The sequence below is a fragment of the Geotrypetes seraphini genome, chromosome 12 (genome assembly GCF_902459505.1).
Source record: "Geotrypetes seraphini chromosome 12, aGeoSer1.1, whole genome shotgun sequence".
Taxonomy (NCBI): domain Eukaryota; kingdom Metazoa; phylum Chordata; class Amphibia; order Gymnophiona; family Dermophiidae; genus Geotrypetes; species Geotrypetes seraphini.
Genome location: NC_047095.1, coordinates 106293769 through 106420414, shown reverse-complemented (window position 1 = coordinate 106420414; position 126646 = coordinate 106293769). Strand labels below are relative to the sequence as shown.

The 126646-nt window shown below is 40.6% G+C and overlaps 2 protein-coding genes across 2 annotated transcripts; one reads left to right on the top strand and one right to left on the bottom strand.

The window, feature by feature from the left end:
• The first annotated feature begins 14276 nt into the window (after positions 1 to 14276).
• On the top strand, positions 14277 to 50519 carry LOC117346247 (vomeronasal type-2 receptor 26-like). Its single transcript, XM_033915647.1, has 5 exons — positions 14277 to 14859; positions 27724 to 27968; positions 36594 to 36821; positions 43813 to 43939; positions 48885 to 50519. Exons 1-5 carry the CDS (start codon positions 14277 to 14279, stop codon positions 49787 to 49789), a joined length of 2088 nt encoding a protein of 695 aa, XP_033771538.1. The 3' UTR covers positions 49790 to 50519.
• Positions 50520 to 65644: 15125 nt separating this feature from the next.
• On the bottom strand, positions 65645 to 122762 carry LOC117346246 (vomeronasal type-2 receptor 26-like). Its single transcript, XM_033915646.1, has 8 exons — positions 122223 to 122762; positions 119259 to 119314; positions 97947 to 98238; positions 94726 to 95523; positions 84601 to 84828; positions 78607 to 78733; positions 75048 to 75050; positions 65645 to 66549 (listed from the first exon to the last, which is right to left on the bottom strand). Exons 1-8 carry the CDS (start codon positions 122760 to 122762, stop codon positions 65645 to 65647), a joined length of 2949 nt encoding a protein of 982 aa, XP_033771537.1.
• Positions 122763 to 126646: the final 3884 nt, after the last annotated feature.

Here is a 126646-nt window from a genome sequence, read left to right as displayed (position 1 = left end):
ATAGAGTTTATTAATTAGAAAGCATTTAATTTTCTGGACCATAGAAACAGTTGATTTCAGCAAATAAAGGCTAGTTAATTCTATATTCTCATTCATGTCTGTTTTCAGTGTAATTATGAAAGACTCACAAACTTGTGTAACACTTGATTTAGATAGTCAAAGACAGAGAAATCTTTCTCCTTTATGAAAGAGTCCTGCACTGCTCAATAATGTCATTGAAACAGATACAAAGCAGGTGTACAGTTTTCTTTCATCGGGTTTTCATAATTCTTTTAAACTTATTGCTTAATTAATTGAATACTTCTTAAATAAATAAATAGATAAATAGCTAGCAGCACTTATCTTTAGTATTTTGCTGCTGGTGTAACTTAATGTGCCTAGCCCGGGGGTCGGCAACCTGCGGCTCCAGAGCCGCATGCGGCTCTTTTCCACCTTTGCTGCGGCTCCGGTAGTGTGTCACGCAGGCATGCAGGTTACAAGTCTGGCGTCGTGGCGGGAAATAGCCATGCTGAGCAGTGAGCTCAGCACATACACAGATGAAAGCCTTGCTTGCTGATTGGTCCGGCGGCCCCGCCCCGCCGTGCCGCCGGACCAATCAGCAAGCAAGGCTTTCATCTGTGTAATGCTGAGCTCACTGCTCAGCATGGCTATTTCCTGCCGCGACGCTGGACTTGTAAGATGCACGCCTGAAAAAGAAATCATCCTGGCCGGGGTCGGTGTCATGCTCCGGAGATCTACAGCCTTCCTATCTCCCTCTCCCTTCTACCTGCTTCCGGCCACATCCCCTGCTCCGCGGCTCTCTTCGGCAACTCAGCAGCAGCGATCGACACAAGCTTCTGACGTCGGGGCCTACCCTCTGCAAGTCCCGCTTGTTTCAACTTCCTTTTTCCACAAAGGCGGGACTCGTAGAGGGAAGGCCTCGATGTCGGCAGCTTGTCTTGATCACTGCTGCTGACGAGTTGCTGAAGAGAGCCGCGGAGCAGGGGGGTGTTGCCAGGTGCAGGTAGAAGGGAGAGGGCCAGATGCAGGACTCGTGGGTGAGGGAGCAGAAGAGAGAGAGAAAGAGAGAGGGGAGGGAAACAAAAGGAAATATTTCATACTGGGCTGGGCCGGAGTGGAGGGAGGGTGGAAAGATTCTGGCTACAGGGTGCATTAACAAAGGAAAAGGGGGGAAAGCTGAAAATGGAGATAGTGACACAAAGAAAAGAAAGAGTAAGCAGGACCTACTGAATAAGGATAGAGATACAGAGGGAACATGAAGAGGAGGTGAAATAGAGACATAGAAGTAATACTGAAAAAGTGTGTGTGTGGGGGGGAGATAAAGACATTGAAAGGGCAAATGGTGAACATGGGGTAAAGACAAGGACAGAGACAAATGAAGATTCTGAAAAAGTGGTGAGATAGGGATATAGGTGAGATGGACACAAAGAAGGGTGATGCTGGAAAATAGGTGGAATGGTAATTCTGACAGACACAGAAGGGAAATGCTGGATCAAGGAGAGATGGGGCTCAGGCTGGATGGAATGAGGAGAAATGCCTTGTTGGCCCGGAACTTCCTCTCCTATGTCAGAATTGACGTCAGGGAGCGGAATGCTGGTCAGCGCAACACTTCTGCAGGGAAAGCTTGGGACGGCGGTGGCTTGGGGGCTGTTCCCCGATTGCGGTGGCAACAAACCGAGTGGCTTGGGGGACGGCACGGAGACAGAAAGAAGGGGGAACAGGGAGACAGAAAGAAAAAGTTGGGGGAGAGAATGAGGTCTGGAGGAGAGGAAACATACAGGAGGCTGAAAGAAAGGAAGAAAGATTGAATGCACAGTCAGAAGAAGAAAGTGCAACCAGAGACTCATGAAATTACCAAATAGCAAAGGTAGGAAAAATGATTTTATTTTCAATTTAGTGATCCTGTATATAGCATTAAGATAAGAAACAATATATGCAGTGTTAGATTTGTTTTATAATGGTTTTGCGGCTCCAAGTTTTTTTTTCTTTTCGAAAACGGGTCCAAGTGGCTCTTTATGTCTTAAAGGTTGCAGACCCCTGGCCTAGCCCATAGACAAAGGCCCGACGGGCCCCGTTTCGCCGATTAAGGCTTCTTCGGGGGTCAAAGAATTCGGGCTGCAAAAAGATTAAAATAATTTAAATGTTTAGTGCTCTTAACAACTACCAGTCAAGTAAAACATTTTTGAATCATAGTACTCATTGTGAACAGCCTGACTCGCTGTTAGCAGATCAATAAATGGCGCTGGCAAACTGCCAAATCGCACATGAGCTATATAGCATAGATTAATGACCTCACAACATGACGTTTGTAATTAGTTATAAATTATAAATTTCAAATTTTCTGTGCTTTAATATTAAAAAAAAAAAAAACGCATACCAATCAATGGCGCTATTGAGGCCTAATGGTTTTAATGTATTAAAATGAAAATCCATCGGCACTCTTTCTGGTGTAGTTGTCTTTGTTTGTCCCCCCCCCCCCCCTCTAATGTTTGATTCTACTTTGTCAATACAGAAAAATTTTAGATCGCTGAATTTATGTTTGAATTGAACACAGTGTTCTACGATGGGAGCTGTTAATTTATTATGTTTAAGCTTGGATTTATGCTCAGAAAGTCTCACCATAAATGATCGTGTTGACATACCCACATACCACTTGAAACAGGGACAGATTATGACGTAAATAATATGGTCTGTATTACATGTCATAAAATTCTGGATGATATACCTTTTCCCATTGTTGGGGTTGATAAATTCTTTAGAAGGCATCATAACTTCACAGAAAGTACATTTACCACATTTAAAAAAACCTTTAGGTAATAGATTGTCAACTTCTGAATGCCGATGAGTTATCATAGCAGGGCTTAGAATGTCTTTTAAGTTTCTCTCCCGGGTAATAGGTAATATCATTCCCAACCCTTTGGAATTAAGAACATGTTGGATTTGTTTAAATCATGCTTTATTTAATGTAAATCGCCTAGAATTTGGAATAGGCGATTAATCAAATTTCATAATAAACTTGGAAACTTCAATTTGTTATGTTGGGAGTTCCCTTTTGAAACTTCTAAATAAGATGTGCATATTTAATTGATGTTATTTATGAATGACTAAAGAATAGTTTCAAAAGCAATATCTGTTTGGACTGATGAAGAGTTTTGGCTAAATAACTTCCAGAGTTGAATTATTCAATCTGAAATCAGCTGCTGAAGTCCACTAACCAATTATATTGGAATACTATGAATATAAACAAGTGATTATTATTGTACAGTATATTTGACTCTCACATAATATAAAGTATATTGGCCATTTTGAGAAGGTAATATAATATTGACACAAATTATTAAGAATTTGGAGGACAGTGTCTCAAATGACCAGCAGCCTCTATCCCTCACTTTGTGAAGTTAACTGAGGGATTAGTCATTAAACAGCTGAATGAATACCTGGACCAGTTACTTCATGATTCTCTCTCTGGGTTTTGTAGGTCCAACACAGAAACAGTACTTATACTGCTGAATGAAGGCAGGATGCTGTTAAGTAAAGGGCAAAGAGCTATAATATTATAGTTCATTCTTAGGGCCTTTGATTTGGTGGACTTTCCGATGCTGCTAGGAATCCTAGATAGGTTTCACATTGGGAAAAAGAGCTTTCTTGGTATGCAGCTTTTATAACATCAAGGATGTATAGAGATAAATTTAAATTTATTCTTTTGGAATCAGGTTTCAAGTATATTAAAAATTTGATATACCAACTTATCAATTTATTTCAAGGTGGTTATACATTTTAAAATAGGGTAAAAACAGATAATACAAATTAATATTACTTTAATAAAATAAACATAAGTGACAAAACAATAACATACTCGACTGGACAAATGGGTATGAGTGGAAAAAAGGGGATAACTACAATGATTAAAGAAAAGTAAGGTATAAAGGTATAAACAAAAGGGAGGGGTTAAAAACATTTAAGTCCAATACAAGCGGACTCATAAAAGATAAAAAAAATTTAAAATCCTTAAAAGGACATTTATATTTGAAAGGCATGTTTGAAAAGGAATGTCTTATGAAAATCATTGTAAGCTAATTGTGGTATGCCTCAAGGATCTCTATTGTCACCAACTTTATTTAATGTACCAATGTCTTCCCTTGGCTCTGCTAGTTACAAAGTTATTTGTTAAACTGATGTTACCATTTTACTCCCAATTTCTTCTATAACAGTTATCACTGATATGATGTGAATTCAAATCCCCCCAATTAAAACATAATATAGATAAAACAGTTTTTATTACTAGGTCTAGAAAATGAGTTATGGAATGATAATATTCTAAAGTGGGGATCATTTTTTAAGCTCCTGGGAATAATGCTATCCAGTTTCCTTTCATTAGAATTGCAAGTGCATGCTTTGACTAAGAAATTGTTTATTTTAATGAAAATGTTAAGGGGAATTTGATATCTATTATTTATTTATTTATTTAAAATAGTTGTTAATTGCCTAAGACCTAAGTGGTTGACATAAATACAGGCATAATCAATTAAAACAATTAAAAATGTTTAAAACTAGCCTCCCCTTACTCCATGAAATTCATAGTATCAGACATAACCTTTTCTGAATAGAAAATAGACCTAAATTTAGTAAAACACTTCAAAAAAAGAAATGTGTTTTCAACAATTTTCTTAACCTCAAAACTGTTTGGTTGTGCAAAGCTCACTTCTTTCTACTCTTGATTATTGTAGTATCACATATGCGGGTCACCAATGGAAGTTTGTATCCAATTTTAAAGTTTGCCTAATGTTTTTCAAAATGCTGAATGGGTCAGTTCCTGAATTTTTGTTAAATTGGGTACAGACTGCATCTAAAGAAATTCATCTTCGTGAACACTGTATATTACATTATTCATCCCTAAGTGATTAAAATGCAGGACTGCTTTAAATAAAAGCTTTGCTTACCAAGCTCCTGTAATCTGTAACTCTTTGTCAGTGCATCTTAGGTAGATGTAATATTATTTACAATTTAGAAAAGGTATTAAGAGCTTACTTTTCTACAAAAAAAATCTGATTGTGAATAAGACAATTGTTCTTAATCTAGTAGAATTTGATATTTCTGGTTATATTGTTAATTCCTAGGATTTTCCTGGATATTTTTTCTTTGTGATATGCACTAAACTTTTTTCGGGTTGCTGATAAATGTAAAAATCAATTTAATATAATATGGATGTTCTCATGTCTTGCCTTCTAAATAGTATCATTTATATTGGACTGACATTAAGTATTATAATATGTAATAGAAGACTATGAATGTTTTTAATGGATCAGGCACACTCAGAGACCATTAAAGACTTGACATTAACCACACCCAAATGCAGCATCTAAATTTCACATCAGTTTATAGAATTTGTCCACTAAGTTTGTACCCGAGGCAATGGAGGGTTTAATGACTTGAACCAAGATCACAAAAGGAAAAAGTGTTCTGCCCCTACATTCCTGGGACCAGGATATGTCTCCAGGGACTTCTGTCCAGGAATGAAGGGTTAGGATGGCCATTATAGTAGGAGAGTTGATCTTTAGGCATATAGATAGCTGGCTGACTGGTAGGTATGAGATTGCATAGTCACTTATTTGCTGGTGCAAAGGTGGTGGACCTCATATGTCACCTAGATGAGATTTTAGGCAGTGCTGGGGAGGAGTCTACTGTTTTGGTACTTGTGGGTACAATGACATACGGAAATGTGGTAGGGAGGTTCTGGAAGTCAAGTGCAGGTTCCTAGGCAGGGAGTTAAAATTCAGAACCTCAAGGTAGCATTTTCTGAAGTGATCCATTTTCCATGTGCATGACCCAAGAGACAGGCAGAGCTCCAGAGTCTCAATGCAAGGATGAGCGTTTTTCCAAATAATCAAAATTCATGAATCAGAGGTAAATTCTCCTTCTTGCCTCCGATTCACGAATATTGATCATTTTACATAACAACGTTGTTCTCCACATGGTTCTCTATTTGTGATACATCAGATATCCCAGAGGAAGGAGTGTTTATCCAAAACACGGACCATGTTGGGTCCGTATTCTATGTTTATGAGAGCCATTTTTATGGATTACAATTTTGTATATACTTTCAATAAAGATTCCTGCACCTTGTACTTTCCACTCTGCAGTCTTTTCTTTTTTAGTGTTTGCCTTTAACTGCAGACCTGTTGGATTTTTCTTTGTTTTGCTTGGTAATTTTAACTATCACCAGGAATTTAAATCCACAGGAAAGAGCTGGAAATATCAAATATATTATCACAACTCTCTTCTGCTATAGAAATCATTGAAAATGAAAATCGTATTGAAAACAGAGATATTGAATAAAAAGAGATACTTTTATGAACACGTTAAAATTGACACAGCGTTTAGAAAATGAATTAACTATGATGAGGCACCACGTAAACCTCCCGCTTTTTTGAAACCTATACAGCGGTGGAGTGGTGGGGCTGAGGTATTTCAGAGAAGACACTCATATCTAAAATACGCCAACCTAGTTTGTTCATTTATCTATCTTATTAGAGAGGGTTGGTGTTCGATTCAATAATAAATACACTGGTATTGATTAAAGCTAATAGTCATAAATAAATGAGCCATTCAACCTTTTCATTAGCAGGACATTAATATAAAATGTTGCACTCACTCTTGCATATAAATGGGACAGCACATCTTTTTCTCTGTATAGCATACAGTTCACTTATCTGCAAACGGATCAGTGATCTGTCACCACAGCCCTCCGCTGCTGATTCCAAACTTTATAATCTTATTTCCAAACTTTACAATCCCAATGGGAGACCTCATTTCACTGAAGCTTCTTCAGGAGAAAGGAACCCCACGACAAAACATATGACACTTGTTAGAACCTCCAGACCAAAACAACAAATATCACTAAAGTGTTCCACAGGAAGACAGATAAACCAAATGAAAAGCAAAGTTATGGAACTGCTGCTCTTGATGTAAAGGTTTAATAAAAGTCTTTACATTCAAAACAATGCAGTTCAATAAAAGTCTTCACACTCTTGTTAGAAGCTCTTCAACATGAGGATTATAACTTCAGCCATATTTGCATCATCAATGTGTTGATGTCATTCCTGCATGATTAAACAAAGGTTGCAGACTTCTAATATTGCTGATGCATAAACGTCAGCTGCACCCCACACATTCAAACAAAAGCTTTCCATTAAATACAATGGTTAAGGTTGACCAGAGCTACCAACTGCAATTTGAAAATCCATCTCTGTTGTTTTAGCCACTAATATGGCATATATGTTGGCTCAGTGAGTATTTACAGATTGTTTTCCCTTTCATTGTATAGTATAGTTCACCAAAAGCTTCATTAAATTTTTAGCAGACACATAGGGGTAAATTCTCTATAATGCGTCTAAACATAGGCGTGCTTTAGATATCTGGAGTAATTGAATAATTAGGGAGTTAAGGGTCTTAATAAGCGTTAATTGAGAGTTAGACGTAGGTAGACGTTACCTAGACGTCCAGAAAAGATAGACTTAGGGAAGACGTCTACGTAAAAGATACTGACGTCTAAATATGTGGACGTGGGTGTAACATGGGCGTGGTCATGGGCAGGCACTACTTAAATGCTACTTAGGCGGCAGACCGCGTCTAAATATCGTCTATAATGTAGACGTAAGAAACGCTGGTCTAACTTGGGTTTTGCTTCATTTCAATGCAGTTTCAACTTTCATAATTCCCACTCCCCGTTAGACACGAGATAGACGTCCTTTGTGCTTTTGCAATAATAATTCCAATAGCAAGTTTGAATAGGTATTTTTCATCCTTTCTCTGTCCTAATAAATTTAATGACACCGTATCAATAGAACACATTATATTGCATGGATAACAAAGTACATTTCTGCCCAAACAATAATATAATTTACACATTGCACCACCTTTTTGGCTTTTCTGTTTAAAAACCACCCCCTTTTTTTCTCAACAAACAGCACTGCAATCGGCTCTTTTTTGAAAGCAAAGAAAGAACAGGAAACATATATCATTATTGCACACATTACTTCATTTCTCAGCACTTAAAAAGAGAATAAACAGATACACACCTTAACATTCATCTTCCCTCATTGCAAAATGGAGCTCTTCAGCTGCACAAAGCTGACCTCATTGTGACATCATCAAGCTGCACCTTCAAGGTAGTATGCCACAATTAAAAGATTCGCTGGGTGTAGAACTCACAACCTCTGTACGACTAGCACAGCATATTTACCCATAGAGTTACAGCATCTTCTACTTAGGTTCATCTCAACACCCTTTCATATCATACTTGACTGATCTCATCTCAGTATCATCTCAGTAGATATTATGTCACATTCAACACAAAGAAAGCATTTTTGGCTCACCAGGTTAATGTGCCTGGTCCAACCTCTCACGCTCACTGGTTCAAATCCCACCATCAGCATACCTCTTTTTCACAGCTTCCTATTAGCTCTCAAAGTGGTATATATATTAGTCTTTAAGCCCGTTACATTAACGGGTGCTAGAGTAGATGTCTGTCTGTCTGGTTCTTTTTTTCTTTGTGTCTCTCTCCTTGCACGCTGCCTATCTGTCATCTTTTCTGTCTGTGAATCTCCCTGTGTCCATTGTGCCCCCAGTGCCCCTTTCTATGTCCATAGTGCCCCCAGTGCCTCCTTCCTCCCCTCACCCCCCTGATGCCAGCCTACCTGCCTCCCATCCCCCTGAGCAGCATGTTTCCATGGAAACCCCCCCCCCCCCGATTCCAGCCTGCCTGCCTGCCTTCCATTGAAACCCCCCTCCGTTGCCTGCATCCCCCTTCCATTGAAAACCCCTTCCCCCACTGCCTGCCTGCCTCCCAAAAAGAGCTGCCTGACATAAGGATTATAACAATGCAGCCCCAGCTCTTCTCCTTCTTTAAAATACAAAAATCGTCTCGTCAGCTCTTAGCACCGCTTGTAGCGTCTCCTCCCCCACCACCACCCAGCAACTGAAGCACAACAAATCGGGCCAGGCCACAGTCACCCATGGGGTGACTGGAAGATGGCGATTCCCCATGCTGACTCGGCCCAGCCTGAAGAGCCTGCCGAAGCACAGAAATAATTACCCCATTCTTGTTCGGCTTCCCCTTCCCTTCCCGCGGGCTGGCCTGCTGCGGCCTAAGGTTTTTTTAAAGTAAGGGAGTCATTTTCAAAGCCGCCGCCGCACCGTCCGCGGCTCCTCTCATGAGCTGCACTTGCGTCGGAAGATGAGAGAGGAGTCGTGGCGGCGGCTTTGTGGGTCCCTAGTCTGAAGCTCGATCCGACATGCTTGTTCAGCTTAGAGGGACTGAAGGGGACAGAGAAATACAAAACAGTAGTTTGTGGATGCTGGGGAGTCGTGCATGTGCACTCCTGCGGCCACAGATCTACAGCGCACAGAACATGCAAATAGGAGTGCGCATGCACGGCTAGCTTTTTATTATATAGGATGGTGGACTTTGCTGTTTTTCATGGTTAGGGTTAGGGTTAGGATGTTATGCTGCAAGAGTGTGTGTTGGGGTGGGGGAGGGGGTCTAGGATGACAGAGAATAGGCTGCTGAGAATTGCTGCAGATCATTTTAAGGATCAACTCAAATAAGTTTAAGCAAATGAATGCCTAAAGATTTGGAAGGTTTTCTGATAGAAAAACAAATATCAATTATGTATTAAGGAATTGCAGCACAAATGACGCCGATCGTTAAGCGCAAAGAACACCGCTTTTCCGCATATGACGCCTAAACGGAACAGATTACTTAAAGTCATATATCCATTAGTACAGTGCTTAGAATGAAGATTAGTGTGTGAGCATGGTCTCGGTTTGATATTAGAAAAATGGAGCTTGCATTTGATCAAGACAGCACTTTTGGACTCCACTTCACATGTATTCAACCATACTTGGGAATATGGGTTTGGGGGTCAGTGAAAACAGCGCTTTAAACCATTGAGCTACCACTCTTTTGTCTCAGCCTACTGTGAGATGATAACTAAGCTGCTTTTACCTTAGCAGTTCATTAAGGTATGATATGACAGGGGAGCCAGAGACACTGGAGCGAAAGGTGCTGTAGCTCAGTGAGTAAAGGTGCTGTACCGATCTTCTGGGGGTTGTGGGTTCAACACCCGGCCTGTCTTTTACTTGTGGCATTCTACCTTCCAGGTGCACCTTGATGATGCTTTCCACTTCTCATAGGAGTTGAGTATAACATTACTGTACAACTTTCTGTGTAGCTGAAAAATAAACTTTCCCCCCTTCCATGCTAAGAATTTGAGTTCAACTCATCTTATATTTCTCCTTTTAAACATGGCATACTTTGTTAGTTTTTATAATGGTAAAGTATACAATTCTGAAATCATGAAGAAAAAATATATAAAACAGTAGTGTTTTATCTCCTAGCAGAATTAACTGCCTATAAGAAGCAGTATAAGCAAATCAAAATTGCTATTGTACGGCTTGTTATCTAGCACCTTCAAGGTATTATGCCACAATTAAAAGATGTGCTGGGTGTAGAACTCACAACCTCTGCACGACTAGCACAGTAGTTTAACCCATAGCGCTACAGCAGCTTCTGCTTAGATGGATCTCACCGTCCTTTCATATTGTAAGTGACTGAGCTGCCTATGTATCATCTCATTAACTATCATGTCACAATAAGCACAAAGAAAGCATTTCTGGCTCACCAGGATAATGCGCCTGGTCCAACCTCTCAAAATTCTCGGTTCAACTCCCACCTTTGCTCATTTTAATAAGGTCCTAGCAGCTTCCTATTAGCTCTTATAACAGGGTCTACATGGTGGACTTTGCCAGTTGTAATGTGCACATTTCCCTTTTCTGGCAAACCTATTTTCAACTTACCATGGCTAGGACATGATGAGAGGAAACTTTTCCTCTGACAGCAAGATGACATTTGTGGATCGCCTGGTTAATGTGCTCTATTATGCCTTGTCCATCTTCTCAAGCACCCTGGTTCAAATCCCATCCTCACCTTCCCTTTTTTTCATAGCATCCTAACAGTTCTCATAAGTGGTGGAATTTGCTGTTTCTCATCAGCATTTTGCAGCCACAGGTGCATGAGATACTTTTGTTTGCTCCCAACGATAAGCCATTCTAGTAGGAATGTGTTTGTTTTGATGCAATATAGGCATTGGCCAACAGCTATGAGTTAAATCAAACATCAGAGGGCTTGGACAGGTGTTGAAGGATTATACATGTGGTGAGATGGATTTTACACACATTAGTATTGGTAAATGCAGTTTGGCTTGACATTTAGGGGGGAAGTTGGGGTGGGGGAGGGTGTTCAGCATGAGAGAGAACAGATTGCATTAAAAATGAGACAATGGAGGCAGATAATAAAAGCTGAAGCAAAATATATTTAAGTAAAGGCATGGCTAAAACGTTACCAGTTTTCCTGCCTGAAACAGTAATATAAACTATTTGCAAACCTTATTCAAGACTTGAACCCCTGATGTATGGAAGATAAAAACAGTGCTTTAAGGCATAGAGCTATAGAGAGAACTTTGTTTAGAATATAGAGTTGCAAGGTGCAGCCAGCTTTTCAAGATACTTATAGAACATAGGACAACCAATGAGGTGTGGTGGGCGTGGTTAAGTGGGTATAAGAAGGTCCAGGTGAGTAGAGTTTCCTTTCTATTCTGTCCTATCGCTTATGCAGACGTTTGAGACATTACTCTGTTTTAGTCTTTTAAATTTTCTTTCCTATCTCTGCCTCCCACCTCTCTCTATTCCACAGAGCCATTAACAGCTACATGTCATTCTAATATGTTTTTTTTTATCTTTTCTAGAAGCAGCTTGCTAGCAGCTCAGATAGTAAGTCCAGGTGAGAATGATATTTTTTAAGCTACTTAGGTGTCCCTATGATAGAACCAAAGAAACCAACCAGCAAGAACTGACTTATTTTTATGGACTTTCATTGTGTGTTATTGTTTATAATAGTTCTTCTACCTCTGATATCCCCTACTCTCTATTCCACAGGGCTGACAAAAAAAGAGTGATAACATATTCAAGTCAAGGTGTATTTGTTGTAAGAGCACTCATGCTGGTAGAAATTATGGTGGTAGCAAAATGGATATGTAAGTAAAATGTATGTGTTCACACATCTGAGAGGTTTTACTCATAGAGCTAAAGTTAATTCTTTGTAGAATCAAATGACAGGCAAGTTAAAATCAGTTGAGGGATGGTTCTGTGTACTAACTCATTGTTAACAATAGCTCAGGTGTGTTGTTGGAGGGGGGGGTGAATACTGCCATTCAATGGACATCCAATCAGTATACATAGTTCAGCTGTAAAACTCCTAAAGAGTGCCTAATGGGTTAGGCATCTTTATTATAAAAAGAGGTCAGCTGTAGCTGTTTTTTTAATAAGGAGTCCAAAGGTATGTTAGCACTTCTGTTACTTCTAGGTGTAACATATTTATCTCTATTCTTAATTTCAGGTTGACTATGGTCATCACTCCAGTGTGTTTGCCCGAGACTAGAAGAGCAGCTCAGCACACCAACTTGCACCTAGCCAAACAGTTGTAGGTGAGCAAGCTACATGGTAACCTTTATTTGTTTACTCTACTATTCTTCACTTGACTGTTAGAACTATACCTGAGGTACACCTGAGTGTCTTCTGATGAGATAAATAAATGTGTTTTTCCAAGAGGCCAGAGCTCAAGTACCAATAACTAAAATAGGTGAGAATGATGTCATGCAACCTTTCTTTGCCCTTGTGATTAATTATCTACACTTTTTTTCCCTTCACAGGTATTTAATGAGACAACTGTACATGGGTGAGGGTTAAGCTCTCTTTTACAAAGAGAAATTAACCAATCAACTCTTCATTGTCTCAATCCATCTTCCTATCTCTTCATCCATCTCATTGAACTGGAGCTGCTGATATTCCACTTACATGCTGTTTTCCTGGCCTGTCCAATTAAAATCTACATAGTAACATAGTAACATAGTAGATGACGGCAGATAAAGACCTGAATGGTCCATCCAGTCTGCCCAACCTGATTCAATTTAAATTTTTTTTTTTTTTTTAATTTTTTCTTCTTAGCTATTTCTGGGCAAGAATCCAAAGCTTTACCCAGTACTGTGCTTGGGTTCCAACTGCCGAAATCTCTGTTAAGACTTACTCCAGCCTATCTACACCCTCCCAGCCATTGAAGCCCTCCCCTGCCCATCCTCCACCAAACGGCCATATACAGACACAGACCTGCAAGTCTGCCCAGTACTGGCCTAGTTCAATATTTAATATTATTTTCTGATTTTAAATCTTTTGTGTTCATCTCACGTTTCTTTGAACCAAGTCACAGTTTTACTCTCCACCACCTCTCTCGGGAGCGCATTACAGGCATCCACTACCCTCTCCGTTAAGTAGAATTTCTTAACATTGCCCCTGAATCTACCACCCCTCAACCTCAAATAAAATCCTCTGGTTTTACCGTTTTCCTTTCTCTTGAAAAGATTTTGTTCTACGTTAATACCCTTCAAGTATTTGAATGTCTGAATCATATCTCCCCTGTCTCTCCTTTCCTCTAGGGTATACATATTCAGGGCTTCCAATCTCTCCTCATATGTCTTCTGGCGCAAGCCTCCTATCATTTTCGTCGCCCTCCTCTGGACCGCCTCAAATCTTCTTACGTCTTTCGCCAGATACGGTCTCCAAAACTGAACACAATACTCCAAGTGGGGCCTCACCAATGACCTGTACAGGGGCATCAACACCTTCTTCCTTCTACTGACTACGCCTCTCTTTATACAGCCCAGCATCCTTCTGGCAGCAGCCACTGCCTTGTCACACTGTTTTTTCTCCTTTAGATCTTCGGACACTATAACGCCTTTTTTCCGCATACGACGCCTATGCAGGACAAAGTAAAATTTAACAACGCCTATGCATCAGACGCTAATTAGACGTGTATAGTATATAGAGGGCTGTAAAACAGCAAATTTTTGTGTCCTTTACATTCGTGCTTCTGGTGCTTGATCTGTGATATTGTAACTTTGTGCTGTGATCTCACTGTTTCTCCTTTCCCCCATCTTCTCTCTTTTGTTGTGTACTTGTCAATTGATGTCTTTAGTCTGGTGTTGGTTTGAGAGATGGCTTACTACTTTGAGTTTGTCGTATGTGTGGTTGCCCGCGATAGATTGTTGCGCAGAGGAAGATCTCCGGCCTCGTTCCTGGGGCGTGGCCAGCTTAGAGGCAGAGGCCCAGGCCGACGCTGACGACAGGCCCCCAGGGTATATAGGCCTAGGGACAACTTCCTTGATATGACAGATGAGCGGTGTATTGGTCTCCTTGGATTTAATCCAGAGACCGTACTTCATCTCTGTGAGCAACTGCAGGTGGATTTGGAGTGCACCACTCTTAGGGGACATTCCCTTCCAGTTTATGTACAAGTAACTACAGCCCTGGGCTTTTTGGCAACAGGAACCTTCCAAAGGCCCCTGGGAGCTGGGGCTGGCATCAGTCAATCGTCTGTATCCAGTATAATCAATAAGTATTTGGAAGTCTTTTTAAGGCGTATTGATATGTATATCCAGTTTCCAATGAGTCAGGCAGAGTGGCAATGCACAATGAGGGGTTTTGCTCAACTGGCACGTTTCCCCTCAGTCCTGGGAGCTATAGACTGCACACACGTAGCACTCAGACCACCTGCTGATACTGAAAGGCAATATAGGAACCGGAGGGCATATCATTTCATGAATATGCAGGTGGTCTGTAGTCCTACCATGGAGGTGATGGATGTGTGTGCCAGCTTCCCAGGGTCCTGCTATGACGCTTATATCCTGGCCCACTACGGCCTAGATGGCAGGTTCCAGAGGGGAGAAATCCACGGTGGATGGCTGGTTGGTGAGTCACAGTGTCCTTTTTTCCCAGCCCGGCTCGCTGAGAGGGAGAGCGGTGCTGGCACTGGGGAGGGGTGGGGGACGCCAGTTCAGCTCAGCCACTCCGACTCTGCCATCTCAGCAGCCCCCGAAGCTCCTCAGCAGCCTGTCCCACTCCCTCGAGAAGGGCTCCCGATGGCAGCACTGCTGCTGGTGGCGCTGCTCCCGCTGCTCTGCGCGAGCAACGCGCCGGAGCTGGACCCCGCCTGTCGTCAGCGGATTGAGGAGAGGGATCGCGGCTGCTCAGCGCCCCCACCGAGTCTTTTGCCGCCCCCACCTTCCCTTCCCGTGGGCCCGACTGGCGATTTAAGCAGCAAGTGCAGCAGTCTTCAAATGCTGCTTCGGGCCCTTCTACTACCCTAATTTGCTCTGCCACGTCTCTGATGATGTCATCTGGGACGCGGTGGAGCAAATTAGGGCAGTAGAAGGCCAGGAAGCAGCGTGTGTAGAGTGCTGCGGGTGCTGCTAGAGGCGAGAGGTTTGTCGGGACCGCATGAAGGGGGGGCAGCAAGGGAGTAAGGAAGACTGTGCCGAGCCCTTTTCGGTGTCTGCCCTCTTCCAAATCCCGGGCCTGCTCTCGGGGCCTTCCGCTGTTGAAGGAGCGGAGCGGGCTTCTGGAGGCGAGCGATGGCTTGCTGCGGTCGGGTCCTCACTGGTAAATAGGAAGACGTCGGGAAGGGGTGGGCAGCACACAATGCGGTTCTCCAAAGTCCCGATCCCTTCCCGAAGCTGGAGAGGGGGGGGGGGGAAAAAGCTTGCAATTGCCTCTTTTTTAAATTTGAAGTTGATGTGAGTTTGGGCTCAGTGTCACTGAGGCTTCCTTCGCTCTCCTGGGACTGCTCTCTTTCCCCTAAGTACCGACTCCTTACTCCCCGTCATCTAGCGCATGCACACTCGTGCCCCCGCGACAGGTCAGGGAGCACGCGGCGCGAGTGCGCATGCGCGCTTAGCTTTTTATTATATAAGATTGCCCACATGTCAAATAGCTAACAGCTTTCATACTCTTGTTGCAAGTTGGATGTCCAAGTCTTTCATCTTCACCATACAAGGGCATCGTAATGTGCTTCTTCATGGCCTGGTAAGAGCTAGCAGTTTAGGACCTCTTGGTTTTTTGTTGTTTTACCAACAGCAACTCATAAATCAACACATGCTGATGTTAGGTTAGCATATGTGTTGTTTGAACACCCCCCTTAGTTTTAGGTATCAATGACATCTATATTGGAAGCTCAGATAAAGCTGATTGGATGACCTATACTGCTAAAAATCTTAAACTACGACTATCAGATGCCTATATGCTGCTCAGCTTTCCACATCTTGTAGGAGTTAATTATGGTATTGGTCTACACGTTTCTGTGTAGCATAAGACTATAGAACCCCCCCTCCTTCTCCATGCTGGTACTTCAAGTTCAACTGAAGCTATAGGTTAACTTTAGGTGTTGTGACAGTTTTAGGTGGGGACTTCTCCAATGTATTAACATGCTTCCCCTCTTTGCAGGTGTTCGGGCCCAGCTGACCTCCTCGTGTGGCTAGCATCTCATCGTGAAGCTGTTCCTGTGATACGAGCGGATCCTGTGACCTATTCCTGATACTTGTGTATAGGTAGGTATGAGACATTTGTGCTCCCCTCCACTAACCTTCAATATTTCAAAAAGTGTGTGTAGGTTCCTAGTTCTCATATGGACTCTGTAACAAGAAGATGGCTTTTATTTCCCTTGCTTCAATGGCAGAAAGCTCTGGCCTTTATTCTCTGATCTCCTTACTTCCCTTTCTTCCAGTGCACCGAAGAACATCCTACATCTCTGAATCCATCTTCCTTTTCCTACAACCTGCCTTATCCTACCGGGGAGGGGTGGGGGGGGGGGTCCGTGAGGAAACCTTAATAATTAAAAGTGACCTGACATTTGTACCCTTTCCTCCTGTAGGCTGGCAGTTGAATTGGACCTAGGAGTGGCTTACTCTGTATACCGGTGTAGCTGTGATCCATCTCAGCGAACTGCAGTTGCATGATGTTACACTTGCACACTGCTTTTCTGGAGTGTGCAAGGATTGTACATTTGAGTGTCAAAGAAATGATACAATATTCTACAATAAAAATCTTAAACCATTTGTGGATGTTGTGATTACTTACCAAAGGAATGCCAGGGCCCAGTCAGATACATTGAGTAGTGCACAGGCATTAGTTTATTTAGGTACCGCTGTAAATTGATCACTCTTATCACATTGTCTTTGTCTGAGGGCCAGGTTGGAAAGGTAAGAAGTGGGGTAGCAAACAGGTGTGTGTGTGTGGGGGGGGGGAACTAGGGGTTATCATGTTTCCCATTTGCTCACCGGAATGCCTCTCTTTCGCATACACAAAGCCTAAACGGAATAGATTCATTCAATAGCACAGTGAATAAAGATTAGTGTCTGATCATGGTCCAGTTTGGACTCCCTCAACTCCTTCAGGTGACACAATACTCATTTGAATACAAATTAAAGGATACAGAGCAATCACATCTCATTTTCATCTCAAACATTAGCAATACCAGATACAAAACATTAGAAAAATTGAGCTTGCGTTTGCTCAAAACAGCACCTTTGGACTCCACATCACATGTATTCAACCATACTTGAGAATATGGGTATGGGGGTCAGTGAAAGCAGTGCTCTAAACCATTGAGCTACCACTCTTTTGTGTTAGCTATCTGTGAGATGATAGCTAGCTAAGCAGATTATACCTTAGCACATCACTAAGGTATGCTATGACAGAGGAGCCAGAGACACTGGAATAAAAAGTGCTGTAACTCAGTGAGTAAAAGTGCTGTACCAATCATCCGGAGGTTGTGAGTTCAACTCCCAGCTTGTCTTTTACTTGTGGCATATCTACCTTCCAGGAGCACCTTGATTATAACATTAGGGTTAGGGATAAGGTTTTATGCTGCAGGAGTGTGTGTTGAGGTGTTGCGGGGGGGGGGGTGGTCTAGGATGACAGAGAACAGGCTGCTGAGAATTATTTTAATTTTGCTTCTGTTCATTCTAGTTGTTATTCTCATGGAGCCCACGTTCCCGCACAGCATGGATAGGGGCGGTGCCAGCAATGCCAGGAGCGTGCCAGGTCCAGGGTGACTTGAGGTGGGATGAGGCAGCCGGCATCGGTGCAGGCAGCCTCGGAAAGAATCCCTCGAGGTGGATGTCGGCTGCCGCGGCTGTCGGTGGCTGCAGACCGCAGTGGCTGTTGGCAGCGGCAAGCTGCGGCGGCAGTTGGCTGTGGCTTGGCTGGAGGAGGACAAGGAGGAGCTGCGAGAGCTCCACAGAGGTAGGAGGTGAGGAGAGAGAGACAGATGGGAGGATGAGGGAAAGAGGGGGTAGGAGAAACGCTGCTGCTGCTGCACAGGGAAGTGGTGTGAGTGGAGGGAAATGGAGGGGAAGGGATTGCTGCTGCTGTGGTTGCTGAACTGGAAGTGGTGGGAGAGAAATGCTGCTGCATAGAAGGCAGGGAGAGAGACAGATAGAAAGAAAAGAAGAGAGACACAGGAAGACAGACAGACAAAGGGGGCTAGGGAGAGAGACATACAGTGGGAGGAAGAGAGAGAGACACACACAAACATATATTTTAGCACCCGTTAATGTAACGGCCTAGAAAACTAGTTATCTATATTCTCACAATACTAACACGTGTCAATTTTTATTTTCCCCCCTCACAGGTGCATAGGTTTTAGAAGATTTAATGAGACAACAGATCCACAATGACGCAGATCGCAAAACGCATATAACGTTGATTTTCCACATCTGACACCTATGTGAAACAGACCAATACTTACAAATTTATACTTCACTAGTCCTATAGCCTGTTACATTAATGGGTGCTAGAATATATGTGTGTGTCTGTCTGTTTTTATTTCTTTCTCTCTCTCCTTAGCCGCTTTCTATATTTCTGTCTTTCTTTTTCTTTGGCTGTCCACCACCACCTCTTGCCTGCTCCCCCTGTCCATTCTCCCTTCCTTTTACCTCCCCTGTGTCCACCACCACCCCTTCACTGTTCCTCTTATCCAACAGCAGCCCTTCTTCCTTTGTTTTATCTCCCCCCTGACAAAAAAGGCAAAGAAAAAGGGTCAAAAATGGAAATCTTAAGTTTGGCATTCCTCCATTTCCCTCCCCCACACCCAAAACAAAAGCCTCTCCCCAAAGTGTTATGAAGTTGTCACTTATTCTCATGCTGATATTTTAAGGCAGAAATGGGCACGCCTGTCAGCCTTGGATACTTTTCTAAACCAAGCAAGTGACGGCTCTCACCCAACGGCAAAAGTAGCAGACGTCTCGGCTAAAAGAAGCCCTCACCGGTTCTAGAATTATATGTCTGTCTGTCTATCCCTCCTGCTGTCTTTCTTTCTGTCTGTCTCTCTCCCTAGCCCCCTTTGTCTATCTTTCTGTATCTCTCCCTGCCTCTGTTTCTTTCTTCTTTTCATCTCAAACACATTAGCAATACTACGCACAATACATTACAAAGTTGAGCTTGCGTTTGATTAAAAAACAGCATAATTTTACTCTCTATTACATTTATTGAACCATACTTAAGAATATAGGTTTTGCATCCATGACAGCAGTGTTTTAAACCATTGAGCTAGCAGTCTTTTGCCTCAGCTAACTGTGAGATGATAGCTAAGTAGATTATAACTTAGCACATCACTAAGGTATGCTATGACAGGGGAGCCAGAGACACTAGCGTAAAAGGTGCTGTAGCTCAGTGAGTAAAAGTGCTGTCTCAATCATCCAGAGGTTGTGAGTTCAACTCTCGGCGTGTCTTTTACTTGTGGCATATCTACCTTCCAGGTGCACCTTGATGATGTCACAATGAGGTCAGCAGTGTGCTGCTGGCTACTTCCTCTTCCTATGAACTAGAAGCCACATTCAGGTCTGATCTGTGTTTTTATTCTGTTTCTAAGTTGGGCCAGTGTAAGTTATGGGATTTACCTTTCGTCTGAAGAATGAGCTGATTGTAGCAATGTTTTAAGACCAGGAGAGTGTTATTTAGAGCAAGATATCACTTCTAAACTATCCTCTCTCAAATAATGTCTCTGGGAAATCCAGAGAAAGCTCATTGGATGACTTGGGATGCCTTTCCTGCCAGTCTTTGTGGAACTTAAACTAGGTTTATCAGAAGTCTATATGGTGTTCAAAGTCCTATCCTTTCCACTTCTAATAGGAGGTGAGTATAACATTACTGTACAACTTTCTGTGTAGCATACATCTACAATTCCCCACCTTCCATACTGATAATGTAAGTTCAACACCCACTTGTATGTTTCATCTTCTAGTTCTCCTTTTAAACATAACATATATTTTTAGTTTGTATTAATGGTAAACTCTACAATTCTGACATCATAAAGGAAAAAGATATAACACAGCAGTGTTTTCTGTCTCCTAGCAGAATTAACTGCCATTCCCTATCTATAAGGCGTAGCATAATCAAATCAGAATACTTATTAGTGCATGGTTTGTTGTCTAGCACAGCGGTTAGCATGTCATCCTTTTCAATATACTCACTGATATTCCCAGATCAACTCCCACTAAAACTAATATATTACAAAAAAATATATAGTTTACAAAATTGTATACTGTGTTTTGATTATCCTTTTCATCATCCTATACTTTGGGTTAATTATGTGAAAGCTTACAATGCTGAATGGCTGATAATAAATCAGTAAAGAGTACTTCTTTATATATATATATATATATATATATATATATATATATATATAAAACACATTGTAGGGACGTCTATCTGGCATCTACGTACGGCCATGTAGAGACGTCTATATAATGTTTCAGAAAGCCGCGTCTAACTTGCGCTCAGCGTCTATACAGACATCTAGGAGACGTCTAAGTACCGTTGATTGACACTTGCGCTTTGCGGACATCTAAAGCACGCCTAAAGTAGACGCATTATAGAGAATCTAGGCCATAGAGTCTGATTCTGTATAGGATGCCCATCTCAGCATCAACCTAAGTGGCTTTTGAGAATCACACATATGCATCTTATATATAGATCACATCTATCCTGATGGACAAATATCTAATTCCTTATAACCACCTAAATTCTCTAACCAGCGTCTATGTCACAGGTGCCAGTTAGAGAATCATGTTGCCACTGAGATAATCAGGGCAAGGGAATCTCCCTCCTCAGTTTAGTGGCCACAGTAGGGAACCCGCCTCCCTTAGTGAAGTTGGCCAGCAGGAGGAATGCCAATTACCTCCTGCCAGAATCCCCCTGAAGTCCGCCACAACTGCCAAACTCTATAAAGTGTTCCAATTGTAGGGAGTGGTAGGTATCCTACCACTGTCTAACCAGCCAATCAGGAAACACATTTTAAAAAACACCCCAAAACAGGTCGCCTATACTGTAGGCATCTGTCACTGTTGTGGGAGAGGTGTAGGGATGCTTAAGCTAGCCCAAGGCTAGACGGACATGATTTTACCTGGAAGTGGCCTTAGGAATGCCTAAGCTCACCTATACGTACATCTCTCTCAAATAGATGCAGCCACTGAATCAATTATGACAAGGGAATCTCCCTGCCATGATCAATTTAGTAGCCACCGAAGGAAACTCATACCCCCCACAAAGTAGGCTGGCAGTAGGTATGCCCACTCCCTCCTGCCAGAACCCCTGAGGCAGCCCCCATAAGGAGGGATGCCCACTCCCTCCTCCTGCTTTCTCCATCATACCCGAACCCTGCCACATACTCAACTCTACCCTGACACTTCCCAACAGCACAAAATCCTACTGACACTCCTCATCTCCATCTAGACACCCCCAAGATCCCCATGACACTCTGACTTAACCCTAACAACTCTCCAAAACCCACAAGATCCCCCTGCCTCCATTGAACCTCCCAAACCTTCATACCTTTACCTAATGACTGTCAAGAAGGATGCCCACTCCTTCCTGCTAGCAGGCCTACCACTGCAAAAATGGAAGGCCTTACCCTTCCCAGTTTACTATGAAACATAGAAACATAGAAATAGACGGAAGATAAGGGCCACGGCCCATCCAGTCTGCCCACCCTAATGACCCTCCCCTACCTTTACCTTGTAAATAGATCCCACATGTTGATCCCATTTGGCCTTAAAATCAGGCACGCAGCTGGCCTCAATCACCTGAAGTGGAAGACTATTCCAGCGATCAACTACTCTTTCAGTAAAAAAGAACTTCCTGGTGTCACCTCGCAGTTTCCCGCCTCTGATTTTCCACGGATGCCCTCTTGTTGCCGAGGGACCCTTGAAAAAGAAGACATCTTCCTCTGCCTCGATGCGGCCCGTGAGATATTTGAACGTCTTGATCATGTCTCCCCTCTCTCTGCGCTCCTTGAGCGAGTATAGCTATGGGATGCACTGGGGAGGGGCCTAAGGCCCTTATTGGCTCAGATGACTAAGGTTTCTCCCATATGAGGGACCTTAGGAACCTGTCCAACTGGAGTCTTAGGCCTCCTTCCCAATGTATCCTAAGACTTAAATTTTCCAAATACATAAACATCCTCCCATGTGGGGGTTTGTAGGTGGCAGGGGGATCTTGGGGATGTTGTGATGGAGTAGGGGAGTGTCAGGGGGATGTTGGGGTATCAGGGGGATCTTGGGGATGTTAGAGTAGAGTCAGAAAGTGTTAGGGTAGAGTTTGGGATTGTTTGTAGGGTTTGGAGGATGATGGCATCCTTCCTGACTTGGACCATCATGACACTTAAGAACATAAGAATTGCCGCTGCTGGGTCAGACCAGTGGTCCATCACGCCCAGCAGTCCGCTCATGCGGCGGCCCCCCCAGGTCGAAGACCTGTGCCCTAACCGAGACCAGCCCTACCTGCGTTCGTTTTGGTTCAGCAAGAACTTGTCCAACCCTGTCTTGAATCCCTGGAGCATGTTTTCCCTTATAACAGACTCCGGGAGAGCATTCCAGTTCTCCACCACTCTTTGGGTGAAGAAGAACTTCCTTACGTTCGTACGGAATCTATCCCCTTTTAACTTTAGAGAATGCCCTCTCGTTCTCTCTACCTTGTAGAGCGTGAACAACCTGTCTTTATCCACTAAGTCTATTCCCTTCATTATCTTGAATGTTTCAATCATGTCTCCTCTCAGTCTCCTCTTTTCAAGGAAGAACAGGCCCAGCTTCTCTAATCTCTCACCGTACAGCAACTCCCCAAACCCCTTAACCATTTTAGTCGCTCTTCTCTGGACCCTTTCGAGTAGTACCATGTCCTTCTTCATGTATGGCGACCAGTGCTGGACACAGTATTCCAGGTGAGGGCGTATCATAGCCCGGTACAGCGGCATGATAACCCTCTCTGATCTGTTCGCGATCCCCTTCTTAATCATTCCTAGCATTCTGTTCGCCCTTTTCGCTGCCGCTGCGCATTGTGCAGATGGCCTCATTGAGTTCTCCTGCCATGGACAGTTGGGGGAGGCTTCAGGGGTTCCAGCAGGAAGGACTGGGCATCCTTCCTGCCTTGGACTGTGTTGGGAGTGTTTGCCATTGTGGCAGGAAGAATTGGGCACTCCTGCTGCAGACAGACCTTTGGTGGGGGGACTATGGGGGTTCTGACAGAAGGGAGTGGGCATACCTCCTGCTAGCCAACTTTATGGAGGATGGGTTCCCTTCTGCCACCACTAAACTGATCATGGCAGAGAGATTCCCTTGCCAAAATTGCTCAATGGCTGTGTCTATTTGAAATTTTGATAGCCTACATTTCAGGTCCTTGTGAGACACTAAGGGATGCCTAAGCTCACCTAAGCAGTTGAAAGAATACTTTTTGAGAAGTATTATTGCCACAGGGAAAACTCAATTGCATTTATATATAGGTCCTCAGTATTCACTACTCTCAAATCAAGAAAACATAGATACATAGAGTATGACGACAGAAAAGGGCCGATGGCCCAAGTCTGCCCACTCAAGAACCCTCCCCTTAAAAGAACCCTCCCCTAAGCATTTCCCCGGAGTGAACCCACATGTTTATCCCATTGCCTCTTGAAGTTGAGCACGTTGCTGGCTTCAACTACCTGACGTGGAAGACCATTCCAACGATCAACCACCCTTTCGGTGAAGAAGTACTTCTTGATGTCGCCATGAAGTCTCCCACCCTTGAGTTTGAGCGGATGCCCTCTTGTTGCCGTGGAATCTGTAAGGAAAAAGATATCTTCCTCCATCTCAGCACGGCCTGTAAGATATTTGAACGTCTCTATCATGTCTCCCCTCTCTCTGCGTTCCTCGAGAGAATATAGCTGCAGCCTGCTTAGACGTTCTTCATATGGGAAATCCTTGAGTCCTGAGACCATCTTAGTGGCCATTCGCTGAACCGATTCCATTCTCTTCACATCTTTCTGATAATGTGGCCTCCAAAACTGAACACAGTACTCCAGATGAGGTCTCACCATGGACCTGTACAACGGCATTATAATCTTGGGCTGCTTAAACTCACCTAAGGTCATTTCAGGTGACACCAAGCTCATGCCCAGCCTTGGGCAAGTTTTACTGTCCCTTGGCATCTCCCTGTACTTGTGACAAATGTCTGCAGAGTAGCCAGTCAACCTCGGGTTTAAAAAAAAATAAAATAGGTTAAGAAGGGATTTAAAATTTTTATTGTAATGTTTCTGATGTTAATAGTGTATTTTCATATAGTTTTTTTTTCTCAATTTTTCAAATGTATACATTGTCAAGTTCAAAATATCAATAAAGAAAAAAAATAAATAAATAAAATAAAAACATATATGTCCCGATTAGGTGCCAGATGACAGTACCACCACCTACAATTGGGATGCCCATTTATAGAATCTTCCCTTAAGTTTATAGAAAAGACCAAAAATAAGGAAATGTACTTATGTTAAACAGGATATGATCCCCTGTATAAGATAAGCACATTTCAGCAGCGGCAATTCTTTTGTTGTTAATAATTGTCATTAGTGATTAAGAAAATAATCCTCTTTAATCATCCTTTACACTGGTCAACAAAAAAAAAGGGTTTTTTTGCTACTGAGAACTTAAGAAGTGTTCTTAGTTAATTTAATAACGCTGATTTCAGATCTGTAATTGAAATTCAGCTAGTATGTCAGGTTTCTGAGATTCACGTTAGTGATTTTTTTTTTTTGAGTTGCCATTTTGGCACAATATTGTGAGTATGAACTGTGTGCTACCAAACTTCTGTTAAGGAGTTTACTCTGAAAACAAACACAAAGACAATAAGGAGATATGTTACAGCATATATTTACGCCTCTCTTAACTCACACAAAAGTGATGTTAACATGCTCAGAAATGTTTGACACTTGCGTTTATGCTTGTACTGTACATTTGTCTCTCTTTGCAAGAACCAATAGTCTCCCATCATACTGGGATTGAACTTTCCCTGATATCTGCTTTCCATCACCTTGATATCTTGATGAAATCTTTCCGCATGCTCATCACTGACATCACCAAGATTGGGTGGGAAGAAGTCAAGGTGAGAATGTAAGGAGTGCATAAGGTGACATTCTGGCAACCATTAGCCGATATACAGTCAGCATGTTCTCCATAAGCTCAGCATAATTCTCTGATCAGAATTCTGAACAACCAGCACAAATGCTTCCCATGCTGCTGATTCAGCTGGGTTCAGCTTCTATTTGAACATGTCATGTCATCAAGGATCAGTTCACAGATTTTGGGTCCAACAAAAATACCTTATTTGATTTTGGCTTCACTTTTCTAAAAGCCAAACATACTTAGGTGCATCACCATTTCTGTCTATTGCCTTGATATAAGTTTTCAGCAGACCCAGTTTTATGTGAAGTGCTGGAAGATAGATTTTCTTATAATATATTAATGGCAGGTGCTTCACATTGTATCTGCCAGGTATGGGTTCATCTCGGTTTGGCCATTTTTTCTGCCTGTAGTGGTTGGCATTATCACAAGAAGCACATGCATTTGGTGTAGCCCAGCTGCAGACCCAGAAGGAGTGACACAACTTTGAGATCACCACAGAGATGGCTTCTGGTTTCCATTGTTTAAAAGTACCACTTTAAGGCTTGTTTTGCTGGAATAAATGAATAGTCTCCATTCATCAGAAGCATGTTCATATCCCAGTTCATGCATGAGACCATTAGTATCGATACAGAAACAAATGTTTCCTTCCATTTGGTGAAAGGAAGACAGGATGGTGTGATGATCAAATAAAAAAATATTTTGGTACCCTACCTTAAAATATTCCATTGCTTCAGCCTTGAACCTAACAATTCTGCTTTCTACTTTGACAATGACAAGTCTCTAACCAGATCATTAAGATCTTGAGTTAGATGGCAAGGTTGTTTTTCATCCACTTCAGGTTCACACAACTCCTCTTCAGCAGCAGAAGCAAATTCTTTATCTGAACATCTGGCACAATGTGCTACAGATGTGGAAGGAGGAATTGGAACTAGATTCTCTGAGTCATGAGAAATAGGTTTGATTGCTGATGGGCAATCAGGATACACATTTTTTTATTTATTCCTTTTTGTGAATCCAGCAATTTTTGTCATGCAAAAATAAGTCTGAGTGATAACTTGTTGGTTCACACCACACCATGGGTACAGTGAAAGGCATCTTCTTCCATTTCCCATTCAACCACTGTGTTAATCTGGAAAAGCAGAAAGTGCAGCACACATGAGGTGCCCACGCTTTATCATGGTCACCAACTTTGCAGCCAAAATCATGCTTGCATGCATTTTGAAGTCTGGTGGACAGATTCTTTTGCTCAGCTTGTGAAGTAAATTATCCGCAGACATAATAGAAATTATCAGGATGGTTAACACAACCTCATCTGTTCATAATAATCATAGCTTAGATAAAAACAAACAAAATATAAAAATTCACAGGTAGAAAAAGAAGCACAATCACTTTTTAGTATAAACTTTCAAATTACTGGTATGTGTGATTGATGAGCTGTCCTAAAATGCAATATTGTGTTACAGAAACAGTAAAATATTAACACTTCACAGTAACATTATTGACAAAAGTGATATAAACACAAATCAATGCTTAACTTAAAAACAGGATATGATAGACAAAAACTGTTTTCAAATTTAGTCAGAACTCCAGTATCAAAATGCTTGTTGACAAGTGTTATTTTTTTACTCCTCCCCTCCCCTCCCCCATCCATCCATGTCATTAAAAAAAGAAAAAAAGCCCAGTGGCGGGAGGCTGCTTTGGGGCTTCCCCAATCTGGTTCTGCGCATGTGTCAAAGTCACTCTCTGATCGGATGGGATTACAGTGAACCTCCGTGTAAATCATTTGCATGCAAACTTGTTGGAACATCAATCACTTTTCCAGAGTTGGCCAAAAACTCAGCCAACAATGACTCACATGGTCTTAATGATCATGTTTTGTGCATCTAGCCCTTAGTGACATTTGCACATACAGTAAAGTTTTGAGACAACATGGAAATTGAAAAATGGCCTCTTCCACATATACATTTTAAAGCTGAGCTAGAAGTGGCTTCAGCAAGTGGGATACCCACACACTCAAAACAGTGCAAGCCACTTTCTACTGCAGCTTAGTAAAATGGATCCAGAATCTGCTGAGTTCATGTCATTGTTTTTGTACACATGTGCATTATTTAAAATGGTTGCTTCTGATGTCATAATGGTAAACTTGTACATGTGTACCCCTGCATGTCATAAATCAAATTTCAGAAAAAAAGCTCTTTGTTTGAAAGGGGAGAATTTACATGTCTTCAGCTGGATCTCACAATACTAGTGAAAAAGGTATGAGCAAAACCCAAAATAATAAAATGAACACTTTAATGTCATTGCAGTTTTCAATTAATAACGTACTACGACTTCCTGGCCTTTGTGTCTTCAGTGGAGGAAATTAACAATAGCTCAGAGCTTTTACCCAACCTCACTCTGGGTTTCCACATTTTAGACTCTTACAGCAATCCTTTCTTTGCATTTCATGCTGCATTGAAAATATTTTCAGGAATGGATATAAATACCCCTAATTACAGATGCAAAACATCTGGCTCACTTGCTGCTATAATTGAAGGTTTTTTATCTGAGGAATCAAGCCAGATAGCCAATGTGTTCAGGATCTACCACTACCCACAGGTAAGGGGCTTTCTATTTTACTTTGTACATTAGCACCTTATCAATTTATAGAGAACACAGTTCCCTGTGACAATATGCAGCAGCACTTCTAAGCTGCTGTGTGTCCAGAGAGCAAAGGGGCACGTTGGGAAGTGAGTTATGGGGGGAATTGGGTGGGTTCTGATGAGTGCAGCAGACAAAATACTGGTCCGGCAAGTCCCCTTTAGCTTTGGGTACTGTTCAGGCCTGGCAATGGCTATGCTGTGGTCAAACCCCAGTATTTTTGGTAAGTATTTCCCTTTCCAGCAAAAGAAGGGAACTTCTACCATAGTTAAAGTTCTTAGAAAGATTTATTATTCTTGGCCACTGGCCAGACTTTGTGTTTGGGTTCAAAGCACCCTGTTTACCCACAGAACGATTCAACTGTTTAAAAAGTAACAAAATCAAAGAATTTCAGCAGTAAACAAAAATACAGCTTTTCCTCCAGCAACTGGTCAACAGCCACCTCAACTGTTGCAATTAGGTAAACTTCCCAAAATCTTAACTTCTTTACCAGCACTATGCCAGGTAAAGACACTGGATACAAAGAGGTACAGTATAGCAATACTTTCAGGCAGGTTCTTAATTTTAGCCAAGTATTTGCCCCTTTATACAGGCTGAGCAGGCTCTTTGCACCAGGCAGCTTTTCTGTCCAAAGAGTTTTTAAATAACTCTGGTTGTAAATGAAGCAAAAAAGTCAAATATAAACTTCACAACCTTACAGTCCAGCAACTTGAAGTCATACAAAGAACAGTTCTGAGGCACAAGCTGTCTCAGCATTCAGAACTGCTTCCATGCACAGCTGTTGCACTGCACTGCTACTAATTAGCTGCCTCTATTCAAATGCACCTCAAATGCCCCTACAATTGGAAGCAGTTCAGAACAAAATGGTTGCCTGGAAAGATAACTCTTATTCATAGGTTTTATGCAATCAATATTGGAGGCTGGCTGCAAAAATATATTTGACCCAAAATTCAACCTGAGCAGTCAGTATTGGAAGCAGTGCCATTCAAATCATGGCTACCATAACATTGTTTGCAATATAAGTTTCTGAAGTCCCTGAATAAGAGCAGTGAAATACTGGCTATATTGGACTTTGGCTTTCAGCACTCTGAATTGAACATCAGAAAAAAAAATTAAGAGCAATCTTCTGGCAAGATCCAATATGGAAGAGAAACAAAAAGCAAGCTGGTAAGAAGATTAATATACGGCTTTATTCTCATGTCCTGCTCCAATTAATGAAAGCTGATACCCAAGATGTACATGATTCCCTATGGCTGCTTCAGAGGCTTAACAAAATATGAATTGATCTTAAAATGCAATTTAACCAACCTGTATAATCTGGTAATTGTAGTCTTCAAACAGGATTATTTCAAAATGAACACTGGAACAGAACGTGAATAAATTCTACTAGTAATCTTCTCAACGGCATACATTCTATCTGTCTTCCATAAGTGCTACAGATAGGTGCATATTTAAAATATATTCAAGTCAGAATTGGAAAGTCTTGCTTATAACATCTAATAATAATATAAAAAAATTGCCCACCTCACAGTCATTTTTGAATGGGGAAAAGGTTTGGATTTCCAATTCAAAAAATATGTGCAAATGGCACTCTTGAGTTGAAAACAATCACAATTAATGACCATTTTCCAAAATAAAATATCCAAATTCTGAACACCAAAAATTCATGCATAAAAATGTCTGGTGTTGCTTGTACAATAGCCACACAAATGTAGCTGCAGAGCAGATGGGCAGCCTGTTGTCAGGAAATGGCATTGAATTAATAGATTTAACTCCTGTGGTGGTCAGCTGATTGCTTAAAGCTGACTATGGGGACCTTAATGCATAATATGGATGTAAATGGCAAAAAGTCCACTTACACATTTATGCCACTTTTTAAAAAATACTAGCTGATGCCCCGGCGTTGCACGGGTATTTAATTATAGCAATAACACTGTAAATGGAATCAAATAAAGATACTTTATAGTGGTGAATGAAATTATTTTTTAACAGCTTTATAAAAAGTACAATATTCAAATTATAATGTGAAATATTTGACAAAATGAATACAATACAACTAACACAAAACTTGATTATAAACAACATTTTTAGTTTCACCTCCAGGAGCAAGAACATATAAATTCTTGGGTGAACCCACCCTTGAGCAAGCAACATAGAGTTGTCCATGGGAAAAACAGGGGGATCTTAAATGCACTCCACAGTATGTAATAGTCTGTCCCTGTGATTTGTTGATTGTGATAGAGAATGCAAGTCTCACTGGAATTTGCAATCTCTTAAACTGAAAAGGAAGATCTGTTGGAATAAGTGGCATCCAAAAGTTCCAGTATTGATTAAAACAAATCAATATGTGGAAACTCAGGTTGAAAAGAAACTCCATGCAGTTGTTTCCCGGTTCAGAATGGAACCTGTGTTCCTAGTTCAGCATATGTGAGTACTCATGTAATGAAATAACATTATGAACTGGGGTGCATGAAGGAAACAGTTACAAACACAGTTAGAACATACAAACTCTATATATATGGTGTCCGTGGTAGAATAGAAACAATGTCCCTAGTGGTTATAGTGTCATACAAAGTGTTTTATAGTTGGAATTACGGTGAGAATGGCAGCTTTTTACATCCTTTCCATTGACATGAATGGGTGAAATCAGATTTTCTGTTTGTAGCTCCGCCCACGTGTGCAGGTGGGCAGTGAGACCCCCAGAACATATCACCCCAGGTAGTGAGGGATCTGCATACCAAGTTTCGTTCAAAGCGGTCAAGCTGTTTTTGCGTGATCGCGGCACATACACACACACACACACATACATACATACATACACACATACATACCTCCGATTTTATATATATAGATTAGGCCCTTAATCCACTAAACTTCTAATTAAAATTTCATTTTACAGTAAGATATTTATTTAAAATGTAACAGCAACAGAAATGGTGATGGAATTATTTTTCTCCACAGATTAGTTATAAATCACAGAATCTTTTGATGAGCAATACTCTTAAGTTTCCTTATTTCTACCGCACTGTCCCCAGTGAGCTCCACCTCTGTACAGGGATCCTTAGGTTATTAAAACATTTCAGCTGGACCTGGGTTAGTATCATTGCATCCGATGATGACAGCAGTGCAAGGGCTGTCCAGATTCTGAAAGAAGGTATTGAACAGAATGAAGGTTGCATTGAATCTATACAAACATTTTCTTATATCACTGGTATGCCACCAGAAAAAAAGAATAAAATTAAAGACACTATTCATTCATCATCATCTAAAGTGATCATTGTCTATTGTAGTAAAGAACATTTTTTAAATTTATATTCAATCAAAGGCATTCTGGATATACCTGGCAAAATATGGATCACCACAAATGAAATGGATTTGCCTTCAATCTATTCATTGGCAACTAACAAGGCTAATAATAGTTTGACATTCACAATGGTAAAGAAGAATATTCCAAGCATGTCAAAATTTATTCAGGAGGTGAATCCTACCTTGTTTCCCAGTGATAAAGTTATCCAGATGTGGTGGAGGCAATTGTGTGACAGCCGCTGCTCCCAAAGCATCAAAAGATCCTGTAGCACTAATGAAACTGTGGAAGCATCAGCTCTGACTCTTCACTGTGCCACCAAGTACTTTGGAAATAGCTATAGCATATACAATGCAGTGTATGCCCTGGCACATGCTTTGCATGACATGGCCATGTCAGACGATGGAAAAAATATTGCGTGGAGTAAAGGAAGTCAGGAAATTTCAGATTACTTCCCATGGAAGGTAACATCATTTTTTGACACATTTTGTGCTTATTTTTGAACAAAATATTTGTAGAAAAATTTGAAGTGTCTTGCCTGTATGCTTCAAATTAATAATGTCTGGGGTCTTGCTATATGCATTGCCAAATATTTAAAATGATTTAAAAAGCTCAGAGAGTTTTCTGGCTGTTTAATTTGCTTGTACTAGACTAGTTCAATGCTGAATTATACTCAGGCTCTATACCTTAAATTAAAAAATTCTCTATATGTAGTATATAATCATGAATAAGTTAATCAATCCTGTATTCATATCCGCTTACCTTAATGCTCAAATGAAATTAATGTGATATCTAGAGCAGACTGGGACCATCATAACCACAGTATAGTCCCATAAAGTGCATCATGTATAACTTTCTAAAATCCAGATAAAAAGGTGTACTTATCTGGGATATCTAGGAACGTTGCAACATTTCTCTAATGAATATCCTCTGCTGTAGAAGTGAACAAAATAAACCAAACACACCTCAAAATCAACAGTACACACCTGAAGGTGCCTACACCCGGTCCCTTGACTCGGGTTTTGCTACATGTGTCATCAGGAGGGAATAAACTACAAAATTTTAAAAAAGCTAAAATTACTAATGACTCTTACTTCGTATGCTGGTATCTAGGCACCTATCTTTAAATCTATCATAAATGAAATAGCAATATAGCAAACATTTATACATATCTTAAAAATGTTCAATATTGTCTTCTAAACTTTACAATAAGCTGAATGAACTAACCTTATGGGTTATGGGCTCCTGCCTCGGGAAGCGGCTGAATGACCAGAAATCAAGAGGGACACTGACCTACAACCCTTCTTATACTGCATTACCATCTCAAATTCAAGCCTCATTCTGAAATGAGAACTAAAACTAAAATGTCAGAAAGAAACTAACTGAAACATCATCTGCTGCCAAATTGCAAAAACAAGATTAGTGATGGGAGATTTTGAATCTAAAAAATATGTACCCCTATCTTACACAAAATCTCTGGTAATAAAGTTATGAAACAGCCATGGGGGAAGGATTTAAACCTGAAACCACTCTACTTCCTGGTTAAGTCCCATTGGATGCAGGGTCTGTCACTCAAAAATGAAATGCTGTTCTCTATTCAATAATGCTTGAGATATATCGCCACCCGCAGGTAACCATATTTGAATGAGTACTGTGTATTGAAGTTCCATTTCTGAGTGGCCCATCTCCATCCAGTGGGCTACCAGCGGTGTCTGTAAGCGGCCAGTACGTATATTATATAGGTGTTCCCTTATATGTGTCTTAATCATATGTTTAGTATGACTAATATAATATTTTAAACAAGGGCATCTAATGCAATATATCACCCCCTTAGAGGTGCAATCAGTGTTAGACTTTAAATAAAACACCCGACGTTGACTTATGTCAGTGTGTATAGTGTCCGATACTAATCACAAATATTCAGCTGTAATTAACTTGTTAGTAAAACTGACTATACACAGATCATCTGCTGCAAACAGCTAACTTGTGAGTGCACCAGGGCAGAGTTGGCACCTATGCAATAATCATCCCTTGTTCATATAAACTGGGCTTTTTAAAAAGCTGTTCTATCATCTTAAGCAATTAAGGGCTGGATAATGCACTAAACCACATATGTTTAGAAAAATACCAGATTCATCTGGTGTGATATAACATTAGCTGAGCTGATGTCACCTGCTAGTAATATTTATTGGATGGTGGTAGGGGTGAAATGGTGGGGAGGGAGGTAAGTGGGTGAGGGGAATATATGAAGTGATGTCAAAGTCTGTAGTATAAGGATTAACAAGTTTATAAGAGGAGGTAAGAAAGGGTTAATAGACAGAGCTTGTAAGAAAGAAAAAGGATTAGGGAGGTTTCTAAGGTGATGGGGTGGAGCAGTAGTGGAATTGGTTGGATGTTGTGGCAGGTAGGAGTGAGTTCCGTGAGGAAAGAGGCAGAGTAGATTAGTCTCTTCAGGAAAAAAATATTCCTCCCTCCTTCCCATGTGTGCTGGTGTTATGTTTTGTATCAGTGTTGGGGGAGGAGGTTATAGGTTATATGTGGACTTGGGTGGATTTGGTTGAAGTTATGGGATTGGGTGGAGGTGGTCGCAGCTTTGGGTGAGGCGAAAAATAGAGTTTGGCCCAGTTGGATCTGGGAGATGAGCAGTTAATAAACAAATAAATGTAACACTTGTAAGTGACACCGCTGCAAGGGGAAGCATGACCTTGCATCACCGTGGGTCATATTTGGGGGAGGAGAAGCATGGCATAGAATTCAACATGGGTCATGTTTGAGGGGAAGGGAGGGGGTCACTGTGGGTCATGGGAGAATGTTATAAGTTTAAAGACTTAACGGGAGCTAGTTTCAACACCGAATAGCTCCCTGGGGGTGTGTGAAATATGCATTGGGGGTTTGTTGGTTTTGGACATGGTTTGTATTCTAAGTGGAGATAATATTCAGATAGATGATAAAGCTACGGCCAAATATTTATTCCAATAAAATTGAATTGTGTGATTATTGATTGATGGTGATTAGTTTTCAGTTGCAGGTGACGGGAATGTGAATGCTAATGTTATAGCTTCCAGCATAAGAAAGGGTGTTGAAAAGTTCTCAGTCAAACCAAGAAGAAAATGATGTGGATATTGTTCAATCATAGATCTGAATCAAAGTCAAAACCATATAATTTGTTTCTGAAAATCGGCACTTAACAAAATAAGATAATTCTCTTTTCAACTATAGTGGCAACATAATACTCACAATTTAGGAACTTGGCTAGTTGGGCTGAGAACATTTCAGCACCCTCTCATACAAATGGATATTCAAAGTAACATAGTAAATGACAGCAAATATAGACCTCAACGGGTCTATCCAGTCTGCCTTCTAATTGCATGCAATACAATTTCATGATTAAATTAAATTATTACTTTTCTTTGTTATTTCTGGGCCATAGACCTTAGAAGTCCACCCAGTACTGTCCTTAGGTTCCAACACCTGGAGATGTCACTGAAGCCCACTCCAGCCTATCTAAATAATCTCATTTGTGGGATTTAGGCCATGAAAGTTTTCCCATTCATATTCTAATTAGAGATCCTCTGTGTTCATCCCACACTTTGTTTAAATTTGTCCACTGTTTTCCTTTCTACCACCTTCCTCAGGAAGACATTCCATGCATCTACCACCCTCTCAGTGGAAAATAATTTCTTAATATTACTCTTAAATCTACCACACTTCAACCTCAATGTTTGTCCTCTAGATTTATCAATTTCATTTCTCTGGAAATATTTGGTCCCATATTAATACCTTTCAAATATTTAAAAGTCTGTATCATATCACCCCTGTTCATCCTCACCTCAAGAGTATATATGTAGAGGTCATCTTGTCTATCATTGTACTTCTTTTGGTGTATACCACCTTTCTTCTGGACCTCTTCAATTCTTCTTATATAATTGACAGATATGGCCTCTAAAATGGAACTCAATACTCCACTTGGTGTCTCACATAGGTATCATCACCTCCATTCTTCTGCTGGTTAGACCTTTCTCTGTACAGCCTAGCATCCTTCTGGATACAGCCATCACCTTGTCACACTGCATAATCACTTTCAGATCCCTAGACACTATCACCCCAAGGTCTTTCTCCCCATCCATGCATACATCTCCAAATTCATCTCTGTACTTCTTTGCATTGGAATTTAATTGCCAGACATTAGACCATTCTTCCATTTGCAGATTTTTTTTCTATATTGCTCACAACCTCTGGGGTGTCCACTCTGTTACAAATCTTGGTATCATCTGAAAAAGCAAACCTTTCCTTCTAACCCTTTGCTCACAAATATATTGAACAAATTTAGTCCCAACACCAATCCTTAAGGCAATCCACTACTCACCATTCCTTCATCCAAGCAAATGCCATTAACCACCATTCTCTGACATCTGTTCATCAGCTAGTTTCTAATCCTGTTCACTTTGGGCCCCAACTGTAGCTGATCAAGTTTGTTCAAGAGCCTCCTATGTGGAACTGTGTCAAAGGTTTTGCTGAAATCTTAGTAAATTATATCTAGCACACTTGCTTGATCCAATTCTTTTGTTACCCACCCCCCCCCCCCGAAAATTCATGATCTACCTTTAGTAAAGCCATGTTGATTTAGATCTTGTAGCATATCAAATTCTAAGAATTTCACTATCCTCTCCTTCAGCAATTTTTCCATTATTTTTCCAATAATTTCCTGCTTCATCACTGACCACTTTTGTGAAGATGAACCACTTCCACTCTTCTCTAATCGCATGAAGCCACTCCTGTCTCCAGGGATTTATTGACCAAATCATTACGTGGAGCCACCAGAACCTCTCTGAGCTCCCTTATTATACTGGGATTGATGTTCAATGGCTTTGTACACCTTCAATTTTTTTCTAATTGTTTATAAACACTTTCTTCCATGAATAGCATGATATCTATACCATTCTTACATGTATTTTTCCATCCAATTGTGGTCTTTCTCCAGGATTTTCTTCCATGAACAAAGAACAGAAGTGTTTGTTTAGTGTGCTTGATTTTTCTCATAACTCTCCACATAGTGGTTCATAGCTTATTTCAGTTTTGCAGTTCCATATTTTTTTTTGTCTTCCTTCTTTCGCTAATATACCTGAACCAAATTTGTATCCCCAGACAACAGAGACATTTCCCCCATTTATAAGCACCAGATCCAGTATCAGTTGCAAGATTGGTAGATTTTGCATGAACTTGATATGAATAAGTTGGCATTTAGAGACACTGCTGAAAATTCATCCCTTATTCTTTAGCTTCATCATTACCTGAAAAGTGTCCGCTTCAAGAACATTTTGGGTGAAGAAGTCTTTTTTGATGAGAATGGTGATTTCTCCATTGGTTATGAAATTATAAATTCAGTCTATCTACCCAATTGGACAGTGAGGAATGAAATTGTTGGAAGTTATAACCCATATGCTCTCTCAGGGCAGGATTTCATCATCAATGAGAAAGCAATTGTATGGAATAATACATTTACTCAGGTCAGAGATAAGTAATATGATATCATGATTAAAATAATCAAACTATATTATGTATGTTGTCTTTCAGTTGTGAAAAATTCAATAATGTGATTTAATGGTATATATTCTACTTTATGCCCATACAGCAGAACAGTAAATCTTGCAAATATGGTTAATTCAATAATTTCCCCTTTCCATAGCAATGCTAATTTAAATCCAAAACCACCAATCCTGAATAAAGGGTAACTCAATCTACTATCCCTTCAAGAAGCTGGGATGGTCTCAGCATCCTTTCCAAGATAAGCAACGCAGAATAAGATATCCTCAGCTGCCCTTCTCCCCTGTTACTCTTATTTAGTGTAGGCTGTACAGAGAATAAAATCTCCAGGGTTACCAGTGTGAAATCACAGCAAAGACATCCTCCAACTTTAAACCATCCCCATGAAGCAAGCAACTATTACTGTTGGTGGTTAATGAGCTAGAGAATGATAGATAGAGGAAGTGGTCAATGGCAGTGCTCCAGATCAAATCTACTCATTTTTTTATGACTGGGTGAGCTGAGAATTGGATATAGTGAGAGCACTATATGTGGTATACAGTGCTTAGATTTTAGCAAAGCCTTTGAAAGTGTTCTACAGGCATTTAATTAATATGAGTACCCTTGGTATAGGCCCCAAAGTAACAGACTGAGTCAAGAACTGATTGAGCGAAAAGCAACAGTAGGTAGTAGTTAATGGAGATCGCTCTGGGAAAAGGGATGTTACCAGTGGTTTGCTTCAAGGTTTGCTTATTAGGCCTGTTCTTAACATTTTTATAAGTGATATTGTTTAAGAGCTGTCAGGTAAGATTTGCCTCTTTGCTGATGATACAAAAATCTGCAATAGAGTAATAGTAATGGTATAAATAACACAAGGAAGGACATAGCAAAGCCTGAAAAATATTCTGAAATTTAGCATCTGAGATTTAATGCTAAGAAATGCAAGGTCATGCAATTGGGCTACAAAAATCTGAGGGAACAAAACAATTTAGGGGTGAAGAATCATAGTGCATGAAAGAGGAGTAAGAATTGAGTGTGATAATATGTGATGACCTGAAGGTGGCAAAACAGGTTGAAAAGGTGACAGCAAAAGCTAGAATGATGCTAGAGTATATAGGAATAGGTATTGACAGCAGGAAAAAAAGAAATATTGATGTCCCTGTACAAGACTCTGGTGAGACCTCATTTAGAGTATTGTGTATAATTCTGGAAACCACACCTTCAAAAATATATAAACAGGATGGAGTTTACTAAAATTATTGGCAGTCTTACAAATCTCAATATATATACTTTGGAGGAATCTTGGGAAATATGATAGAGATGTTTAAATACCTATGTTCTAACTCGTCACTATTGGCTAAACTCTAACTTCTCTGTGCTAGTACATGTAGTGAATAACACAATTTATCTAGAACAGGGGTAGAGAACTCCAGTCCTCGAGAGCTGTATTCCAGTCAGGTTTTCAGGATTTCCCCAATGAATATGTATTGAAAGCAGTGCATGCAAATAGATCTCATGCATATTCATTGGGGAAATCTTGAAAATCCGACTGGAATACGGCTCTTGAGGAGCGGAGTTCCCTATCCCTGATCTAGAACATTATAATGATTCTTTATAGCAGCAGAGTACAGGAATATAATATACCCTCTATCAGTACCTAAGATACTCAGATCGCCAGAACAGTAGCATAACTCAATCTAGCCACAATCGCCATTGATCCCAGTGATTTATTCTTGTTTTACTTTTACTTTTATTTCACTTTTATATTTTACCATTCTTGTATTTATATTCATTTATTTATACCACTCATCTTTCAAATATTGTTTTCTTATTCAAAGACTTAGCTTGATGTATAGCATCACCCCACGCTGATGTATTTTTTAAACAAAACTTTAATCAGGGTCAGGAATATGAAAAGTTCTGCAAAGAAAAAAAATAAGCATTACTTAGTTCCATTCACCAATGTATATTGCCTAATTTAAAGACAAACATTAACAGCTCTTACCTAATGGTGTATAACCTGTCCTCTCTGTCAAAGCAATGCTGCTGCCATTAGTTTAAAATGGCCACGATGTCTCATCTGCGTTCTATATAAGGAATCCCCCCTGATGTCATTACAGAGCCAGACTGATCATTTAAATGGACATGACGCTTTAACAAAATGAAATAGAGCAGAGAGATTAGTTCAACGGGAAAGAAAAAAGATTAACCCTCTCTTTTACTAAGATGGTAATCAAATTAGTGCATTCTAAATGCTAATTTGCACGTTAATCAGTTACTGTACCTTAGTAAAAGAGGGCCTACATTTACCAAGCTGAAAAGCTAACGACCCCTTTCTTTCAGAGAAAACACTTTAACCCACAATTGACAACCGTTCTGTGCTTTCATTTACACCATGAGGAAATGTAGTATTTAACTCAGAGATCCATCTTAGCTCCTTCAAACTGAACATTCTTTCAAAATTATCACCCTCCCATCCTACTAATAGCAGTGTCTATGATTCACCATTTTAGATCTCATAATGAGTGTTTCATTAATAGCCAATGTAAAATAAAAGTGAAATAAGAATACAAGTAAAATTAAAAGTAAAGCAAGAATAAATCACCAGGATCAATGATGATTGTGGCCAGATTGAGTTGTGCTACTCTTTTGGCGATCTGAAGATCCTAGGTACTAATAGAGGGTGTATTATATTCCTGTGCTCTGCTACTAGAAAGAATCATTATAGTGTTCTAGATCAGTGTTCTTCAACCTTTTTACACCTATGGACCAGCAGAAATAAAATAATTATTTTGTGGACCGTCATCGGTCTGCAGACCGGCGGTTGAAGAACACTGGGCTAAGTCGAGGTCCAGACTCTGCCCATCTCTACCCAATCTCCACCCCATACCCTGCTCCCATAGTCCCAATTGTATTTTTTCCATTCATTTTTCATATATACACACAACCGGTGGTTGAAGAACACTTCTAGATAAATTGTGTTATTCGCTATAAATACGTACAGTATGTGGCATAAATGCATATGAGGTGAGTCTTTCTTAGTTTGAAAGAAAGCTCTGGAATGAGAGGGCATATGATGAAGTTAAGAGATGATAGGCTTCAGGCGTAATCTAAGGAAATACTTTAATAGAAAGGGATATAAATATATAGAATAGTCTCCAAACAGAGGTGATTGAGACAAAAACTGTCTCTGGATTCAAGAAAGCATGTGACAGGCACTTAGGAGAGGAGGAGATAGTGGATGCTGCAGATGGGCAAACTGGATGGGCTATTTGACCTTTATCTAACATCATGTTTCTATGCTTCTATGAATGGGCAGATTGGATGGGTGATATAGAGGGCCATTTTTGATAGAACATCTGAGTCCAACTGAAAACACTTATGGCCTCTTTTACAAAGCCGCGCTAGCGGCTGCCGCATGGCAAAAATCCCGAAGTCCTTTAAATCTCTATGGGCTTCGGGGCTGTTAGCGCAGTGCAGCCGCAAGCATGGCTTTGTAAAAGAGGCCGTTAGAGTTGGACATCCAAAGTATTGGGTCATAATAATAAATGTCCAAGAAGAAAGAGCAATTTGAAATTTAACTAAATAGACATTTAAATAATCACCATATAAAACATGTTCTGAATATCCAAGACTATCAATTATACAACACCTAAAACATCTAAGCTCTACCCCTCCCCAGCGGAGTCAAAGTACAGACCTTTAAAAGGCTACACATTTGATGGCATGCTATCTAAGGCGCGTGTTGAAGGTACTTGCCTTGGTGCATGCCTTTGCAAAGCATTTTGGGGAGCTCTTAGATGAGTGGGTAAGTGACCAAGGATAGTTTGTAACTAATTTTGTTTCTTTAAGTAATTCAAATTAATGATGTAGAAACCATGCCAATCACTGTTATAATGGGGTATGGAAGATATGGGACCCTGTCTCATAAAAATGTTTATAGAAGAGATTCTAGAAAGGTTAGCAATAATTTAGTAAAGATTAAATGGATGAGGAAGCATAAATTACAAGCGAGAATATATAACTTTGGATACATTAATCCAAGATCTATATGAACAAGGTTGATAATATCCATGAGTTATTGTTGAGCAATGATTTGGATGTACTCTGTGTGACAGAGTCATGGGCTTTGAAAATCTGATATTATCCTAGTAAGACTATGCTGTCCCACTAGATTCGGATGGCATTGGGCATGCCATTTGAGGAAGTGTGGTGGAGGAGTGATTGTATTTTATGAACTGTAAATAGCTCTACAGCTGGTGGATGTGTGTGAATGTGAAAAAGGTGAATGTTTGGTGGTATTATAATGAGTGTTTAGTCTTATGTGTCTGTTACATCCCACATGGGATGATGCAAGAAAGTGGATTTTCATTTTTAGAATTTTTATTTACTCTAAAGATTGATGTGTCCAGACTGTGTATTATTGGAGATTTCAATATCCCCTTAACTTGACTTGGAAATTGGCAGCATGGGATACAGCGTACTACATAGCTACTAATTACATACTTAGGGCTCCTTTTACAAAGGTGTGCTAGGGCCTTAAAGCACGCAATAGCGCGCGTTAAATTCCCGAGCGCACTAGCCACTACTGTCTCCTTTTTAGGAGGCAATAGATTTTCGGCTACCTCAAACTATAGTGCACGGTAATTTTATGTGTGCACTAAAAACCCTAGCGTACCTTCGTAAAAGGAGTCCTTAATTTCAACTGGTTTGCCACACTTTATCATTTTAATGATTGGATGATTTACACTTAACTGCAGCTGAGTCATAACGAAGCTTGGTGTCAAATATGACTTCTCTATTTCCCCTGACAGTGCATTCTTAATACTAAGGTCAATGATCCATGAGTTGAGCTCCTCCCTCCTCCAATAATTTGTCCTTCTGTTTAAGCTTGATTGCACTTGTCAGCAGTTTCACCTGCAGTTCATGTCATTTTTGACCATGTCATCCTGACCTGTTATTGTGGCTTTCTTGTAACCCAAGTATTTCTTGGAAAGTCCCTTAATAGAACAACTATTAGGTGTTATAATCAGCAGATAATTGTTAGCTTCTAGGGCAAAGATGAAGTTCTCTTGCAAAGTATGATTTCTGCTGGAATGCAAATGCATGCTCTGTACAGTTCATAGGTTTTATTGTAGGTCTCATTCTATTAGCACAATGTCTCTCCTGAGGGTCTTTTCTTCTCAAGACACACACAGCTGGTAAAGGAGAGGACATACCTAGCTAGCAATGTTTTAGACTTGATTTTTTTAACTGAGATAGTATTTTCTATGTTGGCAGACTCATAGGTCCTTTTACTAAGGTGCGGTAGCCAATTTAGTGCACGGTAAATGCTAACGCGTTCATAGACTATAATGGGTGCGTTAGTGCACGCTAATCGTTTACATACACTAAATAAGTTAGCACACCTTTGTAAAAGAGGGGGTTAGTGAGATTTACTAAGCTCCGTTGGACAAATCATTTTATGTTGTCTTTCACCTTGTTAGATATGTTGAAAGTTGAACAGGCAAGGGGTAGGATTATGGTGCGGTCAAAGTTTGAAATATTAGCCCTGGATAAGGAATGGATGCCTCCTTTACTAGTTGTTGATGAGAGATCAGTGGATGAGGATGTAAATGTATGGCAAACTTCATTACAGTCTTCTTTGGATCTGGTAGCTCCAGAGAGGACTGTGGAAGTAAGAGCATACCATGGATGTTTGATATGGAAAAGTAATATTCTGAAGGATGATGTACAACAGTTAAGAAAATCTGAAAGGAAGTAGAAGAAACAGGGTTGGATCAAGATAATGAAACACGGTATTAAACTTCTTGAATAATAATAATAATAATCAACTTATATACCGCAGTACAGTGAAGCTCTGTGTGGTTTACAAAAGATTTAAAATATAATTAAATGAAAATGAATAATCAAATGATTAGAAGTAAAATTATAAGAGTAGTTAGATTAAAAAACTTGCATTATCCATATGATCTAATTACTCAGATATTTCAAGATCAAATGTGTCTTTAAGGGCTCCTTTTACTAAGCCGCGTTAGCTGCTTAAGTGCACGTGCTGGCTGAAAAACTACTGCCTGCTCAAGAGGAGGCAGTAGCAGTTAGCACAGTCGGCGGTTTAGCATGTGTTAAACCGCTAGTGTGGCTTTGTAAAAGGAGCCCTAAGTGACTCCTAAATTCCACATAGGAATTAGAAAGCATAATCATCTACTCCAAATCTTTGCCCCATAGTGCAGCTTGGTATGACAAAAGGCATTGATGATGTATTTTAAACTTACAACCTCTGACAGGCGGAAAGATAAAATTCAAGTGTGAGTTTCTCCTATATTTATTGGTTGCAAAAGAAAAGACCTCAGTTATGTATTTAGGGGTTAACTGTGAAATTACGTGGGGTAAATTCTTTAAGAAAAGATTACAAACTGGGAAAGATTGTCCACATAAACTTTATTATTAAGTTTATAGTTGAGGGACAGTGTGTTTCTAAGACTGGTTGATTTGAAGGTTAATAACTATGCTGAATACTTGGCCCATAAAATGGAGCAAAGCTTCATAGTAGATGATATTTTGAGTGTCTGAAACTTGAACTCACCTGGGATAGATTCAGGGAAATTTACTTGGATGAAGTAAAATATGTCATATCAAAAGCCACTCCCATAATATTATATAATAAACATGTCCTACAGTTGGTAAGTGATTGCTATCTCAATTTTCATTTCATATTCCAAATAGTAACTTTCAGGATTACTTTTTAATACTATTATTAAATCTTATTTTTTGAATAGATTGGCAATGAGTTCATGAAGATAAAAGATCCAAATGGATCTATAAATATATAGATCTTTTGAGATCTTACCACTTAGTTGTGAACTGGATAGGTCAATATTTGAAACAGGATACTGGGCTTGATGGACCTTTGGTCTGTCCCAGAATGGCAACTTTTATATACTTATGATAATCAAATTTATTTCTCATTGTTAGGTTCCTCCACAGTCCAAATGCAGCCAGAGCTGTCCTCCTGGCTTCAGGAAATTGGCGAGAAAAGAAGAGCCCATCTGCTGCTATGACTGTATTCCCTGTCCAGATGGAGAGATCTCCAGCCACAGTGGTGAGTAATAGATGGCACATCAACTGCTTATAGATAGATACACATTATGAAGGAAACACCATACCAAAAATAGATAGATACACATTATGAAGGAAACACCATACCAAAAATATCTCCCAGCACTCTTTCTCCTCTCATTGGCAGTGGAGAAGTGGTTGGGATGGAGACAAGGGTACAATAACATTGGTACTTGCAATTCCCACATTCACTACCAAAAGTTTTTTTTTTTTAAACTTCAACTCAATTCTTCAGTGGCAAAACCTTGTCCACATCTTTAATATACCAAAAATACGGTGTTGTTTACAACAGAAACATAAGTTATCCAACTGTAGTATTACAAAATTTTGCATATTCCAGTTAGGCGGTATCACACTAGCTGAACTTTATCTCAAATAGTCTTCAATTTTCAAACCCTACATGTATGACCTGTGGTACAACAGTATGACAATACCACACATGAGACAAATTACCCATTGAACCCCACATCATACAATTAATTTGTTTTTTTGTGACTTCCCCACCCTTTCTTTTCTGCAAGCTGCAAGCCTAGGCAGTTTACATAAAATGAAAAAAGGTGTATATGTTTCAAGCATAGTAATATAGTAAAAATAAAAACAAAAGGGGGAGACAAACAATAATACACTATTAGGAATTGTAGGGTTCAAAAGAAATTGTGGTAAAAGGATACATCATATAAATTTCAGGATGGGATAAGAACACAACAGAAGGGTGGGAAAGATACTTGAGGGAAAAGAAAAAAGGAAGGTAGGAAAAGACCTTGCAAGAATGATTCAATGGCTGAAGAAGTGCTTTACATATTAAATGTATGCTGGAACAAGGAAGTTGTGAGGCCTGATTTGAATTTAGAGACAAAGAGGGGCATAATAGTAAACAAAGCCTGAGGCCCTAGGCACACAAAGTAGGAAGAAGGGAAAATTCCATTAAAAAAAAACACATCCAAAATGTGTTGTTGTTTTTATAGAATGGCCTACCTGTATGTTCAGGAGTTTAATCAAATTCACTCACAATGGATTATAAAGCACACAAAATATTTTCTATTCCATTGAAAAATTATCATAAGATCCCATATCCCCCAAAATTCCTATTCACCTATCTACTGCTTTATTAATTAAGGTGGGGGAATAGCCTCAGACTTAGAGTGTTCACTTCACTCAGATATTATAATCCAATTGTCTGATCACTCTTATTTGCAATCACTGGCTTCCAACCACCAACCGTCCATATTAATACAGACTGCCACAATGTCTATCTTTAAGCCCTATTCTAAAAAAAAAAAAAAAATGCCCAAGTCCTAAACACCCAAAACAAGACATTTTAGGTGTCATAAGTGCCGATTAGAGAATTGTGGAACTGACCCACCCCCGTCTGCAATGATCATGGCAGGAGGAATGCCAAGTCCCTCATGCCCGAAGGCACCATAATCCCCAAATGTTCCCAGCAAAAGATATGTCCAATCTCTCCTGCCACAATCCCCAAACCCTTACCAATGATTGGTGGTAGGAGGGATTCCCAATCCCTCCTGTTGACACCCTGTGAATCCCCTACTAATGTTTCCTGGCAGGAGGGATGCATTAGCATTTAGCGCGTGTTAAAACGAACTAGCACACCTTAGTAAAAGGACCCCTTAATAGCATAATGAAGGAACACTCAACACAAAAATGTGAACAGGGTTACTCAAATGTACCTAGGTGATTTCTAATAACATCCAAGTGAATGTGCAAGCTGTGCAAAAAAACCCTTATACGGGAATGAGGCCAAAAATCTTGCTATACTTAGCTTTCAGGAATGTGTATACCAAACCACCACAGTCTGTCTTCTACCAGTCAAGTGACGATTGTAATCCTTCCCATATTCAAAGCTGCACATCTTACAAAATTCAATTCACCAGGTTACATCCAAAGTCTCAACAAGAGTCCCTGCAGGCCCTTGTTTCACCAAGCTGCATCAGGAGAAAACCTCTCTCACATTACATTAAGGGATGGGAGAATGGCTCCATTAGAAAAAGATGCCAATATCTCTGATGTCATTATGGTGTGAAATTCAAAGAAACCTGCCACTATTGGGGCAGAGAAACAATCAAAGACATGGTCTGAAACTACAATTTAAAAGCCAAACAGCAATGAAATGGGGAAAAAAAATGTAAAAAATTTAAACAGGATCTACCGCATACAGCAAGCCCAAAAAGCAAAACCAAAATCAAAATGCCAAAATACATAAGGGAGGCCCACAGTTAAAACAGAGATTATCATCAAAAGCAAAAAACACGGAAAAAAAAAAAAGACTTTCACTCCTGGGCTATAATAGTAAAGTCCCAATGTCAGTTCTAATCCTTGCACAGAAGGAATCACCACCAATCATTTGAAAAAAGGCCTATAATTTATTCAATTTAAACATTTTTTCTAAATTTCATTCTACTTGCTGATCAGTTTCTCATCAATATGCAGGATGTTTTATTGATGTGCACATATATTATTTTTGAATACCAAATCATTTTATTCATTCCAACAATGCATATTTATCAATATGTATATATGTTATAACACTGGAATTCGCACTTTGCTTAGATTGTTCAAAAAATACACAACTCACATATATTGGCAAAAAATGGGCCCCAGCTTTATTGTCATTAAGACCAAACCTTAATAAAACAACTCATAACATTTCCAATAGCTTATTCTCAAAATTCTGGAACTACTCGGTGTCAAACTAGCCCCTTTTCCAAAATTCTCCCCCATTCCCTACTTCCCTTTTGGCAAGACTCGTGGTACCACAGAGTCCAGCCACCAACCATGGCGGTATCGCACATGAGCAGTTAACAAAATTTAGTCACCAAATCTGTTGCATAGCCACACTGATCCAAAATTATTTCCCCAACATAGAATTTTTTTTTTCCGCCAACAAAACTGCGACCAACCCTACCCCCCCACCCCACCCCCCACAAACAAAACTCTCCCAAGAGAGGACCTCAAAAGAGGGAAGGGCGGGACAATTTTCCCCATTAACCCTAACCTTCCCACACTCCCTCCAAACCCTTAATGCTCCACTGAGCACCAAATTCTCCTCACAAAATTCCTCCTACCCCAGAGCCCCCCAGCCAATCATCACTCCCTCTCCTACACCTATCCTTAAACCTCATACTTCCACACCCCTCCCCTTATCTAACTTGCCTAACAACCACAACCCATTCTCCTACTATCCTGATAATATTAATTAACCCTTCCCCCCCAATCTAGTCTTCGCTGGCTCATCCAGTGTTATAAGCCCGCAGATTAATCTGCAAGCCACTTTATTTGTAATACATTTTTATGTTTTTTGTGTGTCAACAATTTGGGCCAAAACATGTGTGTGTGTCTAGTCATCGAATTAATAAAGCAGAGTGTTTAAATAATCAAGCACACCTGTGTTTTTGATATCCCCACTGTTTGTTTACCTGCTATTAACCTGTGGAGCTGACTCTCCTGGTTTTGTTTGCTGTTTCATTTTACTGAGCCACACACAGCAAGGTATCTTTATATCAATTAAATGTATCTCCAAGTGTCTAGCTGATATCCAAAGATATTCTGTGGGAGATCTGTTGAATATTCTGTTCAACAGATAGTCCGGTGATCAGCTAGCCAGTCATTACCAATATTTAGGCTAATTTTCAGCCAGAAAGACCCACATTAAAAAAAGCAGCTCTATCTTTGCTATAACTTAGTCTACCAGCCTATGAATATCTGCTTGGCTGAATATGTCTCAGCCAACCAAATGTAAACTAGAAATTCAGTGCTGGTTCACTGATATGGTGCTGGCACTGAATTTTCTGTTTTTCTATTACCGTTCTCGTCCAATCTATCATCCTGTCCAGACTGGACTACTGCAACTCAATCTATCTAAGCCTTACCAAGAAAAACCTTCGTAGACTCCAGCAGATCCAGAATGCCGCGGCCAAGCTCATCTTCGCAAAAAGTAAATTCGACCATGTATCACCGCTCCTGTCCAAGCTTCACTGGCTCCCGATTATTGCCAGGGTCCACTTCAAATGCGCCTGTCTAACTTTCAAAATCCTTCACGGCATCCTCCCTCCCTTCATCCCACTCTCCTGGAACTCCTTAAATCTTAATACCACCAGACTCACTCACAAACTTAAATTATCCTTTCCTTCATTAAAAGGCATTTCCCGTGCAGGAAAACTAGGGTCCTCCCTCCCCTTCAGATTCACTGATCTTTGGAACAACCTTACCTCCCCCTTCCGGATCCTGAGCTCCCTCCAACTCTTCCGCAAACATCTGAAAACCTGGCTTTTTTCAAAAATGTAACATTTACCCCTTCCTTGGTCTTCTAAGCCCCCCAAATATCCCTCTCACTATTCCCTTTAACCTCTTTGGAGTTTCCTTTCTCTCTCAACTCTTGTAAACCATGCCGAGCTCTATGATTGTGGAGATGATGCGGTATATAAACCTAAGGTTTAGTTTAGTTTAGTTTAGTTTATCACAAATCATGAGAGACAGACAGTCAAATTCCACAGTATGAATACCAGACAGATTAAATTTATGGACTGGTTCCTTGGAACATGGTTGTACCTCACTGTTTTTCTTGCTGTTTCATAACTTGTTTCACCTTTTTTACTTTTGCCCAAAATTAAGTACCAGGAAGATCTGTTTTATATAATACTAACATAATGTGGATCTAGTACATAATTGTGGGTGCCTCCATTTACACCTGCTGAAACCTGTTATAAATGCTGGTGAGCAACTAATTGCATCTAACTTCTAGGAATGCATCTTGATCCACCCATGCCCCTCCCCCTTTAGAGTTGTGTGCTATAAAATGTAGGTGTCCATGTTTCAAAATAAGATATGGCCTATTTAGGATCCAGGGGTCACTGTCTAAAAATTGATGTAGTTTTAGAAAAATGGATACATTATTCTTTTTATTTTTTCAGATATGGAAAACTGTATAAAGTGCCCAGAGACCCAATGGTCCAATCAGAACAGAGATGCCTGCATCCCCAAAATGATCATCTTTCTGTCCTATGAGGAACCTTTGGGGATATCTTTGACTGTTATCAGTATGGTCTTCTGTTTACTCACTGCTCTTATTTTGGGAATCTTTATTAAATACCAGCATACTCCCATAGTCAAAGCAAACAACTGTAGCCTGAGCTATGCTCTCCTCATCTCCCTCATGATCAGCTTCCTCTGTTCCTTATTATTCATTGGTCATCCTAATAAGTTGACCTGCATTATCCGACAGATTGCCTTCGGTATCAATTTCTCAATTGCCCTATCCTCAGTACTTGCAAAAACCATCACTGTGGTCATTGCTTTCCAAGCCACAAAGCCCAAAAGTAAGCTTCGCAATTGGATGGGTTCCAGTTTGTCAAATTCTATAGTCCTTTGTTGTTCTCTTCTTCAAGTCCTTCTATGCCTTGTTTGGATGTGTACTTTTCCCCCGTTCCCACATCATAACACTGAATCAGAAATTGGAACAATAGTAATTGAATGTAATGAAGGGTCAATAATTGCATTTTATTGTGTTATGGGATACTTGGGATTGCTTGCTGGTATCAGCTTTGTTGTAGCTTTCCTTGCAAGAAATCTACCTGACAGTTTCAATGAGGCCAAACACATCACCTTCAGTATGGTGGTTTTCTGTAGCGTCTGGGTGTCTTTCATCCCAACATACCTGAGTGCCAGAGGCAAGTACACGGTGGCAGTAGAGATATTTGCTATCTTGACCTCCAGTGCAGGACTGCTTGGCTGTATTTTTGTCCCTAAATGCTATATGATCCTTCTGAAGCCTGAAAAGAACAACAAGAAGTACCTAACAAGATATGTAAAGACGTAAAATGTCAGAAATTAATTTTTAAATACAATTGGTTGTTCTGTAATTGCATTCATCTTCAAACACAGTAGGTACATATTTGAAGGTCTTTATATTGGTATATATAATCTGTAAATGCAAGAAAAAACAAACAAACAAAGATTTGGAGTGAGAAGAATCCAGACTTTAATATAAATGAAGGCTCTTATAGATAATGGCTTAGGAAACCTTGTGAGTTTCCATCTCTTTCCTTTCCTCCAAAGTATACATTTTTGTGATGGAGAGCTGAAACAGACTCCACAATAACACCGTCAGCTTTTTCCCTCTCCCATATTCCTCAAGAAGATGGTCTGAAAAACTTAGGCCCTCTTTTACAAAGGTGTTCTAAGTGTTTTAGCGCAGATTTAGCACGTACAAAATCAACGCGGGAGCTAACCGCTAATGCGTCCATAGGATAACATGCACGCATTAGCGTTTAGCCAGTGTTTACAATGTGCTAATATTTAGCGTGCACTAAAAAACTTAGCACACTTTTGTAAAAGAGGGGGATTAGCTTCTCATATTTTACCTTTTTGTAATGGACTATGACAATTCGAACAGAAGAAAAAGCAAGACTGAACAAAGAACGAAAACCACAAGAACGAGAGGGCATTCGGCAAAGTTGAAAGGGGACAGATTCAAAACCAATGCTAGGAAGTTTTTCTTCACCCAACGGGTGGTGGACACCTGGAATGCACTACCAGAGGGCGTGATAGGACAGAAGGTTCAAGAAGGGATTGGACAGTTTTCTGGAGGAAAAGGGGATATAGGGGTATAGCTAGAGGACTACTACACAAGTCCTGGGCCTGTTGGGCCACCGCACGAGCGGACTGCTGGGCACGATGGACCTCTGGTCTGACCCAGCAGAGGCACTTATGTTCTTACGGCTTGCCCCAAAACAGTATGCTTGGGAGGCAGAACCAAGCCAAGCCAATTCAGTTCTATGCTTTGAGGTTCTCTCTTGGAATAAGTTTGGGGAGATTTTAAGAGCTCACAGCTGATAAAAGGAGGAGAGGAGAATGAGAAAGGCAGCCTAGCACTACAAGGGAGTCCTCCTGGAGGAACATCTTGGCATCTTACTCACAGGCAAACTGGGACCCGGTTAATAATGAAGGTAAAATGTAAGTTTTTAGGGAAATTCCTAAAACCCTTGTGGATGAATCCCACTACATTTATGGTGAGGACACCGGAACTCTACTATACTGCCTTAGAGGTGCTACCTGCAATCATAAGGGGCTATTGGGTTGGTAGACAAGTGGGTATAGTAGTTTTGTGGGACTTATGGAGGGCTCACCATAAACTTAAAAAGGGTTTTGGTGAAATATGTACCTGATACCCTTTATGTTAATTCACTGCAGTGCCTCCTAAGGTGTCTTACTGCATTGTTGAGATGTCTGTGTGGCCAGTCCATTAAGATACTGGTCCCTCACACATCCAAATGGGGTTGATTTGGACATTTTGAACATGGCTGTTGACATATGTTTCTATATTATAAAGATGTTTAGAAGTCATTCATAAAATACCAAGCATAGATTTTTAGCAGTTTTAAACTTTTACAGCTGCCAGTGACTTCAGAAACAACCATGTCTTAATTATTTGAATTTTCAATTCTGCCACCTCAGTATTTTTCTAACACCTATTTAAACATACAATTTGCCATTTTACAATCACTGAGACTTGTGCCTTAGGGACCATTTTCATGGCCCTGAAACAACAGCCTTTGACTCACAGGGAAAACTTTACCACCGAGGAGTCAGAGATGTTGGTCTTTGAGGCCATGAATCACTGAATCACATGAATCTGTTGTAGCAGGACAACAGCTCAGCACCTATACTAAATATAAAGCATGGGTTGTTAACCGCATTGGACTTACCGGTTATGCAGTATAGAAGTGATTTGTTATGTTATATTATAAGATGAGATCTGCCACTATATGAAACCTGTTTTTCATAACAGGATCCAAAATACAAGTAGAGAGAAATCCACAGGAATACAAAGAGAAAACAAAGGCAAGTGGCAGCTCTCAATTTGGCCCTGATGTACAGAGTTCAGTAGAGATACAGGTCCTCCAGACCCCTGAGAGGAAGCAGAATGGGGGGCAGCACTTCCCACCAGCACTTCTCACCAGCAAGAGGCAAGGGAGAATGTCACCTTTTATACCTTGCTGCCCATACATCAGCCCCCTTTTTCCTCTGTTCTGTCCAAATTCTAATAGAGATTGCAAAGTTTGAGAGCCCTGAAGAAACGATTATGTAATATTGTGAAATGTTGACCATCATCAGCAATGTACAGCAATATTTTTAGCGTTCCAGCATTCAAACATAGGACAGAAGTAGCGTATGAGATTAGCAGCACTAAAACAATTCAAAAGATAAGTCCTGTTGTTTTTATTATGATAGGTGTTTGAACCACTTTATTTCAAACTTCATTATGCTGAAAGAAAGAAAGGGAGAAAGGGTTTTTCTGGCTGATGATTGAAGCATGAGGGAGAGCCAATAAATTTATCTTAGTGCTCTCTCTCATATCTCCAGTGCACAACAAGCATCTCATGGCTTCTGAGGCCTTTTCCCTTTCTTTAGAAAAATATTGCTAAGAGAATTTATGGCATGATATTCAGCACATTTATAACTGGAGGTTATTTTGATCTTTTATAGTTTACAGTATATTTACTTCAGCTCTCTATCTTTGAAGGTGGTATTTATAGATAGTGCCACTGAATATTTTTAATGCTGCCTTGGGAATATTTAGATAGTACTAGGCCAGTTCAAAAGAAGAGTTGGGTGGAGGAAAGAGTGTATCGGTGGAGAGATGAGTTATCTGTACAGAGATGATATTGAGCCCACAGTCCAGTGCTGCCTTTATGGGCTAAATAATTGATGAGAGTCACAGGAAGGTGTATTTGGATTAATAAGGGAAATAATGAAGCTGAAAGGACTGGGGGCAAGAGACTGAACTAGTCAAGGGAGTTTTGAATGATGAAGTTGGTAAGGACTACTGAAGCAGTATGGTAAATGATCAAGCTACATAATGTCATGATCAAGATAGAAAAGGAGAAAGACTGTAACTGATGATGTTTTTATATGAGCTAAAAGGAACACAATATAGCATTAATAATTTGGATATTAATAGATTGCTCTATACTTATAGAATAACTGATAGATCTAATCCTATGACTAAAGCTAATATTTTATATCAAGTTCAAAGTTTATTAGTACTTACTATTCCACACAATGGCTAATTAACCTTCTAGGAAGCTCACAATCTAGTACTGGAAAATGCAGTTAATTTTTTTTAAATGTTGACACAATAATGAGGTTGCAACTACAATTATCTGAAAGAAACATGGGGTAAGGTAAAGACATAATGGAGAGTCACATCATGTTTGAGGAGCCCCTCTTCCTCGGGGGTGGCAATACATAAGGAATTATATTGGTAGGCATTCCTACAAAGAAATATTTTAAGTTCAGATTTGAACTTATCTAGAATTGCTTGTTGATGGATCAAAAGTGGAAGTGGGTTCCAGAGTTTAGGTCCCTGAACATTGAAAATCATGTGTTGAATGTGTTCAAGGATAAGCTCTAGATATTTAACTCTGACTACTAGATCCATGAGAATAGGAAGGTGTGTAAAGTATCAAGAAATGCATGAGGATAGTAAATGAATCAATAAAACAATTTAAGGTTGCATCTCAGGTACTATGGCAGAATTTCTAACTATTGTTTTACCAAAGACAAATAAAGATCTCATGTTGGTTTCAAATTATAGGGCTATTTCTTTGATTAATGTAGATGGGAAATTGTTGGCTAAGTTATTGGCTTTGCGCCTGGCCAAGGCTCTCCCTTATATCATAGGTATGCACCAAATGAAGTTCATTGCTCAAAGGCATTCTTCAAACAACACCAGACTGGCTTTTCACATGTTATTTTTAACAAAAGTCATGGAAGATCTGACCTTCTCTGTATCCTTGGATGCAGAGAAGGCCTTTGATCGTGTGGAGTGCACCTTCATGTATCAAGCAATGGATTGGTTTGATATAGGATCTAGATTCATACAATGATTCAAACCTTGTATAGTTCCCCTTTTGCTAGACTATATATTAATAATACTTTTTCAGAATGTTTTCATCTCGAGAGGGGAGTTAGACAAGGATGTCCATTATCTCCTTTGCTTTTTGACATTGTATTAGAACTCTTGTTATTGGCGATTCAGCAAGCAGAGGAGATACAGGTGGGGAATATAAGGTCTCTGCATATGCAGATGACATTTTGCTACATTTAAGGAATCCTGAGTCTACCATTCCACATTTACTAGAGTTGATTGACAGATTTGGAAAATTTTCTGGTTATAAAATAAACGAGTAAATCAGAGGTTCTTCCGCTGAACGTTCACTGTCCAAAAGGATTATTTGATACATTTCCTTTTATTTTGAAGGAAGAGGGCATAAAATATTTAGGCATTTGGATTCAGAAAACATTGGAAGAAACAATGAAAGTAAATGAAAGATCCTATATTGATGAAGGTCACAGAAATGTGTAAGCAATGGAACCCATTACATCTGTCTTGGTGGGAGAGAGTTCAGATGGTTAAAATGATGATTTTGCCTGTGGTTTGTTACCAAATGGGTATGTTGGCAGTTTATTTTCAGGGGTCCTTTTATAAGAAATTAAATAGTATTTTTACCAAATTTATTTGGCTGGGTAAAACTGCTCAAATTGCTTTGGTATCATTACAAAAACCAATTATGGTGGGGGGAGGGTAAATTTTCCCAACTTTTATAGGTACCATCAAGCCTATATAATGCACCAGGGTATATATTGGATCCTCCCCAATCTCATGGAAAAGCTCCCAGATTGGTTATACTTAGAATGCAATTGATGTTCCCATTGCGACTGTTTCATGTGTTGAGTATCAAATTACCCAGTTATGTAAAGGACAATAGTATTTTATTGGACAGATACTCCAGTAGTGAAATCCACATATCAGTTCAATGGCTAAACTTCAAGATTCAAATTGGTAAATCTGGGATCTTCTGGAACCAATGGATCCAAGCAGGGATTTGAACACTAGATGATGTTATGTTAAATGGAAAAATGCTTGAGTTTTCATGACTGCAACAAAAATTTGTTATAGCTAACTCTCTAAATTATAAGTGGTTGCAGTTGAAGCAAGCCATTCAGAAGGGGCTCCCTGATTGGCAAAATCTTAAAAATTATTATAGTCTGCAGATCCTTTCCTTCCAAACAGATTTGTTAGGATATCAGACTGCCAGGTGGTATAAACTAATATTGAGTTCATGAATAAAAAAAACAAAAAAATGGTCTTCATGACATTTGGAGCATTGAAATAAAGCAGTATATTTTTGTGTCTCAATGGCCACAAATTTGTACTTGGAGAGTGAAATGTACAGTGTCAGCATATATGACACAAACATGGATCATTCTGTCACATAGATCTTTTTGGCCCCCTGTTAGGTTGCATAAGTTAGATACTTTTAAATCTAATAGATGCTGACATTGGGACATTGGATCATCTGTTGTTTTATTGTCCTTTGATACTTAACTTTTGGAGGTCATTATGGGGTAGAATTAATAACATTTTGGAATAATCAATTTCACTAACGTATGAGGCGATCATTTGCGGTACAATTTTACATGTCAAGCCCCTTATAGATCAGATTGTCTTTTCCTTATAATGACTAGGATAGCCATCCAAATGATCACCCCAAATTGGAAGAATTGTGATCATTTAAATTTTTCATTCTGGTGGGCAAGTCTTTGCTCCAGTTATAGACTTGAAAGGATGAACGCTGATAATTTGGGACAAGATAATATATTTAAATTGATATGGGGCCCATTGACATCGTATGTTACCTCTTTATAATTGATTATTGATTTGAGTCAGTTTTTTGTTTATTTAGGTACATATCCAGGAAAGGGGGGGGATTATTTCTGTCTTAGTTTTGTTTTAAGATATTTACATTTGGGGTGGGTGAATGGATGGGAAGATATTATCAATTAGAATAGGGTCTGTTTTTTTTGCAGTAATCTATGTTTTCGTGCTTTATTGTATAATCATTGGGTGGGTGGGTGTGGAAAAATGGATGATTAAGAATATGTGTATGTTAAATGTGTTTTTATTGTATTATTATATGTTTGTTGTATTGCACAATTTAAGTTTTGAAAATTAATAAAGAATTAAAAAATAAAGAAATGCATGAGGAATGCAGGTTCACTGAAGTTCAGTACTTGGTATGTTAGCAATAATATCTTATAAGTGATTCAATGGGAAAGAGATAACCAGTGTGCCTTTTTGCAAAAGTGGAATAATGTGATCAAACGTCTGTATTAGGCATGAAGTGAATGGCTATACAGTATTTTAAAATAATTGTAAAACTGTTCTGTCCTGCAATGTATGATAATATCTGGTGAATTCTGATTATACAAATGATTAAAAGCAAAACAAATGATGCTGATTAGTATTATTACACCTATCACCAGGCATTCAATATAAATAATATTTGTTCTTCTTTTAATTAAGGCAGGGCTTCTGTACAGTCATTTAAAAAAAAAATAAAAAAATAACCTATATTTAATATTAAATACACAGATCTGAAAAAAAAATATTCTCCTTGAGTACCAAAATGCTATAAGGACCACATGTCCCTTCTGCATTCTTTCTGTTCATGCAGTAATCTATCTTCCCATAATTGAAAGATATAAAAGAGAGGGTTTACCAAGATCTGTAGATTATCCTTAATTAAAAATTAAGCCCAGTTGAAGAGCAAGTATTTTATAAAACAAGCTACTTTAGATCTTGAAAGATGAAAGATTACCTGGTTCAGATTTTTTTGATGCTTTTCCGTATCTCATGGAAAACTCTTAACTGTAGTTATCTAGAAATGTATTATTGGCGGTTAAATAAAGGGTACCATAGAGATGGGGACATCATAATTGGAGGAATCATGTAAGAGTTTACAAATAACTAGCCTTGTGACCTTTATACTTTCTCCTAGATTTACTGGAATCACTAGGAGGTTCTTTTACTAAGGTGTGCTAGCTGATTTAGTGTGCGCTAACTTTTTAAGTGCACGCTAATTGATTTAGCACATGATAAATACTAACTTGTCCATTAAAGTCTATGGATGCATTAGCGTTTAGTGTGCACTAAATTGATTAGTGCATGCTAAATCAGCTAGCGCACCTTAGTAAAAGAGGGGTAAGTAGCTAAGTTAATTTTCAAGACATAATTGTGAATTTTATTTTCAGTTGTTACAAATGAGAAAAATATGTATATGATGACTAATGGAAAGGATCTGTAAATACAGTCAAAGAGATGTGAATGTATGGTAGGTAAATTCTTAAAAAAACAAAAAAACTCTGTGGAGTGACGATGTTCCTAAATGGACTTTATTTGAAAGTGTCAAAGTACCAAAGGTACACTGAAATCATCCACATGAAATAATTTCATCCACATAAAAATAAATCAACCACATAAAAGCCTTAAAGGATCTAGTCTGCTAGGAAAACAGGACAAAAAAGTCTTCTTCAGGGGTCCCTGGGGGTCCTATAAAGGTGAATACATGGGAAACAATTGTGTGGTGAGCCGGAAGTGAGACACTGCTTGCATTTCTCAGTAGAGTTAATAATTAGAAAGCTTTCAATCTTCTTGATCAAAGAAACATAGGGCTCCTTTTACAAAGGTGTGTTAGGGCCTTAACACAGAATAGTGCATGCTAAATTGCTGCACACGCTAGCTGCTACTGTCTCCTTTTGAGCAGGTGGTAGTTTTTAGGGTAGCACGCGCTAATCCGGTGTGTGTACTAAAAATGATAGTGCACCTTTGTAAAAGGAGCCCATAGTTGATATTGGCAAATGAAGACCACTAACCCCCTCTGAATGGCCCGTGCTGCTCCCAATGCTCATACCCTGTTTCCCCGATGGTAAGACACTGTCTTATTTTTTTTGGAAGGCCAAAATATGCTCTAGGGCTTATTTTCAGGGGGATGCCTTATTTACCCTTTCACTGTCTTTATCCCCCCCCACACTTTTTCAGCATTACTTCTATGTCTCTATTTCACCTCTTCTTCATGTCCCCTCTGTATCTCTATCCTTATTCAGTAGGTCCTGCTTACCCTTTCTCTTCTTTGTGTCACTATCTCCATTTTCAGCTTTCCCCCCCTTTTCCTTTGTTACTGCACCCTGTAGCTAGAATCTTTCCACCCTCCCTCCACTCCGGCCCAGCCCAGTATGAAATATTTCCTTTTGTTTCCCTCCCCTCTCTCTTTCTCTCTCTCCCTTCTGCTCCCTCACCCACGAGTCCTGCATCTGGCCCTCTCCCTTCTACCTGCACCTGGCAACACCCTCCTGCTCCGCGGTTCTCTTCAGCAACTTGTCAGCAGCGGTGATCAAGACAAGCTACCGACATCGAGGCCTTCCCTCTACGAGTCCCGCCTTTGTGGAAAAAGGAAGTTGAAACAAGCGGGACTCGCAGAGGGTAGGCCCCGACGTCAGAAGCTTGTGTCGATCGCTGCTGCTGAGTTGCCGAAGAGAGCCGCGGAGCAGGGGATGTGGCCGGAAGCAGGTAGAAGGGAGAGGGAGATAGGAAGGCTGTAGATCTCCGGAGCATGACACCGACCCCGGCCAGGATGATTTCTTTTTCAGGCGTGCATCTTACAAGTCCGGCGTCACGGCGGGAAATAGCCATGCTGAGCAGTGAGCTCAGCACTACACAGATGAAAGCCTTGCTTGCTGATTGGTCCAGCGGCACGGCCGCCGGACCAATCAGCAAGTAAGGCTTTCATCTGTGTACGTGCTGAGCTCACTGCTCAGCATGGCTATTTCCCGCCGCGACGCCAGACTTGTAAGTTGCATGCCTGCGTGACACACTACCGGAGCCACGGCAAAGGTGGAAAAGAGCCGCATGCGGCTCTGGAGCCGCGGGTTGCCGACCCCCGTGCTAGACGGAGGGACCACACGGAGTCACCCACCGTACCACCCGATTTGGGTAAGCGCAGGTATCGGTGGGTGGCTTATTTGCGGGGGGGGTGCCTTATTTTACAATTTTTTCTAAAAAGGGGGGGCTGTCTTATTTGATGGCCCTGCCTTATCATCGGGGAAACACGGTAGGAACTCAATGAGTGTCAGGAGTAGAGCAGGCCATTCAGCGCAGCTCCCTATGCTAGAAACTGCTACCGCAGTTTTGTAAAAGGAGGCCTAAGTTAATCCTGCATTCCCTTTTGTTTGCATTCAAATCTTAGAGACATGGATCTAAACTTTCCAAATAAAATATATATAAAATTGTGTTTTTATTATTAGGTACAAAAATGATTTATGGAATGAAAATATTCTAAAATAAAAAGGGGAAGGTTTTTCATTTGCCCTCCCCCCCAAAAAAAAAATTAAACTACTATGAATAATGTTGTCCAGGTACCTTTCATCATAATTCCAAGTATATGTTTTGATTAACAAATTATTTCTTTTGATGAAATATTTAAGGAGTATTTGTTATCTATTTGGCAGTTGTTCATTTGCTTATAAAAAGCTTGCTTCTTTCTACTTTTGATTATTGTAATATCATATATGCAGGTTGCCAAAATAATTTTCTAAAGAAGATTCAAATAATTCATAATATTGCAGCCAGATGGATTTATTTTCATCCAGTAAGGCTGATAAAGTTTGTTGGTGAAGTTGCACTGGTTGTCAATCAAAGCTCATACCCATTTTAAATGTGTATTTTATTTTTCTCAAAATACTGCATATTTGTTAAATTGGAAACAGGCTGCACCTAAAGAAAGTCATCCTCATGATCACTGTATATTACATTTTCCCAACCCTAAAAGATTGCTCAAAGGCATTCTTCAAACAACACCAGACTGGCTTTTCACATGTTATTTTTAACAAAAGTCATGGAAGATCCGGCCTTCTCTGTATCCTTGGATGCAAGATTGTGGTTAATGTAAGCTTTGCTTTCCAAGCTCCTGTGAACTGAAATTTTTTGTCAGCGCATCTAAGACAGATGCACCATTATTTGCAATTTAGAAAGGCTTTAATAGCTTACTTTTTTATAAAGTTTTTGATTGAGAATTTGTCGATTGTTCTTAATCTAGTAGATACTTTGGAAATCTGGTCTATCTGGCTAAATTGTTAATTCTCAGGATCTGCCTGATGTTCCTCTCTTTATTGTGATCTTCACTGAATATTTGGGAATTGCTGCAGAATATAAGAAACAATGTAATGTAATATGGATATTCTCATGTAAGTATTATAAATTTTAATAAGAATAAGAATATTATTTAATGCATAGGCATACCCAGAGACCATAACATTAACATTCACACTCCATCACCTGCAACTGAAAGTCAAACCCCATCAATCAATAATCAAGCAACTCCGTTTTATTGGAATAAATATTTGGCCACAGCTTTATTATCTATCTTAATATTATCTTCACTTACAATACAATCCATGTCCATATTTCACACACACCCAGGGAGCTATTTGGCATTGAAACTCGCTCCCGTTAAGCCTTTAAACTTATAAGATCCAAATGATATAACTAACATTAACCAGAAACAACATTGGGAGTGTCAGTATTCATCTCAGCAAGCCCGAAAAGTATGGATAAGACATTAATATCTAATATCACCCCCTTCCCACCCCCACAGTATTTTTTCCAGATAGTAAGTCATATGTATATCAAGTTTGGTTGAAATCTGTCCATGTATTTATGGATTAGACACTAATATCTGTCATTTTGATGTTACCCCTTCCCCCCCCCTAGTATTTGTCTCCAGATAGTAAGTCATATGTGTACCAACTTTGGCTGAAATCTCTCCATGCGTTTCAGAGTTATGCTGAGGATTCATCTGAGCGAGCCCAAAAACACATACTATATGGCCACCCTACTCAGTACCCTCTCATCAACACATATTACAGATATAAACCACTTACAGATATGAAAGAATTAATGCAGAGTGTATGGGATTTAGTGGTATATTTGATAAAGTTTGGAGCCCATTGACTAAATTTGTAAAATTATAATAATGTATATTTATCTTATCTTTCCTTTTGTTCGTTCATCTTTACACATCCATGGAGGTGGGGGTTGGAGGGAGGAGAATAAATATTGATGGTGACATTTGGGTAACTTTATTCTTCATTTATACTATATACTAGCTGATGCCCCGGCATTGCACGGGTATTTAATTATAGCAATAACACTGTAAATGGATTCAAATAAATATACTTTATAGTGGTGAATGAAATTATTTGTTTACAGCTTTATAAAAAGTACAATATTCAAATTATAATGTGAAATATTTGACAAAATGAATACAATACAACTAACACAAAACTTGATTATAAACAACATTTTTAGTTTCACCTCCAGGAGCAAGAACATATAAATTCTTGGGTGAAGAGACCCCCAGAACATATCACCCCAGGTAGTGAGGGATCTGCATACCAAGTTTCGTTCAAATCGGTCAAGCCGTTTTTGATTTACTGTGAGAATGGCAGCTGTTTACATTTTTTCCATTGACATGAATGGGTGAAATCTGATTTTCTGTTTGTAGCTCCACCCACGTGTGCAGGTGGGCCACGAGACCCCCAGAACATATCACCCCAGGTAGTGAGGGATCTGCATACCAAGTTTCGTTCAAATCGGTCAAGCCGTTTTTGATTTACTGTGAGAATGGCAGCTGTTTACATTTTTTTGAACATATAAATTCTTAGGTGAAGAGACCCCCAGAACATATCATCCCAGGTAGTGAGGGATCTGCATACCAAGTTTCGTTCAAATCGGTCAAGCCATTTTTGATTTACTGTGAGAATGGCAGCTGTTTACATTTTTTCCATTGACATGAATGGGTGAAATCTGATTTTCTGTTTGTAGCTCCGCCCACGTGTGCAGGTGGGCCGCGAGACCCCCAGAACATATCACCCCAGGTAGTGAGGGATCTGCATACCAAGTTTCGTTCAACTCGGTCAAGCCGTTTTTGAATTACTGTGAGAATGGCAGCTTTTTACTTTTTTTCCATTGACATGAATGGGTGAAATCTGATGTTCTGTTTGTAGCTCCGCCCATGTGTGCAGGTGGGCCGCGAGACCCCCAGAACATATCACCCCAGGTAGTTGGAATTACTGTGAGAATGGCAGCTTTTTACATTTTTACCATTGACATGAATGGGTGAAATCTGATTTTCAGTTTGTAGCTCCGCCCACGTGTGCAGGTGGGCCGCGAGACCCCCAGAACATATCACCCCAGGTAGTGAGGGATCTGCATACCAAGTTTTGTTCAAATCGGTCAAGCCGTTTTTGAATTACTGTGAGAATGGCAGCTTTTAACTTTTTTTCCATTGACATGAATGGGTGAAATCTGATGTTCTGTTTATAGCTCCGCCCACGTGTGCAGGTGGGCCGCGAGATCCCCAGAACATATCACCCCAGGTAGTAGGAATTACTTTGAGAATGGCAGCCTTTTACATTTTTTCCATTGACATGAATGGGTGAAATCTGATTTTCTGTTTGTAGCTCCGCCCATGTGTGCAGGTGGGCCGCGAGACCCCCAGAACATATCACTCCAGGTAGTGAGGGATCTGCATATCAAGGTTCGTTCAAATCGGTCAAGCCGTTTTTGAATTACTGTGAGAATGGCAGCTTTTAACTTTTTTTCCATTGACATGAATGGGTGAAATCTGATGTTCTGTTTGTAGCTCCGCCCACGTGTGCAGGTGGGCCGCGAGATCCCCAGAACATATCACCCCAGGTAGTAGGAATTACTTTGAGAATGGCAGCCTTTTACATTTTTTCCATTGACATGAATGGGTGAAATCTGATTTTCTGTTTGTAGCTCCGCCCATGTGTGCAGGTGGGCCGCGAGACCCCCAGAACATATCACCCCAGGTAGTGAGGGATCTGCATACCAAGTTTCGTTCAAATCGGTCAAGCCGTTTTTGATTTACTGTGAGAATGGCAGCTGTTTACATTTTTTCCATTGACATGAATGGGTGAAATCTGATTTTCTGTTTGTAGCTCCGCCCACATGTGCAGGTGGGCTGCGAGACCCCCAGAACATATCACCCCAGGTATTGAGGGATCTGCATACCAAGTTTCGTTCAACTCGGTCAAGCCGTTTTTGAATTACTGTGAGAATAGCAGCTTTTTACTTTTTTTCCATTGACATGAATGGGTGAAATCTGATGTTCTGTTTGTAGCTCCACCCACGTGTGCAGGTGGGCCACGAGACCCCCAGAACATATCACCCCAGGTAGTGAGGGATCTGCATACCAAGTTTCGTTCAAATCGGTCAAGCCGTTTTTGAATTACTGTGAGAATGGCAGCTTTTTACATTTTTTCCATTGACATGAATGGGTGAAATCTGATTTTCTGTTTGTAGCTCCGCCCATGTGTGCAGGTGGGCCGCGAGACCCCCAGAACATATCATCCCAGGTAGTGAGGGATCTGCATACCAAGTTTCGTTCAAATCGGTCAAGCCGTTTTTGCGTGATCGCGGCACATACACACATACATACCTCCGATTTTATATATATAGATTATGTTATATTATGTCATTGTTATATGTAGGAAAACTGAAAATCTTGAATGATATATATGTTACCTGTACAGATATTAGTGTAATGTATGTAATACCTACTTTTTGTTCATTTGTATGACAGAGTTTTAGATTAAAAATCAATAAAGATAAAAAAATTTAAAAAACACACATTGTGAAAGATATATTTCTACTGCAGGCCAGAGGGAGTGTGATTTCCTAGAGGCTTCTTCCTATCATTAAAGTGTCTGTAATAATGCAAGCCAGAGGCCCTTGTTACCACTCATTTTGATGCAATATTTTGTGAACCACAAGAAAGGGTAAGGAAAAAAAATTGGGCTAGGTAAAGATGGTACCATACATGACAAATAGATAGACAGCTTCAGAAGAAAATCCACATCTACAATGTGTTGAAAGAAATTCTTGATTTGAAGTTCTAGTGGCTCTGCTGATTGAACATAAGAACATAAGACTGACCTTATCAATGCTTCTCCAGAGTTAAGGGTAGTACCAGAGGATTAAAGAAGGGTCAATAATCGATTTAGTGCACTAAACGCTAACATGTGCATGTTATTCTATGTCTGCGTTAGCGTATAGTGCACGTTAATCGGTTAGCACACCTTAGTAAAACAGGGGGTAAGTCTAGACCATATTGATCTCCTGTATTTAACCAACTTGTTCCTTATGCAGCTATTTGAAGAATACAGCTTAGGTATCCTGATAGTATCTGCATATGAATATTTGCCCAAACAAATATAAAAGCTAGAATTCTGGATATCTACTTGTGCAATGCATACATAAATGATCCCTAGCTTATAAAATTGTTCTTTACCTGTGATCCTTATAAAGGCTTTTCCCAGATAATGAATAGAAACACTTACAGCAAAGCACTTTGTCCTTCTGTGAGTGGGGGAGGGCTTAAACTTTATTTGAGGATGGTGGAGGTCATTCCATTGGTCAAAAAAAACAAGAAAAACAAGTTCTGAATCATATTAGACTTGAACCAAATTTCAAATCTTTTAAAACATTATTTAAAACTCTTTTTTTTTTTTTTCAATTAGCATTTGGTGAAGAGATCCCCTTCAATGATCGTGTTTATTAATCTTGTCTGATGGTGGCAGAGGAATCCCCATTAGCTGAGTTGGCTTTGGAGATTCCTGGTGGCTCAGTCCCCCTGCCAGGATCAGCTGAGCCACAAAGCCCTATACCCTCCCCCTGACATCACTGGACTACTCCCACATTCCCCCAATACTGTTAGACCCCCCCTCCCCTATCCATATACCGAGATCCCCTGTACCTGCTGATGACAGATCGGCAAGAAGGAAGCTCACTCTCTCCTACCTACAGGGCTGCATGCTGTGAACGATGAGCCTTCTCCCCTGGTAATGTTGGAGGGTCCAGCAATGTTGGGGTATGTGGGGGAATGTGGGGGGGGGGGGGTCTGTGGATATAAGGGGGATGTTGGGGGAGGGTTGTAGGGCTTTGTGTCTCAGCTGATCTTAGAAAGGGAATCCCCATCAGCTGAGCTGGCAAAAATCTCTGAAACTGTCTCAGCTAATGTGGATTCCTCTGCCATGATCAGCTGATGGAACTTCATCAATGTGCTGTTTCCCCCCCATCTCTGGCTGGTGGGAGAGGGTCATGACTACTCAGGGAGTAAGGAGGTCATGCCTTAAACCCTCCAGTGGTCATCTTGTCAGTTTAGTTATCTTTGGAACACTTAGACCTGTTTTACCTGGGTCTAAGTCCCAGGATGGAAGTTCTGCATACGATGTCTAGAATAGCTTTGATTATTGCTTCAGGACATCGAGATGGAAGCCCACCTGATTCCAGCCCATAGCATACCTCCCAACATGCCCTTTTGGGCTCTGGATGCACAGCAGTTTTTAATATCCAGAAAATTTGTTTTGAGTATTGGCACTTGGACATCTCTGCTATTACGATATCCAAGTGCTGACTAAGGCAAGTTTTTGGACATTTTAAAGGTTTGATTATGAGCACCATAATGTATAATATGTATACTTGTCTTGTAAATTGCTGTCTACTTTTTAAAGAATTTAACTCTATATGAAAATATATTTTCTCCATTTTATTTCATAAGCCATTATGAGGGGCTGCATTCTTCTCCATCCAAATATTTGTAGTACTTATAGATTAAACATATCTTCAAATATGTGTCTACTGTGTTTGAAGATGAATGTAGCTACAGAACAACCAAACACCAATTGTTTTATTTAAAATGAGATTATTTAGTTTTCTTTTGTAAAAATAATATCATTTTTAGATATTTTAAGTCTTTACCTGTCTTGTTAGGTAATTCCTAGTGTTCTTATCAGGCCTCAAAATGACCATGTAGCATTTGGAGATAAAAATACAGCCAAGGAGTCCTGCACTGGAGGCCAAGATAGCAAATATCTCCACTGCTACCATGTACTTGCCTCTGGTACTCAGGTATGTTGGGATAAAAGCAACCCAGACACTGCAGAAAACCATCATACTGAAGGTGATGTGTTTGGCTTCATTGAAAGTATCAGGTAGATTTCTTGCAAGGAAAGCAACAACAAGGCTGATACCTGAAAGCAATCCCAAGTAACCCATAACACAATAAAATGCAATTATTGACCCTTCATTGCATTCAATTACTATTTTTCCAATTTCTGATTCAGTATTATGATATGGGAATGGGGGAGAAGTACACATCCAGACAAGGCACATGAGCATTTGAAGAAGAGAACATCCAAGGACTATAGAATTTGACAAATTGGAACCTATCCAGTTCCGGAGCTTACTTTGGGGCTTGGTGGCCTGAAAGGCAATGACCACAGTGATGGTCTTTGCAAGCACTGAGGAGAGGGAAATAGAGAATGTGATACCAAAGGCAACCTGTCGAAGAATACAGGTAAGCTTATCAGGACGGCCAATGAATATTAAGGAACAGAGGAAGCAGAGCATAAGGGATATGAGGAGAATATAGCTCAGGCTACGGTTGTTTGCTTTGACTATGGGAGTTTGCCGGTATTTAATGAAGATTCCCAGAATGATAGCACTAATGAAGCAGAAGACCATACCGACAACAGTTAAAAACATTCCCAAAGGTTCCTCATAGGACAGAAAGATGATCATTTTGGGGATGCAGGCATCTCTCTTATGATTGGACCATTGGTTCTCTGGGCACTTTATACAGTTTTCCATATCTAAAACAATAAAAAAAAGAATAATGGTCAGTTTTTCTAAAACTGCATCAAATTTTGAACAGTGACTCTTGGATCCTAACTAGTTCACCCAAATTTGAGTGAAGATCTAAATTCATCATAAACAAATTAATTAAGGAGCTAACAATTTATAATTGGTGTTATTTGGCGATCAATTGCATTTAAGTATATATCTGTCATGTTCTATTCTATTAACTATCTAACAAATGTACCTTGTTCCTGTTTTGTGCAAGGTAGAAGATGGAAATTCTGTCACATTAAACAATAATCCTCAAAGTCTTACAGACATATACTCCAGGAGGACATAGCCGCCTATAGAGAGTTTATTGGTGATCATTGGCTCCTTCATTTCATTTCGGAAAGCTCTGAAAACTTTCTTGTTTACTAAACACTTTGGAAACTAACCCCCTCTTTTACTAAGGTGCACTAACTGATTAGCGCGTGCTAATCAAATTAGTGCATGCTAATTGCTAACGCGGCCATAGACTAACATGTACACGTTAGCATTTAGTGGGCTCTAATTGGATTAGCTCATGCTAATTGGTTAGGCACCTTAGTAAAAGAGGGCCTAAGCCATTTTATATTATATTCTTCTATATTTATGTACTATAATTAAATTATGAATCCCTACTGACCTCCCTAATCTCCAAGGTCCAACAACTTCACTCCCGCAACAAGTTCGCCGTCCTCTTGCAATTTGACTTCTCTGCCGCTTTCGACGTTGTTCATCACGACATTCTACTTTACCAACTTTCCAAGATTGGCATCACCTCCACTGTCCTTGAATGGTTCTCAAAATTCCTTCGTTACCATTCCTACATTGTCAACATGAATGGCACCTCATCCTCCCCCTGGACACCAATCTGTGGAGTCCCACAAGGTTCACCTCTATCTCCTATCCTCTTCAACATCTATATGTCCTCCCTAAAACTCCTCCATCTATCCCCCCTTGAAACAATTTACACCTATGCTGACGACATCCTTGTCCTCCTCGAGACCGACTCGAACCTCACTGATCTCTCACTGAACATATCCTCCTGTATCTCAAACCTCCAATCTTGGGCCCACACCGTCCAAATGAAATTGAATGAATCCAAGACAAAACTACTTTGGCTTGGCCCAAAATTAGCTCAGCTACCCCCCTCAATCCCACTGTCTTCCGGCTCCTCTCTGCAGCTCGAATTCTCCAGCAAGGTCCTGGGCGTCATCATTGATTCTACACTGTCCTTCAATGACCACTTCAACTCCCTGGTAAAAAAATGCTATTTCAGCCTTCACATGCTGAGGTCAGTAAGATCCTGTTTCCATCAAAAACATTTCGCCGTTCTCGTCCAATCCATCATCCTCTCCAGACTGGACTATTGCAATTCCATCTTCATATGCCTAATGAAGAAAAACCTCCACAGACTCCAACGGATCCAAAATGCCGCAGCCAAGCTTATCTTTGCTAAAAGTAAATTCGATCACGTCTCACCACTACTTTCCAAGCTTCACTAGCTTCCGATAACTTCCAGAGTCCACTTCAAATGCATCAGCCTAACTTTCAAGATCCTCCACGGCATCCTTCCTCCATTAATCCCACTCTCCTGGAATTCCTCGAACCGTAGTACCTCCAGACCTACCCAAAAATCGAAACTATCCTTCCCCTCACTAAAAGACATTTCCCACCCAGGAAAACTGGGGTCTTCCCTCCTCTTCAGATTCACCGAGCTCTGGAATAACCTCACCTCCCCCCTTTGGAACCTGAGTGCTCTCCAACCCTTCCAAAAACATCTGAAAACCTGGCTTTTCTCTAAAATCTAACTCTCCCTCCTCCCTGACTTTCTAGCTCTCTAACATTCTTCTTCCCTCTGATCTTCATCTAACCCTTTCCCTGGAGTTCCTTTCTCATTACATTCCCTGTAAACCGTGCCGAGCTCCACGACCATGGAGATGGTGCGGTATAAAAACCTAAGGTTTAGTTTAGTTTAGTTTATTGTAAACTGAGTTGAGCACCATTTTGGCTCTTTTACTAAGGTACGCTAACCAATTAGCATGCGCCAATCAGTTAGCACACCTTAGTAAAAGAGGGGGTAAGTTTTAGTTTAGTTTAAAAACTCCACTATACAGGAGAAAAGTTTTCTGGGCTAGAAATTGGGTGTACATATTAAACTCAAAGGCCTAAATTCTCTATTACTGCGTTTAACTTAGGCGTGCTTTGGACGTCCGCTGCAAGTGAATAATTACGGAGTTAAGGGTCTTAATTGATGTTAATTGGGTAATTAACGACACATAGACGTCCCTAGGTAGTACATAACGAACTAACGTCTATTGAACGCATAGTCCCGTCTGCAGCTCTGGACGTGGGCGTTCCATGGGCGTTCCGTTGGGCGTGCCAAGTGGGGACGCTAGATAGGCGCTACTTGGGCGAACGCGTGCGTCTAAATCTCGTGAATTATGTAGACGTAAGAAACCCTGGTCTAGCTTGGATTTCAATGCCGTTTCAACTATCGTAATTGCGGCTCTTTGTTAGACGCGAGGCAGACGTCCGCTGTGTTTTTCATCAATAATTCCAATAGTGAATTTCAATAGGTATATTTCATCTTTTCTCTGTCCGAATAAATATAATGACACCATAACAATGGAACACATTATATTGCATGGATAACAAACCACATTTCATCCCAAACCATAATATAATTTTCACATGGCTTTTACAACCCCCTTTTTTGTCTCAACAAACAGCACTGCAATCGGCTCTCTTTTGAAAGCAAAGAAAAACCAGCACACATTATCAGCACTTAAAAAGAGAATAAACAGATACACACCTTAACAATCCAGCTTCCCTCATTGCAAAATGGAGGTGTTCAGTTGCACAAAACTGACCTCATTGTGACCTCATCAATCTGCATCTTCCAGTAATATGCCACAATTAAAAGACGTGGTGGGTGTTGAACCCACAACTTCTGGATGTTAGCAGCACAGGCTGGGCTCCTAACCGATAGAGCTACAGCTGCTTGACTTAACTGTCCGTGCTTCATTAGGTATCATGTCAGGATGAACTCAAATAAGTTTAAGCAAAGGAATGGCTAAAGATTTGGAACGTTTTCAAGTAGAAAACAAATATGAAATATGTATTAAAGAATTGCAGCACAAAGAACGCCTAAACGGAACCGATTATTTACAGTCCTATATGCATTAGTACAGTGCTTAGAATGAAGATTAGCGTGTGAGAAAAACGGAGCTCCACCTCACATGCATTCAAGCACACTTGGGAATATGGGTTTGGGGCTCAGTGAAAGCAGCCTACTATGACATTATAGCTAAACTCCTTTTCCCTTAGCACTTCACTAAGATATGATATGACAAGGGAACCAGAGGAATTGGAGCTGTGGGTCAGTGAGGAAAGGCACTCTCTACCAATTGTCCGGCCTTTGAGGGTTCAAATCCCAGCCTGTATTTTACTTGTGGCGTATCTGCCTTCCAGGTGCACTTTGATGATGCTTTCCACTTCTTATAGGAGTTGAATATAACATTTCTCCATTTAAACATGGCATACGTTGTTAGTTTTTATCGTGGTAAAGTATACATTTCTGAAATGGTGAAGAAATGGCAGAAAGCGGTATAAGCAAATCCAAACTGCTATAAGCACAAGAAAGCATTTGTAGCTCAACACGCTAATGCTCCTTTTCTGAGCTTTGCCATCTAAAACTCCCCAGTTCGACTCCCACCTTTGCTAATTTTAATAAGGTCCTAGTTTTTTGCTATTAGCTCTTATAACATTTCCCTTTGCAGGCAAACCTATTTTCAACTTACCATGGCTCGGACATCCTAAGCAGTGATGAGAGCACATTAACCAGGCGATCCACAAATGTCATCTTGCTGTCAGAGGAAAGGTGTCTCTCATCACTGCTTAGGATGTCCGAGCCATGGTAAGTTGAAAATAGGTTTGCCTGCAAAGGGAAATGTTATAAGAGCTAATAGCAAAAAACTAGGACCTTATTAAAATTAGCAAAGGTGGGAGTCGAACTGGGGAGTTTTAGATGGCAAAGCTCAGAAAAGGAGCATTAGCGTGTTGAGCTACAAATGCTTTCTTGTGCTTATAGCAGTTTGGATTTGCTTATACCGCTTTCTGCCATTTCTTCACCATTTCAGAAATGTATACTTTACCACGATAAAAACTAACAACGTATGCCATGTTTAAATGGAGAAATGTTATATTCAACTCCTATAAGAAGTGGAAAGCATCATCAAAGTGCACCTGGAAGGCAGATACGCCACAAGTAAAATACAGGCTGGGATTTGAACCCTCAAAGGCCGGACAATTGGTAGAGAGTGCCTTTCCTCACTGACCCACAGCTCCAATTCCTCTGGTTCCCTTGTCATATCATATCTTAGTGAAGTGCTAAGGGAAAAGGAGTTTAGCTATAATGTCATAGTAGGCTGCTTTCACTGAGCCCCAAACCCATATTCCCAAGTGTGCTTGAATGCATGTGAGGTGGAGCTCCGTTTTTCTCACACGCTAATCTTCATTCTAAGCACTGTACTAATGCATATAGGACTGTAAATAATCGGTTCCGTTTAGGCGTTCTTTGTGCTGCAATTCTTTAATACATATTTCATATTTGTTTTCTATGAGTTAAATCAAACTTCAGAGGGCTTGGACAGGTGTTGAAGAATGATCCAGTTAGGGGGGGATGTTTTTGGTGGGGGGAGGGTGTTCAGCATGAGAGAGAACAGGTTGCATTAACTATTAGACAATGGGCTGCACATAATAAAAGCTGAAGCAAAATATTGATATGTAAAGGCAAGGCTAAAGAGTTACCAGGTGTCCTGGCTGAGAAATGAATATAACCTATTTGCTAACCTTACTCAAGACTTGAACCCCCTGATGTATGGACGATGAAAAAAAGCAATGCCTTAAGGCATAGAGCTATAGAGGTAACTTTGTTTAGAACATAGAGCTTAGAGATGTGAAGGAAATGACTACAACGTCACTACAGCTGTATATTGCAAAACCACATCCAATGCACATCCAATTAGATTTGAATCCTAACGGTTTCTATGACGTCCGCCGCTAATTAGGCGTGCTTAGTATATAGAAAGCTTTGGCACAGCCATTTTCCCTATGTAAGACCCCCTCATGTGAGTTGGTGTTTGTGGTGTTCCGTTTCCTCAATGATGAAACTTTGTGCTATGAAACTTGCCTGTTCTCCTTTATACTCCCTTCTGCCTTTGACACTCCTCCCCACCCCCATTATCTGTATTTCTTTCGTTTATGGATTTTTCTGGGTGTTGGTGTGAGGGATTGTTGAGGACTTAAATTTTGTGTTAAGTGTGGAGGGGAATCAATTGTTAGGGAAAAGAAGGGGCCAGGCCAGGTTACACACAGATGCCTACACCCACCACTCTCCCTGCTTTCAAAATGTCATGGTCTGCCCCACTTCCATTTTCCATATCTGCAACTCTCCATGCAAGAAATTCGATTTCCGTTTTGGAGCCATGTTGTAAGGTGAAGATATCTTTTCAGGCTACTTGTAGAACACGTTCAAACACACCCCCATAGAATAGCCAATGAGGTGTGATAGGCGTGGTTAGGAAGCGGGCCAAGGAACCGCACCCGAACGGTGCCCAATAGGCATTGAGAAACCTTTCCCGTCCTACTGACGTCAGACGTTAATTAGGCGTGCATGGGTATAAGAAGGTCCAGGTGAGCAGTGTTTCTTTTCTATTCTGTTCTATTCCTTATGCAGATGTTTGAGACTTTACTCTGTCTTAGTCTTTTACTTTTTTTTTTTCCTATCTCTGCCTCCCATTTCTCTCTATTCCACAGAGCCATTAACAAGCTACATGTCATTCTAATATGTTGTTTTATCTTTTCTAGAAGTAGCTCAGATAGTAAGTCCAGGTGAGAATGATATTTTGTAAGCTACTTAGGTGTCCTTATGATAGAACTAAAGAAACCAACCAGCAAAAACTGACTTCTCTTTATGGGCTTTCATTGTGTGCTATTGTTTATAATAGTTATTTTATTTCTGATATCTCTTACTCTTCATTCCACAGGGCTGACAAAAATGACTGAGAAGACTGATAAAGACCATGCTGGTAGAAATTTTGCTGGTAGAAATATGGATATATAAGTAAAATGGATGTGTTCATACATCTGAGAGGGTTTACTCATAGAGCTAAAGTTAATTCTTTGTAGAATCAAATTACAGGCAAGTTAAAATCAGGTGAGGAATGGTTCTGTGTACTAACTCATTGATAAGAACAGGTTGGGTGTGTTGGGGGGGGGAACACTGCCATTCAGTGGACATCCAATCAGTGTACATGGTTCAGGTGGAAAACTCCTAATGAGTGGCTAATGGCTGCCATTTTTAATAAGGAGTCTAAAGGTATGTTAGCACTTCTGTTACTTCTAGGTGTGTGTTCTGCCACAACTTCAGTGTTTCATTTTGGAGACATAGATCTTTGTTAACAGTTTCTCTATTCTTCATTTCAGGTTAACTCTGCTCATCAGCTCAGCACACCAGCTTGCACCTAGCCAAACAGTTGTAGGTGAGAATGATACTCTACTATTCTTCACTTGAGTCACTCTTCTGATGAGTGAAATAAATGTTTCACACTTCTATTGTTCTCTTCACACAGGTATCCTTGATGACTTTCAGGAACAATAGTAAATTGATAATGTTGGCCTCATAGAACACCATGGCACGCATTCCTGCTGTTATATGCACACAAACAGCAGCTCAACATAAATGAGGTTAACACATTGCTTCAGGGAAGGGAGGATAGATATGGACCTTGGGGGTTGAACCCCCTGTTTGTGAACCTTGTGTAAACCAGCTTCTCCTCTTTTCTGTTTTCAGGTGTCTTAAACAGGCAACTGCAGTATTGTCAGATGGAGTTTTGTATTACTGAGAGCAGTGCAGCTGTGAGCATCTTTGTGGTTTCCACACCTGCTTAACCAAAATAGTGCAGCTCAAGAACCAGGAGGATAGATTGAGGTATGTGGCCTTTACTTCCATCACCTTCCGTGAAAGGAAGAAAAACCCACATGTCTCATTTGGATTCTCCTGGTGTGGAGCCAACTCTTAGTAGCAGTAACCCTATTCCTTAACAACAAATCTACCACAGTGACTTATATTTTCTTCCTTATGTAGCCATTTACTTTGGAACAGGGACTGCCTTATTTTGCACATCATAGCTGAGATGTCGTTATCTACCTATAGTTGCATATACCCTTGCATTCACTTACTTTTTTCCTAGATTCTGCAATGATTTGACATCAGAGTGGCTAGCAGGTAATAGAATGAATGACAGACCCCAATAAAGATTGTCAAACTTTCTATATGTCACCTTCTTGTATATTGAAAAGGGCCCATTCAGCAGTCCCTCCTGAACCCCTATCTACCTTGGACTCTGTCCACTAAACTGCTGATGCTACATGGTTAAAACCACACAGGAAAGTTTAAACTATAACCAACTTTTTTATTAAAATATAAACTTTTTAAAACTTTTAAAAACTTAAAACTTTTTTTTAAATAACTATTTACATACACATAACACAGGGAAAGAGGGTAGGTGCCCCCCAAGAGCAGCTTGAGCTACCTCAGGCGAGGGGGGCGGAAGGAGGTGCAGTCAATGAGAGGGTGTATGGCTGCTGGCACCATGCCCTCTTTCGGCTACCAGCCGCAAGAGGGCATGTTCCATCCTCTCCACACACCCTCTCATTACCTGCACCTCCTCCAAGATGGCAGAGTAGGCCGCCATCTCCCTGGCTGCCCCCTCCTGAGGCTGGTCGGGCTGCTCCTGGGGGGGAACAGCAAGGAAAGGGGGTGGGATGGGAACAGGAAGGGCAGGAGAGTGAGGGGAAGGGCTGTGGGTGGGGGAAGGGGAAGGTCCAACAGGGGATGGTGGTGGTGGTCCAGGAGGTAGTGGTGGGGCAGGCGGTGGGGGTCCAGGGGGCAGTGGTGGGGCAGGCAGTCCAGGGGGCAGTGGTGGGGGCAGTGGTGGAGGTCCAGGTGGCAGTGGTGGAGGTCCAGGGGGCAGTGGTGGTGTGGGCGGTCCTGAGGGCTGCCAGGCCTCCTCCTCCTCTTCCTCCTCCTCCATCTCCTCTTCCTCTGCTGAGGACCAGGGTGGGGCTCCCTCCATCACCTGCGGGGCCTCCTGAGGGGGTGCCTGCGGTGCTGCTTGACAAGAGAGAAATAGGATACAGTCAGATATGTCAACAACACTTTTGAACATGACATTATTTACTACGTTATTTTCTTCAAATGCTAATAACAGGATGCAAAGCACCTACTCCACTGTAAACATCAAAATGTAGCGTAAGTAAGTGAGGCAAGTAGAACACCATAAAGCCATTGTGACATGATATCACAATAGCAGCTTTACTGCAGATTTTATGATTAAGAATGGTTGACAGCTACTCAAGCATTTTCATCTATTTATTCTGGTAGGCTGATCACAAAGAAACACACGCTGGACTCATTACTCACCGGCTTCAGCGCGCAATTCCTCCCTCACCCCCTCAAGGAAGGCCCGCTCCTGGCGCCTCAGCAGCCGCCCCCTTTTCCTGAGATCCTCAACCTAGATAATAGAGAGAGAGAGAAAGAACAGAGAGGGAGGGATATGATGAGTGCCATCTAGCACTGTGGCATAACATGTTTACTTAAGTATTGACCTCTATAAGCACATAAAAATGGAGCACGCTGCCCTCCAAGAGCCGCTATCCGCTTTGCTGCCTGCCTCTACCCCCTTCTGCCACATGTTTTACATGAATGTATTCACGTACTCCAGCTCTTTCCCCTTTCTGTGCTGGAGGCATCGCTATCTCTCTACTGTACCTGGGACAGTGGGGGGGGGGGGGGGGGGGTTTGAGGTGACATGGCCAGCATCACAAGGAGGAGTGTGGGATTGAACTCACAACCCCAGGGTGCTGAGGCTGTAGCCTATCAGCACTGCCCCACATTACAGCATGTCCTGGTGAGCTTACAATCATACAGCAGGGGCAATAACATAGTTTGGTCAGAAGGAGCAGCGTGGCTTGAAACCCCTGACGTCAGGGTACTGACGCTGTCACTTTAAACGTCATGCCACTATCTCCCTAGACCAGCAGATTGATCCAGGAAAGGTGAAGGTATTTGAAATGACATAGCAGCAATTTGGCAAAGTTGATTTCAAGATGTTTCTATTACAAATGCGAAGCTTGTGACCCAAAAATTAGTTGTGTGCATGTTGTGAATGGAATAGATGCCTTCTAGGAGCTGAATTTGACATTTGAAATCCTACTACTGCTCCTTTGGGATGTGCTTTAATTTCAGTATTCAATGTAAAAGATTTATTATGCACAATTGTAGTTTTTAAAAGGAATCAAAATTTGCCCACAAAAACATGAACAATTTGATTGAGACAGGTTTCCATCATTACATTTTACATGATTATTTGTGAGGGCCTGACTTGGAATACTTACTTCCCTGGGACAGGAGGCTCTACGATTGAACCGCCGGGTCAGGCGGGTCCAGGAGTCCCTGAACTGCAGGTATGACCTGCGATGGCCTGCCACTCTAAAATAGTGGTGCTCATGTCCTAAAAAGAGCCTGGCCAGCAGCCTGGAGTCCTCTGTGGAGAAATTTGGCTGTCTCCTAGCTGCCATTTTAGAGGAAATAACTGCGTATGAAGAACAGCCGATTCTATGATGTCACAACGCAAAAAAACGCGATGACGTGTTTGTGCCGCTTGGGCGTGCTTACGGTGGCAATTCCGCACTACATCAACACTGTTAATTACATCCTAAACCACGCCGATATCGCTGTTATACAAAAAAGTACAGCAGAATGAACCACCTCCACCAAACACAATGACAAATTAAATAAGTGAAGATTGGGAAGTGAGGTTCACATGCATGTTTGGGTGGGTGGAAAAAAAAAATATTATGTCTTTGGTAACCTTAGTCAGGACTTGAACTCCTGACCTTTGGAAGATACAGGCAGTGCTTTTAAGCACTGAGCTATGGTGGGGACTTGGGAATGGGAGTCTCCAGAAATGGCTTTAGGTACAAGATTTGACAAGGGGTAATCATTGCATCACTAAGGTATGCTTTGACAGGGGAACCAGAGACACAAGTGTAGGTTAGTGAGTAAAAGCACTATATTGATCATCTGTAGGTTGTGAGTTCAAGTCCCGGCTTGTCTTTTACTTGTGGTATATCTACCTTCCAGGTGCACCTTGATGATGTCACAATGAGATCAGCATTGTGCTGCTTGCTATTTCCTCTTCCTGTGAACTGGAAGCCACATTCAGGTTTAATCTGTGTTTTGATTCTGTTTCTTGTTGTGAAGAATGAGCTGATAGTAGGAATGTTTTAAGACCAGGAGAGTGTTCTTTGGAGCAAGATATCACTTCTAAACTATCCTCTCTGAAATAATGTCTCTGGCAAATCGAGAGAAAGCTTATTGGATGACTTAGGGTGCCTTTCCTGCCAGTCTTTGTGGAAGTTAAACGAAGTTTATAAAAAGTCTATATGGTGTTCAAAGTCCTATCCTTTCCACTTCTAATATGAGGTGAGTATGACATTCTTGTATAGCTTTCTGTGTAGCACACATCTACTGGTTCCCACCTTCCATTACTGATAATGTAAGTTCAACACCCACTCGGTACGTTTCATTTTCTAGTTTTCCTTTGAAACATAACATATTTCTTTTCCTTGTATTAATGGTAAATTGTACAATTCTGATACAGTGTTTTAGTTATGTTTTTCATCATCCTATACTTATCAATGCTGAATGTGTGATAATAAAGAGTATATATAAAGTATAATTTTTAAAAAAAACAAATAACAAAAAACAAACCCGTACTCAGGTCTATCACGGGTCCATTAGAGACGGTTCAGAAACCTGCGTCTATTTTGCGCACGTCTATTTTGAGGGACGTCTATTTTGCGCGACGAGGGACGTCTATTTTGCGCACGTCTATTTCGCGGGACGTCTATCTCACGCCTAAATATAGTTAATTGGTATTTACGTTTACCGGACGTCCAAAGCACGCCTAAGTTAAACGTACTAATAGAGAATTTAGGCCAAAACTGTCTACTTAGCATAAACAACTTTCAGCAAAAGGAATTAATAGGAAAGATGGTACTTAGCTTCCAAGCAGTTATGTGATGCTCGTGTACCGTGGCATACTAGTCCCTGTGCACAGAGACGCCAGAGTCTTCAACTGATGTCACTTCAAGTGTCAAGATTCCAGTAGGGCTCCAAGTACTGAAGTACAATGCTTTTATAACACAAGTTCACGTTTCTATGTAACCTACACTCCTCCCCAAATACTAAGTTCTCTAAATCAAAATTGGCTTACATAGAAACATGATGGCAGATAAAGGCCAAATTGCCCATGCAGTCTGCCCTTCCACACTAAGCATTAATCTCTTCCTCTCTCTAAGAGATCCCACATGCCTATCCCAGGCTTTCTTGAATTCAGACACAGTCTCTGTCTTCATCAACTCTACAGGGAGACTATTCCATGCATCTACCACTTTTCTGTAAAAAAAGTATTTCCTTATATTACTCCTGAGCTTATCACCTCATAACTTCATTCTATGCCCTCTCATTCCAGAGCTTCCTTTCAAATGAAAAGTACTCGACTCATATGCATTTACTTCATGTAGGTATTTAAACATCTCTATCATATCTTCCCTCTCCTACCTTTCCTCCAAAGTATACATATTAAGATCTTTAAATCTGTCCCCATATGCCTTATGATGAAGACAACACACCATTTTAGTAGCCTTAATCTGGACATTTTACTAAATCAATGCATGCACTAACTGCTAACGCGTCCATAGGATAACTTGCATGTGTTAGCGTTTAGTGCATGTTTAGCGTGCGCTAATGTTTAGCATGTGCTAAAAAGCATAGCACACCTTAGTAAAAGAGGGGGGGTTAGTGTCCCAGGCCATGGTAGAAACCTCTACCATGATGTAGTAAAAAGGGGGTTAGTTTTGTCCATTTTATAATGTATAATTATCCACAGGCAGTTAACATGCCAGATATCACTCACCACTTTGGGTAGCGATCTCTCCATCTCGACAGGGAATACAGTGATAGCAACAGACAGGCTTTCCTTTCCTAGCCAATTTCCTGAAGCCAGGAGGACAGCTCTTGCTGCATTTGGACCTTGGAGGAACCTGACAAAAAAAATTTAATTTGAGTATTATAAGAACATAAGAATTGCCATTCTGGGACAGACTGAAGATCAATTAAGCCTATTATCCTGTTTACAGCAGCTGTTAATCCAGTTCACAAGTGCCTGACAGGATCCCAAAAGATATATCTATTTGCAGACCAATTTTATCTCCATGAACTCTTTATCAATCTATTCAGTAAAATAAAGTACTGAGATAAGAACCTTATTTAAGGAAATATTTCATAAATTAGTTAGTTATTGAAATATGAAATTTAGGTTAGAAATATGATGGCAGATAAAGGCCAAATGATCCATCCAGTTTGCCCATCTGCAGTAACCATAACATTAGCATTTGCATTCCCATCACCTGCAACTGAAAGCTAATCACCATCAATCAATAATCACACAACTCAATTTTATTGGAATAAATATTTGGCCGCATCTTTATTATCTATCTGAATATTATCTCCACTTACAATACAAGCTGTGTCCAAAAACCAACAAACCCCCAATGCTTATTTCACACACCCCCAGGGAGCTATTCGGTGTCAAAACTAGCTCCTGTTGTTTTTAAACTTATAACATTCCCCCAAACATGACCCACGGTGATGCAAGGCTATGCTTCCCCTCCCCCCAGACATGACCCACAATAACACAAGGTCATGCTTCCCCTCCTCCCAAACATGACCCACAGTGACGCAAGGCTATGCTTCCCCTTGCAGTGGTATCGCATACGAGTGTTACATTTATTTATTTATTAACTGCTCATCTTCCAGATCCAACTGGGCCAAACCCCATTTTCCACCCCACCTAAAGCGGTGACTACCTCCCCCCAACCCCATAAGCTCCACCAAACCCACGCAAGTCAATATATAACCTGACCCCCCCATACCCCACAATGCTGACACAAAACATAACACTAGCACAAATGGGAGGGAGGGATAATCTTTTCCTGAAGAGACTACTCTACTGTTCCCCTTTCCTCACAGAATTCACTCAAGTCTGCTCCACCCCATCACCTTAGAAACCTCCCTAATCATTTTTCTTTCTTACAAGCTCTGTCAATCCTTATTCTACAAACCCTTGACAACACCTCATATATTCCCCTCACCCTCTGCCCCTCCCCCCATTTTACCTACATCATCATTCAATAAATATTACCAGCAGGTGACATCAGCTCAGTCAATGTTATATCACACCAGATGAATCTGGTGTTCTTTATCTCTTCCTCTCTAATGACAACAACTGTGGGACATGTTTTTTAAAATGTTGCTAGGTCTCGTGCATAACACAAGTTAAAAGCCGAACTCAATACACCCAACTACAAAGACTTTTACCAAAGTTGGTGTGTCAACTTGTAGCATTCCTTCTGCAGACAATTCCTTTAAGATCTCTAAATTCAGGTTGGGATGCATCCAAGTTAACCTAATATCATCTGAACTGATTTATTTGTGTTTTAGACAATGCAGGTATTATCCTTCCTCATCACACAGTACCACCTCCTCCCTCCCTGTACCATCTATTGCTCCATCATAATGAGCATGCACTCCTGTAGGGTTAGCTTCCGCACCCTATTCTCAATTTTGAGCAGGAAAGCTGGGCACAGTTTACTAGTTCCGGCTAGAAATGTAAAGGACATCGTTGGCCCTTCCTCCCCAACAACCTTCTGTTGCTGCTGCCTTGGTGCCTAGACTTGACTCTACAAAGGCAGATGGCATAAACAATGTGACGTCCTCTACCTGCTCTGCAATAACTATAATGGGTTCAATAATCTCCATGTTTTGCGTGACTAGGATTTATTATTGTAGAGTTTTTAATATTTTAATTGTTTATTTAAAGTGCACCACTTTAATTAGAACTTAATTATACAAATATTAATTAATAGCATATATTTATAATTAAAATAAGTATTGTTCTCATTTTCATAGAGAATTTGAGATGAGAATAATGTTTTAAAGTGAAGTGACTTTATTTCCCACAAAGATTCTTAGCGGGTCCTCTTAATTAATAAATCCTTTTTACTAAGGTGCAATAGCCAATTTAGCGCATGCTAAATACTAACGTATCCATAGATTATAATGGGTGCGTTAGAGTTTAGCACACGCTAAATCGATTATCGTGCACTAAATCAGTTAGTGTGCACTAATGCCCTCTTTTACAAAGGCACACTAAAGGGCTCATAATCGAAAGAGAAAAACATCCAAAAACCAGCCTAAGTCAGCACTTGGACAATCATCAGTCAAAAACGTCCAAGTGCCGATAATAAAACCGGGATTTGGACGTATTTATAAATGACCTAGGCCTTCATAGTGCCGCTAAACAACCATAGCTAAATGGGGCATGTCAGGAGGAGTGTCGAGGATGGGATTTGGGTGGGACGTGGGCAGGCTTAGACTTAGTCATACTGCATGTTTAAACCAAAAGTTATACAGCACAGGATCGACAGAACTTGGATGTTGTGACTTAGGCCATTTAAAACATGGTCTAAGTCACAAAAAAACCACCTAAAGTGACCACATAAGCACTGCAAACACATAATACAGACACCCACACACTACCCCAGTGATCCCTGACCACCCACAGTATAAAAATATTAATCACAACTTGAAAATTGTACCTACAGAACATCATTACCTGGCAGCCTGGCATAGGAAAGCCTAGTCATGCTGCACAGAGGCGTCTTAAACCATCTTGGGGTGGATTAGGGACCCATGGAGAGGAAGACCCATGCCCATAAGCCCCTGTAATCACTGCATTGATATTGAAACATGTGCACTCCCCTATACACTCACAAAACCCTTTTTTACTGGCATAAAAGTGGCTCCTGCAGCCATAAGGGCAATTGGGGTGGTAGATAAGTAGGTATAGGGGATTCTAGAGGTAGTTTGGGGGGCTCACCATGACCTATAAGGGAGCTGTAGTGAGGAGAAAACATGGCACCCTTTTTGTGAAGTTCACAGCAGTGCCCTGTAAGGTACCCCACTATTTAGGTGCCATGTCTGGGTGTTCAGTCCATCACTTTGCAGACCTTTCCCTCATCCAACAGGGTTTATTCAAGGCATTTTTGACATGGATGAAAAGTTGGACGAAAATGTGGTATAAAGATGGACGATTTAGCGACTTGGAAGATCAGATTGATAAGACGTATACTTAGACAATTTTCGAAACAAAAAAAATCAGACGTATTTTTCAAAAATGTGTCCTAAGCTGTTTTTTACTTTGGACGACTTGTGACTTAGACGAAAATGGACTTAGATGTTCCTTTCGATTATGCCCTTCCAAGCGTTTTAGCATATGTTTAGCACGTGCTAAAAAGCATAGCACACCTTAGTTAAAGAGGGAGTAAGTGGATGGTGTCATTATTATTTGATGGGAGTTATATAAGACAGTGTGAATGATAATGTCAGTTCTAGATCTGGGATACTTTGGCATCTGAAGTCAGCAAAGATGGCAAGGGCAGATCAAGGGAGCCCTTAGATCTTGCTTTTTTAATTTTATTTTCATTGGTACTGCATGAATAATGTCCGTTAAAACACTTCAGATTTCACAGCTAGGGTAGTTTGGCAATATAACACAAAAATTTATCAGAATGACAAGCAGCTACTTGTTAAGGAAGCATATGCTGACCCGGCTTCTTTTTCTCATGCTCTAATATGCATGGATAAACAGATGGATATATCCTCCTAAACAGGTGCTCCTGCTACATTGATTATATGGGTATATCCACATCCACTTTACAATGGTGCACTACGCATTTTAGCATGCACTAAACAATAACGTGCCCATGTCTATGGGCGTGTTAGCATTTAGTGCATGCATATATTTAGCACATGCTAAAACACGTAGTGCACCTTTGTAAAAAGAGCCCTAAATCTTCAAGTTTCAAGTTTATTAGTTTTTTTTATATACCGCCTATCAAGGTTATCTAAGCGGTTTTACAATTAGGTACTCAAGCATCTTCTAATGCTATTCCTGGTTTTCTCTTATTTAAGCTATATTCATCACCCATATGCTTGTTTTTCTCATCTGCATAATAAGCTGTGTTCCACTGTCTCAGCACAAGCAGTCTTCGCAAATGGCTGGTAGCTCACTGGTATTCTCTGTTTGTTGTCTTAAGTAGCTCTGTGCCACATTCTCTCATTGTCTCCATCCACCACCAACCTCTGAAGCACTGCCACTGACTTCTCCCTCTATCCACCAGTATCTAGTTCATTGACCACCAACAGTGACAGTTGCTTGCTTCCTGGGGATGGTTTAGAGTTATAAGTTATGGCCATGGTGCAACACTTCCACCCCAGGAGCTTCTGTGTTTTGCCATCACTAAAGATGAGGAACAGAGAGTGGAGAACAGCTAAGGACATCTTATTGCTCTACCTTGCTTCTCTTAGAGAAGACACAATACAAAATCTCCAAAAGAGAGCTACCAAAGAAGCTTCTAAAGATACTCAAAACATAAAGTCATTAAAAAAGTCAATAAGTTCTAAGAGTGGTAATCTGATAATAGGAAACTTGTGTGAAACACCACAAAACAGTGATATCAATTAAATCATAAAATGTATTGTGAAACGGGGTATCCTCAGTGTGAGAGGTCAGTGAAGGGAGAAAATTCTCCAGCGCTTTACACAACAAGGCAAAGGTGAGCAAACCCCTGCCAGCACACCATCATAGGATGCCTCACGTGTGCTCATTAAATTGTGAAAATTTAAATGGTGATATTAAATAATAATCACACAAGTGAACAGTCAGTCAGAAAAAAAAACACTCTGAGAAACCCCCCCCCCCCCAGCTAACTCCCAAAATAAACTCAGACTTAGCTTGGAGATTAGGTCTTGCAGTCAAAAAAGGGTATAATAATAGTCCAAAAACCCCTTGTAACCAGATTCAACCAAGCCCGGTTTTTGAAATTCAGTGTCCCTTCATCAGGAACCCGTTACTGGTAAGAAACCGAAGGAATCACAGTAGCCACCTAAGGCAAACAGTTGAAGATCCAAGCCAGCTGGGAGGATGGAAGAGCTCCAAGCTAAGTCTGAGTTTATTTTGGGAGTTGGCTGGGGGGGTTCTCAGAGTGGTTTTTTTTCTGACTGACTGTTCACTTGTGTGATTATTATTTAATATCACCATTTAAATTTTCACAATGAGCACACGTGATGGTGTGCTGGCAGGGGTTTGCTCACCTTTGGCCTGTTGTGTAAAGCGCTGGAGAATTTTCTCCCTTCGCTGACATCTCACACTGAGGATACCCTGTTTCACAATAAACTTTATGACTTAATTGATACCACTGTTTTGTGGTGTTTCACACAAGTTTCCTATCATCAGTTTACCACTCTTAGAAATTATTGACTTTTTTACTGCCTTTATGTTTTGAGTCCTTAGAGAAGAGGCACAAACCTTCTGCACTTCTGGGAGGGATAGTGGTTGGAGCTATTTTTCTTCAGAATTGAGGGTTTTAGAGCTAGCTGTATCATTGCTCTGGAAAATGGGAGTTATTGAATTCAACTCTAATTTGCTAGGTTTACTGCTTTGTTGTATTGGTATTATTATTAGGATTAGGATTTGAAATACCACTTATCAAGGTTATCTAAGCAGTTTTTACAATCAGGTACTCAAGCATTTTCCCTCTCTGTCCCGGTGGGCTCACAATCTATCTAACGTACCTGGGGCTATAGAGGACTGAGTGACTTGCCCAGAGTCACAAGGAGCAGCGCGGGGTTTGAACCCACAACCCCAGGGTGCTGAGGCTGTAGATCCAACCACTGCGCCACACACTCCTCAAGAATAAGGTATAAAGTAGAATTTGTAGCAGTAAATCACAGCATAGGTGATATGGTTTGTTTCTTCCATCATCATCTCACATTACTTATCTCAAACCTGAGTAAATGCACTCTCCCACACGATTGCCTTCTCATTGATGGTGAAGTCCTGCCCCGAGAGAGCGTGCGGGTTATAACTTCCAACAACTTCATTCCTTTGTGTCCAATTGGGTAGATAGACCATATTTATAATTTCATAACCAATGGAGAAATCGCCATTCTTATCAAAAAATATTTCTTCTCCCAAAAGGTTCTTGAAGTAGACACTCTTCATATGATGATGAAGCTAAAGAATATGGGGTAGGTTTTCAATAGTGTCCCTAAAATGCTAGGTCATTGATACCAAACTCATATAAATTTCAAGTGTATTAAAAATTTCTTATACTGCCTAATTAGGCTTCTAGGCGGTTTACAATACTAATAATACAAAGCATAGATACAATAAAACCAAATTGGTATAAAATTAACAAAGATGGACAATACTAGGGGATGTTAGTACAACAAATTACTTGACTTACAGACATACACCGAACATAAGGAGATGGGCAAGAACTACAATATTTGGAAATAAAAAGAACATAAAAGGGAAGAACGATAGGGAGGGTAAACTCAATAGAATTGTTTTGTCCTTAGAAGGGCAGTTTTTATCCATAAGCATCCTGGAACAAAAAGTTTTTAGATTAGATTTGAATTGATCTAATACAGGTATTGCCCATAGTTAATTAGGCATAGAATTCCATAGGGTGGGTGCTGTAATGGAAAAATTATTAGATCTCGTGCTGTTGATTAGCCTCAATGATGGTATAGTAAGAAGATTTTTAGGTCCTTTTACTAAGGTGTGCTAACCAATTTAGCGCGCGCAAACTGATTTAGCATGCACTAATCAAATTAGCACGTGCTAAACACTAATATGTGCATGTTAGTCTATGGACGTGTTAGCGTATAGAGCGTGCCAATTTGATTAGTGCACTAAATCAGTTTGCATGCGCTAAATCGGTTAGCGCACCTAACCCCCTCTTCTACTAAGGTGCTCTAACCGCATGCTAACATGCATGCATTTGCATATAGTGCGCGTTAATTTGATTAGCACACCTTAGGGGTCCTTTTACTAAGCTGTGATAGCATTTTTAGCACACGCAGCATTTTAGGGCGTGCTAAACCCACGCTACGTGGCTAGAACTAACACCAGCTCAAATGCTGGTGTTAGTGTCTAGCGTGCATGGCATTTTAGCGCACCCTATTCCACACGTTAATGCCCTAAGAGCAACTTAAGTACAAGTTAAGAAGATGATGCATCTGGGAAAGAAAAACAAACAACATGAATATAAGATGTCGGGGGTGACATTAGCCAAATGCGAACAAGAAAGGGATTTGGGGGTGCTGATAGACAGAACCCTAAAGTCATCAGCTCAATGTGCGGTGGCGGCGAAGAAAGCAAACAGGATGTTGGGCATGATTAAGAAGGGGATCATGAGTAGATCGGAAGATGTTATAATGCCACTTTACAGAGCAATGGTCAGACCACACTTAGAATACTGTGTCCAACACTGGTCTCCATACCTTAAGAAGGATAAAATTCTGTTGGAGAGGGTGCAGAGGCAAGCCATGAAACTAGTCAAAGGCATGGAGAATTTAAGCTACAAGGAACGCCTCGGAAAATTGGGACTGTTCGCCCTCGAAAAGAGAAGACTGCGTGAGGGATCTGATAGAGACTTTTAAAATATTAAAAGGATTTGACCAAATTGACCAGGAAGCAGCATTACTGACATTTTCAGATGTGACACGGACAAGAGGTCATAGCCTGAAACTGAGTGGCAGCAGGTTCAGGACAAATGTCAGGAAGTTCTGTTTCACACAACGAGTGGTGGGCGCTTGGAATGCTCTCCCGGAGGAGGTTGTGGCGGAGACTACTGTTCTGGGTTTCAAACGCAAGTTGGATGCACACCTTCTTGCAAATCATATTGGGGGATACGGGAAATCCGGGTCTCCAACAAGGAGCACCTAAATGGGCCTCCGTGTGTGCGGATCGACGGACTAGATGGACCTAGATCTGATCCGGTGAAGGCGTTTCTTATGTTCTTATGTTCTAATGGAGAAGAGAGCGCAGAAAGAAAGGGGGAATTTAAGGGGGGAAGGGAGGTTGATTGCAGTTGGATTAGTAAAAGGATCCCTTAGTAAAAGAGGGGGATTGAGACATAGAGCAAAGAGTTTTAGATGGGTTGTAAGGAATAAGTCTGTCAATAAACTCGGGCTAGTTACTTTGATGGATTTTAAAGGTAAGAAGTAGGATTTTGCAACCAACCTAATTTTTCTTTCTTTTTAAGTTATGAAATATGTACAAGGATTATGGTCCCTTTTACTAAGGGGTGGTAGCTGATTTAGCGCACGCTAAATGCTAATGTGTGCTAATGCATCAGCATTATATCCTATGGACACATTGACATTTAGCGTGTGATAAATCGTCTACCGTGCCTTAGTAAAAGGACCCCTAAGTGATATTAGCATCGAAGTGACACACAAAAAAACAAGGTGCACTAACTGATTAGCGCGCTAATCAAATTAGTGTGTGCTAAACTCTAACACATACATGTTAGTCTATGGACGCATTAGCATTTAGCACGCGCTAATCAGTTAGCACGCCTTAGTAAATAGAGTAAGGTGCGGTAGTCAATTTAGCGTTCGCTAATTGATTTAGTGCGTGCTTATGTTTAGCATGCGCTAAATGCTAACACGCCCATTATAGTCTGGACACATTAGCGTTTAGTGTGCGCTAATCATTAGCGCATGCTAAATTGATTAGCGCGCCTAAATTAGTTAGCACATGCTAAAACGCTTAGCGCACCTTTGTAAAAGAGGGGGTTAAATTGTGAGACTATTAGGGACAGAAAAAATATCTGCATATAACATGTGTAAACCACTTTGGTTGTACCCACAGAAAATAAAATATCAAACCCATAGCCCTTTACCTTTGATTTGAAGAGCATGAGTTAGGCAGAATTAAAAAATATTTGTGAACATTACATTTTTTTTTAATGGAAATGCATGTGAACTTCAAATATTTTCCCATCAGCATTTCTATTTCTGACAATGGAGAAACTTTCTGGACCAACACAAAAACAATTTCTTTTTAGATCCACAATTCATCAAGTCACTAGAACTCAAGCAAGAGTAAATGAAACCTTAAAACAAAAAAGATTATTTTTATATAAAATATACCACACAGTGTGAATGTTTAAACTTGGATGCTCACTCCCTCCTGCTCCTGAACCCTCAGAAGTTCCAACCCCCACCGACCAGTGATGCCCCTTCCATACCCTCCCCCACATCTGTACACTACTGGCATGCCTAAGTCCCCACACCTAGTACCTTTTCAGATGAAAGTCCAGCTGGAGGGATGCTTATACCCTCCAGCTATCAGGGGCCATAGGTATCAGGACAACTGGAGTCTTAAGCCACTCCCACTGCATCCCAAGATATACCGGGAAGGAGGTCTAAGACTCTGATTGGCTCAAGTGCCTAAAGCCACTCCTGTGGGAGGGGCATTAAGCATCTGAGCCAATCAGGGCATTAGGCCATTCTCCTATGCATCCCAGAATACACTGGCAAGGGGAAAGCCCACAATTTTGGAGTAACATGCCTGCTGTCCAGAGGGTATAAGCATCCCTCTGGCTGGACTTTCTTCTGGAAAGGTGTGGGGGGCTTAGGGGTGATGGGGGTCTACAGTTGTAGGGGTTCTTGAGGGGGTATCACTTGTTGTGGGGGGTGGGAGATTCTGGGGGTTCGATGACAGGAGGAAGTGGGCAACCCTCCTGCTGGCTCTTCAGGAGGTTTTTCAGGGGTTTGAGGCAGGAGAGTGTGGGTATTCCTTGTTCCACACTCTTTGGGAGGGTTTCAGGAGTTTGGGGTATGGAGGAAGTGGACATCCATCCTACTGGCTGACTTTACAGGGAATTCCTTGACACAATTTTTCAGCTGATCACAGCAGGAGAAATCCCTTGCCACAGTCAGCTCAGTGGTTACATCTATTTCAAATTTCAATGTCGAAACTTCTATAAAAAATTTCATTTTGTTTTCAAAACTCATGAGGAAGGTACTTCTTTTTGTACCAAAATGATGATAGTACTGAGTCATTTTATTTTACAATAAAGAGCCCATTTGGAAACATACCTTTCTTTCCCCACTGTTCATGTTTGCTTTAACTATAACCTAGTCATGATTCTCCATGTGCCTATCACTGCTAATAGATCTAAGTTAACCTCTTCATGACAGCATGAAGATCCAGAACTTTATTTTTCATACTACAGGCATTAATATACTGTACACAGCTTTCCAGTTATCCTTTTTTAGCCTTTCCTATACAAGTGTTTAATATTTTACTTCAGGTTGTTTTGGGGTTTGTTTTTTTTAATTATTTGGGGGCTTTGTTCACCTTCCCAACAATTCCAGTTTAAAGCTATCATCAGCTAAGGTCGACGTGCTTTCATTAACCCCCTCTTTTACAAAGGTATGCTATGCTTTTTAGCATGCGCTAAATATTATTGCACGCTAGATATGTGCTAAACACTAATGTGTGCATGTTATCCTATGGACATGTTAGTGTTTAGCGCACGCGTTGATTTAGCGCGCACTAAATTCACGCTAAAACGAGTAGCACGCCTTTGTAAAAGAGGCCAAAAAATGATATGCAATATAAATCAGAACCTCGGGTAGCTATCAAGTCAGTCACTTTTCTATTACCTTATGAAAGTGTATTCATTAAACTCTCACAACTACCCTGAAACCCATTATAATTATACAATCCTGAGCACAATGATATGTGCCGGGTGGCCGAAACATGATCATGTCGAGTCATTGAGTTACTTTGGATGGGGGGGCATTGTTGGGAGACAGCAGACTTGAGAGAGACTTGGGTGTGCTGGTGGATGCATCACTGAAGCCATCTGCACAGTGCGCAGCAGCCTCGAAAAAAGCCAACAGGATGCTGGGCATCATAAAGAGGGGCATAACAACCAGGACGCGGGAAGTCATCATGCCATTGTATTGAGCGATGGTGCGTCCACATCTGGAATACTACGTTCAGTATTGGTCGCCGCACCTCAAGAAGGACATGGCGGTACTTGAGAGAGTCCAAAGGAGAGCAACGAAACCGGTAAGAGGGCTGGAACACTGCCCATACGCCGAGAGGTTGGATAGGCTGGGGCTCTTCTCTTTGGAAAAAAGGAGGCTATGGGGAGATATGATAGAGACCTTCAAGATCATGAGGGGCATAGAGAGGGTGGATAGGGACAGATTCTTCAGACTGAGGGGGACAACAGGTACGAGGGGGCATTCGGAGAAACTGAAGGGAGATAGGTTCAAAACAAATGCAAGGAAGTTTTTCTTCACCCAAAGGGTCGTGGACACTTGGAATGCGCTACCGGAGGAAGTGATCAGGCAGAGTATGGTACAGGGATTCAAACAGGGATTGGATGGATTCCTGAGGGATAAAGGGATCGTGGGATACTGAGAGAGGTGCTGGGATGTAACACAAGTATAGAAAGCTAACCAGGTAATAAGTATAGAAAGCCAACCAGGTCGTGCATGTGCAACACCGGAGGGTTAGGACTTCGATGGGAAGATAGGACTTCAATGAGAAACCAAGGTGGCAAGGGGGCCCCTTCTGGTGATTCAGACAGGTCGTGACCTATTTGGGCCGCCGCGGGAGCGGACTGCTGGGCAGGATGGACCTATGGTCTGACCTGGCGGAGGCACTGCTTATGTTCTTAATTATTTTGGATGAATAAAGACATTTGGATTTATCAGATGAGTTAAAAGACACTTTTTGTGCACCATTCTGATTGGACATTTCCACTTTTGCTCTTGCTTGTTTGATTTTTGTGGATTTGTTTCCCCTGTTTTAGTGTGACTGCAAGGTCGTGTTGGTTTGTAGCGCCACAATATTCGGAGCAACGGTTTGATCATTGTATTTTAGAGCATATTTATCCAATTGATACCCAAAGACTCCTAAGACTCCTGATGCAGGCCGGGTGGCCGAAACATGCTCATGTCGAGTCATTGAGTTACTTTGGATGAATTAATTATTTTGGATGAATAAAGACATTTGGATTTATCAGATGAGTTAAAAGACACTTTTTGTGCACCATTCTGATTGGACATTTCCACTTTTGCTCTTGCATGTTTATATTCTTTACAGATTTATTATATTGCCTAATCAAGTTTTAAAGATTTTTTTAAAGGTTTTATTAAAATTTGATTCTGTCGCTTATCAACTTCTAAGCGAGTTTACAGATAAAATATAAAGGGAAATAAAATAAAAATAATAACAATACAAATATAGTATAGAGAATAAAACTGACAACCTTCTTGTCAGTGGCTCGCCTGAAAAAAGGAGGTGGAAATATGAATACTCTGATTGTTTGATTTCCTTTTTCAGCTAACATAATTACTAGTTTTTTTGTTTTTATTTCTTTATTATATTCTCGCTGATTCTACACCTTGGACTTGAGTTGAAATTAAGCTATATATATTTTTCTTTTTTTTATGATAGTAAGAACATAAGAACATAAGAATTGCCACTGCTGAGTCAGACCACTGCTGAGTCCATCATGCCCAGCAGTCGCTCACACGGCGACCCTCTGGTCTAAGACCAGCACCCTAACTGAGACTAGCCCTACCAGCGCACGTTCTTGTTCAGCAGAAACTTGTCTAACTTTGTCTTGAATCCTTGGAGTGTTCCAGCTTTCTACCACTCTCTGGGTGAAGAAGAACTTCCTTACGTTTGTACGGAATCTATCTCCTTTCAACTTTAGAGAGTGCCCTCTTGTTCTCCCTACCTTGGAGAGGGTGAACAGTAGATTATAATCTGTATTGTATTTTATTTTCTGTTTAACTTTACCTTTCTGTACAAGTGGATACTTGATATGTTATTGAAAAATGATTAATAAATAATGAAAAAAAATAATAAAAAGAAAGCATTTCAACTTACTCTTAAATTGGTCTAACATATGTTTTTCCCTTAGGTAACTAGGGAGAGAATTCCACAGTTGTGGAGCCATTACAGAGAAGATCTATTGTCAGCGAGTATTGATAACCTTGAGAGAGGGAACTGTAAGTAAATGCTGATCATTAGACCTAAGAATTCTTGTAGGGGCATATGGAATGGTATAGATAGTGTTTGGGTGGGCTCTGGGCAGGCTTAGACTTAGATGTCCTGCAGGGATAATCAAGTGTTTTGACAGATGTCCTGGATAGAACTTATACATTTTGAGTTGGACTTGATTTAAAAGGGTATAAGTGTAAAAAAGGTACCCAAAGTGACAACATAACCACTGCAGAGATAAAGTAAAGATACCCATATGCGTTCCTTGAGCTCACTGACCCCCTCATACCCCACAAGGATCTGAACAGAAAAATACATACCTGTCTCCAAAACAGCAGCACCAGGTATAGGAAAGCCAAGCAGATCTACACACTGGAGTCTTAAGTAGCCTGGGGGGTGGGGCTAGTGAACCATAGAAAGAAGTAGAAAGTCCCATAAGCCACTCTAACCACTGCATTTATGGTGGAAAGTGTAAGCCCACCAAAAACACACCCCAAACCTACTGTGCTGCCCTATAGGTGACACCTGTAGCCATAAGGGCTATTGGAATGGTAGGTGCAATGGTGTAGTAAGGGGGAATAGGGAAGTCTGCCCCAAGTGCCATCTTGGTGGAGGTGTCAACACCTATCCTCCCCTTCACACCCCCCCTCGCTTCTTCCTTGACCCACCCTGCTATGCACATATGTCTTTTCCCTTCCCTATCTTTGTTTTTCCCGGGGCGAGCAGTATCACAAACTTGCTGCCCGCCTCGGTGTTGGCTATCTCTGAGGTCAATTCCAGGCCCAGCGCCTTGGAAATAGCATCAGAGGGAGAGCCAGCACAATGTGGGCAGAAAGTTTGTGATGCTGCTCCTGCCTGGAAAATTAAAGAGGTACGAGGGAAGGGGAGGAGGACACATGTGTGGCGGGGGGGTGGGTCAGGAAGGAGCAGGGGAGTGGAGAAGAGGTCAGGGGAGTGGTGCCACTCCTCTGGACACCTCTCACCTTCGCTACACCACTGGGCAGGTGGAGACTGCAGTGGTAGGTGGATGCTGTGGGTTTGGAGGGAGTTTTGGAGGGTTCGCCACACACTAAGGTTCGCCTGCTTTTACTAAGGTGCGCTAATCGATTTAGCATGCGCTAAATGCTAATGTTATGGACACGTTATTTTAGCGTGCGCTAATTCAATTATCACACACTAATCAGTTAGTGCACCTTAGTAAAAGAAGGAGTAAAAGGGGTTTCTGGTGAAATATATGACTGGCACCATTTATGTGAAGTTCACAGCAGTGCCCTCTAAAGTGCCTCAATGTCCTGCTGGGATGTCTTTGTGGCCAGTCCATTAATCTGCTGGCCCCTCCCTCATTTAAATTTGCTTGATTTGACATTCTGAACATGGACATTTTTGTATCCAAAAATGGTCAAAAATATCAGATGTCCTAAGGACAAAAACATCCAAACAGCTCATTTTCCAAACAAAGGCAAAAAAAAACACTTGCCCTCTCTTTTACTAAGGTGTGCTATGCTTTTTAGCATGTGCTAAACACACACTAAACACTAACACGTGCATGTTATCCTATGGATGCATTTTAGCGTGCATGTTGATTTAGCATGATATCCAATATATACAACTGGGGAAAAATTTCAAAAAAAGGTTTGTTCCCAAAATATCTGAATAGGCAAACAACTAATAAAGGAACAGGCTACTTTAAATACCTTTTTAAACGAGTAAAGGTGCTCAGAATCCAAGATGGAAAAAAAACTTCAATTTGGGGTACAAACCCCTAAAAAGCGTTTTTTGTAGAATCAATCATTGCACCATTTTGAGTAAAAAGGTAATAGAGAGTGCTTGTTGAGAAACACTCGAGTTAAATGTCCTTAAATATCCAATAAAGTGAATATTCTCCAACTACTATATGAATTCTATGAGTTTGAGTTCAAAAAATATATAATAATGAGAACTTATCTAAGTGGGTTCAGATAGCGTTGACCCGGCGAGGTTCTAACCGGTTGAACCTCGCCGGGTCAACGCTATCTGAACCCACTTAGATAAGTTCTCATTATTATATATTTTTTGAACTCAAACTCATAGAATTCATATAGTAGTTGGAGAATATTCACTTTATTGGATATTTAAGGACATTTAACTCGAGTGTTTCTCAACAAGCACTCTCTATTACCTTTTTACTCAAAATGGTGCAATGATTGATTCTACAAAAAACGCTTTTTAGGGGTTTGTACCCCAAATTGAAGTTTTTTTTCCATCTTGGATTCTGAGCACCTTTACTCGTTTAAAAAGGTATTTAAAGTAGCCTGTTCCTTTATTAGTTGTTTGTCGATTTAGCATGATAAACACACGCTAAAATGCTTAGTGCATCTTAATAAAAGAGGGCCTAAGGTGCGCTAACCAATTAACATGTGCTAATTGATTTAGCGCGCTAAACACTAACGCATGAATAGTAGTCTATGGATACGTTAGCATTTCACACGTGCTAAATCAATTAGCGTGCGCTAATCAGTTTGTCCACCTTAGTAAAAGAGGGCCTTGGATATCTAACAATTTCAAAAATGGATGTTTCCCCACCCCGACTTTTCAACGTCTTGCAGGAAGTGTCCCTCCATGTGTTAAAGTGCAATATTCAGCCCTTAACTGCATACAATTATAGGACTGGGATTTTTTAGGAGGCCCAGTTTATGTGATTAAGGTCTGAATATTGCATAAGTACTGACTCTGCCTTGTAACACCCACAAGTTGCATCACTAACCAGTTAAGTGCAGCTGAATAATTGTGGTTAGCCCCAGACAAACAATTTAAACAACAAGGAACTTTTCTGAGCTATTTAAATCATTTGAATATTTGACTCTGCATATATTGTTATTGTTATCAATGCCACTCCCTCTACATATAACAATACTGAATACAGTATATTATTAATTAATAATAATAATAATAACGGTTTATATACCGCAGGACTGTGAAGTTCTATGCGGTTTACAATGATTATAAATGTTACAAATTGAGTAGAATTAAAGCATTCAAAGTTTTCTCCAAGTATTTTGTTCAAAATTACGCTTAGAATTTCTCTCAAACTGATGTTCCACGTACCTTCCATGGCAAATAATCTGAAACTTCCTGACTTTCTAAACCCCATGTGATATTTTTTCCAGAGTCTGACATAACTATGCCTTGCAAAGCATGTGCCAGGGCGTACAATGCATTGTATATGCTATAGCTGCTTCCAAAGTATTTGAAGAGACAGTGTGAAATCAAGGCTGGAAATTCAATCGTTCTGCAGGATCTTCTGATGCTTTGGGGGCATTGGCTGCTACACAGCCCTTTCCACCAGTTCCTGGTATATATGTTATTAGGAAACCGGGTAGGATTCACCTCCTGAATAAATTGTATGATACTTGGAATATTCCTCTTTGCTATTGTGAATGCCAAAGTATTATTCTTCATGCCAGACACCTCTGGATAGATTGATGGAAAATCCCATTCTGCTGTGGTGATCCATACTATGGCAGGTATATCCATGCTTAATGTGACCCAGTACATATCCCCAATATATTCTCTATTACAATAGAAAATGATCACACTAGCTGATGATGAATGAATAGTGTCATTAATTATATCCTTCTTTTCTGTTGGTATAAAAATGGTATGAGGGAAGGTTTCTATGAATTCAATGCAACCATCGTTCTGTTCAATACCTTCTTTCAGAATCTGGACAGCCCTGGCACTGCTGTCATCATCAGATGCAATGATACCAACCCAGGTCCAGTCGAAATGCTTTAGTAACCTAAGGATCCCAGCACAGAGATGGAGCTCACTGGGAACAGTCCGGTAGAAATAAGGAAACTTAAGAGCATCACTCATAAAAAGATTCTGTGATTTGTAACTAATCTGTGGAGAGAAATAATCCCATCATCATTTCTGTTCTTGTCACATTTTAAGTAAGTGTTATACTGTACATATGTAAAATGAATATTTAAGCAGAAATTTTAGGGGTCCTTTTACAAAGGCGTGCTAAGCGTTTCAGCGTGCGCTAAATATTAGCGCGTGCTAACCATGCACTAAACACTAACGTGTGCATGTTATTCTATGGACACATTAGCGTTTAGCATGATCAGATATTTAGCACGCACTAAAATGGTTAACACGCCTCAGTAAAAGAGGAGGTAAGTGACTCATTTAAAACAAAAAAAATCCAAAGAGTGGCATAAAGGGGCAGATGGAATATTGTAATTTATGTCCATATTATGTTTTTAGGGGGAAACTCTATAACCAGTGCCAAAATTTAGGTGTCGGTAGATGCCCTGCCAATGGTCAGAAAAGGCAGGGTCGAAATGGCCACTGGAATCACAGCTAGAAGGTGCTTTAGACCATGGAACACCAAAGTAGGCATGGCCAACCCCTGAAGTGGCATTAGGCAGCTGTGAATCATGCCAAGATAGGCAGCTGAAATGTAGGCCTGGGAAACCCTGACCTACATTTCAGCCACATATCTTTGCCTAGACCAAAGCAGCCGATCGCGGCAGGGAAATTCCCCCCTCTCCCATCAGCTGAGCATCAGGGATTCCCCAAAGCTGCAACTCTGTAATCGGCACCCAAGTGCTGGGTGCCAGTTATAGAATTGTGACTTTGAGGAGACCCTGCTGCTCAGCTGATGAGGGAGAGGGAATTCTCCTGCCATGATTGTCTGAGATCAGCCGTGGCTGGGAACTCCTGAACCCCACCACAAATCAGCCAAACCCCACTAACATCCCCAGAAGGAGGGATGCCCAATCCCTCCTGCCAGCACCTCCCCTGAACATCCCCAGCAGGATGGATGCCCAATAACTCCTGCCAGCATCCCCCATAACACACCACCCCTTCAAACCTACCAGCACCCTCTCCATACCTTTTTGTTGAAGGCTGGCCAAAGGGATGCCCACTCCTTCTGGCTGGCAGGCCTGCCTCTTCTGAATGGCGAGCCTTCCCCTTCCCCTTATTGAAAGTACCCCAATATCTGAACTTCCCAGTTCTTTAATTTTCACTCTCATATTCAAAACTAACTCCCCCCACACATTTTATAAATCCTTGCTAATGGCTGCTGATGCTGATGGGTCGAGGAAGAATCACTCTGATGTTGATAGGGAATTAATGGACACTGGAGGGTGGTGGTCAACAGTACCCTCTCTGAGACATCGGAGGTGACCAGCGGAGTGCCACAGGGCTCGGTCCTGGGTCCACTCCTTTTTAACATATTCATAAGGGACTTGACCCAAGGGCTTCAGGGTAAAGTAACTCTATTCGCTGATGACGCCAAACTATGTAATATAGTAAGTGAAAGCAATCTGCAGGATAGTATGACGCAGGATCTGCTTACGTTGGAAAACTGGTCCTCGACATGGCAGCTGGGCTTCAACGCTAAGAAATGTAAGGTTATGCATCTCGGTAGCAGAAATCCATGCAAACCTTACACCTTAAATGGAGAAACACTAGCTAGGACTTCAGAAGAAAGAGACTTGGGAGTAATCATCAGTGCAGACATGAAGGCCGCCAAACAAGTAGAGAAGGCCTCATCCAAAGCAAGGCAACTTATGGGATGTATCAATAGAAGCTTCGTTAGCTGCAAATCTAAAGTCATAATGCCCACTGTACAGAACCATGGTGAGACCTCATCTGGAGTACTGTGTGCAATTCTGGAGGCCACATTATTGTAAAGACGTGCTTAGAGTTGAGTCGGTTCAGCGGATGGCCACTAGGATGATCTCGGGGCTCAAGGGTCTCTCGTACGAAGAAAGACTAAACACATTGCACCTCTACACTCTAGAGGAATGCAGGGAGAGGGGGGACATGATTGAGACATTTAAATACATCACGGGACGTGTCGAGGTGGAAGAAGACATCTTCTTTCTCAAGGGACCCTCGGTCACAAGGGGGCATCCGCTCAAACTCAGAGGAGGGAAATTCGATAGTGACGTAAGGAAGTATTTCTTCACAGAAAGGGTTGTAGATCACTGGAACAAGCTTCCAGAGCAGGTGATCAAGGCCACCAGCGTGCTTGACTTTAAGAATAAATGGGATGCCCTAGTAGGTTCCTTACGAGGGTCGAGTTAAGGAACTAGGTCATTAGTACTCAGACTTAATGGGGTGGGTCAGTAGAGTAGGCAGACTTGATGGGCTATAGCCCTTTTCTGCCGTCATCTTTCTATGTTCTATGTTTCTATGGAGTGTTTTCCACATGACAGCCACTAGCACGGTTATGTAAAAGAAGCCCTGTGTTCTGTTGGGATCGATAAAGTGATAATCTACAAGGTACGTAAAATAGAGAAGCCCCTTACCTGTGGGTAGTGGTAAATCCTGAACATATCAGATATCTGAATTGATTCCTCAGCTTGGAGACCTTCAATTACAGCAGCAAGGTTACCAGGTTTCTTACATCTGTAATTAGGGATCAAGGTTCTCATTCCTGAAAATATATTCATGGCGGCTTGAAATACAAAGAAGGGATTGTTGTAAGAGTCGTAAATGTCAAAGCCCAGAGTGAGGTTGGGTAAGAGATCTGAGCTATTGTTAATTTCCTCCACTGTGGATACAAAGGCCAGGAAGTCATAGTAGGATGATTTTTCAAATCTGTAATGACATTAAAGTGTTTATATCAGGGATGTCCAACCCGCAGGCCATGGGCTGCATGCAGCCCCATGAAGCATTTTGTGTGGCCCCGCTCGCACTCGAGGACGATGCAGTGTTTTCCTCTGCCGCCCCCAGGTGTTTACCGTCTTGCTGGTTCCCTCCTCCATCTTGCTGCAATGTTTGCTCAAAGCCATGGGCAGTGTATCCTTTGTGCCTCTTGCAGTTGACCCAGAAGTGTTCCCTCTGATGTTGTGACATCAGAGGGAATGTTTCCAGATCAGCTGCAAGAGGTGCATGGAAGCCGCTGCCTGCGGCTTTGAGTGAACACTGCAGCAAGATGGAGGAGGGAGCAGGCAAGACGGTAAACACCCATGACACAAAAGGGAGGAAGGGAGTGAGAAAGGTAATTTGGGACTTGAGAGGGATATGCTACCCACAGCTTTCAGCAAAAAAATAACTAGCAGTGAGGAGGTAGTCAGCCTGAAGGTAAACACCCGGGGCACAGAAGGGAGGGAGGGAGAAGGACATGAGAATTGAGAAGACTTGAGAGGGAGGGAGCACAAACTTAGGAAACATGATGGAAGGAAGGAGGGAGGAGCACAAACTTAGGATACAGAATGAAGGGAAAGATAGAGGGGAACATGAGCCATAAGATGGAAGAATGGAGGGAGTGAGGGAAAGAGATGCAGAGGTAAGGGAGATAATAGAAAAGGAGAATTTGATGTCTGAGAGAGGGAAAGAGATGGTGCGATTGGGGAGATAAAGAAAGAGGAAAACTGTTGGGCAGAGAGAGGAGGGACAGAGACAGAGAGATAATTATTGGACATGGTGGTGAGAGAGGAGTGAGGTAGAGATGCATGGGTGCAGAGAGAAGGGGGAGAACATGCTGGGCTAAGGAAGCCTCATGGACCTTTTTTGGGATGGGAGGGTATTAAAAGAAATGCCAGATTGGGCTTGGGGGAGAGCTTATGGGACCATAAACAGAGGACAGAGAGAGATGGTGGACAATGTTCTGAAGGGAGAGAAGTTGGACCTGAGGTAGTGTGGAGGAAGAAGGAAAGAGATACTTGGAGGGATAACTGTTGGGAAGAGAAGGAAAGAAATGGTGGACCTGAGGAAGGAGGCAAGGAGGCAGGTAGGCAGGGGTAAGATGGGATGGGGCAGTTGAGAAGAGAAAGGGAGAGAAGTTGGATCTGGGGATGGGAGGGAAGGAGAAATATTAGGCCTGTGGATGGAAGGCAGAGAGATGCAGCATCTGTCTTTTTTTCTCTATTTCATTGTTCAACATCAAGGGGGGAGGGAAGAAGAAAAACAGGAAAGAGAGGGAGCTAAATGTTGGACCATGGAAATAGAGAAGGAGAGATGGAACCATGGAAGGGTAGGAGGGAAGACAGCTGAGATAAGATGATGCAAGGGGATGGAAAGAAAAGGACAGGGAGTTATAGCCTGACCAGTGGAGAGAGGGAGGGGGATTCTAAAAGCGGTGAGCCATGTGGATGAGGTCAAAAATGAGATAACAAGATGAGTTAGAGAGCAGTGAGTACAATGGTAGAAATATGGTAATGGGGAGTAGATAGAAGGGAATAGGAGGCTGGGAAAGGAGTGAGATGGGAAATGGGAGAACTAGGGACTGAGAGAAGATGGAGAATTGAGAGGTAGCTGAACATTTAAAAAGAAGAAGGGTGAGAAAGAAGGCAAGATTTGAGTGGACAGAGGCAGAAAAGAAAAAGTTAAGAAAGCTGAAAGGGAAAAATCAATACGTTGGAGACAGGCATAAGAAGGAAATGGAACGAGAGAAGAGTAGAAAAAAATGGACAGCAAACACTGGAAAGAGAATTAGCTGAAAGAGAAAAGTAGAAAGAGAAAATGGGACTAAGATGATGTAAAAACAAGGTAGAAAAAATTGTTTTAATTTGAATTTATTAACTGGAATATGTTAGCTTTGGGATATGTGCATCACAATTATTTTTGTATTCAGTGGTGTAGTCATATACAGCTAATTTGGGGGAGGGACTGGAGCCCAAAATTAGTGGATGGGCACCAAAGTTTCTCCTTGCCTGAGTGCAATTTATAAATACTTGAGCTAGTAGGGATTCCCAAGCCCTGCCAACTGAAGACATCTTCCTCCAGTCTGGCAACTCAAAATCTCCAAGCTTTGCAGCCAATGGCAATATCCTCAAGCTGCCCCTGCTTTCATGCATGCATGAAAGCCAAAGGAGGGCAGGGAGGAGGGAAGGCAGCAGTTCTGCAATATTGTTGCCAACTGCAGAACTTGGGAAGTTGGAGGGGGAGGAGGTGTCTGTCAGTTGGTGAGACTTGCTATAGCTACAGCAGGGGCGATATTCATTTTGAGGGAACCTAAGCTCAAAGTGGGAGGCCCAAAAAGGCAGTAATATTTACCCTGATTAAACGATCCTCCAAGTGCGCTGCTGACAGCTGATTCAGCATCCCCACTCTGATGAGGCTCATCTCTGAAGAGGTTCACCATAGCTGTAATACAAGTGAATGGGAGAACCAGGAGCGCGTATCCCTGCTCATCAGAGTGGGGATGTGGAAGCCTGTGTCTGCTCCCACTGTCAGTGGTGTACGTGGAGGTTCACTCAGTCAGGGTATTACTGCTTTTTTGGGTTCCTCTCCACAGTGTCCCTTTAATGGAGGTTTATTATTAGATACGTACATCTTCTATATTAGCGATTGCAAATTTGGGACCTGCTCAATCTTTTTTTTGGCTCATAAGCTAGTGTTAGTGTTTGTGTGGCCCCAGAAATAAACTTTTTGGCCAATGCGGCCCAGCAGGGAAGCCAAAAGGTTGGACATCCTTGATTTATATTATTATTATTATTATTTTGGGAGTCTTCTCACATTTTTTCTACTATTATTGAAACATTCAGTTCAATATTTAATTCCATTTTAATTTTACAAAATATGGGGTCCTTTTACTAAGGTGCACTAATTGATTTAGCATGAGCAAAAGATTATCGTGCACTAAATGCTAAAGTGCCCATTATATTCTATGGGCACCTTAGCATTTAGCGCATGCTAATATTAACGGGTCCTTTTACTAAGGTGCGGTAGCCAATTTAGCGCACGCCAACTGAATTTGTGCACGCTAATCAATTTGGCACGTGCTAAACGCTAACGCGTCCATAGACTATAATGGGCATGTTAGCATTTAGTGCACGCCAAATTGATTAGCGTGTGCTAAAACAGTTAGCTTGCGTTAAAACACTTAGCGTACCTTTGTAAAGGAGTGGGTTATTGCATGCTAAGTCAGTTAATGCGCCTTAGTAAAAGGACCCCTATGTAAAGCAAGGAGTTTTCAGTACAATATGTATGATAGAAAAGTTGTACTTTGTCTAATCAATGCAAAAAAAAAAAAATTAGTTACCTTTTACTAAGGTGCGCTATGCTTTTTAGTGCGCGCTAAATATTAGTGCACTAATGCGTGCATGTTAGTCTATGGTCGCATTAGCAGTTAGAGCGTGCATAGATTTAGCACACGCTAAACGCACGCTATAATGCATAGCGCACCTTAGTAAAACAGGGAGTAAGTGCTATGTATTCTTTAAATGGCAGCTAAAGTTTGGCCCTGTTTATTGAACAGCATTTACTTCCATAAGCTGCATCTGAATTTACATATAACCTTTTTATACTAATAGAAAATGTAGTGCAAAACATGTAGTGCAAATGTAGTGCAAAACATGTAGTGCAAATGTAGTGCAAAATGTAGTGAAAATGTAGTGCAAAATGTAGTGAAAATGTAGTGCAAAATGTAGTGCAAATGAAGTGAAAATGTAGTGCAAAACAAGTCACATCTGACTTGTCCCTTTTGCTATAATTTTACATGGAACTTTGAGTAACACCCCTTTTGATGCTCAGCATACATTTTACCATACTGAACTTAGCCTTGATATTTCTTTTGCTTTCAAAGATACTATAGTCTATGGATGCGTTAGTGTGCACTAAATCAGTTAGTGTGCTCTAAATTGGCTATCACAACTTAGTAAAAGGGCCTATAAGTCTTATGTATACCAAGTTTGATTGAAATCTGTCCTTGCGTTTATGGATTTGACCCTAATATCTGTCATTACGATGCCTCTCCTTCCCACCACTTTCCCCCACCCACATGTCACCAACTTCCCCCCCCCCCACACACACACACAGTATTTGTCCCTAGATAGTAAGTCATATATGTACCAAGTTTGGAACACACATATGATTTTATAGATATAGCATTAAAAGGCATATACAGCACTGTACATTTTGACATTTATAGATGGCCCCTACTTGGAAAGAGCTTGCAATCTAACTTAGACAAACATACATGACATATAGGGTTGGGGATTGTCACAGGGCTGCCCCTGTTAGCGGTAAGGAATCCTTGCCAAAGGAGGAACCTAATATTAAAAACAGTAAAAGTATTCCTAAGTCTGCTAGCCTAACGCCCAGAGCAGCTTCCAGGGATATTCAGAAGCGTTGCTTAGCCTCCTTTCATAATGAATGACTAGGCCGATTGAGCGACCGAGCCTAAAAAAATTCCAGTGTCCATTGGGTTGCTTAAAAATGCCAATGGAATGATATTAAATGATCCAGAAAGCATGGAAAGAATATATGAAAAATCTATAGAAAAAAGGCAATGAGGATAGCATTGGGTAAATTGAACAGGAAACTGATGCTGACGAAGAACCAGATATTTTAAGTCATATCAGCAATTAAAGCTTTATTGAAAAACAAGTCATCTGTTGGGGGGGCATAATTAAAAAAACTTCTAAGTCCCCTTTTGGCCTAAGTCACTAGATGCTGAAAGTAGGAAGCATAGAAATGTCCATTCTAAAAAAAAACATTCAAAATGAGGGTTTTTTTTAGAATGGCTTACCTCCACATGAAGCAATCTACTCGCCCAGGCTGCCACTACGTCTATCCCTATAACACATTTCCGACCAAAAAATCACCCAAGTCCCAAACGCTCAAAACCAAACCTTTTCGGTGAAGGAGGGGCCAGTCCTTTGCCTAAAAGCAAGATTCTGTTCCCGGGGTCTGTCAAAAACAATGCTGGTTACAGAATCCTGTAACTGTGGCTGGAGGGATCTATCTGGCAACCTGTCAAACCTTTTTGGTTGTGGCTGCCAAATGACTAAGGCCCTCGTTTACTAAGGTGCGGTAACCGAGTAGCACACGCTAAACGCTAATGCGTGCATGTTAATCTATGGATGTGTTAGCGTTTAGCGTGCACTAACCAGTTAGCGCACCTTAGTGAAAGAGGGGGTAAGTCTAGATCGACCCACCTCCCGCCCCCCCTCCCACCCTTTACAGTCCTCCAAAAATGCCCCTTTTCGCTCTAGGCATTCAGAGGCAAGGTAAAGGCCTAAGCTGGTTTTAGATACTTCTAAAACCAGCTTTGATTATCAGTACTTGAAAGATATGTCTTTTTGACCACTTTTAGGCCACTTTTTGAATATTTTTTTTATAATGAGCCCCCTGGTATTTATGGTATTCCAATTGAACTAATCAAAGGCCCAGAAGGTACTATCATGGTTCTCACTCAACTGTGTCAACAGATTTGGAAGGAAAAAAACATGGAAAACTGATTGGAGAAGATCACTGTTCATATCTATACCGAAGAATGGTAATGCCAAGGACTAACAGCTATACAACTATTGCATTAATTCCATATGACAGCAAAATATTGTTGAAAATAAAACAAAGGCTACAATCACACATTCAAGTTTCAAGTTTATTATAGATTTGATTAATTGCTTATTCAAAATTCTAAGCGATGTACAAAACAGTAAAATTACAAATTTGGGGGAGGAAACAAGCCAATTAAATATGACTAACCTGACAGAACATATAATACAGAAGAAAAAAATGGGGAAAGAAATACAAGCTATTGATAGTAAATAAGACGAGAAGAGAAAAACCAATAACTATCCAACATTCAAGCTGGTTTGAGAAAAAATGTTGAGGAACAATTAACATTATTGCCAATGTCAGATGGATATTGTTGAAGAGCAAAGAATACCAAAATACCCTATAGGTTTGCTTCCTCAACTACAGCAAAGCTTTTGACTGGGTAGATCATGATAAATGATGGAGAACTCTAGCACAAATGGGAATACTTGAAACTTGAATACCCAAACACATAACTCAGCTGATAAAGAACCTCTATGAAAATCAAGAAAATGCAATGAGAACTGAATATGATAACACTGATTGATTTCCAATAAAATGAGGTGTCAGTCAAGGATGCATCTTTTCAATATACCTGTTCAACCTTTATGGTGAAAGACATAATTCAGAAAAAAAATTTGGTAGAAGAGAGCGTTGGTTTTAATATTGGTGGCCAAAATATAAACAACCTGTGCTATACAGATGATACAACACTCATCACCAGCCTCAAAGAAGACATGCTGTATCTACTGAGAAAAGTCAAAACTGAAAGTCATAACATGGGATTAGAACTAAACATATAACAAAAAAAGTAACTGAACATAAATAAGACAAAAATCATGAACACAGAAAATGATGAAGATTTTGAGCTTGAAGGTGATAGAATATAAGTTGTAAAGGATTTCAATAACTTGGGCTCTTTTGTAAACAAAGATGCAACTAGCAGGGAAGATATACTCCACAATGCATGCGCTAACCGCTAATGTGTTAGCATTTAGCGCGTGCTAATATTTAGCATGCGCTAAAAAGCATAGCGCACCTTTGCAAAAGAGGGGGTTAGTCTCTCTTCAATGAAGGCTCTCAACAAAGTATTCAAAGACAAGTAAATAACACTCCAAATGAAGATCAGACTTGTACATGCACTCATTTTTCACTGGTCAATTATGGATGCAAAAACTGGACACTACAGAAACAAGACAGAAAGATGATTGACTCATAGGAGCTTTGGTGATAGAAAAGGATTTTATGTGTGCTGTGGACCTCCAGAAGTACTAACAAATTGATTCTGGAAGAGATCAAATTGGCTATGTCACTTGAATACCACATGATGAACTTATGATTGTTTTATTTTGGTTATATTGTCAGAAGAGAAAGATCATTGGAGAAGGGCATCATGTTATGGAAGATTGAAGGAACCAGGTGATGAGGGTGACCTATAATCAGATGGCTTGACATGTTGAAAAGCCCATGGAGATGATGCTGGAGGACCTTACCAGACTAGCTCAAAACTGATATCTTTCTAGATCTGTAATTCATCAAGTTGCTAGGACTTCAGCAATGGCACCAAACTAACTAACTAGCCAACTAACTACTTTCCCCCCACTTTTACTAAACTGCAATAGCAGTTTTTAGCACAGGTGAATGCCCCAAGGCATTCAGTGTGGCTCCCTGTGCTAATAACTGCTATTGCGGTTTAGTAATAGGGGGCGGGTAACTAACTAGTTTTTTATTTATTTTTATTTATTCAATTTTTTCAAATTTCAAACAAGCAAATCAAATATTTATATGCAGATTTACAAAGATTATTAACAGAAAATGTATAAACCCAATTCCACTTAACTCAGTGATTTAGGTTATTCCTTTAATTCAACCTATTTCGTCCACCATATATTGAGAGAGATTTTAGAAAAATTGTTAATGAAAGAAAAAAAATCTTATTCAACCTAGGAAGCGGCACTTACCTGTAGTTACTACAGCCATTCATAACAAGTTATACATTTTCTGCAGCGGGCACTACTTGGTCTTTTGATTCTATAAATCCTAACAGTTGTTTAGGTTCAAAAAACAGATGACTCTTATTCTGACGGGTAGCAAAACATTTTACAGGAAATTTCAGCAAAAAATTTGCTCCCAGGGTTAGGACTCTTGGCCTCAATGCCAAGAACTCCTTTCTACGCCTCTGAGATCTTAACCCTTTCAGGACCAAGGGACATATTTGTCCCATAACTTTAAAATCCTATAAATTTTGATTGGGATCGTCTACAGTTCTAAATTTGATATGTACGGATTCCATAGGATACTGCCTTTATGTAAACAAACTGGTTCCGACATTCATTCATTAGCGTCGTTGCCAGATTGACGAGAAGATTCACTTGCCACACTGTCCATAAGCCAGAAGTGTGATTTTTTTTTTTAAAAAATAATGATATTTCACAAAAAAAAAATCAATTTTTTGGCATCTGCAAGCCCTTTTTACCATAAAAATGTCGTCAAAACCACAAAAATTGGCCTACGATCCTTATGGTCCTGAAAGGGTTAAAGACATGTCTGGAAATATTCAAACATTAGAACCTAAAAGCTGATCATTTATATGACGAAAATACAGACGTAATACATATTCTCTATCGCTTTCCAAAGCAAGAGTTATTAGCAAGGTTTTCCTTTCCGTTATGACCTCTAAAGAGTTTTCCAGAAAAGCACTAACTAACTAGTCCTAATAGTGGTCTGTATTTATTTTATTCACTTGAGTTTTATTACCTGAATGTTAATTTTAATTGTACAAATAGTTTGTGCTTGTTTACCCTTAGGCCCTCTTTTATTAAGATGTGCTAAGCGTTTTAGTGCACGTTTAACGTTTAGCGTGTACTAACGCATACACAGGATAACATGCACGCGTTAGCATTTAGTGCATGTTTAGCATGCGCTAAAAAGCTTAACATACCTTTGTAAAAGAGAGGGATAATACTTATTCAGAGAAAACCTTCCATTTATTAATAAAATTAATATAAACCAAATTACTCCATCAGCCCTTTGGTTCTATCATGGACCAGATCTCTAATTGTTAAATTTTACATCCATCAAAAGTATGGGAAGTAGATAGAGGTCTTATTTTATTTTTTTTCTGTCAAAATGATGGTAAACTCTTAAAAAAGTGATCTCACCAGACTAACAGATTTGATGGGATACCCATAAAACTATTCCCATCTCTAGAACCCCAAAATGCCAATAAGTCTAGGTGATGTCATTTTTATTGAGAAGAGGGATAGAATATGAACCAACAATAAGGGCTTTCCAAGGTGTCAATATTTCTAAGGCATTATTATTTTCTAATTTCAAAAAGCTAAATTTAAAACAAGATATATATTTTAAAAATATTACCAAACCTCCACCCTTTCTATCCAACCTCTAAAGTGAATTGAAAGCCATGTTTCAGTGATAAAAATATAACCTAGGGCTACTTTTACTAACCCCCCTCTTTTACAAAGGTGCGTTAAGCTTTTTAGCGTGTGCTACATATTAGCGTGCACTAAACACGCGCTAAATGCTAACGCGTGCATGTTATCTTATGGATGCGTTAGCGGTTAGTGCCCATGTTGAATTAGTGCACATTAAATTTGCACTAGAATGCTTAGCGCGCCTTTCTAAAAGAAAGCCTGTGTTCTACACATTTTAGCACATACTAAGGGCTCCTTTTACAAAGCCATGCTAGGGCCTTAATAAGCGGAATAGCGCGTGCTAAATTTCCTCCTTTTGAGCAGGCAGTAGATTTTCGGCTAGCGTGCACTATAGCTAATCCGGTGCATGTGCTAAAACGCATAGCGCACCTTAGTAAATGGAGCCCTAAATATTAGTGCGCACTAAACGCTAATGCATCCATAGACTTATAATGGGCACAACAGCGTTTAGTGCGCGCATTTATTTAGCATGTGCTAAAACGCATAGCGCACCTTAGTAAATGGAGCCCTAAATATTAGTGCGCACTAAACGCTAATGCATCCATAGACTTATAATGGGCACAACAGCGTTTAGTGCGCGCATTTATTTAGCATGTGCTAAAACGCATAGCGCACCTTTGTAAATGGAGCCCTAAATATTAGTGCACACTAAACGCTAATGCATCCATAGACTTATAATGGGCACAACAGCGTTTAGTGCGCGCATTTATTTAGCATGTGCTAAATCGCATAGCGCACCTTAGTAAATGGAGCCCTAAATATTAGTGCACACTAAACGCTAATGCATCCATAGACTTATAATGGGCACAACAGCGTTTAGTGCGCGCATTTATTTAGCATGTGCTAAAACGCATAGCGCACCTTAGTAAATGGAGCCCTAAATATTAGTGCACACTAAACGCTAATGCATCCATAGACTTATAATGGGCACAACAGCGTTTAGTGCCCGCATTTATTTAGCATGTGCTAAAACGCATAGCGCACCTTAGTAAATGGAGCCCTAAATATTAGTGCACACTAAACGCTAATGCATCCATAGACTTATAATGGGCACAACAGCGTTTAGTGCCCGCATTTATTTAGCATGTGCTAAAACGCATAGCGCACCTTAGTAAATGGAGCCCTAAATATTAGTGCGCACTAAACGCTAATGCATCCATAGACTTATAATGGGCACAACAGCGTTTAGTGCCCGCATTTATTTAGCATGTGCTAAAACGCATAGCGCACCTTAGTAAATGGAGCCCTAAATATTAGTGCACACTAAACGCTAATGCATCCATAGACTTATAATGGGCACAACAGCGTTTAGTGCGCGCATTTATTTAGCATGTGCTAAATCGCATAGCGCACCTTTGTAAACGGAGCCCTAAATATTAGTGCACACTAAACGCTAATGCATCCATAGACTTATAATGGGCACAACAGCGTTTAGTGCGCGCATTTATTTAGCATGTGCTAAAACACATAGCGCACCTTAGTAAATGGAGCCCTAAATATTAGTGCACACTAAACGTTAATGCATCCATAGACTTATAATGGGCACAACAGCGTTTAGTGCGCACATTTATTTAGCATGTGCTAAATCGCATAGCGCACCTTTGTAAACGGAGCCCTAAATATTAGTGCACACTAAACGATAATGCATCCATAGACTTATAATGGGCACAACAGCGTTTAATGCGCGCATTTATTTAGCATGTGCTAAAACGCATAGCGCACCTTAGTAAATGGAGCCCTAAATATTAGTGCGCACTAAACGCTAATGCATCCATAGACTTATAATGGGCACAACAGCGTTTAGTGCGCGCATTTATTTAGCATGTGCTAAATCGCATAGCGCACCTTTGTAAACGGAGCCCTAAATATTAGTGCACACTAAACGCTAATGCATCCATAGACTTATAATGGGCACAACAGCGTTTAGTGCCCGCATTTATTTAGCATGTGCTAAAACGCATAGCGCACCTTAGTAAATGGAGCCCTAAATATTAGTGTGCACTAAACGCTAATGCATCCATAGACTTATAATGGGCACAACAGCGTTTAGTGCCCGCATTTATTTAGCATGTGCTAAAACGCATAGCGCACCTTAGTAAATGGAGCCCTAAATATTAGTGCGCACTAAACGCTAATGCATCCATAGACTTATAATGGGCACAACAGCGTTTAGTGCCCGCATTTATTTAGCATGTGCTAAAACGCATAGCGCACCTTAGTAAAAGAAGAGGCGAGCTGATGAAGTTCTAGGAGATTTCTGATTATCTTATTAATGATTGATTATGCAAACAATGGATTGGTTGACAAAAATGCAATCTTATCTCTTCTCTTTTGTAGGGAATTCAACTATTCTAATTAGAAGAATATTTAAACTCCTGGCTATGAATTGAATAGTTTAGCAAAGAAATAATGGATGTGTCATGTTGTAAATATGCTACTAACAGTGGCAGTACAAGAAAAAAAATCTTAGGGGTCCATTTACTAAGATGCGCTAACCAATTTAGCATGCATTAACCAATTTAGCATGCATTAACCAATTTAGCATGCATTCTAATCAATTTAGCGCATGCTAAAGATTAGCACGCGCTAAATGCTAAGATACCAATTATATTCTATGGGCGCCTTAGCATTTAGGACGCACTAATCTTAAGCGCATGCTATATCAGTTAGCACGTGGTAAATTGGTAAGCGCACGCTAAATCGGTTAGTGCACCTTAGTAAAAGGACCCCTTAATTAGGAACTGAACTTTCCAGAAGAAAGGAAGTTCAAAGTAAAATTTGACAGAAACTTTCAAATGTGTAGGAAGCATCAGCAAGATCCAAATAGGTAGAATTTTCCATAGAATGAAACTCAGAATGTGAAGAAATTATCTGATGAAAAGGAAATGAGGGGACACAAAAGATAAATTGGACATTTTTCCCTCTGTTAGATAAGTGAGGCCCTCTTCTACTAAGGTGCACTAACCAATTAACGTGTGCTAAATGCTAATGTGTGTATGTTAGTCTACGGATGCATTAGCATTTAGTGAGTGCTAATTCAATTAACGCACCTTAGTAAAAGAGGGGGTGAGTTTATAGGAATTAACATAATGCAAAATTCAAACATGCTTTTAAACAAATACAACAAAATCTTAATGTCAGAGGATTGGGAGCAATATCATCCCTATTTACACTGAAAACAGACATGAATGAGAATTCTTGATGAGCAAAGTGGTCTTTGTCTGCTAACACCAACTAACCCCCTTTTTTACGAAACTGTGATAGCAGTTTCTAGCACTGAGAGCCACGCTGAATGGCCCGCGCTGCTCCCAACGCTCATAGGAACTCAATGAGCGTCGGGAGCAGCGCGGGCCATTTAGCACAGCTCCCCGCTCTAGAAACTGCTATCACAGTTTCGTAAAAGAGGGGGTATGTATTTATGGTCCATAAAATCAAAATTTGCCAGTAAAATAAAAAAAACTCTATTCAGATAAGTGTTAAGAATTCACCTGCACTGCTTTCACATCTCTTTGATTTCATGTATAGACACTTTTCAGTTCATACCTCTTTTTTATTACAACTGTAACCATTGAAACAAAACTCACAAATTTTGTCTTGCAAAGAAGCTTAACCACAGTGGTACTTACTGACTTTCTCCTGACAATATAGGATAATGTGTAAAGGATGGATGGTCAAATATTTTTAAAATAGAAAGAGTTAAGATTCCTCCAATTATGATGTCGCCATCTCTGTGGTATCCTTTGTTTAGCAATCTAAAATTTTTGTCTGGACATTGACAGTCAACAGTCTTCCACATGATAATGAAAAGCATCAACAAAATTGGAAGCAGATAACATTCCATCTTTCACGTTCTAAAATACTTTATCCTATAAAACACCTGCTCTTTTTGCTCTTTAATTGTACTTTAATTTTTGATGTAGGACAATATACAGATCTTGATAAACCTACTCTTTTGTATCTTCCAGTTATGGGCTGATAGATTTCTGCATGAACACAAAGAACGTTGAATGGACATGTGGTCCTTATATAGCTCTGGCATTCAAAGACTGAATCTCATGGGATAAGTCCTCCTGGTCTACATGTATAATATTAAATATAGGCTGTTTCTTAAATATAACTTTACATAATAACTGACTTCACTAACTGAAATATAAATATTAATTTTTATTGAGTGTTTGGTGATAGGCATAATAATACTAATCATCAGTATTGTTCATTTTAGTCTATTATTTTTGATCACCATTTACTAGATATTATCATATTTTGAAGACAGAGCAATGAAACTAAATATACTATATTATTTTTATTCATAGGATTAGATCTATCAGTTATTCTCTATTATCAAATGAATGGAGTAACCTACTGATGTTCAATTTTTAAATAATATATTACTAATTAAAATATTGTGTTCTTTTAACTTATATAGTAACACTTTCTTGACCATGATATCATCTACGTTGACCATTTAGCACTCTGATTGAGCAGTCTCTACCAACTTCATCCCTCAAAACTCTGTTTCTTAACTCAGGGTCCCTTTTGCTAAGGTGCGCTAAAAAAATGAGCGCACATACGCGCATGGCCGGGAATAGGCATGCACTAATGGTCAAATTATCACATGGCCAAAAAACAACAAACCCCCAATGCATATTTCACACACCCCCAGGGAGCTATTCGGTGTCAAAACTAGCTCCCGTTAAGTCTTTAAATTTAGAACATTCCCCGAAACATGACCCATGGTGATGTATGGCCATGCTTCCCCTCCCCCCAAACACGATCCACAGTGACGCAAGGCCATGCTTCCCCTCGCAGTGATATTTATTAACAGCTCATCTCCAAGATCCAACTGGGCCAAACCCCATTTTCCGCCACAAGCAGTGACAGCCTCGAGCTTTTCACAGCTCCCCCACCACATAAGCTGTAGCCAACAGCTTTAAAACAAGTCTCCAACAAATCCTAAAGATTACCCCAATAAAATTGGCCAAACCTATGCCTGAAAGGTAGACAGCATCAGGATAATAATGTCCAGGGAAAACAGCTGCAACAAACTCATAAGAAACCACTCTAAACCCCCAAAAACTATCCGTAACTCCAAAATCTCAGTATTAAACCCATCTATGCAACCACTCAATAGCAACCATGTCCCAATCCTCCTTTCATACTCCATAGAGGACCAAACATAACAAAAGGGGTGGGGGCATTAGGGAAAACACAGACAGCAGACAACAGATCCCACCTCAGGGGCAGTATGAAATCCTCTCCCTTTGCTGAACAAATGCCACAACCCACCAAAACAATCAGAAGTGAAGCAGAATAGGAGATTAGGAAATTGTCTTTGCTGGAAAAGGATTAGCAAAAGCCACTCCCAACAAATGCTTCATACACCTAACCATAAAATCTATAGTCCATGCCCCACTGGACTCAGAAACAGCTAAGACAATCCTCCCCAGCCCACTAGAATGGTACACAAGATACTGCACATTCCCGTTACTTCACACACATGTACAAAAGAATCCAAATTCCTGATCCTTCCAAAGCAGGTGACTGGGGAATAGGCAATTGCATTTAACCTGCAGTCAACCCAACATCTCCAGACAGCTACCCCGTGAACACAATAGCAGGTCGAGAAGGTGCCAGCTCACCCACTCGATAAGCTGCCAAGTACCGCAAAAAGGCTAACCACCAGAGCACCACTACAAATCTTGAAGTGCACACATCAGACAATATTGCAAACAAATGTTACCAAACCCTCATACAAAAAACAAACAAACAAGTAAACCCTGCACATGGACACTGGATCACATGCATCCACAACCAATTTCAGTACCAATTTCATAATGGAAGTAGGAATACTGAAAGGAAAGAGAACCATAGCGACAACTTTTAACTTCAGGAAGGGTAACTACGAAGCAATGAGGGGAATGGTAAAGAAGAAACTTAGGAACACTTCCCAAAAATGGCAGACGGTAGAACATGCCTGGTCCTTTTTCAAGGACACAGTGAGCGAGGCGCAAAATCTATATATCCCCAAATTCAGAAAAGGGTGCAACAAGAGTCGAATAAAAGACCCGGCGTGGATAACTAAAATAGTGAAGGAAGTGATAAGCAATAAGAAAAATTCATTCAGAAAATGGAAAAGGGACAAAACTGAGGTAAACTGGAGAGAGCACAGGAAGTATCAAAAAGAATGTCACCGTGTGGTACGAAAAGCCAAAAGAGAGTATGAAGAGACACTAGCCAGGGAAGCACGAAATTTCAAACCGTTCTTTAGATATGTTAAAGGGAAACAGCCGGCTAGGGAGGAGGTGGGACCACTGGATGACGGAGACAGGAAGGGAGCGGTGAAGGAAGAGAAAGAGGTCGCAGAAAGACTTAACATGTTCTTTTCATCTGTATTCACAAACGAAGACACAACCAACATACCGGAACCTGAGCAATTCTTCAATGGAAATCAAGCACAAAAGTTAACATCCATAGAAGTGAGCCTTGATGATGTGCGCAGACAGATAGAAAAACTAAAAACTGACAAATCCCCGGGTCCGGATGGAATCCATCCAAGGGTGCTGAAGGAACTAAAAGAGGAAATAGCGGAACTACTACAGCAAATTTGCAACCTGTCTCTGAAAACAGGTGTGATTCCGGAGGATTGGAAGATAGCCAACGTTACGCCCATCTTTAAAAAGGGATCAAGAGGAGACCCGGGAAACTACAGACCGGTGAGTCTGACCTCTGTTCCGGGGAAAATGGCGGAAGCACTAATAAAAGAAAAAATTGATGAACATTTTGAAAAACACGAACTTCTGATAACCAGCCAACATGGTTTCTGCAGGGGGAGATCGTGTCTGACCAACTTATTGCACTTCTTCGAGGGAATTAACAAACAGATGGACAAAGGAGACCCCATAGACATCATATACCTAGATTTCCAGAAAGCCTTTGACAAGGTGCCTCATGAACGTCTACTCCGGAAACTGAAGAACCATGGGGTGGACGGAGCCGTGCATAGATGGATCAGAAACTGGTTAGCGGGTAGGAAACAGAGGGTAGGGGTGAAGGGACACTACTCAGACTGGAGGAAAGTCACGAGTGGTGTCCCGCAGGGCTCAGTGCTCGGGCCACTGCTATTTAATATATTCATAAATGATCTAGAAACAGGAACAAAGAGTGAGATAATAAAATTTGCGGATGACACCAAACTATTTAGTGGAGCTCGGACAAAGGAAGATTGTGAAAAATTGCAAAGGGACTTGGACAAATTGGGAGAATGGGCAGAGAGATGGCAGATGAAGTTCAATGTTGAGAAATGTAAAGTATTGCATGTGGGAATCAGAAACCCGAGGCACAGCTATACGATGGGAGGGATGTTATTGAATGAGAGTACCCAAGAAAGGGACTTGGGGGTAATGGTGGACATGACAATGAAGCCGACGGCACAGTGCGCAGCGGCCGCCAAGAGAGCGAATAAAATGCTGGGGATAATCAAGAAGGGTATTACAACAAGAACGAAAGAAGTTATCCTGCCGCTGTACCGGGCGATGGTGCGTCCGCATCTTGAGTACTGCGTCCAGTATTGGTCACCATACCTTAAGAAGGATATGGTGTTACTCGAGAGAGTTCAGAGGAGAGCGACACGACTGATTAAGGGGATGGAAAACCTTTCATACGCTGAGAGATTGGAGAAACTGGGTCTCTTTTCCCTGGAGAAGAGAAGACTTAGAGGAGATATGATAGAGACTTACAAGATCATGAAGGGCATAGAGAGAGTAGAGAGGGACAGATTCTTCAAACTTTCAGAACATAAAAAAACAAGAGGGCATTCGGAAAAGTTGAAAGGGGACAGATTCAAAACAAATGCTAGGAAGTTCTTCTTTACCCAACGTGTGGTGGACACCTGGAATGCGCTTCCAGAGGACGTTATAGGGCAGCGAACGGTACTGGGGTTTAAGAAAGGATTGGACAATTTCCTGCTGGAAAAGGAGATAGAGGGGTATAGATAAAAGATTACTGCACAGGTCCTGGACCTGATGGGCCGCCGCGTGAGCGGACTGCTGGGCGCGATGGACCTTAGGTCTGACCCAGCGGAGGCATTTCTTATGTTCTTATGTTCTTATAACTTCCATAAAATCCCCACACCAGCAAATGTCCAGTGAACCATCTCCCAAAATCATCCTACAAACAAACCATACAGTACTAATAGAACATGCAGCTGCTCCATTTGAGAAAGGAGCAATACACCTCTGGTACCCAAAATTGCAGAAAATGAGTCAAACAAAGCAGTTTGGCTCCCAGCACCTAGCCAGCACCTTGCAGTTCCTCATAACCCAGTCTGAGGACATAAGCAAAGCCACTTAGAAAAAACATAAGGGCAGATAAAGACCAAAATGTCCAGCCAGTATACCCCTCCACAGCCACAATTAACTCCTCCTCTCTCCCAGCGAGCCCATGTGCCTATCCAATGCCTTCCCCAATTCAGAAACTATTTCATACATCTACCTCACCTTCTGTAACAACGTAGTACCATACAGTACTGCAGAGCCCAGCACTCCTGCACTGCATCATCTGCCCTCTTACTCTGAATTTGCTGTCTAAAAAAGGGGAGTCATCTCATGTATTTAGATATTTAAACATCACTGTTATCTCCCTTCTCATGACCTTCCTGGAGATCATAAACTCAGTTCCCATATGCCTATAGGACATAGACCATTAACCCTTGTAGTAGCCTTCCTTTGAACTAAGATTTGTATTAAGATTGTGTTGTTAATAACAATAAAGCTGCAGCCCATTTTTTGCCACTATATCTGTGTTGGTGTTTTTTATGTGGTCAATCTGAACAATGGTGCGAATTCCAGTGTTACTGATTTTCATGCCTTCTCTGGACACCAGTACCCCTTAATGCATCTTCTTAGATTGTCTCATATGTCTCAGTCCTGTAAACAACTCTTTCACTTCCTGTTTCTTTCTTTCTTTTCCACTTCTTTCCCTTCCATGTCCTCAGCCCCATTTTGTTCTTTTTATTTATTTTTGTAGTTCTTTAACCCATCCTCCCCCAAAAGCCCAGAATGAGTTACAAAGGGGTGCTTTCGTAATAATTTCCACAAAGGTGTGCAATAAATTCTATAATTTAAAATAAGATACAATTACAATCATAATCCTAAATAAACAAAATAAAACAAATAGATTACTACAACCTTACAGTATATAAACACCAATCAGCCATCCAATAACCTAACAATATGTTTGGTTTTTTTCACAACCTTATGAAACAATAATAAACCATCTAATGACCTTATGTATAACAGAAGGTACCCAATTCTGCACCTTGGTCATACAATGAGAATAAGCTCATTTATGAGCAGTTTTTAAAATAGAGCAATATTGATGAGGGCTCACTGAAATGCCTCTAATTGTGTTATCTCAAAAAGCATGCAGGAGTATAAATCGTCAAGTTCTAAGAAACATATCCTGGAATCATTGCATGAAAGACTTTAAGGAGCTGATTCTATAAATGGCACCTAAATCAACTGGTGTCTAAAAACAGGCACTGGCCACATGTCAATTAAATAGGCACCTGAAATGTAGGCCAGGGATTTAAAGGTGTACACTTCAGGTACCTATGAATTTTTGGAGAATCGTGATTAGTGGCACCTAACTCATGATCCCCTCACAGAAACACCCATTGAGGCATTAGGCATTAGGCCCTCTTTTAATATGCTAATGCTTGATATTAGTCTATGAACACATTAGCATTTAGCGTGCACTAATTCGATTAGCTCACCTTAGTAAAAGAGGAGATAAGTGCATTGTGATAGGTGCCTATCTTTTATAGAATCAGATTGGTGCCTATTTCCCAATTACATTGTTTTAACTAATTATTGAGGCTTTTAAGGGTATTACGCCAATTAACCCCTCTCCCTTTTACAAAAACAGTTTTTAGTGTCAGCTGGTTTGCTGAATGTTGTGCGCTGCTCCGACGCTCATAGCAGTGGGATCTGAGAAAAAAAATGCTTAGCACCACTTCCAGGGTTTTAGGTGGTTTATGTGATACATTTGGAGACATCCCTATGGTTCCTTTACTTCATAATCCACTGCAGTCAACTGCTACTGAACAGTACAAGGCCCCACCACTGGGCCAAAATTTGGGCTACCATACCACTGGGCCAAACTGGGCCACCACCATTGCCCCACCACTGGGATAAAAATGTGTAGGGATCCCAGGTGGGTAGACTTTATGGATTTCACATACTCTAGTAGCCAGATGATTTTCAGACTGAGCTGATTCCTCTGACACCCAGCAAACAGGCAAAAGAAGAAAGTGAAAGAGTCTGGGACTGGTTTTCCTAAGTGTTGAACTAAGTTTTCTCTTTAATAAAATACTGAATTATGTTTAGCTGCAGACCTAACTTATCTCATGTTTTGCCTGCCTGCACTTGGGCATTCTAGCTTCTTATGGCTATCTCAGCATAAACGACATGTAACAGAAAGACTTCAGGGCTTAGATAAGTGACCTGCTAGTGACCTGCTAGTGTGAGCTTAGGACCAATGATTGTTAAGAAAAGTAACACGTGAAAAGTTTTTTCTAGAATTAATAATAATAATAATAATAATTTTATTCTTATATACCGCCAAAGCCATATAAGTTCAAGGCAGTTTACAGCAAGAGGCGCTGTACAATCAGCAAAGAGGTTACAATCAAAGTCAGCAATACAATCTTACATAATAAAGAATATGAAAGCTAAAAGGTTCATAGGGTTACAGGATTGAATAAGAAGTGGTGAGTAGATTCTTAGTTAACAAATCGATTGAACAGACTTGTTTTTAATAGTTTTCTAAAATTGAAGTAGGATGAAGAGTGCGCGAAAACGTTACTAAGCCAGACGTTCCGTTTGCCTGCCTGGAAGGCAAGAGTTCTGTCCAAGAATCTTTTGTAGTGGCAGGCTTTTATTGTCGGATAGGTGAACAGATGAATTCTTCATGTGGGCCTAAGATAATTTGCCAGATTGAAGTGGGAAACCAGGTAAGTGGGAGCCAGACCAAATATTGATTTATAACATAGACAAGCGAACTTAAACAGGATTCGCGTCTCTAGGGGCAGCCAATGGAGTCTTTGATAGTAGGGGCTTATGTGTTCTCATTTTTTCAGCCTAAAGATCAGTCGAACTGCTGAATTTTGAATAACTCTGAGTCTTAGAATGGTTTTTTTGAAGGAACCCAAGTAAATAATATTGCAATAATCAAGCAAGCTCAGGATGGATGTTTGAACCAGTAAGCGGAAGGATGGTGCATCAAAGTATTTTCTGATGGTTCTGAGTTTCCATAGAACTGAAAAGCATTTTTTAACTAATAAGTCTGTGTGTGCATTTAGAGTGAGGTGGTGGTCCAAGGTGACTCCCAGGATTTTAATGGAGTGGTCAATAGGGAAGTCCTGACCATTCAGGGAGATCAAGGAGTCTTTGATTTTGTCATTAGGGCTTGCCAGGAAAAATTTAGTTTTGTCGGTGTTGAGCTTCAATTTGAATTCGATTTCATTTAGAATGGATGATAGATGAATCTTTATCTCGGAGGTCAGAGAAGTAAGGGGAATAACAATGGTGATATCGTCAGCATAGATATAAAATTTAAACTTTAAGCTATGTAGTAGGTTCCCCGATGAGGCAAGGTAGATGTTGAACAATGTGGGGGAAAGAGGAGAGCCCTGCGGGACTCTGCAAGAGTTAACCCAACTAAAGGATATTTTATTGTCACTGTAGACTTGATATGACCGTTTGCTCAGAAACCCCCAAAACCATTTTAATACGTTACCTGAAAGACCAATTGATTCCAGTCAGGCAATCAGAATAGCATGGTCAACTAGATCGAAGGCACTACTTAGGTCTAGTTGCAGTATAAGAGCACTTGTACCCTGGCTGAATAAGGTATGGAGGAAGTCTAGAAGTGATGCCATGACAGTTTCGGTGCTGAATCCAGAACGAAAACCAGACTAATAGTCATGCAGTATGCTAAATTTGTCCAGATACAATACTAGATCCTGGTTGACCGGTCCTTCCATTAGCTTGATGAATAGGGGAGTGCTTGCAATTGGTCTGTAATTAGATGTCAGTTTGGTAGATTCTCTAGGGTTTTTTACGATTGGGGTGATCAAAATCTGGCCTAGATCCTCAGGGAAAGTACCGATTAGTAAGAGAGAGGAGAGCTAGTTGTATAGCTTGGCTTTGAAAGAGATTGGAGTGACTTTCATAATGTTTGGGGGGCAGCAATCTAATCTGCAGTAGGAAATGGCGTATTTCGCGTAATGTTTGGAGAATTGCTGCCAGGATGGTGTAGTGAAGTTATTCCAGGCCATGTCTACCCTAGGGTCATCTTTGTGTTGGGCAACCGGGTAGTCCAAAAGGTTGGTTGAGGAGCCCGCTAGTTTGGATCTCAAATTGATGATTTTGTTGTTGAAAAATTCAGCCAGGTCATCTGCAGATGGTGGGGAATCAAGGGTAGGACAGGATAAGGCCTGTATGTCATATTCAGTTGTATAGCCAGATGAATGTATATATATCTCTGTAACTTCCTGGTTTCTGGACTTCTGAAGCCAGCTTGGGGCTCAGGGGTCCGCATATGCTGAATAAACATCTGTGCTTTCTTCAAGTCTCTAAGTTTTGTGGCTGCCCAAAGTGACCTTTCAAAAGGATAAGCTATGTAATTACTAAGCTCTCCCTTCTGAAGGGGTGAAGAACATTCTTTAGTTGGATGTTCCTAAATGTAATACTGTTCTTCCCAGTGGTAAGACACCTATGGTGGGGGTAATAAGTGACAGGGACTCTGCACAGTGCAGCGATGATCATGAGTCATGTGTCTGACAAGTCCCTAGTCCTTTCAATGAGGGCAGGTCTAAGTTGAAGGTGCTATAGATGAGAAAAACAAAGCATCCCAAAACCAGTTTAGAACCCAAGTTAAGGAAATATTGCCCCTTTAAGAATTTGTTTGATGCTGATAAGAGGGTGGAGTGAGATAAGGCAGAACCCTATATTCCAGGAAGCTTCCAGGTGAGGGAGAGAAGAATGGGGAAGTACTCAAGGAAAGCTAGAATCACTCTGTTGAATGGGGGATGATGGAGGAATTAAGCTCAGAGGAAGAAACTCTGGCATAAGATAGTACTCAGACCTAGCCAAGCAGTGGGATAATTCTTCTCTAGAAATTGAGGAGGAAGAGAGCATGGAGCTGTGACCACATCCCAATGCAGGCTAGAGTGTTTGGACTTTAAATTTGTGCAACAGTGTTTGTTTTCCTGTTGCATGAAGGAGAGTTGTTTCTTTTTGTGTGCTTTGCCAGAGTTGCTGGGGTGGAGCACTTAGGACTGTGAACTGAAACATTGGGGGAACAAACATTTTGCCTGAAGGAGAATGTATTTTGTGTTCTCTTAAAACCTTGTTTTTGTCTTACTTCACTACTCTCAGACATTCCACTGTGATAAAGGTGGATTCCTACACAATGCCATAGCAAGGGTGAGCGGTGCATGGGGCATTTGTGCCCCTCTCTTGCCCTCTTCCCTACCCCCTGCCACACACATGCACCCCTTTCCCGTACCTTTTTAACTTCAGTGCAAACAGCCACCAACTTGTTGCTCACATCAGCTTTGGCACTCTCTTTAACATCATTTCCTAGGCGTGGGTCCCAGAAGTTATGGCAAGGAGAGCACCGAAGCCGATGCAGGCAGCAAGTTCATGGCTGCTCATGCCAAAGATGAAAAAGGTACTGGAGAAGGGAAGGGGTGCATCTACGGGGGGGGGGGGGGAACAGAGTGGAAAGGGGCAGAGAGGAAGATGGGTACCAGCACTCTGAAAATGACATTGATTGGCTTGTTTTCTTTAGTTTCAAGCACAGATGAAAACTTGTGTGTTTACATGTGAATTGAATAACGAAAGCCAAATCTTATGCAGCTGTTATTTTTAAAAGATTTGTCTCCTCTGTTTTTTAAAACTTTGACCTTATGAGGGACAGCATATTGTGAAAGTAATAAAACAGGAAGTTACTTTGAAGTGAAATTAGGCACATCTTCAGGAGAACGGATTAGAGATTTATTTATATATATATTTATTGAGTTTTTTCAATATAATCAAGCATAACTTGTACAGAAAGGAAATCCAGCAAAAGAATTAGTAATTAAACATAATACATCAATCAAATATCAGATATAAGCTTAATCTCTACTCAAGTCCAAAAATAGGATCCAAAGTGGATGATGGGCAAGTAATAATAAGAAAAATTAAATTAAGTAAATATTACTAGTAGACTGAAAATACACCTTTTCTCAAACTAAGCATTCATGTTCCATCTTTCTCCAAACATGAAGTTGATAGAAAGGTTTTCAGTTGAGATGGCTCAAAGAAGACAAATTTATGTGAACGATAATTAATTACACATTTACATGGGTGACGCAAATAAAATGTAGCCCCTAGAGCCATAACACCAGGTTTCCTTAACTAAAATTCACGTCTCCTTCGCTGGAAACATCTGTATTTTACAACCTAAAAATTCTTTTTGTTTATTCTTAAAGAAAAGTCTCAACAACCAGTTTTTATCTGGCGTGAGCTCTACTGTTATAAGTAAAGTTGCTGGTTCCGCCAATTCTTTATCAGATGTTTCCAGAATATTAGATAAATTCATAGAGTCCTGTCCAATATTCTGTTGTTGTTGTTGCTGTTGCAATTTCTTATTTGGAAGATAATAAACTTTTGTAAGTGGTGGTAATGTTTCTTCAGAAAGCTCCAATATTTCAATCATGTAACGCTTAAGCATTTCTCTAGGGGCAATCATAGGCACCCTAGGAAAATTAATCAGTCTAAGATTATTATTCCGGGAAAAATTTTCCATTACCTCCATTTTCATTCTTAAATCTGTATTGTCTTTAATTAGTGTCTCAGTAATTTGTTTAGAAACCTTTATTTCTTGAAGTACATTCTGTATTGAGGTCTTAGAGTCCTCAATTTCACTTTTCAAGACTTTAATATCAGTCTCATATTTGTTAATTTTATTTTCAAATTGTTGTAGCTGTGGACTTATAGACTTTGCCAAGTTAGCCACTAAATCCCACAAAGAGTCCAGTGTTACCTCCCGGGGCTTCTCTATTTGAAGAAAGTGTAACTTAGATTTATTTAGCTCATCCTCTGGCAAACTGTCTCTTCCAACGTCCTGTTCGGTTCCTGCTTCCCCCTCCGCTTCCTCCTCAGTCTCAGTATTCGGGCTTCTCTGCAGCAGCAAGGGCCCCGGCAACACAGTTCCCCCTCTGATCTCCTGAGCCTCCGGGAGGAGGTGAACTCCAACTTCCGGGAGTATCTCCGCTCGCGGTGAACTGGTGGACTGAGGGCGTGGGGGAAGTGCTCTCACATCGGGGCTTAGCGATGTCTCCAGCCCCATGGAGAACAACGCAGACTCGCCGCCGCTGCGCGCCTCCTGCAGACCATCAACTGGACCAAAAACAAAACCAAACCAATACCCAAAATAGTAACCTACACATCATGCAAACAAATTGATACCTCCATATTCTGGTCAAAAGTAGATGAAACAATCCAAGAAGATAACCCCAAAGACTTCATTTCACACTGGGGCCTATTGAGCAATAGCATCCTTGATGAACAAGCCCCACTATGAACCAAAACCAGAACCTGCAGACGATCAGACCAATGGTTCGACGACGATTTACTCCTACTCAAGAGACAATGTAGATGACTGGAAAGAAAATGGAGAAAAACCAACCTAGATCACACGAAAACCGCCTGGAAAAAAATTAACAAACAATACAAACTTTTATTAAAAGAAAAGAGAAAAAAACATTACACATTACCGGGAAAGATGTTAGAGGTGCTGATAAAGGACCACATCATTGATCACCTTTATGGACACGATCTGATAAGGACCAGTAAGGACCTGGTCCTATACCTTAAATAATTCTGAAATAGGGCCAGCTTTGTTTACCTGGACAGGTAAGAGTGAGCCAACATGAAATAAAAAAATTCAGCTATTACACTTTCTCACATTGCATCAGGATTTACTAGCTAGAAAGAAAAGAAAAATTGTTAGATAAGGCCTGATCCAAGAGCAAGTGAGAATGTGGATTAGTAGCTATAAATTAATAAATGAAAATTGGATAATCTGGAATAAAATGATCAGAAATACAAAAAGTTTAAAAACAGGGACTTTAAGTTACCATATGGATTTGATATATGTCATGTGCTTGATGGATATAGGGAGGCAAGCTAAGACATTTTTGTGATTGATGACTACCATATCAAATGTACTCCAGATGAGAAGATTAGGTTTCTTATAGAGTTTCTTTGTGTTAGAGTGACCAGCCTGAACTAGGCCAATCCTCAGGGAAATGTAGGCAGACAGGAGTTGGCTTTTGACCTGGTATCCACATACCAGGGGGCCCTGGTTTACCATGACTTGAGTTTGCTAAGGACAAATCTAAACCACATGTGTATCATGGTATGAATTGATCCAAAGTTAGCTATCAGAAAGTTAGGAAAAATTATATAATAGAAATTTACTTAGGTAGTTATAGGTAATATGTTAACAACCAATGTAGATTAGGAATATAAACTAACAATACATATAGATTAGGAATATAGTTTATTTTGATCTTCATATATCTGAAATCCTGAAGAGATCCTGATAAGGCAACAGATGGTGTTTGACCTCTGACCTTGAGCAACTTTTTCTACTTCATTGGAGAGCAACTTTTTTCTACGTAGAACCTTGATGGGAGGGGTACCTGCTCCTTTCCATCTTTTCTTTGTTCAGTCTTTGTGAGACAGATCTCAGAATAGAAAAGAACACTGACATTTACAGGAAAGAATATAAAATCTGAGGAGTTTTGTAAGTGTATTATAATATTGATCTATGTATTTCTTCTTTTTATAAAATATGTAAGCTTAATGTGAGAATGTAACTTTTTTAGATATAAGAATGTAATTTGTGACACGCCTATATGAAGCTAGCCTTATATGGGAATAAATAATGTGAACCAATTAGACTGCAGATGGATTGTAACGAAGGAATGTCGTCATTTAGGATATATATGGACGTGTAACTGGTAAAACATTGGAATTTTTTATGAGAAAGGCCAGCTTTTGGCAAAAGATACTCTGATGCAAAAGATACTCAATTGATTTGCTAATAAAATTAATTGTGTACTCTTATGATCTAATATTGATATCTAATAAAAAATAAGATTTTGGATTTTATGAAAATATTTTGCATCATTATTTTTTTCCATTTTCATTTTACAACCCTAGAAAGCTATAAGTACGCATGTGTGCAATTATCCTGCTCACCAGCCAGCATGTCTTCAGCAGATGCAGATCCTGCTTGATAAAATTGCTGCACTTCTTCGAGGGAGTAAACAGGCAGATAGACAAGGGTGACCCGGTCGACATTGTATATATGAATTTTCAGAAGGCATTCAACAAGGTTCCTCATGAATGACTACTTCGGAAAATTGTGAGCCATGCAACTGAGGGTGAAATATTCACATGAATTAAAAACTGCCTGGAGGATAGGAAACAGAGAGTGGGGTAAATGGGCAATATGCGGACTGGAAAAGTATCACCAGTGGGGTGCCATAGGGCTTGGTTCTTGGATCCGTGCTCTTCAACATCTTTATAAATAAACTGGACATTGGTACAATGAATGAGGTGATTAGATTTGTGGACGATATGAAGTTATTCAGAGTAGTGAAGACACAGGGGGATTGCGAAGATCTGCAACGTGACATAATCAAGCTCGAGAAATGGGCAGCGACATGACAAATGAGGTTCAACGTGGATAAGTGTAAAGTGATGCATGTCAGTAACAAAAAACTTCATTAATGAATACAGGATGTCTAGGGTGGTACTTGGACAGACCTCCCAGGAAAGAGACTTGGGAGTTCTGATCAACAAATCGACAAAGCCGTCTTTGCAATGCTCGGTGTCTGCGAAAAGGGCAAACAGAATGCTAGGAAAGATTAATAAAGGGATCACAAACAGATCGTAGAAGGTTGTCATGCCGCTGTACCGGGTTATGGTGCCCCACCTGGAGTACTGCGTCCAGCACTGATTGCCATACATGAAGAAGGACACAGTACTACTCGAAAGGGTCCAGAGTAGAGCGACTAAAATAGTTACGGGGATAGAGGAGTTGTACAGTGAGAGATTGGAGAAACTGGGTCTCTTTTCCCTAGAAAGGAGGAGACTGAGACGGGACTTGATAGAAACATTCAAAATACTGAAGGGAATAGACTTAGTAGATAAAGGCAGGTGGGGAGAACGAGAGGGCACTCTCTAAAGTTAAAAGAGGATAGATTCCGTACAAACGTAAGAACATAAGAACATAAGTAGTCGCCTCTACCGGGGCAGACCAGAGGTCCATCCTGCCCAGCGGTCTGCTCACGCGGCGGCCCATCAGGCATATTGCCTGAGCAGCGGTCCCTGACTAATTTTATACCTACCTTTACACTTATCTCTAATCCTTCCACTGCTCTTATCTGTACCCCTCAATCCCTTTGTCCTCCAGGAACCTATCCAGGTCTTCCTTGAAACCCTGTACTGTGCTATTCCCTATCACGGCCTCCGGAAGGGTATTCCATGTGTCCACCACCCTCTGTGTGAAAAAGAATTTCCTGGCGTTAGTTCTAAACCTGTCCCCCTTCAATTTCATCGAGTGTCCCCTTGTTCTTGTGATTGAAAAATTGAAAAATTGAAAAATCTGTCCTTGTCAACCTTTTTGATGCCCCTCAGGATCTTGAAGGTCTCTATCATATCTCCTCTGAGTCTCCGCTTTTCCAGGGAGAACAGCCCCAGCTTCTTCAGTCTGTCAGTATATGTAAGGTTTTCCATACCCTTAATCAGTTTAGTTGCTCTTCTCTGGACTCCCTCAAGCATTGCCATGTCCTTTTTGAGGTACGGTGACCAGTACTGTACACAGTATTCCAGATGCGGGCGCACCATAGCTCGGTACAGTGGCAGGATGACTTCCTTCATTCTGGTCGAGATACCCTTCTTAATGATACCTAACATTTGGTTTGCTTTCCTCGAGGCTGTGGCGCACTGTGCCGACGCCTTCAATGTCATGTCTACCATCACTCCCAGGTCTCTTTCCAGCTTACTGACCCCTAGCATTGATCCCCCCATTTTGTAAGTGAACATCGGGTTCCTTCTCCCTATATGCATGACCTTGCATTTCCCTACGTTGAAGCTCATTTGCCACTTTTTTGCCCATTCTTCCAGTGTCGTAAGATCCCTTTGGAGATCCTCGCAATC

What these genes read in the sequence shown, in the direction of transcription:
- LOC117346247 (XM_033915647.1), top strand. Translation starts at nt 14,277, where the DNA reads ATGACAGATGAGCGGTGTATTGGTCTCCTTGGATTTAATCCAGAGACC. An exon ending in CCACGGTGGATGGCTGGTTG is followed by an intron (nt 14,860 to 27,723) that starts GTGAGTCACAGT and finishes TTGTGTCTTCAG; the next exon opens with TGGAGGAAATTAACAATAGC. An exon ending in GGAATAATACATTTACTCAG is followed by an intron (nt 36,822 to 43,812) that starts GTCAGAGATAAG and finishes TCTCATTGTTAG; the next exon opens with GTTCCTCCACAGTCCAAATG.
- LOC117346246 (XM_033915646.1), bottom strand. Translation starts at nt 122,762, where the DNA reads ATGGGGCTGGAGACATCGCTAAGCCCCGATGTGAGAGCACTTCCCCCA. An exon ending in GGATTTACCACTACCCACAG is followed by an intron (nt 95,524 to 97,946) that starts GTAAGGGGCTTC and finishes TTCTCTCCACAG; the next exon opens with ATTAGTTACAAATCACAGAA. An exon ending in CAGATTATTTGCCATGGAAG is followed by an intron (nt 84,829 to 94,725) that starts GTACGTGGAACA and finishes CATATTCTTTAG; the next exon opens with CTTCATCATCATATGAAGAG.